We start from the raw sequence: 105,111 nt of genomic DNA on the forward strand, positions 1-105,111 counted from the left end.
ATGTTGCCGGAAAAGGAAACATGGTACGTATCGGAAAATATTATCGGAAATGGAAATATTGCCGGAATCGGAAATATTGCCGGAAACGGAAATATTGTCAGAATCGGAAATATTATCGGAATCGGAAAATAATTCCGGAAACGGAAATATTAAATATTTGTTCGAAACGGAAATTAATTCCGGAATCGGAAATATTAAATATTGTTCGTATCGGAAATGAATTCCGGAACCGGGAATTTAATCGGAAGCGTATCGTACGAATAAGCATCGGACGAGGCATGCCGGACGAAGGCCCAGCACGAAGCCGGGCCATCGCCCAACAAGCCAAACGCGCGCCACACGCCCAGCCAAGGCAGCGCCCAGGCCCACCGCAAGGCAGGCCCAGTGCGCGCCAAGGCCACGGCTGTGTGGGCCTCGTGGCGTGGGCTGCTGCTCGCACGCACGCGCATGGGCGGCCCTCGTGGCTGCCGTGCGTGTGTGTGTTTGTGTTCATGCACGATTCCTAAAGCTATTAGGATTTGGTATATGATTAAATTCCTATTCCTAAAAGGATAAATTAATTAATTAGAGTTCTTATAGGATTCTAAGTTTAATTAATTCGTATCCTACTAGGATTCCAATTCCCTTTCCATACCTCTATAAATAAGAGCCTAGGGTCATAATTTATAGAGACAATTGAAGTATTCAAAGGGTATGTTTTTGAAAGAAAATTCAGCCATACACTTGCACTAACCTAGCCGAAAATCCTAGCACCTTAAGGGCGATTCTAGTTGGTCAATCTTGAGGCGGATTCGGACGTACTGTGGACTATCTACGGAGGGACGACACTTGGAGTCCTAAAGACTTGTTCTTGTTCGGTTCTGGCGCAGCTAGGGAGGGCACGCAACAAAGTGTATGCATCTAAACTATGCTAAATGATTATGTGTAAATAATATGTTTCCTGGCATTAAGGTTTTTCCGCATGATTTATGTTTTGTCATATGTATCATAACCTAACACGACTATCATAGTCCTCTCCAGCCACTCGCTCCTTGAAATACTCCTAAGTACGGACTAAAAGATTTTCCATGAATGCAACATGACGAACCATGAAAATACCCAAATCGGCATGCCATAAGGCTACCATCGGGGTAAAGCAATACACACTAAGAGGGAAGCCGCACTAATGATTCTAGTCTTGCAAAAATAAAAATTCGATCTCCCCAACTAACTACCTTGCCAACATTAAGCAAAATGGCGCATGACAAATGAACACCCAAGGGTTAAAATCTAAAGTGTCAACCAACGAAAGTTATGGTCCAATTAGCCTAAGTCTGAGAGTTGCTTGGTCAAGTATTATAGGCTTACGCCACGTCATTATTTTGAGTCTAGGACACCTCCTTGTATTCATACACGGGTTATAATCAGAAAGATTAATGAAAGTTCGAGTCTAAATCACAATTTCCAATTAAATCCCAGAAACTGGAATCTGAAAAGAAGTAAAAAAAATTATTTTCGATGTAATTCTTTCGTTAAATTACAATAAAGTAAAAACAACATTTTAAATCTACGCTATTTGCACATTTTAAGAAACGACTAAATACATTTGCAAAGTAAGACAACTTAAAGGTCCACCCTAGGCCTACTAAAATTAAAGGTCCACCCTAGGCCTACTAAAATTAAAGGTCCACTATAGGCCTACCAAACGAGGCTCACTCAGTCTCGCCTCGTGACTCAAAGACCACAACCATCTACCTTTTAGCCCAAATAAAAAAGGGGAGAAATCCCAAGCAAAAAAGAGAAAAAGGAGAAAAAGAAAAGGGAGAGAGAAAAGAGCGAGCCATGGAATACTTATCCCGTACCTCCCAAAGTGCAACATTTACCCAAGTAAACGAAGGAAAATAATTGAGTCAACCAATCCAAATCATGCCACAAAAACTACATAAAGTTCCACGATGTCTACCCTTTCCAGTCCTTATGTTCTTAGACGCCTTCGCTCTGGGGCCCCTGTTCAGCTCATTTAACCCATCCATGTTCTCATTGCCATAACCCAAGAAACCATTACCTCGACCCTTGTTCTTGAACTTGTTATCAACTGCAAACCACGTACGGCCATTGACACGTGCGTCATACCCATTATTTCCAAAACCTGCTCTTACATCACCATTAGCATAATGACCATATAACTTGTTTGAATACATCCTGTTGATATACCCTTGAGCCGTCCCCATGCTATTCATTGGCCTTGGTTGATGTAATCCTCGTGCTTGACTAATACCTATACAACTCATTCAACCCATCTTTCAAGCCGTCTTGAGTCACGAATAAAAAAAAGAAGACAAATGAAAAGTACGTTCTACGCTTAACGTAAAAAAAAATTAAATAATAATAAACAAAAATAATTATAAAAAAAAACTTTGCAAAGCGCACAAAAAAGAAAAGAAGCATTTAAAAAAGGGAAAAGAAGCATTTAGCGCACAAAAAAGATTCGCAAATATTTGGCGCGAAACGAAAAGGAGCAGCGCAAAAAGGCAGCCCAGAACACGCTTTCAACGCCCAGACCTGGGCGCCAAAAATAATAGCGCCCAGCCCTGGGCGCCGTTCTTGCTTCCAACTCCCAATTCCTAAAAGTGTTCGTATATTTTCCTACATACATGCGGAAGAATAACGAACAATTGGGGGGTAGAAGATCGTATAAAATACGCGCGCTCCAAAATTTTCGTACACTTATTTCACCCTTTTTCAAACATTACGAGTCCACTCGAACGTACTTGTTTAAAATCGGCATTCTAAGAAACCATTTTCTAGGCTAAGAACTACGCAAGACTTGATTCCAAATTAAATCTATTTAAGACGGATACGTAGGCAATCCATGATTCGGTCCAACCAATTTGCAAAAATGTTAGAGCCTATAGAATAACAAGAATAAGAAATAGAGTCCCTTATTGAAATTTAATTACTTGCAACCCAAGTCGAAAGAAAAATTTAAGTCAAAGGAAGAATCCAAGTCATCAAGATGCCAAAATTAATGAGCACACATCGAAAAATAATAAGGGCACGTACCCTTGCCAGAAGGAGCACTCACACTCGTAGGCACTTAGCCAATACTCAAAAGATCGCTTTGCCTCAATAGAATGGGGGCTAGCGCGAACGTCCATGACCATAAAGTACTCGACTTGACCCTCCCTAAAGCGAACTAACTCACTTAAAACCACCAGACATAGTCGTTCGCTTAAAGACCTTCTTTCACCACTAGACACAGTCGTAATCGCCAACAGGTAGTAAAGGCAGTAAGCTTGCAATAAAGAGGATTGTTCTACGGCATCGCCCCATCGTTCCTTCGAACTCAGGGCACCCGTTCGTGGTAATTCAAATGCTTGCTAATCCCCTTTGAAAAAAAAAAATCAGACATTGTCAATAGGATTTGGCACTTAACCAAGGCTCACTCTACTTAGACATATGACACGGGCATCTAAAATCGAAATCTAAAAGCATCATTAATGGGAAGACATAATAGCAATTGGGGGCTAAAAATTGAAATGAAAGAGCTAGGGAAAGAACTAAGTATACCTTGACCTTTTGTGCAGACATACACCAAGTAAATCTAAGTCAATTTGAAAGCGGTTTATATTCCCGCAATTCTGGAAAAGATGGCCCTAAAAGCCTAAAAGCATATGCCAAACGGGCACAAGTAATATATTGACACTTGCACCCTGGCTTCCAGCAAATCCTTAGACAACATTCCAAAATCGTAACAGTATTTTGATTCACTCATGTAATCCTGTACGAACCCTTCTATAAGTCAACCTACTTAGGACACCTCGGATTGTACACAGTAGGACTCGGATTTCAAATAATTTTCAAAGACTTCTTCGAACATAATAAAGTGTCGTTGGTTTAAGCTAAGTATGCGTTTATCTCGATGTTGCAAGTGAGTCAAAAAGATTTCTAAATATGATTATGGGTAAAGAAAGGCACCTAGCTTTTGGTCAAGGCACACTTCAACATGTGACTACCTTGACCATGGCAATGTCGCACAATACGACATTTACAAGAGAAGTAGCAAATCACTACTCGAACGTACCTCGCACTAAACGAGTCTGGTTCAAACTATTCATGATCCATGTCACCATGAATGCATAAAAACGCATGCCAAGCATTATAGCACCAAGCCAATCCCGTAGCTATAATTGGGGGCTTGAGAAAAACACTCTAAAAATGCTCGAAATGATTATTTTATCGCAAATTCTCGACGCTAATGATATACACACGTCATAGGGGCACAATCCTAAGGTCAATCGTGTAAAACGAATCTTAGAATGGCTACAACCCCTCCCAAATTCTAAAGCACTACTTAGAATATATAAAGTCACCCCACTATCAAGGGTAACTGAAAATCGCGAGTCACCAAAACTCCGATCAAACTACTGCACATAACACTCGCCCTACAAGCGCCCGTTACACAGTCTACGTCGTTCCAAAGCAAAAGCAAAAGAAAAAGAAAAATCAAGGATAAAAAAAAAACTGTCAAATTCTGCCCAGAAATCATTTTCAACGCCCAGAGCTAGGCGCCGATATCTTTAACGCCCCAGCCTGGGCGCTGAATCTCTCTGCTTGCCAAATTTTGCCCAGATATAAAAACAAGAAAGAAACATCTATGAATCCTCGCATCGAACGAAGTAATAAGCCGTGCACACCCACGCAGAAGGTGCTACACTTGTTCGAGCACCTGAACAAGGCGTGATGAAGTACTCCAATGCAAAAATAATAATGATATCCCAACACCTGGAGGAATGTTCTAAGACACGCTGTTAGGCCACACAAGCCTACGTTGCACCATAAGTTCAACCATCCCACGGTACAAGTCTAAAAAAAGAGTAAGACATATGGCACTAATGCGGGCACGACCAAGAGTAAAAGGCAAAGACTACTTATCACCCAAATGCAAGCCACACGACTTCTACATTAAGGATTAAAGGTAGCAAAATATTACCTACCACGGAAGGGATAGCTCGCACCTACACGAGCGGAACCCCAAGGCATCTTTCTCGAAAGAACCTACAAAAATCGTACGCCAAAAGGAAGCATCCCAACATGCATACTTGGGGGCTCCAAGCTACGAAACAACCATAGCAAAATAAAAAAAATCTCGAAGCAAATGTTTGAACAATCGAAAGGGCACGATGTTTGAGCCCACTTCATGAATGGGCCTGAACCCTATCAAGCTTCTAAGCAAACTATTCAAAATCAGTCATTGCTCCAAAAAAAAATGATTCAAGCAAATTGATTAATGGACCGCACACAACGGCCATTCTATGAACGCTCGTTCGCACATACATATCATCATTCTAAGTATCGAACATTCACGAACGCGTTCAAAAGAAAAAAATATATACGAGCGATCCAAAATATACGCCTCAAGGTATGTTCCTCGGGCCATATAGACTCGCCCAACTATTGCAATAACTGCACGCCTTAAGAGCGACAGTTCCTTTAAATAAGCGCCCCAAAGCGACAAACACCATAGTCCACCAATCGGCTACGGCTTCTCGAGAAATCATCACGATCACTCAGCTCATTGTGATCTCTAATGAAATTCTACGTTCCAAAAATAAAGAAAAACAAAAGAGAAGAGAATACGTAGAATCTCCAAGTGAAATAAGCGAACGGAAAAGAGGCAGATCTGCCCAATAATCAACTCCGACGCCAAATCCCACGCCTGACTTTGGGCGTTGAAGATTAATCCCACAATCGTTCTAAGCTAAGAAATGGCGAACGAATAAGGAAATAATAAACACCGTTGGTCCACTATTAGGCTACAGTTTCTCGAAAAATAATTATTCACCAATCAACGGTGATCTCAAATGAACGGTTCGTTCCAAAAAAGAATCTCTAGGCGAAAAGAAAAAAAGAGAACGAACGAACAAGAGGCCAACTGTGTCATCAAGAAACCTGCCCATAAGTCATTTTCAGCGCCCAAAGCTGGGCGCCGAAATCTTTAACGCCCAGGCCTGGGCGCCGAAAATGAGCCCAGACCCAGAAAAGGCCCCTGACTTCTATAGGGCCCTGCCGTATCCATTCGACTCGAAAATTACCGATTTCTTTACTAAAAGTCGCACCTCACGGCTTTGTTAAAAGTAGCACACCACTACAAAGATCGCTCGCACTTACGAGCACGATCCCAAACACGATCAAGGACATTACTAAATGCTTATCCCCAAGGAAAGAGATGACCGTCAAGCACGAGTGCTTGGGGGCTCGAAGGAAAATATATATTATGCAAAGTTAAAACAATATTCCCATACTACGCTGTACGAAGTCCCGTGTTTGGATGTCTCAAAAAATAAAACCGGTTTACGACCTCAAGACAAAGGTCGCCGTTGATACTTATACATAGTCCCCTAATCAAGGACCCAGGTAGTGGCAAAATTGAGCCGAAAAGACTAGCTCAAAACCATGAAAAGGTGATGACCACGAGACTATGGTCCATCTAAACACAGTGTCAACCCACATTCAGGTTGCAACTAAATCCGAGCATCCCTCGGAAGAATTCGCTCCTACAAGAATGAATAAAAAGAAATTCTCAAAAGAAATCACAAGAAAAAAAATGAAATAGGGACTTGCCCACCTCAATCAGGCAAGATCGCGGCACGCGAGTCCCAAATCGAAAAGACGAATTCAGGTTCGCTCACCTCCAGCGAGCGGGGCGTCCACCCTTAGCGGACAGGGCTCGCCCACCTTCAGCGGGCAGGGTCTGCGTCACTAACCGCGCAGGCCCTCAGTCTTCGAAAATGAAAAGAAAATAGAATCTCCAAAACAAAGCAAAAAGCAGGCTCGCCATCTTCAGCCGGCAGGGTCTGCGTCACTAACCGCGCAGGTCCTCAGTTTTCAAAAAATGAGATCTTCAAAACACAAACAGGCTCGCCATCTTCAGCCGGCGGGGTCTACGTCACAAACCGCGTAGGTCCTTATTTTCAAAACTTCAAAACAGATTCGTCCACTTCTATCGGACGGGGTGTCCACCCTTAGCGGACAGGCTCGCCATCTTTAGCCGGCGGGGTTTACGTCAATAACCGCGTAGATCCTTATTTTCAAAACTTCAAAATAGATTCGTCCACTTCTATCGGACGGGATGTCCACCCTTAGCGGACAGGCTCGCCATCTTTAGCCGGCGGGGTCTACGTCACAAACCGCGTAGGTCCTTATTTAAAAACAAAAAACACAAACAAATTTCAAAATAGATTCGTCCACTTCTATCGTACGGGGTGTCCACCCTTAGCGGACAGGCTCGCCATCTTTAGCCGGCGGGGCCTGCGCCACTAACCGCGCAGGTCCTTAGTAGCTGCAGCGTAACTTTTTCTGGTTTTCCCTTTCCCAAAAATTAAAGGATTGGTTTTCCGTTTTTCCAAAAAAGAGCGATGTGAGTAGTTTTCCTTTTTTCCAAAAATTAAAGGATTGGTTTTCCGTTTTTTCCAAAAAAGAACGATGTGCTGGATTTTCCTTCGTTTTACGTCCCATAAAAACAAGGGGGTTTTCTCGTTTAGCTAACCCTGAAAATGAGAATCTTTAAAAACATTTTTACCTCGTGATTGGGCTTGGCCAAGCCCAATTACTCTTTATAGCTTTGATTTCGAAAACATGTGTAGCTACTCCCAATGACAAAGTGTGGGAGTTTCTACGCCTCTTTAGATACTTCCAATGACAAAGTGAGGGAGTTTCTATACTATCCGTTGACAAATCCCAATGACACGTGAGGGATATGTCGACACTTCAAGTGATGACCCTTAAGTCAAATGTTATCACTCGGGGACTCGTGAGACCCTCGCAAAACAAGTCACATACACTATGGCTTGTGTGACACACTTCGTCCAGTACTTTGACCATCGTCTCATCCCGAGACTCAGTCAAAGTGGGGGCTAACTGTAGACACCTACTTTTGTCCCCATTCCAGAAAGGGAAGGTTCGATGATGAGAACATAAATCTCTACTTGGCAACGCATCTCCTATAAAATAACGAATCTCGATCACCCTTTTCATTTCACCCGAACTTGCTATTTATAGAAACCTGCTAAAAATAGTAACTGCCGTAATAGGTAGTTGTTAAAAGTGGCAAGTCATAAAAGATAGAAACCTGTCAGAATTAGGTGTTGCACTCCAACATAAATCCTAAAAGAGATTGAATTTGCAAGAGGAATCCTGTTCCTAGTATAATTCGAAAATAAGAGTTACGTATTAATTAAAATCCTACCGAGCCTAGAGTTCGTAACGGTCCCAGACGCATTCCGTCATAAAGTTAATACGCACTAAAAGACTCGGATAAGTCTCAAACACTCCGGATTCTAAGAGTCCAAATCTGACAAAGAACTCGGCCCAAACATCATTTTTAACGCCCAGCCATGGGCGCTGAAATTGCCTGGATCCCATTTTCAACGCCCAGAGCTGGGCGCCGAAATCTTTAACGCCCAGCCCTGGGCGCTGAAATTACCTGGGTACGTGTTATCCCCTAATTCTTCTTGGATTAGTGCTCTAAAATTCTATCTTTCCACGAACTCTTTTCTATAAATACAGCCCCAAATTCGACGTGAATAGAACACACAATTCATATTCTGAGTATTGAGTCCAACCCCTAAGCCTAAGCCTTACGCTGCGAAATTGATCCCGCGTTCTGTCGCAATCGATCCAAAAATCGAACAGAACGTATCCCGTCCCTTGTAGCTGAAGAATTAAGCCCCGGAACTTGAGATTCGTTAAATAAAAGGAGAAATAGCAAAGCCAAAGTGGTTAGTTTTCTGAGAACCGTGACGCACCTCTCAAGGGTGCATCGTAATGTGTCCCTTTGCATGATTTAATTGCTGTCCTCGCCCTTTTATAAAACTGTTAAACTGTTTAATCTGATTGTTCTATCATGCCTAATAAAGATAATATTTTGGGAAATTGAACTATCATGCTAGGTCCCATAAAACAATCTAAATCAGATAATCGCGATCGATCTAGTATTATGTGTTGCATATTGTTAAAATCAACTCAGATTAGTTTAATAGTTAACGCATGCCCCTTCAATTATTTATGCTGAGCTAGTAAGGATATCCTGCCTCCGGAGTTATCGAAGAGCGAGTACTCCTCTCGGTAGTTACAGTCCCCCGAACCCTCAATCTCTACCTTGCGGGTGTATGTTGAGAGATCCCCACACCAGGGATCACAAGGTAACCTATGGTCGTCGTGGTCAAACATAATTTCACTCCCTTTATGTCACGATAACCGGGTTTTGTCAGTTTTTCTCATTGTCGTTAAAAACTGAATGGCGACTCCTATATTACTAGTCAATTGGGTGTAAACTCACAGGAAATCCAATTACACTTGATTTGACAAAAAGAAACGTCACACCCACGAGGGACGAGGTCACGCATTAGCCTCGTGCTTTTTCGACCCCCTCACAGATTCCATCTTAGTTTCTTCCTTGGGTCTTTCGGGGCCTAGGTTTGAGCCTTGGCTCTGATACCAACTGTCACGGTCTGAATGTTTTGACACCGAAATCGTGCGGCGCACTCTTGCCTATTGGCGGCAAGGATGCGAGCCGTGTGCAGAATGAGTGTCTTGTGACTAGTAAGGGCACGAGCAAGCGTCTGATTCAGAAAGGGGCGCTCTTGCCTATTGGCGACAAGAGCGAGGGACGAGGGTTGACCGGGGTGCTTGTGTGTGCACAACAGGCACAAGCGGGACCAGCGACGAGAGTTTATCTGTTTGTGGGACTTTTGAGGGGTTTGGGATGCTTTAGAGCAAGTGATGGCACAATATATATAAAGGCCTATAACAAAACACAAGCAATAAAGCGATGGCAACAATTGGTGAGAAGTAGAAATTCATTCATTCATACCCCTCATAGAGGTTTATTTTGAATTAGCTACAAACTACCAGTGAACACTGGATTGACAACAACATAATAATTCTATCTAGAGATTAGAAAACTATTAGAAGATCCTAGAAAGCACTAGATAAGCAAAATACAAGTAAAGGAAGGTTGGATTCCAACACATAGTCTATCAAGTAGAATGCACACTATTCGACATTATTAAAAAAAACGATTAGGTAAGAAGAAGGGACCCTACTAAACCAACATATATCACAAGTTAGCCATCTCATCTATGCAGATCGACGTTTGAGCCATTCCCAAACATTTCGCAGATGATGAGACTCAACCCTGTGACCTCCAAATCACACCACTGACGTGTGTTGATTGCCCTTATCAAAACTTATATCCGTATCCTTTAACGACTATCCCTATACAAGTACAATGTATACATAGTACATCAAATGAAAAATAAAAAAATAAAAATAAAACTAGAACCATGATTGTGAGTTTGGTACAATTAGAATGATCAATGCCATTGTGCAGTACTCCAATATTGATATTGAGTTTGGTTGAGTGATAAATTAACCAGGCTGGCTTCATAGAAATTAGGGATTTTTGGATCCATTTGACCTTCATTACACGCTTCTTCCATGGTTTGGCATCCAAATGCTTGGTTATATAGGCCGTGTTTGGTTAAAAGTTGTTAGCTGTTAGCTGGTAGCTGGTTTGACTAGTTGTTAGCTGTTAGCTGTTTGCATTAGCTAATTTGACTAGCTTGTTGTATTAGTTGTTTGTGTAAAAGTGTTTGGTAAATTAGCTGATAGCTGTTTAATATGTAAAATGGCCATTAAGGACATTGACATACTTTGTTTCTTATTAATATTAGACAAATATTTTATTGTGTTAATTTTTTCTCTCTATATTTTTCTAATAAACATTGACTAAATAAAAAATATTTTTTTTAAAAATTATTCTTCATTTAACTTTTTTAATGATATATATTTTTCAAATAAATAAATATTACTAATGAAATTTTAAGCATGATTGCAATATACTTCAATTGCTTCAAAGTACTAATATTAAATTTATTACAACAAAAAACAAATCTAGTAAATATGGTGAAATGAAAAAAAAATTGTGAGTAATGATTTTAGGAGAAAAATACGAAGGGTACCAAGGTTAATAGTGGTTGAAATAATAGGCAATAGTAGGACAAAATAGTCATTTTTATCCACTCTCTCAAACCTCTAATTGCAAAAAGCTCCTATATTGAGCTTTTTCAAAATTAGCTTTTTCACCCCAAAACTCTCTTCAAATCCTCTCCTAACCAAACACTCCCAATTAGCTTCTTCTAAAGGTCAAACCTCTAATTCACCCCAAAAAGCTCTTTTTCCCTCGAACCTCTCTTAACCAAACACACCCATAGTGTGTACCAACGACTTATTCAAAATCGAAGGGGGTATTTTGTTTTCCATTTTTTTTGTTTTTTACGAAACTAAAAATCAAAATATAAAATATAAAAATAACAAAAGTCATTTTCACTTTTTCGTTGTCAATTTCCAATATCAACTACTATAGGTATTTTTCAGGTCATGATTCAATGAAAATTACATGACTTATAAAACTAAAAAATTGAAAATTAAAAACCGATAGTGATACCGAACGAGCTCTAATTTGTTGGTTATAGATTTCTTCTTATGGATAGTTGGACACTTCTCTCTTAAGAATCTACATCTTGTTCTTGTTATATTTAGATCAAATTTGTCTCTGGTACACTTTTTCCTCAAGAATCTTCATCTTCTATGTTACAAAGATATGTTTTGTTGTCACGTGATTAATCAATTTTGACAATTCTCTTCTTAAGTTACACCTAAAAACCATTTATAAAACTAAACTACTATTTTGAATGTAACTAGTTTGGTGCCCATGATCTAAGAATGAAGAGGTTAAATACTTGAAAAAGTACTTCGAGTGAGATTCTGATTATTAAATCCTATTTGGAAATTAATTATCTGTTTATAGTTAATTAAGTATAAAAGTATAAACATTTGATTAACTAGAGCATCAATTAATGACATTAGAACAATACATTTATGGTCTATCACTATATCAATCTCACCACTTAACATTTGAATTAGGATCATCAAATTCATGCATCACAAATTGTATTATTGATTTGGATCCAAAAAATTGTATTATTGATAACCTATTGGTCTATCAATTATCATAGTCATAATAATTAGATTTAGCCACACATTTAGACCAAACCAAGGCCATATCTATTCTTACACATGTGGTAATAGTTGAGGATTGGTCCACACTTAGCTTAATGACAAAATGAGAGAGATAGAGACAAGAATTTTGAAGAATTATGTTCAAGAAAAATGTTTAAAAATGGGCCAAACAATCTCTTTCAAAAAACTATTGTGTGCACATGGCTTGTGTTGGCTATGACGATATTGGAATATACTTGCTTTAATTTTGTATCATGGAACCTTAATCAATGTGGTAGAACTAATTTGGGTTCTTAATTGATATTAAGTGTGTAATTAACTTGCTACTTATTTATCTAAATTTGGCATTAGCTTGCAAGTTGCAATCTTATAATTAGCTAAATTATTTCTCTATTCATTGGCAACCCACTCATATTTTGGCAAGTTGTATTAGTTGTGGCTATGAGGGCCTATGACAAGTCATCAATAACATAATAACAAGCATGATTAAGATTTTGACTAGGATGGTTGTTGCACAAATGGACAATGTGTATCGAACTTGAAAGTTGAAATTATGAAAATATTTGAAAAATTAGGTTCAAAATATATTAGAGTTCGGAAACATAAGTTTATGTAACCTTGACGAAACCTAATGTGACTATATATGCTACTTAATTATCATAACAATTTACTTAACCTCTTTCCGGAAAAGAAAAAAAAAATGTTCATAACTCTATCAAACATGTAATACAAAATAAAATTTATAAAATCCTATAAATAAAAAGTACAAATATATACCTTTTTTTTTATATAAACAAATTAATTCATTGATAAAAAGTCATACGACATCTACATAAAGATTTAAATGTAACAAATACATAACAATCGAATCAAATAAAAACTTACTTTCAAACATTATGTATACCCTCTTTTATATCGCTGTGATTTACAACCTTCAAATCATTGACGAGGGGGTCTATAGATCTGTTGTTGCCGTGACAAATATGATTTCCGTCTGATTGTAGTCGAAAGATTGACGTTCTCTCCGATTCCGCATAAATATTTACCAAAGAAACAACCTGCACTAAACTAAACACACAAAACTTAACTAGAAACAAACCCACCATAGGGGTACTTACTACAATGGAATTGTGTATTTTTATTGAGATCTAACGCAAAAAACACCACAAAATTGAAAGAGAAGAGGCAAAAATAACCAAATTGACTATTTTCGCCCTAAAAAACCCTAATTTTTGTAAATCCTAGAAAGAGAGGGAAAAGAGGGAGAGAGGGGAAGTACAAATATATACTTCACACCGAATATATTAGATTGATCCGTCCAAATTTAATTTGACTGATCAATTTAACACGTTTATAAATGGTAAAATTATAATTTGTAAAGTACGCAACTAGTTCTAGTGGATTCAAATAAGTTCTCATGTTGGGGCATTATATTAATTTGGCCAGACATTGCGTTTCTATATTTGCTTGCATAAATTGATGTTCACAATTGTAAAAGCAACTTCGACATTGTAATTGTCTGTTTTCACGGAGACATCCTTTTCATAGTAAAAGCATGTTAGGGTTATAAAATCAATTTTGTAAGAAAACCGATTAAAATGTTATTTAAGACACGAATTAGATGGTTTTAACAGCGTAATATGACTCCCGATGCCTCACGGTACCCTAGAAACCATCCACACCTCTAACCTTTCTGGTCCGTAAAGGTCACAATTTCCCCAAATATAAACGTTATAATACATAGTTTTGACCAATTTCGTTAATTTTCGAGAAAGGGTCTTGGAAACTTCCGAAATTATAGAAAATGCATTCGGTTTCTTATAAGTTTTTTGGAATAAAAAACACACTTACAAACCTACTTGGTCACATAAAGGCTCGATATGGCATTAATTCAACAAGATTAATTTTGTAAGAAAATCGGTTAAAATGGCATTTAACACACGAGTTATATAGTTCTAACCCCCAATATGACTTCCGGGGCCTTATGGGGTCCATTGAAAGCACCCATATTTTTAACCTTAATTTTCGGGTTTGATAAAGTCAAAATTTCTCAAATATGAAGGGTTTTTTTTTGTTTTTGTTTTTGGTAAGTGAAGAAATATTATTTTAAAACAGACAGATATACAACCTAAACGGTTCAAAAGCCCTCAATCAACTACAACCAAAACTCTTAGAACTTCCCAAACACCCAGACTACATAAAATGAAAAACAAAAGAATTATAGCTCGATCTTCTAACCAATTTTTATCAACTTCATAGACTTTCTTCCCCATAATACCTCTAATTATTCTTCCTTTAATTTACATTACTCCGAATCCCATTAATTGCTCAAACTACAGCAGGTACCCCTTTCCACAAAGCATTATTTATAATACTCCAAAATTTCAAATTTTATACACAATCGCTACTACTGCTGCAACTTCCACCATTTTTCGAAATAGGTACTTCTTCTTCTGCCAATCCATCTAAGCAACAAATAGATGTGTAGGCACAGAATATTTGTTAACGTGTCACGTTGTATATTATTTGGGTCAAAAGTTAAAGTATTGACCCGAAAATCATTTGACGATCTATTAAATTAATTGATTTGGGTTATCATGTTAATTTAGCCCATTTTAGTTATTTTAATCAAACCCCAATATTTTTAGTGGTTAAACCTAACAAAATAGGTTAAACTGTTATAAACGGGTCATGACTATCAAGTCAAATTCAAGAAGCCCATAACACATAAAACCCTAAAAGTTCAACTCACTCCTATAAATAGGAGTTTCTTGCATAATTTGTTGGGAGAGGAGAAGCAGACTACAAAACCTAAATTCTCAAATAATCTCCCTGTTAGTCAATATCACAAGCGTTATCTCTCCTTGGAAGAAGAACAAGCATACGCGCAGTTCCATTCTAGAAGATCAACCTTGAAGAAGATCAAGCCCGGAGGCCCTTATTCGAGAAGATCATACCCGTTCGTGAGCAGCACCAAATCGACATCGAATCATCCAGGGGGAAGAAAAACAACAAGCATACAAAACCGACGTGCCGTTCTATTCTACATCAACATTCTTGAACGAGATCAAGCCCGAAGGCTCATTCAAGTACAAATCAAACTAGTTCGTGAATCAAATCAAATCAGTCCGTGAGCCAAGTAAAATTCAATGTGGAGATCAAATCAGAGGAGAAAATATTAGAGATTGTACCCGAATACATAAAAATCAATAAAATTATATTTTGTTCACATTATTTTGATTCTCTTATTTTGCAGACTTAAAATTTGTGTTTACAAGATGTATGTAGTTATGGCACCAATACCGAACCACCTCATAATCTTCTGAATACATTGCATACTATATTCACGGTTAAAGAAAAGATACCTATGGGATTTACATCACGTATCACAAATAGTACGATTATCGGTGTCACTAGTCATCAACTTAAACAATTTTTCTCTTGTTTGTAGCCTTTCCTTCATAACTAACCATAGTATAAATTTGTTGTTTGGAACCGGAAATCTATTCCGAACAAACTTGCTCCATTTTTAATTCGGGTCTGGCAAATTCAGTTTACCATAGACTTTAGCAATCTTGTACACATGCTAGCTCTACCATCCACAGATCACTCCGCGAAGCTATTGGTACCCTGTCCATTCTTTATCCTTGATGTAAACTGTGTTACCCCATTTTACCCATAAATTGCCGGCCTTCCTAGAAATATCCTAAACTTGCTTTCCCACCGCTGCTTTATTCCAAAGCAAAATATTTCCAACATCAAGACCTCCACCACTCTTATGCGAACATACCAACATAACAGGGTTAGTGTCTATTATATTGCCCGGTTCAAAGAAAATCCCTGCAAAAAGCAAATATCTTCTTTAACATTGACTTGGGAAGAAGGAAGATCGGACCCCAGTATGTATAGAAAATATGAAGCTTCACTAGTAGAAAAAACCCCTGTTGTAGCCCCTTGTTGCAGCGTACATGTATTAATACGCTTCAACAACCAGTCGGTCAACGCAGGTCAAACCATTTAAATGGTTGTTGCAGCGTACAATTTAATTGTTCCCTGCAAAAGTGTTTGTTGCAGCGTACATTTTAAAAGCCCCCTGCAATAGCCCGTTTTTATCGCAGCGTACATTTAAAAGCCCCCTGCAATAACCCGGATAAAAAAAAATTCGCTGCAATATTGGTTGAATACTATGGAGTAATTCAGAACAAATTAAGCATCTCAAAATTTCAGCTCTCGCGCTCAACTCCCTTCTTCTCCCCCTTAGCTTTCCCTGCGTCGCCCCCCCTCAAAAAAAAAAAAAAACATTCCCGCGTCATCAATCTAGCTTCCTCGTCGAGTCGTCGGTGGTTCTGGCCTCCTCGCCAGTCGCCGGTGGGTTTCTTTTCTCGCCTCCTCTGCAGGTGCCGTTTTGTTCAATTCATTTTTTGAGTTCTGTGCTTCGTTTTAGGTTTTGTTCAATTTGTTTGTTCAATTCGTTTTAGGGTTTGTTCTATTCGTTTGTTCAATTCGTTTGTTCAATTCGTTTGTTCAATTCGTTTTAGGGTTTGTTCTATTCGTTTGTTCAATTCGTTTTTAGGGTTCAATTCGTTTTTAGGGCTTGTTCAATTCGTTTGTTCAATTCGTTTTTAGGGTTTGTTCAATTCGTTTTTAGGGTTTGTTCATAGATAAAGATGGGGCGGTGTTGGAATTAGAGAATGGTGGTGGTGGTGGTGGCGGTCGTGGTGGGGTGGGGTGGAGCAGGGGAGGTGGGTTGACTATTGTTAATTGCATTGTACGTACTATTGCAATGTGATTTTTCAAGGGCTACTTTGAGAGAAGTTGTGGTCTTTGAGGAAACTTGTCTTTCATGATTCCTTTTTCTCCTAAAAAAATGTTTTATGTATGCATCATCAAATGTTTTCATCCAGGTTTGATAATACGTGCATGAATTTCATTGATATTGTCTAAAAATAATCTTGATATGGATGAAAGGGGAGAGTACTGTTATGCTTTCTCATGTCATGCATTTTTCTCTGAAATGATGCAGCTCTACCTAATTCAAACAGTAGTTACAGTAAAAAATTTATGGGATTCAATTTTTTATGCTCAATTATTGGGAATTTTTCAGTGAATTTTGAGCATTTATTTTGAGAGTTAAGATTTATCAATGGGATCTTCAATTTCAAGTTGAAATATTTTTCTGGGGTTTTGAAATTTTGTTTCATGAACAAGATTTATAATAACAGTAATTATAACAACAATTTCTGGGTTTTCAAAATTTCAAATTTGTGAGACTTGAGATGTTATTCTACAGAGGTATGCGATTATGCAGATTGGTTTCTTTCCTGTTCTTGCTCTTCAGTTCACAGATTGATAATTCTTTCTTTCTTCTGAAATTATGATACTTTTAAGTTTAATTTGCTATATTGTTGTTTTGAATTAGTAGTTTGAAAGTGTTGATTTAATCTTGTTCAAGTTCATCTCATATCGGGAAATGATCTTTTGGGGTTTCCGGGATTTTCTTTTTTGGGGAGTTGGATGGTTTTGCAATAGCTGAAACCATTTTGAATAGTCAATTAATCAAAATTTGGTGCTGCTGGTGGTTGTTTCTTGGTGTTGGGGTCTGTTTATTAGAAAAGAGGGGAATATATTAGGAATTCCATTTATTGATTGGTAGACCGAGGAGCAAAAGGAGGAATCTGGCCGAGGATTGGATTCTCTGGCAAGATGTAGATGGTAGGCTCAGTATGCTGTTGAAATGGCTGCGAATACTCAGTATGTTCAGTATGCTGTGGGGTTATTCTTGGGTTATTTTGCCTTTGTGATCATGGTAGAAAACTTACAAGTTAGAGTATCTAGTTTTGATGAATCAGTAGGGATTACTGGATTAGTATCAGCCATATTTCTGGTTGCTATCCTCTATGAAGTCATGGAATCGTCTACCTTGGATTTCTTCAGTTCAGTACTCTGGGTTGAATCTGAAGCATTAATTGTTTGAAATGTGTTTGTGTCATTGTCATCACCTTGTTCATCGTCTTTGACTTCTTGCTTTCTAGCTGTTGTTGCTTCATTTGACAGGACATGTTCGTGTATCAGGTTCCACATGTTTGTGTACTTTTTTTTGTCTGAGAGGATAGTGGCCATATTCCCATCAGGCCTGACCTCAGAATTGCAGTTGGAAATGGGGAAGGAAATTCAAAATTTGTCCCAGTTCCTTCATCCTGGATGCTAAGTTTTTCAGGTGTGCCAACCTTAGTAAATATTCTTGAACTGTCTTCAGACGATTCCGGAGTTGATTTAGATATTGCAATCTCATTTGTCGGTTGTGGAATTATGTCATCTGGAATTTCATGGCACATATTGAACAATTGATAAGACTAGAATAACAATTATTTGATGGTGCAGTATGTTCATTATCTTTCATAGTTGGTTGTTTGCGTTCCTTACAAACAGAAACTGATTCATAACCACTAAGTTCACTGTTTTATGTCACACGAAATGCAGATAATAATTTTATGGACGAATTGGAGCTAGACACTGCAGAAATCCTTAGAAAAGCCAGAAGAAGGAGAAAACAAAATTGTAAAAGATCATTCCTAACTCAAAGAAAGTGAAGGTATGATCTATCTACTTTCTGACCATCCTTGAAAATTTCACACTGCTCTCTCTGTTTGTGTTCATTGTCATTAAAAACTAAAGAGAAATATCATGCTATTCTTCATCATCTTGATGGAATTACTATACAACTTTCATAGTGGATGTGAGATGCTTTCTGCTGATTGTTAGAAACCAAAAATAGGAAAAGGTTTATTAAAAATTGATAGATCATGAAAGGATTTGACGATTCATGTATCTGGATATAGTAACCTTGTAATGCATTCTAGATCTTGTGTCTGACTACTTATTCAAGTTTCTGAGAACTAGGCACTTCTTTTTGTTAGAAGTTAGAAATGCCGAATTTGTGCTGATAACGCAAATTACCAGCCTGGGAATGATCATAAATCGAATTAAAGAATTCAAATTAGGCACAAACAATCTTGCAGCTAAAAGTTTCTTCCTAAAAATCTAACAGTATTGCAGAACTCAATCATTCTAGATTCTGTAATTGATCATATCAGAGTGGTGGACTTCTTTTAGTTATTCTATCATGGCAATATGACATGCAGAAATTTGTTCTCTTCTAGTGTATGTACCTCAATGTTCTTCTGTTACCTATACTCGTAAAAGAACAATCTAGCCCCTCAATAAAACCATGAAGTACGCAAGATAGTAAGATATTTTAACAGTCTTATACACTAATATTGATTAGTTTGCAGATTTAAGAAACTACTTAACCAATGTCATGAATGCTGCCCTGTTGCTAATATTGCGCGGACAAATACAGTACAAATAGGAGCCTGCAGTTAAGAAGTTCCTGTTAGTAAGGATGAGGTCAAATTTTTAACTACTCTTAACTGCAGGGGTGCTTTTCGTTTGGGGTTACATTGAGGGTGTGTTTTTTGTAGTTAAGATTGGTTCGGTTCATGTGAGTGTGCGACATTCGGATGAAGATTCATTCTGTTCTGTTTGGGTCAGTTTTAGTTAGCTTATATTTTGGTTAATAGTCATGATCATTTTCAGGTTTGGACTTTTTCGATTTGGTTAAAAATAGAGTCATGTAATTCCGGATTGAGTCAGGTAATTTAGCTTGGGTAATATAATGGGGGTTAGTTTTTCCCGTCTGTTGTGATTTCTCACTTCTTTTCCTAAGCATGAAGCATTTTAGGCTAAAATGACATTTTCGCTCCCAACTTTGAACTAAAGAACCTAATGACTCATTTTATACTTATTACATGTTTAATATGCATAGTTTTAGCTTTCTAAGACTCATTCCAATCTATTTATGCACATTTAAGGCTCATTGGGTCGTTGTAGGTTTTATTTAGGCTAAAATGACATTTTCGCTCCCAAATTTGAGCAACGGAACCTAAGGATTCATTTTTTTAAACCTTTTACATGATTAATATGCTTAACTTTAAGTTTTCAAGACTCATTCCAATCTACTCATACACATTTAATGCTCATTGGGTCGTTATAGGTCATATTTAGGCTAAAACAACCTTTTCGCACCCAACTTTGAACTAAATAAACTAAGAACTATTTTATACTTATTACATGTTTAATACGCATAGTTTTAACTATCTAAAACTCATTCCAATCTATGTATGCACATTTAAGGCTCATTGGGTCGTTATAGGTCATATTTAGGCTAAAATGACATTTTCGCTCCTAACTTTGAACTAAAGAACCTAAGGACTCATTTTAAACCTTTTACATGATTAATATACTTAGTTTTAAGTTTTCAAGACTCATTCCAATCTATTTATGTACATTTAAGGCTCATTGGGTCGTTTTAGGTCATATTTAGGCTAAAATGACATTTTTGCTCCCAATTATGAACTAAAGAACCTAAGAACTCATTTTATAGTTATTAAATATTTAATATGCATAGTTTTAACTTTCTAAGCCTCATTCGAATCTATTTATGTACATTTAAGGCTCATTGGGTCGTTATAGGTTTTATTTATGCTAAAATGACATTTTTGCTCCCAAATTTTAGCTACAGAACCTAAGAATTCATTTTAAACCTTTTAAATGATTAATATACTTAGCTTTAAGTTTCCAAGACTCGTTCCAATCTATTTATGCACATTTAAGGTTCATTGGGTCGTTATAGGTCTTATTTAGGCTGGATTGACATTTTCGCTCCCAACTTTGAACTAAAGAACCTAATGACTCATTTTATACTTATTACATGTTTAATATGCATAGTTTTAACTTTCTAAGACTCGTTCCAATCTATTTACGCATATTTAAGGCTCATTGGGTCGTTATAGGTTTTATTTAGGCTAAAATGACATTTTCGCTCCCAAATTTGAGCTACATAACCTAAGAATTCATTTTATACCTTTTACATGAATAATATGCTTAGCTTTAAGTTTCCGACACTATTAGGACATTGTCATTAGTTGCTTGAATGTTAAAATGTGATATTTAATTTGCATTTAATCTAATGCTTAGTTGAAATTTCTGTTTTTGTAAAGGTCTACACTCTGAGGAATGCGCCTATACTATTGAGGAAATTGATGTGGTTCGTGAGCAATGGGATAAGTTTTTTACCCGCAAGTATTTACTATTGGCTTGAGCGCGCTTGATCGAGGTGGTTTAGTTGTTATAGAACAATCGTTTACATTAAAATGTATGCGTACATTGAAATTGGAACGTATATTTGAATGTAGTACGTACACTTTGGTTTTGGGATATATATATATGTATACAAAACACCAGTTATTATTTTTTATATTTGTTCTACAGGTTGCGATATTTTATTTATTGTTGTTGACAGGTTCCTATATTTGGTGCAAGACACCCTAGGTATAGATAAATAAAACTAAAATTTTCCCGCCAAAAGCACAAGTTTGTTGCAGGGGGCATATACTTGTTCGCTGTAACAAGTGTGTAAAATTAGGCAAAAATCAAGACTTGTTGCAGCGTACAAAATGATGTACGCTGCAACAGACTGGTTTGTTGCAGCGAACAAAATGCAAGTCTGTTGCAGCGTACAAATTGTTGTTCGCTGCAACAAACCAGTCTGTTGCAGCGTACATCATTTTGTACGCTGTAACAAGTCTTGATTTTTGCCTAATTTTACACATTTTTTTAAAAAATCACTTTTTACAGCGTACATTGTACGCTACAACAAGTCCAGACTTGTTGCAGCCCCCTAGTTGCAGCATACGATGTACGCTGCAACAAGGGTCTAAAAGCCCGCTGCAACAAGGGTTTTTTCTACTACTGCTTACAATACACCATTTTTTACCAATTTTGGAGAGTTTCGGGACTTGTTCTTGGAAACTCCCAAAATTCCTGAAAATGCATTTGGGATTCATATAAGTTTTTTTTGGAAATCACTAGTTGTTGGCCCGTGTGCTAGCGCACGGTCCCCCAAGATATACAATATTTTATGTAAATTGGTTTACGTAAAAGATCTTATGAAAATTTACCGTTAATGTTCCACAAAAAAGTTACGTAAAATAATGTTTATAATTCCATGGTAAATGCAAGAGAGATACGTTAAATACTTAAAACAAAACAAGTGTATACTGTGTTAATTTTGGATTTTCACAGGTAAAACGAAACCATTAATACCGGCCTACAGAACAAAGGTGCCATCGATAAATTCGGAACACATTAGCAAGCAAAAGGGTGTGGGTATTTCCTAGAAACATTTCCATGATCTTCTGAAAAACCCAACAACAGTAAGTGTTAATACTAAAGGTTTACTAATGTTTGTGTGCAAAAGGCATAGATGCCCATGACTATTAAATTGCAACCACTTTTTACTCTACATGATGAGCATGCTAGACAAAACAAGGGAAGATATCTGAAAGGACTCATTCTTTGGCAGCATCATGCAACTTCTTAAGGTGACGACATCACTACAACTCATTGCACTTGGAGAGAGATTTTGGCAAAGCTTGATAAGAACATGTTTGGTGCGGATAATTCTTTTTCCTGAAGAATGCTAACCATGATTGGATAATTTACAAACGGAAGTGCAGCTCCACTTTACAGTCTAACTAATCTCTAACTGATCACTGCTCTCACTCTTACATCACACTATGATAAGCCCAAGCTGAGAGGTAGCAGGGTCGTCCTTCCGCAATTCGTAAAAAGTAAATCAAATCTCTAAAAATGGCCTTTCAGACCTATAAAGTCTGGCCTATAAACCCATAGATTAAATTCCAACATATCCACTTTTATTTAGATTCATGGTTTAACCAATTTAAAAGCGAAATAAAACAATGAGCCTAAGTAGTATACCAAATGCGGGCATTATAAAACAACGGATTTAATCTAGCATTTGTGCCTCCAATTCAGGGATGAGAAACTCTGAAGCAAACTAAAACATAACTTTAGGTTTTTTTCATCTGGAAAGATAGATACCTAACTCAAGCTTATTAACCAATGTACTTCTGGGCTCTTGAAACTCGCCAGGAAGTTGCCTTAAAAATTTCAATCATTTTTCATGCAAAATGTCAAAACAACTAATCAATTCCATAGACAAATAAAAGCTATAAATATGGACAAAAGGAGGAAATCAAGCTGCTACTAAAATCTGAAGTTGAATCAACCGCAACCATAAAAATTAACCCAAAAAGAGGAAGGGTAGCAAAGACGCCGGCATTGAACCCATTGCCACAAATATGTTCTCCGTAATAACCTCCTCTTGAAACAAAAAAAGTAACCTAATATATATTTTTTTATAACAAAAAAAGTGAAATAATATATCGCATGTTCTTTGTTGCAAGGTCATGTTCTTTTTGCTTGTACACACATATGTTCTGTTGGTATATCATTTTTATTGGTAGCAAAAAATCGATAACCGAACCAAACCAAACCGAATAAGAAATTTGGTTTAGTTTTTTTCTTCTAGCTATTCGGTTCGGTTTGGACTGAGATTTTTTAAAAATTTGGTTTTATGGTTTGGATTGGACTGAAAAGTCGGAAACCGAATAAACCGAACTAAAACCGTATAAACCGAACTTGGCTAAAAAATATAATAAGGGCCCGAAAATTGGCTAAAAACAGGTATAATACAGGCCCAAAAAAAGGGCTTAAATGAAAGGCCATGAAAATCGATTTTATGGTTTGGATTGGAAAGAAAAATAAAAATCGGTTTGGTTTGGTTTGGATTCAAAAGGTTATTTGGTTTGGATTTGATTTTGAAAAATGAAAATCGAATTAGTTCGGTTTGGATTCGGTTTGGGCCTTAATCCAAACCGAAAACTGAACTTTCACCCCTAACTAGTTGCCTTGTTGGTCAGATAAAGGCTAGAAATGCCATTTATTCAACAAAATCAATTTTGTAAGAAACCTAACTAAAATGCCATTTAACACACGAAACTAGATGGTTCTAGCACCCAATAAGGCTCCAAGGGTCTCATGTGTTAACCGGAAAGCAGTCATACCTTTACTGGGTGCAGAAAAGTCAAATTTTCCATACACTGTTTTTGACCAATTTTGAAAATTTTGTCAAGAAGCGGTCTTGAAACCTCATATCATTCTGGAAATTTCACCAAGGAGTCATATACGGTTGTTTGGAAACATAAGCACACACTAGTTGGTCACATAAATTCTTGAAATGACGTTTATTGAACAAAATCAATTTGTACGAAAACCTGTTAAAATATCATTTGAGACGGGAAGTGATGTGGGCTTGATTATCTCCACCACAAGGCCCAAAGAAGCTACAAGGGCCTATGCTAATCAGCTGGGCCTCAGCCTAGGAAGTAGGCCCAAATCTCGGCTCCTAAACGAACTAAGGGCGCAACCTTATTCTGGAGGGCCCACCTTCTTAGGGAAGCCAGGCCCAACTTGTAACAGCTCCCCATTGTTGGCCCAAAGTGACACGTGTCCTAAGTCCTCAAGGGACACGCATCCCACAGCTAGGGTTGAGGGATAAATTCCCAAGAAACCCTAGCCCTATAAATAGCACAAATCCCAATGCAAAGGCAATCAATTCATTCCCACCACCTCAATTCTATCTTTGCTCTGCCTTCTCTCTACATATTATTTCTCTCTCTAGCTTATACTTACTTAAGCATCGGAGGGAATATTCCTACGGGAATATTCTTGTTTTGCAGGTTGCCAGGAGTTCGTGACAGGTCATACTTGATACCTCCGAGGAGCGCGTGCCACGTCAACACCGTAAAAGATCCCACAACATTTGGCGCCGTCTGTGGGGGAGGTACAGTGTCATGGCTGAACTTCAATCTGAGTGCAGAAAATTCGAGGACAAGACGGGACTCCCAGTCAGAGGAGGGGTGTCTAAAGATGGGTCCAGTTCCCAATATGACGCGGAAGTTAGCCCGCCTGTGCAGCGCTTGTTGAATGGCGCTCACAAAGTCAATCCTAAGCATGATAATGGCAGGATGGTAGAGCTTTTGTCAGAGGATCCTAACTCACCGATGAAAGGACGCCCCCTGGGGAAAGAGAGTAGGCATGTAAAAGAGGAACGTCCGGGAAGATGGACGAGACGAACCTCACGCAAGAAAAATGAGGCCCAGGGCCATCACTTTCTAAAGACTCCTAGAAGACAGCATGAGAGCGTCATCCTGAAAAGAAGGTGAAGGAGGTCGTCCTCTAGGGGCTTCTTTATGTTCAACACAACTCTTGAAAACATCCTCCTCGCGGAGGGACTAAGTCTGGGAATAGAATCGTCCTTCCGACGACTGGCCAGCTCAAGCCAACAGGCCCCTTTTTGCGCTTTCCACAACGACGAAGGGCATGACACCCAAGATTATCGGATGTTGAGGAAGATATTAAGTAACCACGCGGCTGAAGGGCATCTCCGTCAGTACATCCGTTTAAAGGACGCAGACAAAGAAATGAGCCTCACCTCTAAGACGCATTCGGACAAAAGAGTTATGGTGATATCAGGGGGAATAGCGGCAGGAGAACCATGTAAGGAAGGACGGCAAAAGGATCCATCATATCCTCGCCCAGCACAGATGAATCTACCCCCTGTGGAAATTTCCAAGGACGATTACAGAAGAGCGACAGCACCATATGATGATGACCCTCTGGTTATAGAGATTAGGGTGGCTAACCTCAAGGTGAAGAGAGTACTAGTAGACACGGGGAGCTCGTCCGACATAATCAGTCTGCAATGTCTGCGGAAATTAAAACACGATCCTAAATCCATAGAAAAAGTATACGGGCCCTTGGTAGGATTGTTACTTATCGACGTTGGAGCCAACGGCCTGGGGAGCCTCTCCAAAGGGAAGAGAGCAAGCTAAACCTCTGGCAACCCGTCGTAAAATTCAGGAGACACCAACGGAGCACAGTGCAGAAAGACGACCTGAGCCAGTAGGATCACACTATGCTATAATCCTAGACCTAGAAGACCCGTCTCGAACGGTTCCCATTGGGATTCACCCTGACGATCCCATGTCAGCGGCATTAGTGCAACTACTCCGAGAATACAAAGAAATATTTGCCTTTACGGTAAAAGAAATGCCAGGCATTGATCCGGCGGTAGCCGTGCATAAGCTAAATGTAGATAGCACCATAAAGCCAGTACGGCAGAAGAAAAGGAATCATGGAGAAGCAAGAAATTTGGCTGCCGCCGCTGAGGTTAAGAAACTAATGGATGCAGGCTTCATACGTCCGTGTTAGTATCCCGACTGGGTGGCCAATGTAGTACTGGTGCCCGAGCCTAATGGGGCATGGAGGATGTGTGTTGATTACACCGACCTCAACAAAGCTTGCCCCAAGGACAGTTTCCCACTGCCAAAGATAGACCGACTCGTCGATTCAACGGCAGGACATGCCATGATGAGCTTTATGGACGCCTACTCCGGATTCCACCAGATCCCATTGTGGCCCGAAGATCAAGAGAAGACATCATTTGTCACAGAACAAGGATTGTACTGCTACAAAGTAATGCCGTTCGGTTTAAAAAATTCTCCAGCCATTTTCCAACGGTTGGTGAACACGGTTTTCGCGAAACAGTTGGGAAGGAATATAGAAGCTTATATTGACGATATGATTGTAAAAAGCAAGCAAAAGATGGATCACCTCGACGATTTGCGAGAAACCTTCGAGACCCTCAGGACGTACCAAATGAGGCTCAATCCCAAGAAATGCATATTCGGGGTATCTTCTGGCAAGTTCCTTGGCTTCCTGATTGACGAAAGGGGGATTGAGGCAAATCCGGACAAGGTGCAGGCGGTCGTCAATATGACGTCGCCAAGGTCGGTTAAAGATGTGCAGCGCCTAACTGGATGTCTTGCCGCCTTGGGACGATTTTTATCGAGAGCTGGAGATAAGGTGTCATTATTTTTTCAGTACCATCAAAAAGGGCACCAAGTTTGAATGGACCGCACAGGCTGAGACCGCCTTCCTTCGTCTAAAAGAGCACTTGCATACTTTGCCACGTCTGGTCAGCCCTCTCTCAGGAGAAGTCTTGTATCTATACTTGGCCATCTCGGAGTATGCACTAAGTGCCGTCTTACTTACAGAAAGGGATGGGACACAACTACCTGTCTACTTTGTCAGCCACATGCTGCAGAATGCTGAACTCAAGTATCCAACAGTTGAGAAGTTTGGTTTCGCTCTGTTCTTGGCTAGTAAGAAGCTTCGTCCATATTTTCTGGCTCATCGACTGATAGTCTACACGGATGAACCGCTAAAACGGCCGTTCACCAACCTAGAAGCGTCCGGAAGAATGCCCAATTGGGCAAGTGAGCTTAACGCATTTGATATTTCGTATGAGCCGAGAAAGGCAAAAAAGGGACAGGCATTTGCTGATTTCATTGCCGAAATGACCAAGCCACCCTATTTGAAGAATGAGAAAACCCAGTGGATATTTCATGTGGACGGCTCTGCCACCCAAAATGGGTCGGGAGCCTTTATTATCTGCGAATCACCAGAAGGGAATATCTATGAATATGCAATGCGTTTTAATTTTCAGGCATCAAACAACGAAGCTGAATAAGAAGCCCTGATATGTGGAATTCAGATGAGCAAAGCAGCCGGGGCGGTGGACGTTCTGGTTTTGTCTGACTCATAGTTGATCGTCAGTCAAGTAAAAGGAGAATATGAGGCCAAGGATGACGCCATGATAAAATATCTGGAGAAGGTCCGCCAGGAGGTTCAGCAGCTGTCTAACTTTGAGATACAACATATACCCCGGTCTGAAAACAACAAAGCAGACGCTCTATCCAAACTGGCAAGCTCAACATCTTGTGATACGCCACGTCATGTGTTTTGGGAAGTGAAGCAGCTCAAAAGCATTGACGCCTCGAGAACAGACGTCCTAGACCGAACGGCCACCTGGATGGATGATATTGTTAATTTCAAAATGAATGGAGTACTCCCTGATGATCCCAAGCAGGCAGAGAGACTACACAAGAAAAGTACCTGGCTCGAGATATGGAATGGGACTCTATACAAAAAGGCTTTTTCACGACCTCTTCTTTGCTGCGTAACCCCCGAGAAGGGGCATGAGGTACTGGAACATCTTCATCAGGGATTATGCAGCTCTCACATAGGAGGGAGGGCTCTGGCAGAAAAAGCTCTAAGAACCGGATACTACTGGCCCACTCTCAAAGAAGACGCTCTCAACTTGGTCAAGCGGTGTGATAAATGCCAACGATTTGCTCACCTAATTCGACGGCCAGCGCAGAAACTGACGCCGATCACCAGCCCTATACCGTTTGCCAAATGGGGGATGGACTTATTAGGCCCCTACACGACGGCACCAGGAGGATTGCGTTATGTAATAGTTGCTGTCGATTATTTCACCAAATGGGTAGAAGCTGAAGCTTTAAAAAACACTAAGGCACAAGATGTGAGAGCATTCATCTGAAAAAACATCATCACAAGATTTGGCGTGCCTCAGTCTATTGTCTTCGACAACGGACCACAATTCAAGACGCCCAAATTGGAAGATTGGTTGGCCGACCATGGTATCACAGCATGTTTTGTATCAGTGGGACGCCCCCAAGCTAACGGGCAAGTATAAGCATTCAACAAAATTATCTCTGAAGGGATGAAAAAGAAGCTTGATGAGGCAAAGGGCTTATGGGCCGACGAGTTACCCAATGTTTTATGGTCTATACGGACCACGGCAAAAAATTCCACAGGAGAAACACCATTCCTGTTAGCCTATGGGGCTGAAGCCGTCCTACCCATTGAAATGTGTGAGCCAACTCTGCGCGTCATGCTGTTCAATGAAGATGCCAATTGGGAAATGATGAAGGCGGCCCTAAATTTTTTACCAGAAACGAGAGGAAACCTAAATTTTTTACCTAAATTTTCAATATTTTTTTATATATACATAATTTTAGTTAAAGTTTTATCAACTTTTAAATAGTGACCCTGCAACATATTATTTATGGACCCACTACTAGAAGTAATAAACTTTGAGTCGATCAAAATTAATGAATTACATGTAGTAATAATAAGTTGTACAAGTAAATCTCCCTCTTTTCTTTTCTCTTTTTAGGTACAAAAACTAGGATTTTCTAGGGCGAAATTAGCCAAATTTCTTCGGAAATTTGGTTATTTTCGCCCCTTTCTCTTCAATATTTTTTTTTTGCTTTAGATTTCAACAAAACTACATATTTTCAGTGTAGTAAGTACATTTATGGTGGTTTTGATTCTAGTTAAGTTTTGTGTGTTTAGTTAGTTCAGGTTGTTTCTTTGGTAAAAATTTGTGCGGGATCGGAGAGGAGGTCAATCTTTCGACTAAAATTAGACGAATCAGCCGGAAATCATATTTGTTAAGGCTACAACATATCCATAGACCCCCTCGTCGAAGAATAAATCACGGCGATATAAAAGAGGGTATACATAATGTTTGATATACTACGATAGTAGCTATGTTGAAAAGAAGTTTTATTTGATTCAATCGTTATATATTTGTGGGATTCAAACATTTTAGATGTCGTATGATTTTTTTATCAATGAATTAATTTGATTATAAAAACTAAATATAAAAAAGTTATACGAAGTAATTAGTATACTCAAAACTGCAACAAAAATCAGTAACGTAGACATGCATGAAAGATGAGTTGGGCTGGTTCTTTCAACCCGGCAAGGACGGCAACTCAAGCTATTCAAGCCCATGTAAGATCATACAATTTTTTCTTTTATCCGTAGTTTTTATTGGTTGCGAATGAACTACAAATGATAATAAAAATATAAATGGGGATTGGAAATTGGGGGAATCGAATCTGAAATCTATCGTGCACAAGCACTCATTCTTAACCAATAGGCCAAGATCTTATTGGTTTTTTATCCGTAGTTTACACATAAGATGGTGGAAAGCTCACCTCGTGACATGTTCAAACCTTATCATCTGCTCGTGTTTGGAAGTGTAGTCACAAGATTCACAATAACTGTTAGATTATTGTCGTGCGTATGAGTATGATCTTCACGAACCAAGGTGTAACACACATGGTGCTCCCGAATGCATCTAGTTATTTGTGGTTGTGCATCTTGACCCTCATATTGATTATTGTATTATCAACTAATTTAACTATAAATCATTAGCATTGTATTCACATTATTGAGCTTTCAAAATGTTGGTTGAATTTAGCATCAATCATTAGCCTTATGGGCGTCCACGCGGGGTTCGTTTTTTCGCATATCTGATATGTGTGGAAACACTAATATCAACTAAAAGACAAATAGCTAAAAGACAAAAAAGGAAGTACCATTCATGTAAAAAGAGTACCATTCTGTAAAAAAAAGTACCATTCTGTAAAAAAAAATACCATTTGTGTTTAGAAAAGTACCATTTAATTTATTTTTTTGTCCTTTTTCCTATTTTGTCTTTTGCTCTGATATGTATTTCCCCATACATATCTGATATGTATTTGTACTTCCTCGTCCGCGCGCGACCATACACATATGAAGGGTTTGAGGATTGTTGTGGGGTTTTTCCGGTGAGATACCTTGGAGGTTTCTTGGTAACTTTTAAAGATTAAACAAGATTGTATTTTTATAGAGAGAGAAAGTAGAGAGAAGGCAGAGCAGCAATTGCTCTAGAATGTATTGATTGTGACCCATTTTTCTAGGGAAGTGGGAATATTTATAGTACTAGGTTTTTGTGGGAATGACCTAATATTCCCCTTACATGATTGGCTGGGGAATGGGAGGAGGACACGTGTCCTTTCTCCTTACAATTCTCTGGTCCCTTTTAGCAATAGTGGGCTATTTGGGCTTATTGTGCTTAGTCATTCACTTGGGTATAGGTTTTATACGTACATTTATACACACTTAAATACATACATTGTAGATACCTAGATTAATACTCATGCCCCGGAGTAGACTTCGTATGATTTCTGCTTAGGGGGCACAATACGTGCCAGGTGTCACATCCTCATTGGTACACGAAGGCACGGTAATTTTGCCCACAACATTTGCCCCTCGAGAAGGGCATTTCTGGAAACACTTTCCGGGTATCGCTTCTTGACCTTTGATTTGCATCTTCATCTTTGGGTCAGGTGTTGAGGGGGTGACACGTGTCACCTTTCTCCATTTTGCCCCTCCCTATATATATAGAGGGGGGGGGGTAAATTTCATTTTTTTTACATTTCGTTTTCACAGAGCTCTCATAGGCGATTTCCGGCGTATTCCCACCACCATCAGGCGATTTCCGGCCACCACGAGACTCATCCTTTTCCTCGTCAAACTCATCCTGTTCTTCGCGAAACTCATCCTGTTCTTCACCGAGTACTTCGCAGATCTTTCAAGGTTAGTTTTCGCCTTTCTTTCTTGTTTTTGTTATCCTCTCGTCACTTTTCTCTTTGTTAGCGGCCGACCTCTTAGTAGGGGTTTGAAGGTTTTATTTAAGATTTTTCCGCCGTTCATCTTTTGTTGGGGCGGACGTCCAATCACGTCTTTTTCTTCATTGTTGGTCACTCCTAAGCCGTGCTTCGTTCACTATGCAGAAGGCATGGCTAGAACCAAGCAAACGGCAGATCCTACGCGCCTGCGCTTGCGGGAAGAAGCATCGACACCCCCTAGGGAGAGATATTCTTCCACTGCCTCGGCAGTCGACGAAGAATTTGCCGAACTCTTTCAAGAGATCGACGAGTATGTCGAGGCGGGGGAGCAGGCGGCAAGCTCGTCGGAGGGTACAGCGAGCCAGGCAGTGGGGGAGCCAAGCGTCGCTCCATTGTCAACGGCCGCCGGGGAGCAAGAGGCTGCTCCCCAGCTTGTTAGGCCCAGAGGACGGGAGGAGGCCCAATTGCTTCCGTCAGAGATTCACCCAGACGTGGGCTGGATGCGGTGGCTAGACAGGCACGGAGCCAAGATGAGGGATGACCTCTGTGTGGGGGAAGGGTATCAAATGCGCGTGCCGGCCGGTCTGGACTCGACCGTTAGCCTGCTTGCCGAGGGAGAATTCCCTGTGTATGCCGCATCCATCAAACTCGGCATGAGATTCCCTCCACACCCCTTCGTTGTGGAGGTGTTGGATGGTTTTAACATTGGGGTGGCCCAACTGACCCCCAACTCATGGGCGGATATCTTTGGCTATATTGCCAAATGTGCGCTGAACGACGTGGAGCCGTCCTTCAACGCTTTTCTGCATCTGGTCTCCCTCTCTCGTTCCCCCAGCGCCGCCAAAGGGTGGTTTAATCTGAGCAGCCGTGGTACCTACCAGACAGTGGTCGGCAAGCTCAGCAAGTGGCATATGTGGAGAAAGAGGTGGGTCGTGTTTTACACGGACGACCAGGAGATGTATGAGCGGATGAGCCGCTGGAACTGCAACGCCAACTACATGGATCGTGACGAGCCCCTTCCACCCCTTACTGCCGAAGAGTGGGATCAGATAATGGTCCTGTTCAGGGCCAACACTTACCACTTAACAGTGGATAAGAGTTTCCATGTGCCGGCCGAATGGTTGCCGCACATTAGCCAGTTTCGGAACGAGGCCTTTCTAGCGGCCGTAGGCTTAGGATATTCCATGACTCGAGGTTGTATGCCAATTTATGTGCCGCTCTGTCTTGGTCTTATTTATCTTTCTAACTTTGGATTTCTTTTGTTCACAGAGGAAGGAATGAGCAAGCTGTCGGCGGCGGATACCGGGAAGGGCGATATGACCGATTGGATGGCAGACATTTATGAGGCCAAAATGCAGAAAGCCAAGGCCGAGTTGGAGGAGAAGGTGAGTATTCTCTTAGGTTGTTGTTGCAAGTTAAGCTTCCCCCGTCCAGTGTCCACAGTGGACGTCTTTTTAGTGCTCGTCACTTTTTAATGACGGGCCCCTTAGTTAGTGTTTTTCCTGCGGTTGCCAAGGTGCGCCTCGTCACCTTTTAATGACGGGCCCCTTAGTTAGTGTTTCTCTTTACAAGTGACTCGTGGTTGATAGGGTACGCCTCGTCATTTTCGAGACGGACGTCCTTTTTAATGACGAGCCATTTTTCTATGAGTTCTTGCACTTGATAAGGTACGCCTCGTCATTTTTAAGACGGGCGTCCTTTTTAAATGACGAGCCACTATTTAGTGACTTGTGATTGATAAGGTACGCCTCGTCATTTTGGAGGCGGGCGTCTTTTTAATGACGAGCCACTATTTAGTGACTTGTGATTGATAAGGTACGCCTCGTCATTTTGGAGACGGGCGTCCTTTTTTAATGACGAGCCACTATTTAGTGACTTGTGATTGATAAGGTACGCCTCGTCATTTTGAGACGGGCGTCCTTTTTAATGACGAGCCACTATTCTGTGAGTGACTTGTCATTGATAAGGTACGCCTCGTCATTTTGAGACGGGCGTCCTTTTTGATGACGAGCCACTTTTCTGTGAGTGACTTGTGATTGATAAGGTACGCCTCGTCATTTTTAGATGGGCGTCCTTTTTAATGACGAGCCACTATCTGGTGAGTGACTTGTGATTGATGAGGTACGCCTCGTCATTTTTAAGATGGGCGTCCTTTTTAATGACGAGCCACTATCTGGTGAGTGACTTGTGATTGATGAGGTACGCCTCGTCATTTTTAAGATGGGCGTCCTTTTTAATGACGAGCCACTATCTGGTGAGTGACTTGTGATTGATGAGGTACGCCTCGTCATTTTTAAGATGGGCGTCCTTTTTAATGACGAGCCACTATCTGGTGAGTGACTTGTGATTGATGAGGTACGCCTCGTCATTTTTAAGATGGGCGTCCTTTTTAATGACGAGCCACTATCTGGTGAGTGACTTGTGATTGATGAGGTACACCTCGTCATTTTTAAGATGGGCGTCCTTTTTAATGACGAGCCACTATCTGGTGAGTGACTTGTGATTGATAAGGCACGCTTCGTCATTTTTAAGATGGGCGTCCTTTTTAATGACGAGCCACTATCTGGTGAGTGACTTGTGATTGATAAGGCACGCTTCGTCAATTTTAAGATGGGCGTCCTTTTTAATGACGAGCCACTATATGGTGAGTGACTTGTGATTGATGACGAGGCTTAATATTTGACAGTCCTTTACTTTCTTTTTTAGCAAGCTAAGGACGCGGCTAGGGCGTCAGGGAAGAAGAAGGGGACGACTCTGTCCCAGCTGAAGAAGAGAGCTGTGCCAGCTGGCTCGGAGACTCCGAGTACCTTCAAGAAGCCAAAACCCCTACCCCGCCGTCTCGTGAAGAAAGACGAGTCGAAGGTTGCTGAGGGGGGATGCCCTGATGACGAAGAGATGGGCGTGGACAAGCCGTCTCTGGTGGTGGACTTGGTGTCCAAATCGAGGTCCGGTGGGCATCCGGACGAGCTGGAGGACCCTCTTTCTGGAATCACGGCCGACGTCCGCTCTCAGATACCTGCGGAGGTGGCCCGCCGAGCTAGGTCTTCGGGCGGTAAGTATTATTCGAACGTCGTTCAGACGTATCGAGCCTCCTCTGGCAGTTCTTCTTACTCTCCGCGTCATCCTAAGGCCGTTGTTTTTCCTATAGCCAAAGACAAAGGGAAGGATGCAGCTGCTGCTGAGGACGAAAACGTACCTGCTACTCCCCACTATTCGTCAAAGGATAGGGTGGCTATATGCCGCAAGGTTTTTAAGGCCGTCCCCGCAGAGTATGTTGCTTCTCTTCCTGGCCGCAAGACTGACGCCCAGTTTGGTGCGATCCAGGCCACTCTTCTCGACGTAAGTCTATTTCCAACTTGCTTGTACTTGTCTTCTCTTTTAGTCATTTACTAACATGTAGCTCCTTTTGCAGTTGTTCTGCCGCATGGAGTTCTGCAAGAGTTGGAAGACCCGCACTGCTGAGGAGCTCAAAGCTCAGGTGGCTGAGTCCACCCACCATGGCGACTATGCGTTCAAATCCATTGAAGAGGTCCGCCTGCAGATGCAGACGACCATAGACCTTCAAGCAAAGGAGGTAGCTGCGTTGAGATCTGACAAGGCCGAGCTGCTTAAGAAGATCTTGGCGCAGGATAAAGACATGGTGGCAATGGTCGAGGAGGCCAAGACAGCGGCGGCGGAAATACGGACGCTTCAGGACCAGTTGCGGGAGTACCCTCAGGTCAAAGAGGCGGCTGAGGAGGCCGAGCATCTTCGTGGGGAGCTAGAGACGGCCAGATCGCAAGTTCGCACCTTGCGTGAGCGTCTCCTGGAATCCTATGATCAGGGGGAACAAGCGACCAAGGACGCTGTTAAGCACGCCTGGGAGAGCCACATGTCAGAGTATGATCTTGCGTGGTTCCAGCGGCGAATGGAACATAGTGCCGCTGTGTTGGCTGCTGAACGTCTTGGTCAGCCGCCCCCTGAGTTTGTATCCTCCGATGACGAGGACGATGCGACCGCTCCCTGATTTGCTTCCTTGTGTATTATTCCAGGAAAAATTTATTTAAGTGTTCTCATGCCTAAGGGAAAAAACAATTATTTTGTTATGTTTTGGCGCCGCTGGCGTCTGTACCATCGTGCCTGCTGAGCACTCAACAATTTGTTTTGAATATTTGGCCACCTTTGCACGCCTCTTGCGGGCGTTGTTCTATAAATAGGCTATTTTTGTTCTTTTATCTCGCATTTATTTGTTCTTCATCATTTGATTATTCCTTAGTCTATAGGCTTAATCAATAGGTATGGTAGCCAAGGTGCAACTGAGTGTACACTAAGCACGTTGGTGCCGCAGGCAACTGAGCATGCGCTAGGCACTACTATGGTCGTCTCTTTCTTTGGCGAGTATGTCTATAACGTTATTGATTGACGCGAGTCAATCAATAGGTATGATTGCCGCTAGACATGCTCGTCAAATGGACTGGACGGCCAAATATTCGTGCCGCCGAACTTCTGAGCAAACAACCCTTGTTTCGAAGTTAATCGTGCCGCTGAACTTTTGAGCGAACAACCTTTGTTTCGAAGTTGTTGGTGCCGCTGGCAACTGAGCATGTGCTAGGCCTCACTGTGGTCGTCGCTTTTTTTTGGCGAGCGTGTCTATAACGATATTGATTGACGCAAGTCAATCAATAGGTATGATTGCCGCTAGACATGCTCGTCAAATGGACTGGTCGGCCAAACGTGCATGCCGCCGCACTTTTCAGCAAACAACCTGTTTCAAATTATTGGTGCCGCAGGCAACCGATCATCTGCTAGGCACTACTGGGGTCGTCTCTTTCTTTGGCGAGCATGTCTATAACGTTATTGATTGACTTGCGTCAATCAATAGGTATGATTGCCGCTAGACATGCTCGTCAAATGGACTGGACGGCCAAATATTCGTGCCGCCGCCCTTTTGTTTCAACGTTGTTCATGCCGCTGAGCTTTTGAGCAAACAACCTATGTTTCAAAGTTGTTCATGCCGCTGAGCTTTTGAGCAAACAACCTATGTTTCAAAGTTGTTCATGCCGCTGAGCTTTTGAGCAAACAACCTATGTTTCAAAGTTGTTCATGCCGCTGAGCTTTTGAGCAAACAACCTATGATTTAAGGTTTATTTGTGCCGCTGGCACTTACTATGCCGTACTGGTCGGCCAGCGGCTTGCTATACTGGGAAGGGAGTTGGATAGGTGATCAGCCTACAACTTGGTGCTAATCTGGGCCACTTCTTAGGCTTCAAACAATTAGTCTTGCCGAGAGTTTTTGCTAATCTGGGCCACTTCTCAGGCCGTCATACAATTAGGCTTTGGTTATGCATTGGAGTGTATATTTTTATATTCATTGTTCGAGCAATAACTATTGTGAGACAAAATAGAGTAGTATTATTTATAACTTTGCAAGGCGAATTTAGCCGGTTACAAAAGTAATTACTACCCTACTATGACCATTAGAGGCCGCCCCTTGGGCAATGGATCGTGGTAAGTAAGACAAGGCTTAGCACATATCTAGAAGAAATACTTCTTGAGATTGTCGGCATTCCAAGTGCGCAAAATAGGCCGGCCTTGCATGTCTTGAATGCGGTAGGTTCCATCTCTAACCTCATCATAGATCTCGTAAGGTCCCTCCCAAGTGGGCGTCAGCTTACCCTGTTCATTTGCTCGTCCTGTGGACTCCATTTTCCTGAGGACAAAATCTCCCACTTTGAGCACTCTATTAGAGACTCTCTTGTTGTATTCTCTTGCCATCCTTATCTTGTACAGCTGTTGTCTGAGCGCTGCATTTCCTCTAACCTCGGGCAGAAAGTCCAAGGCTGCTTTCATTGTCTCCCAGTTAGCATTTTCGTCGTACAGCATTGTTAGGTTATGATACATATGACAATTCATAAATCATGCGGAAAAACCATAAACCCAGGAAAACATATTATTTACACATAATCATTTAGCATAGATTAGATGCATACTCTTTGTTGCGTGCCTTCCCTAGCTGCGCCCGAACCGAACAAGAACAAGTCTTTAGGACTCCAAGTGTCGTCCCTCCGTAGATAGTCCACAGCACGTCCGGATCCGCCTTAAGATTGACCAACTAGAATCGCCCTTAAGGTACTATTATTTTCGGCACTTTATAGGCAAATGTGTGACTGAATTTTTCTCTCAAAAACTCACTTTGAATACTTTGAAACTTGTGTTATAAATTGTGAGCCCTAGCCTCATATTTATAGCGGTATGGAAAGGGAATCGAAATCCCATTCAGATACAAATTAATCAAACCTAGAATCCTACAAGAACTCTAATTTAATTAATTTATCAGATAGAATTAGGAATTTAATCATTAACCGAACTCTGCATGTTTTAGGAAACGTGCACGAACACAAACACTTGCACACACACGCACGGCAGCCACGATGGGCCCCATGCGTGCGCGCGAGCAGCATCCCACTCAGCGCCCGCGCGCGCTGCGCGCTGCGCGTGCTGTGCGCGCTGTGCGCGCTGCGCGCTGCGCGCAGCCTGCTGGGCCTGGCCTTGCGCTGGGCCTGGCATGGCTGTTTGTGCGGCGCGCTTGGCTTGCTGGGCGATGGCCTGGCTTCGTGCTGGGCCTCGTCCGGCAGGCCTCGTCCGATGCTTATTCGTACGATGCGCTTCCGATTAAATTTTCCGATTCCGGAATTCATTTCCGATACGAACAATATTTAATATTTCCGATTCCGGAATTAATTTCCGTTTCGAACAAATATTTAATATTTCCGTTTCCGGAATTATTTTCCGATTCCGGTAATATTTCCGATTCTGACAATATTTCCGTTTCCGGCAATATTTCCGATTCTGGCAATATTTCCATTTCCGATAATATTTTCCGACACGTACCATGTTTCCGTTTCCGGCAACATCTACGACTTGGATAATATTTATATTTCCGATACGATCCATATTTCCGTTTCCGGCAATATCATCGTTTCCGGAGTATTCATTCCTTGCCTGTGACGATCTTAGCTCCCACTGAAACCAAGATCCGTCGGTTCCGAATATTCATAGATGGAGTATTTAATGCTATTAAATACTTGATCCGTTTACGTACTATTTGTGTGACCCTACGGGTTCAGTCAAGAGTAAGCTGTGGATTAATATCATTAATTCCACTTGAACTGAAGCGGCCTCTAGCTAGGCATTCAGCTCACTTGATCTCACTGAATTATTAACTTGTTAATTAATACTGAACCGCATTTATTAGACTTATCATAGAATGCATACTTGGACCAAGGGCATTATTTCCTTCAAGCATGACTCTCAACGTCGGTTCACACATTTCTATGGGCAGGACAGCCTCGGCGCCATAGGCTAGCAAGAAGGGTGTTTCACCGGTTGAATTCTTAGCCGTAGTGCGGATGGACCATAAGACATTTGGCAGCTCATCAGCCCACAGACCTTTGGCTTCGTCAAGCTTCTTTTTCATTCCTTCGGAGATAATTTTGTTGAACGCCTTAACCTGACCATTGGCTTGGGGTCGTCCGACTGATGCAAAACAAGTGTGTATACCGTGATCTGCCAGCCACTCTTTCAGCTTAGGCGTCTCAAACTGGGGCCCATTATCAAAGACGATAGCCTGTGGAATCCCAAAGCGAGTCATGATGTTCTTCCAAATGAATGCTCTCACATCAGTAGTTTTTATGTTTTTGAGCGCTTCTGCCTCCACCCATTTGGTGAAGTAATCTACAGCAACGATGACATAACGCCTTCCTCCTGGTGCGGTCGTAAATGGGCCTAGAAGATCCATCCCCCATTTAGCGAATGGAATTGGGCTTGTAATGGGCGTCAGAACTCGTGCTGGTTGGTGTATTAGGTGAGAAAAGCGCTGGCATTTGTCACACAACTTGACCAGTGAGATTGCGTCCTCCTTAAGAGTCGGCCAGTAATAGCCGGTTCGAAGTGCCTTTTCAGCCAAAGCCCTTCCACCAATATGCGAGCTGCACAACCCCTGATGAAGGTCTTCTAGAATTTCCTGCCCCTTCTCAGGTGTTACACATCTTAACAAAGGACGGGAGTAGGCCTTTTTATAGAGGGTGCCGTTCCACATTTCAAACCAAGAACATTTCTTTTGAAGTTTTGCCGCTTCCCTTGAGTCTTCGGGCAAGACTCCATTCATTTTGAAGTTCACTATGTCATCCATCCATGTGGACGTTCTGTCAAGAGTTTCCACCTCCATTTGCTCAACACTTTTGTGCTCTTTTACCTCCCAAAACACGTGCCGAGGGGTATCACAAGACGCTGAACTTGCCAACTTTGACAGGGCATCAGCTTGGTTATTTTCCGAGCGAGGGACTTGCCTTACTTCAAAACTTTTCAGTGGCTCTACTTCCTGATGGACGGCCTGCATGTATTTGACCATAGTCGGATCCCTAGCTTCGTAGGTCCCATTAACTTGGCTCACAATCAGTTGGGAGTCAGATAGTGCTACAATATCCTCGGCGCCTGCCGCCTTACACATTTTAATGCCACAAAGCAGAGCTTCATATTCGGCTTCATTATTTGACGCCTGGAAGTTAAATCGCATAGCATACTCAAAAGTATCTCCTTCTGGGGAATGACAGATTATCCCTGCTCCACATCCATTCTGTGTGGATGAGCCGTCTACATACACTGTCCACACCGTATTTGTATTCTTGGCAAAGTCTGGCCTCGTCATTTCAACAATAAAGTCGGCACATGCCTGCCCCTTGACAGCTTTCCTCGGCTCATAGGTGATATCAAAGGCGTTCAGCTCTATTGCCCAATTTAGCATTCGTCCTGACGCCTCCAGCTTTGTGAAGGGCAATTTGAGCGGTTGATCTGTGTAGACCACTATTTTGTGAGCTAAGAAATAAGGACGGAGCTTTTTGCTGGCCATGAATAGAGCTAAGCCAAACTGTAGGGTATCTAACTTCAGCATTTTGAAGAACATGACTGACAAAATATACCGGCATCTGTATTCACTCCCTTTCTGTCAGTAGAACGGCACTCAACGAGTGCTCGGACACAGCGAGATACATGTACAAAGTCTCTCCTAGCAAGGGGCTAACAAGACGAGGCAAGGTATGCAAGTGCTCCTTTAATCTGACCAATGCCGCCTCGGCCTCGTCCGACCATTCAAACTTGGCCTTCTTTTTGACAGACCTGAAAAAGTAGTGGCACTTGTCTCCAGCCCTGGAAAGGAATCTGCCCAGGGCGGCCAAGCAACCTGTGAGCCGCTGGACCTCCTTCACTGTCTTTGGTGAGCTCATATCAATTACTGCCTGGATTTTGTCTGGGTTGGCTTCAATTCCTCTTTCATCAATCAAGAAACCTAATAATTTGCCTGCCGTCACCCCGAACACACACTTCTTAGGGTTCAACCTCATGTTGTAAGCTCGAATAGTCTCAAATGTCTCCCTGAGATCAGTTATGTGCGCCGCCCTCAGCTTACTTTTTACGATCATATCGTCAATGTAAGCTTCAATATTCCTGCCGAGCTGCTTGATGAACACAGTGTTAATAAGACGCTGAAAGGTGGCCGGTGCATTCTTTAAACCAAACGGCATCACCTTGTAGCAGTAAAGGCCTTGTTCAGTAAACAATGACGTTTTTTCCTGGTCGTCAGGCCACAACGGAATCTGGTGAAACCCTGAGTAGGCATCCATAAAGCTCATCATAGCATGCCCTGCTGTAGAGTCGACGAGCCGGTCAATCTTGGGCAGTGGGAAGCTGTCCTTTGGACATGCCTTATTGAGGTTGGTGTAGTCAACACACATTCTCCAGGTACCATTAGGTTTTTTGACGAGGACCACGTTAGCAACCCAATCGGGGTACTGACTAGGCCTGACGAACCCAGCCTCCATCAACTTTTGTATTTCTGCGGCTGCCGCCTGATTTCTATCTTCCCCATGGTTCCTTTTCTTCTGACGAACCGGTTTGAAGTTTGGGTCCACATTCAGCTTATGGACGGCTACAGCAGGGTCAATACCCGGCATTTCGTCCACTGTGAAAGCAAAGATATCTTCAAATTCTCTCAAAAGGTGGACCAACTCTGCCGCCAGCGGGTCCTCAGGAGAAATCCCGATGGGCACTACTCTGTCAGGTTTATCTGTGTTTAATACCACATTGAAATGGGCCCCAACAGGCTCTGGACGTCTCTCTTCCATGTGCCCTGCTGAGATAGTTAATGTTTCTTTGACGACCTTGGGTTGCGTGTCGCCACATTTTCGTTTGTTGCTCGATGTCCCTTTCTCTTCACCCGTCCCCCATGCTTCTGGACTCAAGGTGGTTAGGTAGCAATCTCTAGCTTGTTGCTGGTCACCATGTATAGTGCTGACGCTCCCATCGTCACAAATGAACTTAAGAAGCATCAGATGAGTCACAATGACAGCCTTTGCCCTGTTCAACGTGGGACGCCCCAAGATGATGTTATATGCCGTCAGATCTTTCACTATGAGAAAACGGACATCCATTTGCCGAGATTCCTTTTTATTTCCCATCCTCAGAGGAAGGGTAATTATGTCGACTGGGTGGATGACACTACCTCCGAAGCCTATAATAGGATAGTGGATTTTCTCAATCTTTGAGGGATCATGTTGCAGCCGATTCAAGCACTCTAGACTAATTATGTCCGACGAACTTCCTGTATCAACCAAAATACGCCTAACCCTTAGGTTAGCAACTTTTAACTCAATTACCAAAGGATCGTCATGCGGGGTGGAGATTTTCCCACGGTCGGCCTCGCCGATTTCAACTTTTGGAAACGGGTCAACTGTGGCCTTGCCGGACAGCATCACTTGCCCCAATCGCTTGGCATAATCCTTCTGGCCCCGCATGGTCGGCCCGCCGGCGGCCAATCCTCCTGAGATGACTGCCACACACTCTGGGTCGGTACGATTCCCATCTTCCTCCGAGGGAGGGGATTTGTTTTTCTTGTAGAAGGGTTTGCCAGAACCTCCCGTGTTCCTGCTGATATAACTTTTTAAGAACCCCTTGGTGGCTAGGCCATCCAATGCCCTTTTCAAGCTCTTACATTCATTGGTGTCATGCCCAATGTCACTGTGAAAGTGACAGTACAGTTTGGGGTCCCTACTTTCTGGTGGCGACTTCATGGGAAATGGACGATCAATGTCATATTTGGACCCGACGTCCATCAGAATTGTGTACATGTCTGTGTTATACTCGAATCGCTCCCGATCATAAGTTCTGGGCCGTTTCTGACCTGCCGCTCCGGGGGCCCTGTCTGACTCTTTTGCAATAGCCCACGTCCCGTTAGGCCGGTTCTTCTTTTCGAATTTCTCCTTTTTTGCCGCTAGCTCGGCGGTATCACTTCCTCTGGGGTCTTTCGGGACGCTGCAAATCTCTGTTGCATGAATGAAGGCCTCGGCCTCATCCAGCACTTCTGCCATTGTTCGGACGCTTTTCTTTACCAGATCAAACTTGAAAGAGCCCTTTTTAAGCCCTCGAATGAAGTTATCGAATGCAACACCATCTGGCAAATCCGGAATTTGCCCTGCCTCTAGATTGAATCTCTTCACATAACTCCTCAGGGACTCGTCCTTCCCTTGCTGAATCCTACTCAGATGCATGCTCGTCTTCTTCTCTTCCTTGTGAGCCATGAACCGAGTAGAGAACAATAGCTCGAGCTCCGAAAAAGAGCGAATAGTTCCGGCTGGAAGTCTCTCGAACCACTTAGAGGCTACTCCTTTGAGTGTGCCCGGAAAATACTTACACCAGGTTGAGTCAGTTGTTACTTGGACATACATGTGATGCCGGTAAACCAAGAGGTGCATGTCCGGATCTGTGGTACCATCGTAAGCATCAATGTTGGGCGGCTTGACTTTGGGTTCCCTCGGGGCTCTCATGATGGAGTCTGCAAAAGGAGTGGTGTGCCCTAGGGCCATGTTGGACACCCCCTCCTGAATGTGATATACAGGGTCTTGACGCCTTGAGTAGTGTAGCCGCTGGGAGGACTCGCGTCCGCGAGTTTGACGGGTTGGACGGGTGGCCCCTGGACGCGCCTGGCTCAGATGCGTATAAGTTGGATGAGGGAGAGGTCTATCCGGCATGACGGGGGTTGACCCAGTGTCAGAAAGTTCAGACTCAGAGTCAGGCAACTGCTCTGCGCGTGGCTGCTCACGTCCTCGGGACGTTTCTCCGATCAGCCGCCGTGGCATTCGGCGTGGTAGGTAAGACATTGCCTGATTGGGCTGACTTGTTGGCGGCTGTCTCCTTAGGTCCTCGCCTGTCAGCCTGGTCCAGACATTTGGGGGGCGCAAAGAAAGTGTTGGCCTATTGCTTGCCGGCCTCTCATGATTTGCAGCCACAGCAGTGGTGTAGATCAGCATACTCTTCTGTACCTCAGCATTAACTGTCTTTCCCACATCAGCTTGGAACTCAGCCAAAATAGCCCGAAGAGCACCCACAGAGACAGGCATATCAGGGTTCTCCTCTATTACCGTATCCACCCGAGGATCCAGGTGTCCTCCAGGAGGGGTGCGATTGGCCTGGTCGTCCTCCTCGCTGAGCACCTCTACCTCGGCAGTGTGACGAGGGGTGTGCCCGGCCGCAAATATACGCGCGGCATCTTCGGTGATTCTTGTGGCCGGCGTATGATGTTCAGTCGGCATTTCTCTTTCGAGGGGTGGCCGCTCTACTCGCGTAGGCCCCCCAGCATCGTTGTCCTGTCGTTGATCTTCCATGTTACCGTACCTCCCCACAGACGGCGCCAAATGTTGTGGGGTTTTTCCGGTGAGATACCTTGGAGGTTTCTTGGTAACTTTTAAAGATTAAACAAGATTGTATTTTTATAGAGAGAGAAAGTAGAGAGAAGGCAGAGCAGCAATTGCTCTAGAATGTATTGATTGTGACCCCTTTTTCTAGGGAAGTGGGAATATTTATAGTACTAGGTTTTTGTGGGAATGACCTAATATTCCCCTTACATGATTGGCTGGGGAATGGGAGGAGGACACGTGTCCTTTCTCCTTACAATTCTCTGGTCCCTTTTAGCAATAGTGGGCTATTTGGGCCTATTGTGCTTAGTCATTCACTTGGGATACATACTAATTAAGCCCTTTTCCAGGTATAGGTTTTATACGTACATTTATACACACTTAAATACATACATTGTAGATACCTAGATTAATACTCATGCCCCGGAGTAGACTTCGTATGATTTCTGCTTAGGGGGCACAATACGTGCCAGGTGTCACATCCTCATTGGTACACGAAGGCACGGTAATTTTGCCCACACACTACTACAAAAATAGGCAAAGAGACCCGTTCAAAATGGCATAAGAGACCCCATTTAAGGGGGTCTCTAGATAGGGGGGTCTCTTTATAAAAGAGACCTCTCATCTAGAGGGGGTCTGTTTGTTAAAAACAAGAGACCCGTTATTTAAGAAAAGGGGTATGTTACGTTAACCATGTAAAAAATAATGTAGAAGAAGAAGAGACCCCTTATTAGAGATATGGGGTATGTTTGCAAAAATATTCAGACCTAATATTTAACCTAGGGGGTCTCTTTGAATTTTTAAATAATATTTTTTCCATCAAACTCAGACCCCATATGTAAGATAAAGGGTCTCTTTGAATTTTTTAATATTATTATAATTAACAAATTCAGACCCCATATGTTAGATAGAGGGTCTCTTAGAATATTTTACTATTTTTTATTATTATACTCGAGAGAGCCCTTTTTATACCTAACGGGTCTCTTTTCATTAACTTTTATTAAAAAAAAAATAGCATAAACGACCATTTTTCGGCATAAAAAATCAGCATTTAACCAAATTTTTAATTTCAAACTAATTCTTACAATCACCCAATAAATTATTTCCCACTTTACATCAATTGTAATCTTCAAAAATATAAAAATAACAAAATAAAATAAGGCTCAAAAGTTTACATAATTGTGACAAGCATCAACAAATTGACAATACTAATTATTAGCCAATGCGGGCACAAGCATATGTTCTCCTCCAACACTGTTTGGCTGGTTTCCAAATGTGAACTTCCCTTACACCTTACCTTCAACAAGAAACAAACCTGCATTAACAACGAAATTAAATTTAGAAAACAAGTAATATCAGTTGGATGTCTCGAAGCAGAATTACACATTATTAGTTAAAAGAAAGTAAGAAACCATCAAAGCAGTTTTCTGGCAAGTTAGTGCAATACACTCAAAGCATACATCTATTCACAATATATGTCTACCTTTCTAGAAGGTGCAGCAAACTAAAGGTGTTACCATCAGGAACTTTGACGGAGAAAATCTGAGCTTATACGGAAAAAATGTTGTAGTTAATCTATGACACGTTTAAACATGCCTTCTGATAAAAGAACACAAAAAAAAAGGAAGTTTGATAGAGAGCTCATGTTGCCACCAATACACATTTCAAAAGCTTCGGCTCCTTTGCTCAACCTATTGGCAACAAAGTCCATCCAATCCCCTCTATCACAAAAGCCCCGTTATTCCTTCTGTACAAGTAAATATAATAAATTAATAATGTTAATAACTGTTCTATAATTAATGTACTGAGGTCATGCCAGTTGCAAGTAATGATTTTATGTAGCAGTTAACTGCTATTTCTAGTGTGGCATTGTAAATTAGGAGATGGTAGCAAACTGAGTTTATAAGCTTCATATCTTGAAATCAATAATATTGTTCACTTAACATTGTTCACTGACCGTATAACCTCTATAATTAAGTTGCTTGGGTCTTCGTAGCACAATAATATTGTTCACTTAACATTGGCTCTGGTATTTTCTATTGAACAAAACTCCTCACATACTGGAACTCAAGTTGATATTGAAGGCTTTTGACAAGGGCTTGCTAGTCAAAGGACCAGAAAAGAATAGTAAATTGAGTTTTTTGCTACTTGATGCGATCTCAGGCTTAAGCTGCTGTGCTAAAATACTCTCAGTTAAAGGTGGGGGCAGTCTGTTATTAGTGCTTTCTTTCAATATTGACTTTGAGCTTAGGATGATAGGCCCAGACAAAATTTCAGTTCGTACAAGCTTTTCATACGTGTTCGGCACTTGAGGGGATGAATGATATAAATTTTCAGCAAGCAAAGGATTTGGCTTGGTGCTTAAAACACGATTCTTGGATCTAGAAGAAATCCTACTCGTACCAACTGGTTTAGGCAAAGCTCAACTAAGAAAATGGTTTATATGTCAGCTGAAAATCTTGACACTTAACTAAAGTTGTGACTTGAACCAGATATACCCTATATAAGACTAGTAGCTCAAAAACTAAACTATAATCCGACCCTACCACACACACACAACCAAACCAACAAGCCCGACAACCTAAGAACTACCTGCACACTCCCTCCCTTAAATGAACACTCACCTGCACAACATAATTCAGCCCCCTGCCAATAGTAATCCAGCCAAAAAGATCCTCATCATCCCCAAACACATTCAAACACCTTGATACACCCACACTCACCCACATTCCCTCATATTAATAGCACACCTACACAATATAGTACCACTACGAGACTGCCACTGTAATACAAAGAAAGTATACTCCAATTTGATTACTTCCATATATCATATTTCCAAGAATTATGGCAATCAATAACAGAATTAACCATGAAAGAAATTTAGGATCAGACACGATTGTTCAAATTAAATTTCTAAATGATCAAAATTATCTATGAACATCGAAATATTACAAGCGAATAACAACAAAAAATTGTAGAAATGAAGGATTTGAACCAACAATTAGAACAATCAGGAAAATCGGGAGAGTATCTGAATGCCTAACATATCTTGAAACTCATTCAGAACTGTAATTGCTAAAAGCTTAAAACTGAAACTGAGAAAATTAATCTATTTGGAATTGTAACAGGCATTATTTGTGTCAGTTACTACTACTTTTTTAAATAACTGGTTATTTATATGCCCATTACTAGTGGTACAGCTGCAGTATCTTTGGATTAGTATTCTCAATGATATGATTCTATAAATCTCACAATTAACCTTTCACTAAACTGGTTAAATGGAGAAATAAATGGACATCTCAGAACCTTTCACTAACTGGTCAAATGGAGAAAGATTGAAAATATTCATTCAAAGTAATGAAGCACGGATTCAGAACTTGACAGAAGCAATTTAGCAGCTTACTATACACACACAACCACATATGAAAGTATAGCTACATATCAAGCAGATGTAGCGGAGCTTGTGCACATACCATTATATATCAGCAAGAAAAGAACAAATAAAACAATTTTTGAATTGTTTTAACACTTCATACAAATGAAAGATATTGATGTGATAAAGATCCAATCATCTCATAGAAGCATAGGAAAATTTCAAGCAATACCTCTGCACAACGAATACCAGCAGATGGATCAATGGGTAGATCTAGCTAGTAGGCCACCTACAGGGTCATGTGATGAGAACTGGACTCCATCAATCACACCATTGTATCTATTAAACACCTGTGAAGAGGCAAATAGGACATGTTTCAAATTATGAACTTACCAAAGTGAGCAAAAATAAGATATAACTTATATCTAGGCAAAATAAAATAAAATATCTACTTAATAGTGAGCAGGAACAAAAGTACCACTCTAGGGTCTGGACTTCAACAACATTATCATCTCTAAAACTACTTTCAGTCAGAAACAACGAGTTATTAGAGCGAACATTAAGTAAAATATGACGAAAGGGGATGGACAAGAATAAATTAGCTTTACCCTTTACACTTAAATATTATTCAATTAAATCCAGTTGAGTCGAGGGTGGCTATGTATGCATCACTTTGAAACAATTTGATGACAAGAAGATGTGCGAATCTACGAGGGTTCTATTTTGGAAAGGGGGAGTCAAAGCCCATCTTCTGTTATGTTACTAGACTATTGGACTCGACATTTCCAGTGTCTACATCATATATTTATTCAGATTTGTATCCATCTAGATGCAAAATAGTGGGTTCCCTTGTTCGATACATGATACTCAAACATAGGTGTGCCTTGATACTTGACACTTCAAACTACAAAATAAGAAAATTTTAATAAAAGATGAGTCTGATACTTGGGCGCATCCCATAAACACCCAAATCTGGATACCATAAATATGTTGTGGAGGTTTTGAAAGATCAAACATATTCAGTGTCTCACTCATGCCAAGAAACTCTAGAAAGACAGTATTCCAACAAACCATGGCGAAACACTTTCCCATGAAACTGGAAAACCTAACCCCAAAATTAAAATTACAAATCGCAACAATTGAAATATCAAATTTTTGGGGAAAAACAATTTCAGGAAAAAAACCTAACTTGTAGCAGAAATTACAAATTGAAACCGAAAACCACACGAAATTCAGAAATTTGAAACAAGCTATTACATGAACATCTAAACACAAAATCGCATCAATTGAAATTTCAGAAATTCAGAGGGGAAAACAATTTCAGGAAAAAAAAACCCTAAATTGTAGCAGAAATTACAAATCGAATTCCAAAACCGAAAACCACACGAAATTCAGAAATTTGAAACAAATAATTAAAGAGAAGAAGAGAGTGATGAGAACAAAAACCTAAATTTGTAGTTTGCTAGCGATTGTGTCGAGGTCGCCAGTGGGAGTGAAGTCGCCAATCGTAACTTAGTTCTCCGATTAGCCGTTGGTAGTGGTGAGTTCGTCAATGAATTCGTCGATGGTTGCCTTAGGTTGTATGTCCAGGGAAGAAGAAAGAGGCAAAGAAAAAACCTAGGGGTTGTATGTCCAGGGAAGAAGAAAGAGGGAAAAGAAAAACCTAGGGTGAAATTGGGTTTTGCGAAAGTCTTGGCGCCAGGAAATGAATGAAAATAGAGACCCGTTATGTTAAATGACGGCTCTTTTGCTATTTTCCAATTATTTTTTACGAGAAGTGGTGGATCCCTTGATACATAAGAGACCCGTTAAGTAAATAAAGGGTTTATTGCTTCTTTTATTTTATTTTGCACGGCATTTAAATGGCCCCTTTTATACGCTAGAGACCCGTTAAATCAGATAACAGGTCTTTTATTTTTCACCCCTCTAATTTTAATGGGCCATTTAACTCATAAGAGAGCCGTTATCTATAATATTAGATCTCTTAAATTAAAGAGACCCGTTACGTCGACCAACGGGTCTTTTCTAAAGGGTCTCTTTGCCCATTTTTGTAGTAGTGACAACAAGGATCACATCGAGAAAATTTAGATGTGGGAGCTTCCTTTTTGTGTTTCTTTTTGGTGCATTGCAATAAAATTGTTCTCTCTATAATTTTGTATCTTCACATTCTATTCTTCAGTTGAAATTTATTAATTCCGCATAGAGGAATATAAATCAATATATTTCACAAATACATATCACCCACTAAACGACAAAATAGGAAAAGACAAACGTTAAAGGACAAAATCAATTTTTTTTGAAAATGGCATCCCTTTTTGAAAAACGGCATCCATTTTTTCCAAAATGTCATATGTTCTTTGAAAAATGGCACCTGCTTTCAGTTTTGTCTTATCTCTATTTTGTCGTTTAGTGGGGTGAGATGTATCTTAAAATACATATCTGATATTGGCCTCTTCACCCTCCTTCCGCACATTCTATTGAAAAACTTTTATCAAGAGGTACTCTTATGTCCTTTTGTCCATCCCATATAATTTAAGTTGGTACTCTGTAGTCGCCAAATGCGATCGATTTAGGTCTAGTCAATATTACTAGTTGTATTCTGAGCCGAAAAGGCATCAATCTTATGCTAAGAAGAAGAAACCCTTACAAGTTACAACTTACAAGTAACAAAAATGCCGATGCCGATGCTAAATTGCTAATCACTTTTATTTCTTTTTACGAAGGCACAAGGAAAATTTAAATTACAAACGAGAAAAGGGGAATTTAAACCTGTGATATGTAATTCAAACTCTCAGTCTTAACCACTGAACCAAAACCTCAATTGTGCCTATCATTCAAAGTTATGCATAATTACAATAAAAAAGAGTTCACAAAAACATAAACTAGGCAATAGAAATTTGCGTATTATGAAGATCAAACCTCTTATTTCACACATGCAACAATTATGTGTAGTTCTCGTCAAAAATTAAAGGGTTGTTCAACAAACCCCTTATTGCACATATGCCCATAATTTCGAGCACTGCCGGAGTAGTTAATCACTAGGATTTGTGAATAATGTATATCGTACCCTCCAAATACCCCGAAACACCCCTTTTTCTCCAAGGAAATTACACTACGTGACACTGAGTACATTATTCAATGATTAACCTATCGCCTCTCATGTAGTCATGTTAACACGATAGTTACGTTCAATTATTATTAGTGGTACTCTTCCATTAATTATGACCATAACTATTCCTTGAATGATGCATCCTTAAAGAACTTCCTATTAGCTTTTGGTTATGATCCTGGTCCTGACTAGACCCTAGCCCGTTATATTTCCTATGACCCGCAAATGACTCGTCTTGCTAGTGACTCGACCCGACCCAACCCGACCTGACCAATGACCAAGCCTAATTATGACCATAATAATTACTTGAATGATGATGCACCCTTGAAGAACTACCTCCTCCATGATACTCAACTTGTTCAGTAAGGGGTTGCTGAGGGTAATGCTTGTGATAGTTATAAACTGGATCACCATAGCTTCCTTTCTCCGGCATTGCGCCACCGTACGGATTCGGATTCCCGAAAAGATACTCCGCCGTCTCTTTCCAACAATAATCATAATCACTCATCTTATCATTAACATCCCTTTCATGATTATAAATCCTCTGGTTTCTCTTCCACAAACAGGGGAAGTAACCACCCAATACTCCTTCACATAGGTCTATGGCCTCCATACCATAACCCGACGGAATTTGCCGCCTTATTTCACCATTACCGACGCCCTCTTGGATCACCTCACCACCAAAAACTCCCCCATTTTTTGACACTTCTTGGATCACCTCATCACCATTAACGTCGCTCCCATTTTCCGCCACTTCTTGGATAACCTCATCACCAACAACGCCCCCATTTTGCGACGCTTCTTGGATCACCCCATTTTTGGGCGCTTCTTGGATAACCTCATCACCAACAACGCTTCCATTTTTCGACACTTCTTGGATCACCTCATCACCAACAACGCTCCCATTTGTCGACACTTCTTGGATCACCTCATCACCAACAACGCTCCCATTTTTCGACAATACTTCACCATCAGTATCTTTCTTCTCTACTATTGTATGAACATCATCACTAAAAGTTACAGTTTTGTTTCTTTTAGAAGGCTCCTTATTACCAGAATCATCTTGCTTTTTTCCTCCCTCGAAAACCGGGTTATTTTCTTCTTCTTCCTCATCATCATCATCATCATCATCATCATCTTCCTCGTCATATTCACCATCATCGTCCTCTTCATCATCATCATCCTCGAAATCAGAAAGATCTTCCTCTTGGATTACATTACCAGAAACAATCCCATTAGTTTGTTTTGGCACCACAACACCATTTTTAACCCCTTCAACATAAGGAGAAGGAACAGACCCATAAGAAAAACCCCCCGTATTATTATTACTACTCGGGTCAATCTTAGAACTCGGATAACAAATATCCATTGAAGGGGACAGAGGTTTCCCATACTGCTCATGAATATCGTACCCCCCATGAAAGGGTTTCGGGTTCCAGTTCGGGTTTGGGTTCGGATCCTTTCCATCAGCTTCAACAATAGCTTCAGCAGGGGTGAAATTATCACAAGAAATGACATATTCAGTTGAAACAAGATCATAATAATTACCACTTTCGCCGAAACTACCAGATTTCTTGGTTAAAACAGATTCAGACTGACTATAATTGGAGTAATGATAACCTACTAATGATGGAGTTAAACTTTGCTGATATGCATTCCCATAAAACTCTGAATCAGAATATTGAACATACCTTGGATCTTGATTACTGACATCATGATTGTAATTGTAGTAATACTGATCATTGTACTGGTAATTACCAAGATTTTCAGGATGATTTGAGGGGTAGAAGTATGCCATTGATAATTGGAATGGAAACTTTAGTGATGTTTGTGATGGAACTTCTCTAGAAAAAGAAGTTTTTGTTTCCACCGAACTTGGACACAAAACTTTTATTAGTATGTGACACTATGGTTACATCCTCTCAATTCTTATCTACTTGTTTGTTGTGGGTAGTTTTTGCTTTTCATTTTTTAAAGTAGAGAATTTGTTGTCTATCCTTGGGTTGAATCCAAGAGACTCCAAAGTTTATAAAAAAAAATTGGGTGTTAGGTGTTGAGTGAAGAGGCAATGATGTAGACAAGATTAGATCTATGATGTAAGGGAGGTAAGATTTGAAACTGGTTGAAATCGATAGAGTTTAAAGTTTATAATTTTGTTTATGGGGGGTGTGTTGATTGTTTAGTCGCAGAGGCAGTGATGTAGACAGAATCAGATCCCTGATGTAAGGGAGATAGGATTTGAACCTGGTTGAATCTAAGAGACTCCAAAGTGTGATGGAGAGGAGATTAGATCCATGATATACAAAATATAGGATTTGAACATTGTACATCCAACAACTTCTAACTTTTAAGGTAAAACAACCTCTAACTTTTAAGGTAAAACAACCACTTGAATTATATTAGACATGTGTTTTTATAATACATATTTGATTTTAAATATATCATGACGGAGGTCATGGCCCCCACCAACGCTCCCCTCAATTCCACTCCTGCTTGAGATCTCCAATTTTTTCCTAGTAAGTACTTGAAGTTTCGAAAATACCCTAATAATATGCATTTTAAACATGTTCAAAGAGTATTTTGTTTGAATTAGTACTCAAATATGTGACAGGATAATCATTCTTTACTTAAATATTACAAGTTTTTTTCTTCAAATTAGATAGATTTGTACTATGTTCTTAGAGTGATTATGAGGCTTCTAGAAGTAAAATTGAAAATAAATAAATAAACTTGGGAGCATTAACTAGAGAGAAACAAAATTATATGGGCATCAGAAAAGATAATGTAATGCATGTATAATTATTATGGTTGAGAAGTCAATATCATATTGTGGGCTTTGGTCCTACAAAGGACTAATCACATGGAAATTTTTGGCATCTTTTTCTTTCATCCGTAAATTATTATTCTGCTTGAGAGAGGATTTTACACTAGAACCGTTACCAATTAGATTTGTGCTAGCACACAAAGTCATTTCTTAAACATTGTTTGCTTCAACATAAATTCATATTTCAATTGAAGTTCACTTATCTGAATTTGTCTCAATTCAATCTGTAGGAAAGAATACTGTAAAATTCGAAAATGTGAATATAATGTGGGCCGAATATTTAATTTATGTAAGGCTGTGACGTGTAATAAAACACTATCTTAGAAGCAAAATTCGCCCCGACTATGGTGCAATCGTAATAGGCGTTGCCCCCCAAGATTTTACACAGCAATTCGTTTTAACGTGCACTCGAATAAAACGAACTAGGAACTCATAATATGCTCAGAATAAAACAGAGAAGAGATGAAGAGGTGAATTGTATTTCGGTGTGTCTCAACTGATTCCCAAAGTTGATTTATATAGGAACCAAAAATCAGAATTCAAATGGGACAATTAAAACACTTGTAAACCGAAAATCGCGTGTGGGGATTCCCTTCCTAGCCCAAACCAATAGGGGAAGCACTTCAAGAAGTAAACAACACTTCCCTATATTTAAACAAAGAGAAAAGTTCATTTTCTTTTCATGTGGGACAAAACCCTTTTCTTTAAATACTCCACTTGAAAATGCCACTTTTCATTTCCACCAATGTGGGACTTTTTCACAATATGATAAAACTCTTTCTTTGCATTGTTTCCAACACAGTCTACTGCTGATTTTTTTTTTTACTTGTGTGTTTAAATTAATTAAAAATACTTATTTCGTTGAGATGGACTTATATGAATTCATATACTTCCTCTGTCCCTAAAAAATTATCTCGTATTTTTTGTTTAGGGTGTCCCTTTAAGTTTGTTCCACACCTTAAATATTAGTTTTCCCACTTGATCTCTCTCCTCATGAGCCCCATTAACCAATCAATGTGCACAACTTACACCCAAATATTAATAAAGTGAAGTTTGCTCTATAGAGCAATATTTTAGGGACAGAGAGAATATAAACTTATCTAAACTTATCGTTAAAAAAAGCTTATCTAAACTTCTCGCTAAAAAAAACTTATCTAAACTTGTTTTTGCTTAAATAATTCAAAATAAGTTGAATCAAACGCACCCTAAATCTTGATGAAGTTTATACAAGGTTTTATTTATCGTCAACATACGATTTGTTATTGTTGTGAGTTTTCAATTTTTCTGAAAACCAAAAACAAGTTTATGGCCAGAAATAAATAAGTAGGTTCATTTCTTTGGGTTTGTGCTAAACATTTGGCTCAGATCAGCCCATGTAATATACCTGGCCAAAATGGGAAATGGATCGACACCAAGTCGATCCATGATACTCTATACCACCTACCTAGAATGTCGATCCATGATACTCTATACTACCTACCTAGAACCTACAACTCTACAAGCAGTTTCAACACTAGAGTCAGACGTTACCATACTTCTAGTTTCCTACTCCATACATACTCGCTAGACTTGTTAAACGGGTCGGTCGAGTCGGGTTGTAAAAGTTTATTTTCGGTTAATTTGAGCCGGTCACTTTCGGGTCTGGATTCGGGTTTACCCAACAGGTTGAGAGATTTTAAAACGTGTATTACATTTTCATTAATTTAAATAATAAATACACAAAATATGAGCACAAAATAACAAATTTTCTTACACAAGTTTATATTTAGTCGAATTCAATCATCAAATGACCTATAATTCAAATTAAAATCATATTACACCCAACAATAGTAACAAGAACGTGTTTGCTATGCTTAAAGCTCCTCATAATCTCATTAATGATTTTCAATCGGTCGGGTCAAAAACGGATTCGGTCGGGTTTCTGACCCATTAATTTTCGGGTTGCTCGGGTTCGGATAAAAACGGGTTACTGATCACAAGATCTTGCTCAAGACCCGGTATTTCCGATTCGGGTCCGTTTTTGGGTTGGGTCAATGTTTGACGGATCTAATACTCAGTGTTCACTAAAGATCCGATGTTGTAGGTCTGCTGTCAGGAAGATGGTGCCTTAAGAGGTCGATATCCTTTTATCTTGGCTTTGTCCTCTTTTGAATGAAAAAAGAACAAAAATGTACAGTTTGCTGGCCTTCGAATAAAAACATATCCTCCCAACAGATCCTCCCACCGCAGCAGTGTTGTTCGGGCCCTCCTTACGGAACGCACTTTTACATAAATTACCAAAATGCCCTTTTAGGAAAAGTTACTAAAAATACCCTCAAGCACAAACCTGGGCTCAGACTCTTAGGGGCCCATATCTCAGCCTCCTACAGGCCCAAATTTTCACACCCCTACACTTGCCCATATTTACTAAGTATGTCATCCTGCATTACTATAAATATGTCTCACCTAATCATTACTCAGGTATGCAATTATTCCCAAACTCACTCTCTGACTACTTTCTCTCTCTAAAGGACTGACTTGAGCGTCGGAGAGGGTTTTCTCGGGAACCCCCCCGAGCCAGTTTACGTTTGCTCCCTTTTGTAGGAAAACGACAGCCGATTGGAGGAAAATAACAGCCTGGTTGACGAGGCTTCCCCTATTTTCACACTTAGCAATTTCTTCGCAGAAACAGTTGGCGTCGTCTGTGGGGAAGTCAACTACAAGCCATGGTTAACACTCGACGAACCAGGCAACACTCCTCTCATCGATCAGAGTCCCATCCCAATTACGTGTTGATGTCTACTCCGATGAACGGAGATGATAACGATGGTGATCAGGACCATGAGAATCAACAACCCCATGTCGAAGGTCACCCTGAGAACTTGGTCATTCGAAAGGATCTAGAGGATTTGGTTGCTCAAGTCAATGAGGCTATCCACAACCTCCAAGGAATGGGAGAAGGACCTTCAAGGAAAAACAACCCGACCACCCTACCAGCTCAAAGGTGAGCACAGCATCTAATACCATCCACAGGGCACAGCCTCGAAGTGTGATAGACAGGCTAGGTGACAGGGGTGGGGCACAGCCTCACCCTCACCAATCAAGGGCCAGTCAAGATGCACGTCGGGTAATTGAAGAGCGACAACTGCACAGAGGAGACCTTGATGCTCGAGACCTCTTGCACAGGAGGCGCCTCGAACAAGCCAGAGAAGCCATCAAGAATGATAGGATTACCCGAGGTCTACCCCCTCTAGTGCCAAGACTATAGCCTCCGCATGAGACCACCCACTCCTTCAAATCTAGTCGGACCGCTCGAGGTCAGCTCCCAAAGGACATCTCTCAGGAGGCACTCACCTTCTCCCACAAGGAGACGTCACTCACCCCCTAGCCGGGCTAGAGGCCATTCCCCCAAGATAAGGGTTTCACTCCCCGATCAACAGCCAGGGGCTCATTCATCCTCTCATCTCCCTAGGTATCGTTCACCCTCAAGAATAGGAAGGAGCCCTCCACGCCGTGAGAGAACATACTCGCCTCTCTCAGAGAGTAGAGGTAGGCATACTTCCCAAAGGGGAAGATGGGACTCCCCTCCACCAAGAACTGATAGGCACAGGCATACCTCATCATTGCGAGAGGCTCTCACTCCCTTCTCCCAAGAAATAATGAACACCCCTCGCCGAGACAAAGTGAAGGTCCCTACCATCGAGCCTTTCGATGGAACTACGGATCCAGAGGAACACATGGCCACCTATGCGGCTCAAATGAACGTTCAGACTGGATGCGGAGCTACTTGGTGCAGGTACTTTCCCACCACCTTGAAGGGTCTTGCACTTATCTGGTTCAACAAGCACGTGCCGAAGGGGAGTATCAAGAGCTACAACGAGCTTGGAAAGGTGTTCATCAGCCAATTCGCTGCGGGTCGAAGACATCAAAAGACAAGTGTTAACTTGATGGCGGTCAGACAGGGAGAGACGGAGACTCTTCGCAACTATATCAAGAGGTTCAATGAAGAAGTCCTAAAGATACACAATTGTTAGGTTATGATACATATGACAATTCATAAATCATGCGGAAAAACCATATAGCCAAGAAAGCATATTATTTACACATAATCATTTAGCATAGTTTAGATGCATACTCTTTGTTGCGTGCCTTCCCTAGCTGCGCCCGAACCGAACAAGAACAAGTCTTTAGGACTCCAAGTGTCGTCCCTCCGTAGATAGTCCACAGCACGTCCGGATCCGCCTTAAGCTTGACCAACTAGGATCGCCCTTAAGGTACTTAGAATTTTCGGCACTTTATAGGCAATTGTATGACTGAATTTTTGCTCTCAAAAATCACTTTTGAATACTTGAATGATCTCTATAAATATGTGACCCTAGGCACCTATTTATAGAGTTATGGAAAAGGATTTGGAATCCTATTAGGATACTAATTTATTTAATTATAATCCTACTAGGACTCTAATTAAATAAACTAAATCTTTTAGGATTAGATTTAATCATATGACAAATCCCGGTAGCCTTAGGATTCGAGTAACACACTTCGAGTGATACGCTAGCACCGCACGCAGGCCTTGCGGCCCACGCACAGCGCCAGCCCACTCGTCGCAGCCCCGCGCGTGCGCCAAGGCCATTGTTGGGCCTGGCCTTGCGCTGGACCGGGCGTGGCTTGGCAGCGTGTTTTTGGGCGCTTGGGCTTGCTGAGCGTAGGCTTGGCTTCGTGCTGGGCCTTCGTCTAGCAAGTCTCGTCCGATGCTAATTCGTACGACGCGCTTCCGATTAAATTTCCGATTCCGGAATTTATTTCCGATACGAACAATATTTAATATTTCCGATTCCGGAATTAATTTCCGTTTCGAACAAATATTTAATATTTCCGTTTCCGGAATTATTTTCCGATTTCGATAATATTTCCGATTCTGACAATATTTCCGTTTCCGGCAATATTTCCGACTCCGGCAATATTTCCATTTTCGATAATATTTTCCGATACGTACCATGTTTCCGTTTCCGGCAACATCTACGACTTGGATAATATTTACATTTCCGATACGATCCATATTTCCGTTTCCGGTAATATCATCGTTTCCGGAGTATTCATTTCTTGCCTGTGACGATCTCAGCTCCCACTGAAACCAAGATCCGTCGATTCCGAATATCCATAGATAGAGTATTTAATGCCATTAAATACTTGATCCGTTTACGTACTATTTGTGTGACCCTACGGGTTCAGTCAAGAGTAAGCTGTGGATTAATATCATTAATTCCACTTGAACTGAAGCGGCCTCTAGTCAGGCATTCAGCTCACTTGATCTCACTGAATTATTAACTTGTTAATTAATACTGAACCGCATTTATTAGACTTAACATTGAATGCATACTTGGACCAAGGGCATTATTTCCTTCAGTCTCCCACTTGTCCTTAGGGACAAGTGTGCATTTCCTAATTCCTTTGTCGCTCGATGCTTGCTCTTGAACATAAGGTAAGAGTTGTCATCCTTATTATGTCTAGAGGTGTTCCTCGGTTTCAGAGTTCAACTGATCAAATAAACAGATAATCATAGCCTATGATTCATCCGAGCACGGCCATGCATTTCACAGTTTCTAGCTCTCCGAGTGGCCTTGTACAACTTTTAAGCATCTCATCCCGATTTATGGGAGGACAATCCCAATCTTGAGATCTTGAGATTAGACTTCGTTTAATAGGTGATTACCTGAGCGTTGCCTTTATAGCCTCCTTTTACGGTGCGACGGTTGGTCAACGTCAAAGCAACCAGTTCTCAAACAAGTAATCTCAAATCACTCAGGTATTGAGGATTTAGTGTCTAATAATTTTAATGAAATTTACTTATGACAGATTTTCATCTCTTACAGTAAAGTTTCATAGGTCTTGTCCGATACTAGTCTTCCCAAAGTAAGTATCTATGCAAATGATTATGACATTGCCATGTCCACATAGTTCAAGAAACAGAACTACTAGTCATCTTGCATTCTAATCGTCTAACGTTTTCTATGCGTCCAATTTTATAGAAAACTCCGACTAGGGACCATTCTCAACCTTTGACATTCAAGTTCACTTGATAGACATTTCTTAGTCACAAAACTGGTCCTGACAGTCTATCTTGAATATTTCGTCAAATTAAAGGGACTCATCATTTAATACTAAACCAAGATTAAATGGAATATGAAAATACATTTCATATATGATAAATGTTCAACCCCAATGTTTTACAACCATGGGCCTCAAACCCATCTTTAAAACAGTTCATGAAATTCAAAGCTATGCTTGATTTCCAGTGCCACAATGTGAGTGTTGTTTCTCCCTTGTTGCATAGGTTTAGTTATCATGCTTTGCCAATCTTAATATCCTTTTCATCGAATGTTCTTCGAGATATGATGATAAGATCTTTTGAGTTTGTTTATTATGTGATCTAGTCTTTCTTACTTCGATAGTGGTTCTACGTATTTTGCAATGAAGAACCATCAAGTTAGCAGACATGTGATCCACCCAAGTTCAATGAAGAACTCATTAATATAAACATCTCTGTTTTATTGCTTCTTAGGCAATAAGTACTTTTACTTCAACTGTTTAGGTTGCTAGTGATGCTTTGTTTGGATTTACTTATCCAAGCAGTTCACGGATATGTGGAAGACTTTCCAGCTGTATCTTAGAACATAGAAATTAATTTTTAATTTCCCACGCAACAACTCATGGTCTCCAATCCATGTTGCCATTTCAAAACACGATGCTCTATAGCTCGTCCTTATCAATGGTTAACTCCAAAGGGTCTTGCTTGATCCTTTGCCAGTGTTTATGCATGTAGCATCAATATTTAGCATATCTTTATTTCCTTGAATCAAGAACTATTACTATGTACCCTTTTAAGTACCATAAGTATTCTTGATCTCAATCTAGTTGATCTTTACTTAGATCAATAGAGATTGGTATATGTTCGTCATGCCTAAAGTCATACGATACATTTTTGGCGATCCTCATATTATATTATACATGATAATTTCTTTTGCAGAATAATTCTCAATTGAATTGTATTCATGTAACTTTAGCTCATTCAATTTCAGTAGATACTGAATCCAGCTAAATTCTTTGACATATAATATAGGTTAAGAATCTCACTTAGATCCTTTGATGTTTTAACTTAGTAAATGCTTATACATAGTTCAAACATTCTTTTACTTAGATTTATTCACATGGGTCGAATATCTCCAATGGAGTATTTCGTGTTTGATTTAGTAAATGCCATTACTTAATCCAAAACAATATTATAAGATCTTTGTAAATAGATCTTAGTACCCAGTATGTACTAAGTTTCGCCTTGGTCCATCATTGATGAATAATCTCAAATCTAAGTATTTAGCATTTGAATGTTATTTCACAATAGAGAGATATGTGTGTGATACACATAGGACCAATTAAGTTTTATGTACTCCCACTAAACTTCTTATATATCTATAAGAATCATGTACATTTTATGAAACTAAAATACTTATTAGCTTCACTAAAATACATTTCTAATTCCCAATTGCTTGCTTAAATCTGTACTTAGATTTTATAAGCTAGCTTTCCTTTTCAAGCATTTATTTGGATCCACAAATCCTATGACATACCATGTACATAGTTTATTCCAACATTTGATTGAGGAATACGTTTTGTCATCCAATTGCTATATGTACCAATATGCAATCATTGCTTGAATATAGACTTGAACATAATCCACACCGTGAATTTGCTTGTAACTTTTAGCAACTAATCTAGCTTTGTGTGTGAACACAATTCAATATTTGATGGTTTTTATCCTTAAAACAAACTTGCAACCAATAGGTGTGAACCTATTCTTGCAAATCAACAAAATTTCAATTTTGTCATCAAAACATTGAGTATGTTTTATGGCCTCTAACCATTTAAAACAGTTGAGTCTATATATGGCCTCTAACCATTTTAGGGAATCTAGGTTTTGTCATAGCTTTCTTACAAGTCACAAACTCATTAATCTACATGATAATAGTTTGACTGCAAGTTGTAGGTTTCTTCACTATCTAATAGAAGAATCTCATAGTTTCATTGACCAGAACTCTATGTTTCATTACTATCTAATAGAAGAATCTCATAATTCCAGTGACTTGAACTCTATGCCTACTTGGGTATAGAACATCAAACAATAGAATATCAACAGGCACTTTTGAGAGTCCTTTGAATATTCTATTCTCCTTGAAGCACTTGTAAAGTCTTCTAAGAGATGTATATTCTTTAAAAGCCACTTCTAAAGTCCTTAAAGAATAAGTTCGGATTTTCTGAAGCACTTCGAAAAGCCTCCGGAATGTCCGTTTATGTTTGTTGTTCGCCTCGAAGACTTTCGAGGTCTATTTTCTCCCACTTGTCATTTTGGAAACGAATCTCCAAAAGGACATTATTTCGAGCAAACAAACATTATGTTCTCAAAAATTCGTGGTAGAAACAATACCCTTGTGTCTCATTTGAATAAATCACAATGAAACATATATCTAGACTTGGGCCTTAGTTTGTTGAATAACAAACACTAAGCTCCCACTGAGTTTAGGAACTCTTTAGATATATTATGAAAAGATATTCTGAAATTACTTTTCAATAGCTTTGACGAATTTGGTTTAGTTTGGTAGTATTTGAGCATTTTGTTTTAGAAATTATAGGAAAAGTCTTTATGATTCATCATTAATCGAATCAAGTACTAATTGACTTCGATTATTCCAACTAAGATATGCCATATCTTATGGACCTAGATTGTGAAATTACAACATACAATCATTGATGATCATATTTGGTCTCAAGTAATCATCAACATGATCTAACCTAGATCTTTATGATTTCTTGCCAAGTGGATTTTATACTTCTGAATCTTTGAACTAGCCAAACATATTCAACTTATATCACATTTAAGTAAATAAACCTATATTCACTCAAATCCATGTGAAATAATAAAGTCATAAAATCTTTCTTTAGCTTTGAACTCTATTGTCTAGGCGTTCTAACAATAGTTCATATCTTTTGTTACTTTCAACAAGTAAGACTACTTGTTTTAAAATGATCTAGAAATCAATCAACTTTCAAAAGTCCATCAAAATAGAGCTTTTGAATGTTAACTTGTTGATATGGTCTAAGCAACAATGCCAAAGATTAGTGGAACTCAAATCAAGGGGTTGATTTGAACCTAGTAAAGTTTTTATTGTTTAAAGAGTTGTTTGTTTTAATCAAGCATATTGACTCATCCCGTAAATGACCATTTCATTCAAATAAACAAACAAACATTGTTTTTGTTTTTCTTGAATGTGAGTCTTTCTGTTTTTGAAAACAGAAATTTAGGTATGTTGATTATGGAACAAAATAGCCATTAAGTTCCAGCCTTTGAAAGGACTTAAAACAAACTAGATGACCCTACAACTAATGTAGCATTGCCATGCTTCATTTCCCACTTGTAGGTCATTAGTGTATCATAGCTTCCATTGTTTGAGTTATTACCGAAGTAAGAACCTCAAGCGGTATATGATACCAAAGAAGTTTGATTGCTAGGTCACTTCTCTTTAAACATAAACTTATAGGTAGAAACATAATCGTAAATTCCTTTCATTTGTTCCTCGTTTTCCTATTTCTTGTACCATTTCTTATAATCTTAAGAATTGAATTCTTTAGTGTTGACTTTTATACTTTGTTAGACATGTCCAATGTCACCAACAAGGTTCTTTACCATTTTAATTTATGTTGAATATTTTGTTTCAACTAGATGATCTTACTAGAAGCTTCTAAAGTTCTCTAAGCATCGATCTACTCGAATGTCTAGGGACTAGACTCATTCGAGAATTAAATGGACAAAGATATTAGGTTGTTAACCATTGGTAAAGCTGAGCGTATTAAACTCAATGCTTTATGATCTCAAAACTACAGTGTATTTTGAATTCACAAGCACCAATTGGTTTGCCATTCGACTTTGATGTTCGAAAACAACCATAAAAGTCGCTATAAGAAACGTACATTTTAAATTGCTCACTTTCTCTCATTTCCGTGAATCGTTCTTGGATTCACTACTAATCGAGGAAATTTACTGTTACCTTTCTAAAAGAATTTATTGCAGTGCAAGATATTTAATTATTAAAACATACATTGAAGCATGCAAAGTCTAAACATTTATCATGAATAATAACTTGAAATTAAAGCAATCATGCAATTCAAACAAGTTCACTAGTAGAAAAAACCCCTGTTGCAACCCCCTTGTTGCAGCGTACATGTAATAATACGCTTCAACAACCAGTAGGTCAACGCGGGTCAAACTTTATAAAGGGTTGTTGCAGCGTACAAATTAATTACCCGCAGCAAGAGAGTTTTTTGCAGCGTACAAAGTAAAAGCCCCCTGCAATAGCCCATTTATTTTGCAGCGTACAGATAAAAGCCCCCTGCAATAAAAAAATTTCGCTGCAAAGCTAATTAAGAAAAACATTTCGGATCTCAAACCTAAGGACGCTCATACTCCCTCTTCTTCCCTCAGCTTTCCCTGCGTACTCTCTCACCTCCTCATTCTTCTTCATCTGCTCTCTTTCTCTCTCCTAAATCCCTTCTTTCTCCGCCATATTCCCCCAATTCTGAGGTCCTTTTCGTGAATTCTCCCCCGTTTTCTCGCCGCGGTTTCTTCCCCAGGTAACTCCCATTTCGACGCTTTTTTCTGAATCCCCCCTTTTTTGTTCTAAGTTTTCTCTAATTCGTGGTTTTTTTGGATTTTTTGCAAGTAATTGTTGAAATTGGGTGACAATTCGTCTTGGTTTTTGTGAAAATTTGCTCGACTCTTTCTCTCCAAGCATCTGGCCTTCGACCTCAGCCTTCGAACTCAGCCGCCTTCGAAATTGAGGAGGTATAGTTTTCTAACTTTTTGTATTTGTTTTTATGCACCTACTTCCGCCGCTAGGTGTTGAGGAGGCTAAATTGTTATGCTGCTGTTGCTCTGCCGCTACTTCCGCCGTCGTCTGTTTTCCGGTGGTGGTAGCGGAGATTTATCATTCTGTTTCCTTGATTGATTATGATGTTAGATTAGTTTAACATCAAACCCTAAGTATAAACTAGGTTTCTGATTTTTACTTGTATAATTATGATAAGGAATTAATCAGATTTATAGTTTAGAAGTTAGATTTGTAGTCATTAGTTGATCTTATTTTCAGATTTAGACAACTACGTCATTGAAGTATAAGTAGGTTATTAGTGTTGGTTTCTACATGTTTTGATTTATATTTTCTGATTTTAGTATTAAAGTATACTTGCTAATTAGTTTCAACCGGTGTATTAGTGATCAGATTTTAAGAGCCATGGATGACAAACTGATTTCGATTGTAATAGGACTCTTTTGAATTGTAGTTTGCATTATTCATACTCTAATTCGGTAATTCTTCATGAAATTGTATTTGGGGACTTGTAGAGGAATATACTAAGCTTCTTTTTCCTCGTGTACTTTATTCACTTATCTGTTTTGTGTCGTTTTTTGGAACTTTCTATTGATTTTATTTGAATTTAAAGATCCATTACGTGTTTGGTCTCATGTGGGGATGATAGATTTTGCCTGATATGATGTATCAAATTGTTAAATACATTATGTTGGTTTTTTGTTGTATTTGTTTAGTGTTGTTCAATGTTCAATTAGTCTTTACCCACTTCATAATTGTACTAGAAAATCATATTATCCTTTCTCCCTGGGCAAGGGAGGGTGCCTGGCTCAGGGACGAGCCTGATTAGCTAATGGTTGTACTTTAAAGACGCTGTTGTAATTTTTTCTTCGCTTAACTGTTTTTCCAATTTCAGGTTTAGGGTCTCGAATCAGCAATTTGTTCAAAAGAAGATGAGTTGTTGTCCGAGTTCTGGATTCAATCATCAACCATGTAGCCAATCTCAGAAGATGTCCATTGGGGTGGTCGTTGAGTCCGTTGCCAAATCTCGTTGTGGATTCATGAAAGAGGCTGGTGTTTCAATCAGGCATTCACAGAAGGAAGCATCTGATGCACAGTATTTGACGGTAAAGCACAATGTACAGAGTGGAGTGAAGGCCTCTTGTATTGTTGAGAGAATCTTTCCACCCCTTTTTTGTGAGGCTCTATGTCTGGCAATTCTTCTTGTATCTGTTACTAATGAGACTGGCATCAATCCTAAATGGAATGATTGCCTAGTGTCTGGAAATGCTAAATAATCTGTCTATACCATGGCCCTTCATCTGTAAAGGGTTTTGTGGAGAACCCGATTTCCTCAAGGCGTCATCAAGTTTAATAGTTGTGAGCGTTTAAATGGGAGTATGAGTTCGAGACTTTTTCTTAGGTCACATTTGGCATGCCTTAAATTTTCGTTTTATGTTTATTATTCATGAAATATGGACTTTTTTGGGCAACGTATCCAGAAGTAACTGTTCACTCATCTCCAGAGAACGGAAGTAGGCCTGTTCGGAAACCTGTGGTCTTCCGACGTAAACGACATAGCAGTCATGATGTTGACTCTACTGATATCAGTCCTACTTTGTATACTCCAGAAGGTACACCTCAGTAATTTTCATTGTGCTTCTATATGCTAGGGTCTTTTGCTTCAAGTGGGATTGATCTTTTGTACTTGGTTATATATGTTAATTTCTTCTGAGTTATCAGAAAGGGGCAATTCTGGTGATGTGTTAACGGAATGCTTGGATGAAATTCCAGAGGACGGAACCGACGGATTGGCCAGGTTATTCTTCTCATTCTCAAACTTGGAGTCTTGGAAAAACAAAAACAAAAACAAAAAATTGAAAAGAACTTTTTTCTACCCTGATTTATATCTATCTTTTTAATTCTAGTTTTTCTTGGTGGTATTTCAGAGTGGTTTCGTTGTTAGGCTTGGAGTTAGAAAAGGTTAAAACCAAAATGATGTCAGTGACAAACAAAAAATGCTCAGAAATACTGGTGTCTGCTGCCGAAGAAATTCATTCACAGCTGCAGAATGTTGAGTCTCAGATTCAGACAGATTTGTGAGTACACTTAATCTAACAATCTGTGGACTATCGATTCATCATTAGCTTCGTTTCCTTAGTTTGATTTCTGTTTATGTTTTAGAGTGAAACTAACAAGCCTCAAGACATCTAAAAGGAAACATCTGGAGACAAGGCTTGAAGGTAATAGTTATAAGATTTCAATTGGTTCATACTTCAAAGTCGCTATCTAATTGAGACCAAGTTTGATGAACTGCAAATTAATTCTGTGGTGCTGTTTTTCTATGCTTAGCCTTTTCCTAGCTGATTAACTTCGCAAATGTAAATGAACATAGCACTTCTGTTTTGTAATCATGCAAAATGTTGTGAAGTGGATGTAACTGGAGCTTAGCAATCTCTAACTATCAACTAAGTGTATTGTTGTAAGACATGTCTAGGGAAGTTCATTAGATAGTTACATTGTCATTAGTTTCTTGAATGTTAAAATGTGATATTTAATTTGTATTTAATCTAATGTTTAATTTAAATTTCTGTTTTTGTAAAGGTCTACACTCCGAGGATTGCGCCTTATGCGAGGAATTTGATGTGGTTCGTGAGCAATGGGCTAAGTTTTTTACCAACAAGTATTTATTATTGGCTTTAGCGCGCTTGATCGATTTGGTTTAGTTGTTATAGAATAAATTTTATATTAAAATGTATGTTTATGTTGAAATTGGAACATATATTTAAATGTAATATGTGCACTTTGGTTTTGGGATATATAGTATACAAAACTCCAGTTGTTGTTTTTATATTTGTTATACAGGTTGCGTTATTCTATTATTGTTTTGACAGGTTTCTATATTTGGTGCAAGGCACTCTAGGTATCCCTAAACAAAATTAGAATTTTTCCGCCAAAAGTTCTTTTTTGCAGCGTACATATATGTTGTACGCTGCAACAAGGGAAAAAAATTTCGCAAAAATTCAGACTTGTTGCAGCGTACAAATAAATGTACGCTGCAAAAAATTGAGTAATTCAGACTTGTTGCAGCGTACAAATAAATGTACGCTGCAAAAAGTTGAGTCTTTTGCAGCGTACATATATATGTACGCTGCAACAAGTCCAAAATTTTGCCAATTTTTTGGCACTTGTTGCAGCGTACATCTAAAAGCCCGCTGCAACAAATCACTTTTTGCAGCGAACATTGTACGCTGCAACAAGTTCAGACTTGTTGCAGGCCCCCCAGTTGCAGCATACGATGTACGCTGCAACAGGGGTCTAAAAGCCCGCTGCAATAAGGGTTTTTTCTACTAGTGGTTATTAGCATTTTATTCGAATTTATTGTTCCGGCAGGTGTGAATAAAATGATTCCAAGATCCTAAAATCATTGAAGAATTAAGCACAGTTTGTCGACTTAATCCTAAAACATCTTAGGTAAGCAAAAGCCTTTTGCTAATAGTCTAGAAACTATTCTTGGTTGATAGGTACGTCTAAGAATTTATTAGGTAAACCTATCGATTTTGCCACGACATAAAAGGACTCCTTACTTATATCGTTGAGTTTCACCAAAACTAACATGTACTCACAATTATTTGTGTACCTTGCCCCTTTAGGACCAATAAGTAACACCTCGCTGAGCGAAAACTATTACTAGATTGATGTAAAGGATATCCGAGCAAGTGTATATTTTGGCATGGCACCTTTTAACTCAATTTTTGAGTTTGGAACTTAAGGCTCTTAACTATGTTGGTTAGATTTTAAGTGAACTAAAATCCTTAATCATGCAACATAATCAAGCCGCAATCTCATGCATAATTAAGACATATTTAAAGCAATAAATAACTTAAAGCATGCATAAGATAAATTTGATCCAGTATGGCCCGACTTCATCTTGAAGCTTCAACTTCAAAGTCCGTCTCGAAAATCTCCGTGGGAGGCACCATTTTCTTCAAATAGGATAAGCTATAATTAAAACTAATTACAACTATTTGATGGTACGCAGACCATATTTGAATTGAAAAACAACTTTGGTACTTTAGACCAATTACATTCAAATTAATGGTAAGCAGACCATATTTTCTATCCTATTTGGGCCATACTAGTCACTTCATAACCTGCAAAACAGTACATATACAATATATACCATTCACCCATTCATTATCATGAATGGCCCACATAGCTGGTTAGTAAAACACATTATGCATCACATAAACATTTGCAGCAATTAATCAAGGGCACCAATAATCTACAAATTATTCAGTCCTTATTAATTCTAATCAAGTTGTTTTAACCTTAAGGATTTGTAGACCTAATCAAGAGTTTATGACTAAAAGGGGCTCCCACATAAACCAATAAATTCATATGCTTTACCAATTTTAAACATAAAAATGTATTTCTAGTCTAACCGGAAACATACAAATTTAATTAAAATTTAAAGCTCATATAAATTTATAATTGAATCCAAAAAGTTTAATTTAATTTCAGTCGTATTTAAATTAATTCATGATTTTAATTTTAGTAAAATAATTAGAATAAATAAAATTTATTATAATTACAATATTCAAAATTAAAATCCAAGAAAATAATTTAAATTATAAATTTTAAAATTAATTAAAATTACGTAAACTGAAAATTTCAAATTAAAATTTCAAAACGATCTAATCGCAACGCAACAATCCCACGCATCGCACGCCCATGGGCCACACGCACACAGCCATCGCTGGCCATGTGCGCGCAGCCCATGCGCTGCGTCGCATTGCTGCTGCTCACCATCGCAAGGCATCATGCGAGCTGGTGCTCGCTGCGCGCGCCAACGCTAGATGCACGAGCATGCTGCCGCAGCCCATCGCTGGGCGCAGCACTCGTCGCACGTCGCAACAAGCACTCGCACGCCATCGCTGGGCGCAGCGCTGGTCGCACGCACAACAAGCACTCGCACGCCATCGCTGGGCGCAGCGCTCGTCGCACGCATAACAGCGCTCGCTGCGCGCGAGCGATCGATGCTTGGAGCAGCACTCGTGGCATGCGAGCTTGCGCTCGCTGCGCGCGAGGCTCTGCACGCTTGCGCGAGGCAGTGCGCGCTGTAGCGCAGCTCGCTTGCTGCCCACACGCGACTGCTCGTGCCTTGCTCTCGCCCTCGCCCATTCGCCTATCGCACACAGCCCACGACACAAGGCAGGGCTGCTGCCTTGTGCTTCGTGCACCATGGCCTTGCTCATTGCATTCGTACCGCATGGGCGACGAGCTCCCTTGCTCGTCGTCACATGCCCGCACTATACAACACCCCTTAAGGGTAACACGTAGCGTCCATTGCTTTGTGCGTGCAAGTTATATGAGCGAATCGCATAAAATTTTAAAATTTATATTCAAAATTAATGACAAATTAATAAATAATATTAATTTCATAATTTTAGGGCGAAAAATCGAAAATTTATTATTCAATTGATTTTCGATTAACATGGATTCAAGTCTTGGTCATAAAATTTAAAATTTAACATAAATTTACAATTTTTATGGTGGTTTTTAATCATAGGTATCTAATTAAATTATAACTAATTATGAAAATCAAATTAATTCTAAATTATTCCAATTTTCAACAAATTAATCATAATTACAAATTAGATTGCATAATTAACAAGGCTAGGCATTCAAACTTGTTAAACATATACAGTAGGTCAATCAAAAATTCAAGATTTATCAACAAGAATCGCAAATATTTAATTTAACATCTTAAATTTACGAAATTTTGCATTCGAAAAACTAAAACCTCCGAAAAGTCATAGTTAGGCTTCGAATTTGAGAATTCTGGGTTCGGGCGAAAAACACTATTTTTGTCAAAATTTTAGAATGCCTTTTACATGCGAAATTGACACAAAAATCACTCGATTTGGATGAGTAACGAAGAAACTGCCGAAAAACTGCGTACGTATAATTAAATAAACGCAATTTGCAATTAATTAACAATTACGAAAATTAATCACCCCTTTTAATTCTTGCAAATTTGTAATATTTAACCATGTTCATGCAATTTAGATTATGAAAATAATAAGAGGCTCGTGATACCACTGTTAGGTTATGATACATATGACAATTCATAAATCATGCGGAAAAACCATAAAGGCAGGAAAGCATATTATTTACACATAATCATTTAGCATAGTTTAGATGCATACTCTTTGTTGCGTGCCTTCCCTAGCTGCGCCCGAACCGAACAAGAACAAGTCTTTAGGACTCCAAGTGTCGTCCCTCCGTAGATAGTCCACAGCACGTCCGGATCCGCCTTAAGCTTGACCAACTAGGATCGCCCTTAAGGTACTTAGAATTTTCGGCACTTTATAGGCAATTGTATGACTGAATTTTTGCTCTCAAAAATCACTTTTGAATACTTGAATGATCTCTGTAAATATGTGACCCTAGGCACCTATTTATAGAGTTATGGAAAAGGATTTGGAATCCTATTAGGATACTAATTTATTTAATTATATTCCTACTAGGACTCTAATTAAATAAACTAAATCTTTTAGGATTAAATTTAATCATATGACAAATCCCGGTAGCCTTAGGATTCGAGTAACACACTTCGAGTGATACGCTAGCACCGCACGCAGGCCTTGCGGCCCACGCACAGCGCCAACCCACTCGTCGCAGCCCCGCGCGCGCGCCAAGGCCATTGCTGGGCCTGGCCTTGCGCTGGACCGGGCGTGGCTTGACAGCGTGTTTTTGGGAGCTTGGGCTTGCTGAGCGTAGGCATGGCTTCGTGCTGGGCCTTCGTCTAGCAAGTCTCGTCCGATGCTAATTCGTACGACGCGCTTCCGATTAAATTTCCGATTCCGGAATTTATTTCTGATACGAACAATATTTAATATTTCCGATTCCGGAATTAATTTCCGTTTCGAACAAATATTTAATATTTCCGTTTCCGGAATTATTTTCCGATTCCGATAATATTTCCTATTCTGACAATATTTTCGTTTCCGGCAATATTTCCGATTCCGGCAATATTTCCATTTCCGATAATATTTTCCGATACGTACCATGTTTCCGTTTCCGGCAACATCTACGACTTGGATAATATTTACATTTCCGATACGATCCATATTTCCGTTTCCGGTAATATCATCGTTTCCGGAGTATTCATTTCTTGCCTGTGACGATCTCAGCTCCCACTGAAACCAAGATCCGTCGATTCCGAATATCCATAGATAGAGTATTTAATGCCATTAAATACTTGATCCGTTTACGTACTATTTATGTGACCCTACAGGTTCAGTCAAGAGTAACCTGTGGATTAATATCATTAATTCCACTTGAACTGAAGCGGCCTCTAGTCAGGCATTCAGCTCACTTGATCTCACTGAATTATTAACTTGTTAATTAATACTGAACCGCATTTATTAGACTTAACATTGAATGCATACTTGGACCAAGGGCATTATTTCCTTCAACAATCTCAAGGACGAAACCAAGTTCGCAACCCTCTTGGTGCGGCTTCAGCCAGATGACTTCAAATTCGAGTTGATCAAGTATGGGGTGTCTAACCTCGAGGAAGCAATGGAGAAGGCCCAAATGCACATTCAAGCCACAGATATTTGTAAGATCAATTGGGGTGGTGAGAGTGGAACAAGGCAAAAACAAAAGCCAAGACCAAACGGCAGCCACAACCAAACTCAGCCCTCCCTCAAAAGGTTAGTTATGGTTGATGACCATGGTGAGGATCCGAGGTACAACCGCAATAGGCGGGAGATTTACCTTGATCTCAAAGGAAAAGACATCCTCCCTAAGCCACCCGCAATCCGTGCGCCCGAAGCGAAGCGAGACAAGTCACTTTGGTGTGAGTTTCACCATGAGTGCGGGCACACCACAAAGAACTGTAGGGAGCTGAAAAAGGCATTGGATCACTTGGCTGACAAGGGCAAGCTGAATAATTACTTAAGGAATAATCCTCCCCCAAAAACAAAAGCCAAAGAAAAGGAGTCCTCTAGTCATGATACGGGAGACTACATTGGAGTGGTAGCCGGAGGCTTGGCAACAGGCGGGTCTGTAAGCAAGGCGAAGGATAGCTTATGGGCACTTGAACATCAAGTCCTAAAAGTGGCATCGCCTTCTCAAACATCCCCGGTGATGACACTTGGTGGGAACACTAGCCACCCAATTCAAGAGTCCCATGACGATTTCCTGGTCATCGAGATGAAAGTCGCTAACTCAACGGTAGGGCGAGTGTTAGTGGATAGTGGATCATCCGCCGACATCATTACTCTAAAGTATCTAGAAGGGCTCAAGTATTCCAAAGATGATCTAAAAACCATCTCCCAACCACTCATTGGGTTCGGAGGTCAAGTCGTCCATCCCCAAGGCACTATCAAGCTACCCGTCAGGCTGGGTCCCAAGAACAAAGGAAGGCGATTGCTAGTAGAATTTCTTGTCGTTGATATCTCCTTACCATACTACAACATCTTAGGCCGGCCTCTACTAAACAAAATAAAAGCCGCAATCTTTGTGTACCAACTTCTCATGCAGTTTGAGTTGGAAGATGGCACCGTGGGAAAAATCTTTGGGGATCAACATGTGCGCAGGCGATGCTATGTTAACAGCCTCAAGAGAGGGACAAGTACCCCCCCCCCCCCCAAAGCCACTGGCCAAGAAAGCCAAGCCGGAAGGGACTCGAAACTCTTGAAGGCAAGCCCCTCCCTCGTCCATGGAACGCCGACAACCTTAGAAGGTTTTATGTTCAATCTCCTAAGCATTTCTCCCTTTCTAAAAAGTACTTAACTTTATAGCTCACAGCCATAATTTTCAATGATGAAAGTGGGGGTAAGATACATGTAAGCCCGCCATAGACTAAATAACATTCCATCATTGTAAACCAATTTTTAATGTTTCAAGGCAATAGTAAAGAGCTCCGCGGATATTACTTAGGAATTTTTTTGTCTTTTTAGAATGTTGTAAAGTAGAAGCCAAACGTCGGCCAAGCAAGATCAGCATGCATCAAAAGGAAAAGACAAGCCAAGTTCAAACATATGAACTCACTCTTATACTTAGCAAAATAATCTAAGTCATTTTTAAGAATGGTGCTTCATCGTTCGCCCAAGCATGGGGCTCATTAGTCCCTTTGGAGAACAACAGCCGATTCCCATACTTAGCAAAAATATCTAAGTCATTTTCAAGAATGGCGCATCATTGTTCGCCCAAGCATGGGGCTCATTAGTCCCTTTGGAGAACAGAAGCCCATTCCCATACTTAGCAAAATAATCTAAGTCATTTTTCAGAATGGTGCTTCATCGTTCGCCCAAGCATGGGGCTCATTAGCTCCTTTGGAGAACAGCAGCCCATTCCCATACTTAGCAAAATAATCTAAGTCATTTTCAAGAATGGTGCATCACGTTCACCCAAACATGGGGCTCATTAGCTCCTTTGGAGAACAACAACCCATTTCCATACTTAACAAAATATCTAAGTCATTTTCAAGAATGGTGCATCATCGTTCGCCCAAGCATGGGGCTCATTAGCTCCTTTGTAAAATAGAAGCCCATTCCCATACTTAGCAAAATTATCTAAGTTATGTGCGGAAAGTAGAAGCCACGACACCATCACGTGCAGCGAGTAGTAGCCATCGCACCATCATGTGCGGCGACTAGAAGCCACCTAGCCTTGGCCTTGGCATGCCCTCACGCTCACTAAACAAGCCCAACTCACAAATATTCCCGAAACACGCAAACAAAACAAAACTAAAAACCATCAGCCATCATTTTACATGGGGCTCGAAAAAAATAAAAATAAGAAAGAAAAGGCCCGAAAACAAACGCCCAACTTTGGGCTAAGTCCAAGTGTGCACGCCAACAAGGCCAACCACGCCCGATTAGCCGCGTGCAGCAAAACAACCGCCCTACACTGGGCCCAAGAGCGCAAAGGAGCTCGCCTATCGTCAAATGCCTCACCTATCGTGCAGCGAGCAACAGCCGCACCCACAACTAGGGGTGTGCACGGTCCGGTCCAGACCGGAAATTGGACCGGAACCGGACCGGTCCGGTCCTCGGTCCTTGAAAATATATGATTCCGGTTTTCCGGTCCGGTCCAGTCAAAACCCGGAATTTTCCGGTCCGGACCGGTGACCCGGAATGTATAAAAATTTTAGATAGAAGAGCCCAACTTGTAACCCACGTACATTAATCTCCCTAACACAAAAAAAGACATTCGATATTTTTTATATGTCATTGGCCTTTATAACCTTTATATTAAGTTTATAATGTGATATATGAGATAATTAAAGAGAAATATAGGTTGTAAAAAGATAAAATTGTAAAAAAATATTGAGTTTAAGATTGTAAATCGCAAAAATTATAAAAATCGGTCCAAACCGGTCAAAAACCAGACCGGACCGGAATTTTTCGGTCCGGGTCCGGTCCAGACCGAATTCTTTCCGGTCCGATCCTTGGTCCGTGAATTCAGAAAATTCCGGTCCACCAGTCCAACCGGTTCTGGTCCGGTCCGGTCCGATTTTGGACCTGTGCACACCCCTACCCACAACCCGCGCTCAACCCGCGTGTCACGTGCGCAAAAACAACAGCCAAGCCCACCCCATGTGAGTTTGGTGTGCGCGCGCCCCAAGGGAAATAAAAGCAACAGCCACGCCTAGTGGTAGGACCTCACCTCGCCCGAAAAACGCGTTGATCTCACCCCATGTGCGCGAAAAAACAACAGCCATGGGCGGGCATCATTCGCTAAACACCACGCCATGACTCGCCTAGCTTTCTCCCACACAGATCAAGAGCCAAGGTCATGACAGCCCGTGGGCACGAATGATCGCAAAATAATCGCCTAACCTTGGGCTCAGCTCGTCTGAAGGATCAAGCATGCCCTCATGGGTGGTAAACGACAGCCACGTCCGGGTGTGCATCAGCCATGATCTCAAGCACGAGGACGTTCAAAGAGCATTTCCATACTTAGGAAAAATTTCAAGTCCTAGGATAACGGAAGCCAAGTCCAACTCCCCTCGCCATAGACAAGATGCGAGAAACGACAGCCACGCCTAGACGTCACCCTCGTCTCATGCGGCAAATGACAGCCACAACCGCCCATACACGCGTGCCTAGGGCGACAAACTACCGCCTAGCCAAGAGAAGCCTCGTGCGCACACTACGAACGACGAATAGCAGCCAAGCACTACATATGCGCACATGAAAAGCCATGCACGAGCCTTGCGATAAATAGAAGCCACGAAAACCCCATATGGTGTCTCATGGGTGACGAACAACAGCCCAACACTTGGCCTAGCTCAAATAAACGGCAGCCAAGCCCAACGCTACCAGCTCCTCGGGCAAACTTCCTTCACACATCAGATGCGAAGAGCAACCGCCCCGCCTAGTACATCACTCGACCAACACACCTCCCGCCACGACACGACAAACATTAGCCCAAGCATGGGGCTCATGACACTAGTGGAAAAAGGCTTATTTGCATCCCCACATTTGCCACGCTATTCTGAACATGTGACGCAAATAACAAATTTTAGCATAAAATTTAGTCATTTGCGTCGCAGCTTTGTTAAACTGTGAGGCAAATGACTCTAGGATGCCCCCAGAGTCATAGAGTCATTTGCGTCGCAGATTAGTAAAACTGCGACGCAATTTACTTAATCAAGTGCATCGCAGAGTTACTAATCTACGACGCAAATGACTCTAGGAGCATCCTAGAGTCATTTGCCTCGCAGATTAGTAAATCTGCGACGCAATGTGTTTTGATTTATTTTTTTTCGAATTCGCGCTCAACCTTTGCTTAGGAATTCATTCTGACTTAGGTTAATATTTTTGCTCGACAAACATTGCGCCCTCCCGAACGAAACCAACAAACACTAGCTGCTTTGTTCTCATCGGCGCTTCACCCTGTTCACTGTCGTCGTTGCTTCGTCGCCTTCCGTCGTTGCCGCGCCGGCCGTTCCTTCACTGCTTCAATTCACGTACTACTTCACAACTTCGCCTCACTGCTTCGCTACTTAATTCACTGCCTTGCTCCCTTTTTAGAGCCGCCGCCCACGGCCAAGGAAGTCGTCCACGGCACGGCAGCCGCCCACGCCGCCACCCACTCAGCCGCCCTTGTTCATTGTCGTCTCTCCTCTCTTAGGTATTGAATTTTAGTTTTGATATTTATTGAATTTTAATTGTGCATTTTAATTTTAATTGTGGACATTATAATTGAATTTTAATTATGCATTATAATTGAATTTTAATGGTTGATATTATTTGTTGAATTTTAATTGGGTACATTTTAGGATTTAGGTTATGTTGAATTTTAGTTGTAGGTTTTGTTGAATTTTAGTTGAATTATATTTTAATTTGGTACATTTTAGGATTTAGGTTTTGTTGAATTTTAGTTGTTTATTACATTAAGGTTTTGTTGAATTAAAAGTTATGAAATGAAGTTTTGGGTTTGTGTAGTTTTATGAGATGGTTTGTGTAGGTTATGAAATGAATTTAGGCTATGAAATGAATTTAGGTGATATATGAAATCATGTTTTGGGTTTTCTACAAAATTTTGGATTTATAATGATATGAATAGCCTAGTTTATATTCTAACCTTTGACAAAATTTGGTCATATTTTTTTATCTTTTGTGGTTGAAAATGGATCGGAGTTGGATGTATGGTAGTAAACGATTTTCTACAAGGTTCTTACAAGGGATTCAAGAGTTCATTAAGGTTGCCTAGAAACATCAATCAGAACATGAATCAAGTTTAATTCTGTGTCCTTGTTGTGATTGCAATAATTCAAGGGGGTATCGGGATATTGATGATATTGTTGATCACATAGTTCGTCGCGGTTTTAAGGGTAACTACACGACGTGGACATGGCATGGTGACAGCATAGATCATGGGGAAAGTTCTAGTATGCCGAGCTCGAGTCAGCATAATCATTGTGATAATGGTGATGATAATGAAATTGAGAATGATATTGGTGTTGAAAGTGAGGAAGAAGAGGAGAAAGATAGGATAGATGATATGATGCATGATGTGGAAGACCATCATTTCGTTGAGCGTCCCCGTATGTATGATAGTATAATCAAATCTTCCGCAACATCATTATATCCTGGTTCTACACAAACTGTACTTGGTGTCGTCATCGAATATTTCAACTTAAAGGTGGAAAACGGTTGGACCAACAAGAGTTTTTCACAGTGTTTGGAGGCCACGTCCGGTAATCTTCCTGAAGGAAACAAACTTCCAAGGTTTAACTATGAGGCCCAGAAGCTTATGTGTCCTTTGGGTATGGATTATGAGAAGATACACGCGTGTCCAAATGATTGTGTGTTGTATCGAAAGTAGTATGCAAATCTGCATGAGTGTCCAAGATGCGGATTGTCCCGTTACAAGATCGTGGAGAATGATGCAACATCAACTAAGAAGAAACCTTCTCCGGCTAAGGTGAAGGAAATAATGCCCTTGGTCCAAGTATGCATTCTATGTTAAGTCTAATAAATGCGGTTCAGTATTGATTAACAAGTTAATAATTCAGTGAGATCAAGTGAACTGAATGCCTAGCTAGAGGCCGCTTCAGTTCAAGTGGAATTAATGATATTAATCCACAGCTTACTCTTGACTGAACCCGTAGGGTCACACAAATAGTACGTAAACGGATCAAGTATTTAATGGCATTAGATACTCCATCTATGGATATTCGGAATCGACGGATCTTGGTTTCAGTGGGAGCTGAGATCGTCACAGGCAAGAAATGAATACTCCGGAAACGATGATATTGCCGGAAACGGAAATATGGATCGTATCGGAAATATAAATATTATCCAAGTCGTAGATGTTGCCGGAAACGGAAACATGGTACGTATCGGAAAATATTATCGGAAATGGAAATATTGCCAGAATCGGAAATATTGCCGGAAACGGAAATATTGTCAGAATCGGAAATATTATCGGAATCGGAAAATAATTCCGGAAACGGAAATATTAAATATTTGTTCGAAACGGAAATTGATTCCGGAATCGGAAATATTAAATATTGTTCGTATCGGAAATGAATTCCGGAACCGGGAATTTAATCGGAAGCGTATCGTACGAATTAGCATCGGACGAGGCCTGCCGGACGAAGGCCCAGCACGAAGTCGGGCCATCGCCCAGCAAGCCAAACGCGCGCCCAGCCAAGGCAGCGCCCAGGCCCACCGCAAGGCAGGCCCAGCGCGCGCCAAGGCCATGGCCTCGCTGCGTGGGCTGCTGCTCGCACGCACACGCATGGGCGGCCCTCGTGGCTGCCGTGTGTGTGTGAGTTTGTGTTCATGCATGATTCCTAAAACTATTAGAGTTAGTATATGATTAAATTCCTATTCCTAAAAGGATAAATTAATTAATTAGAGTTCTTGTAGGATTCTAAGTTTAATTAATTCGCATCCTACTAGGATTCCAATTCCCTTTCCATAACTCTATAAATAAGTGCCTAGGGTCACATATTTTCAGAGATTAATTCAAGTATTCAAAGTGAGTTTTGAGAGAAAAATTCAGTCATATTTCTTACCTAAGAGTGCCGAAAATTCTAGTACCTTAAGGGCGATTCTAGTTGGTCAATCTTAAGGCGGATCCGGACGTGCTGTGGACTATCTAAGGAGGGACGACACTTGGAGTCCTAAAGACTTGTTCTTGTTCGGTTCGGGCGCAGCTAGGGAAGGCACGCAACAAAGAGTATGCATCTAAATTATGCTATATGATTATGTGTAAATAATATGTATTCCTGGCTTAATGGTTGTTTCCGCATGATTTATGTATTGTCATATGTATCATAACCTAACAGTGGTATCACGAGCCCCTTATTATTTTCATAATCTAAATTGCAGGAACATGGTTAAATATTACAAATTTGCAAGAATTAAAAGGGGTGATTAATTTTCGTAATTGTTAATTAATTGCAAATTGCGTTTATTTAATTATACGTACGCAGTTTTTCGGCAGTTTCTTCGTTACTCATCCAAATCGAGTGATTTTTGTGTCAATTCCGCATGTAAAAGGCATTCTAAAATTTTGACAAAAATAGTATTTTTCTGCCTAACCCAGAATTCTCAAATTCGAAGCCTAACTATGACTTTTCGAAGGTTTTAGTTTTTCGAATGCAAAATTTCGTAAATTTAAGATGTTAAATTAAATATTTGCGATTCTTGTTGATAAATCTTGAATTTTTTATTGACCTACTGTATATGTTTAATAAGTTTGAATGCCTAGCCTTGTTAATTATGCAATCTAATTTGTAATTATGATTAATTTGTTGAAAATTGAATAATTTCGAATTAATTTGATTTTCATAATTAATTATAATTTAATTAGAAACCTATGATTAAAAACCACCATAAAAATTGTAAATTTATGATAAATTTTAAATTTTTATGACCTAGACTTGAATCCATGACAATCGGAAATCAATTGAATAATAAATTTTCGATTTTTCGCCCTAAAATTATGAAATTAATATTATTTATTAATTTGTCGTTAATTTTAAATATAAATTTTAAATTTTATGCGATTCGTTCATATAACTTGCACGCACAAAGCAATGGACGCTTCGTGTTACCCTTAAGGGGTGTTGTATAGTGCGGGCATGCGACGACGAGCAAGGGAGCTCGTCGCCCGTGCGGCACGAATGCAATGAGCAAGGCATGGTGCACGAGCACAAGGCAGCAGCCCTGCCTTGTGTCGTGGGCCACGAGCTATGGACGAATGGGCATGGGCGAAAGGCAAGCCATGGCAGCCGCGTGTGGGCAGCAAGCGAGCTGCGCCACAACGCGCACTGCCTCGCGCAAGGGCGCGCAGCCTCGCGCGCAGCGAGTGCAAGCTCGCGTGACACGAGCGCTGCGCCCAGCGTTGATCGCGCGGAATTGCTCGCGCACAGCGAGCGATGGCTCGCGCGCACAGCGAGCGATGGAGCGCGCGCAGCGAGCGCTGGCGAGCGCGCACAGCGAGCGATGGCTCGCGTGCGTCGAGCACTGGCGCGCGCGCAGCGAGCACCATAGCGTGCGATGGCTTGCGATGGAAGATGCAGCAGCTATGCGACGAGCGCATGGGCTGCGCGCACATGGCCAGTGATGGCTGTGTGCGTGCGGCCCATGGGCGTGCAATGCGTAGGGTGTTTGCGTTGCGATTAGATCGTTTTGAATGTTTAATTTGAAATTTTTCAGTTTACGTAATTTTAATTAATTTTAAAATTAATAATTTAAATTATTTTCTTGGATTTTAATTTTGAATATTGTAATTATAATAAATTTTATTTATTCTAATTATTTTACTAAAATTAAAATCATGAATTAATTTAAATACGACTGAAATTAAATTAAACTTTTGGATTCAATTATAAATTTATATGAGCTTTAAATTTTAATTAAATTTGTATGTTTCCGGTTAGACTTGAAATACATTTTTATGTTTAAAATTAGTAAAGCATATGAATTTATTGGTTTAAGTGGGAGCCCTTTTAGTCATAAAACTCTTGATTAGGTCTACAAATCCTTAAGGTTAAAACAACTTGATTAGAATTAATAAGGACTGAATAATTGGTAGATTATTAGAGCCCTTGATTAATTGCTGCAAATGTTTACGTGATGCATAATGTGTTTTACTAACCAGCTATGTGGGCCATTCATGATAATGAATGGGTGAATGGTATATATTGTATATGTACTGTTTTGCAGGTTATGAAGTGACTAGTATGGCCCAAATAGGATAGAAAATATGGTCTGCGTACCATTAATTTGAATGTAATTGGTCTAAAGTACCAAAGTTATTTTTCAATTCAAATATGGTCTGCGTACCATCAAATAGTTGTAATTAGTTATAGCTTATCCTATTTGAAGAAAATGGTGCCTCCCACGGAGATTTTCAAGACGGACTTTGAAGTTAAAGCTTCAAGATGAAGTCGGGCCATACTAGATCACATTTATCTTATGCATGTTCTAAGTTATTTATTGCTTTTAAATATGTCTTAAAATGCATGAGATCAAAAGCTTGATTATGTTGCATGATTAAGGATTTTAGTTCACTTAAAATCTAACCAACATAGTAAGAGCCTTAAGTTCCAAACTTAAAAAAATTGAGTTAAAAGGTGCCATGCCAAAATATACACTTGCTTGGATATCCTTTACATCAATCTAGTAATAGTTTTCGCTCAGCGAGGTGTTACTTATTGGTCCTAAAGGGGCAAGGTACACAAATAATTGTGAGTACATGTTAGTTTTGGTGAAACTCAACGATATAAGTAAGGAGTCCTTTTATGTCGTGGCAAAATCGATAGGTTTAACTAATAAGTTCTTAGACGTACCTATCAACCAAGAATAGTTTCTAGACTATTAGCAAAAGGCTTTTGCTTACCTAAGATGTTCTAGGATTAAGTCGACAAACTGTGCTTAGTTCTTCAATGATTTTAGGATCTTGGAATCATTTTATTCACACCTGCCGGAACACATAACTTGAATAAAATGCTTAATAAACATTGAATTATGCATGTATGCTAGAATTTAAGTTTATTAAGAGAAACTGTGAATGGTTATTTATTTGTTTATTCTTTTCAATTGTAGTTTTTAATATGGCAAACAACAATTCATTCAACATTCGATCAATTCTCGAAAAGGAGAAGTTGAACGGGAAAAACTTCCTTGACTGGCAAAGGAACTTGCAAATAGTTCTTATGCAGGAAGAAAAGGAGTATGTCCTAGATGAGGCGATGCCCGAAGCTGCAGGCGACGGGGTCACTCAGGCAGCCCTCAATCGTTGGATTGATGCCAACAAGGATGTGAAATGTCTAATGCTCGCCACCATGAGTGCGGATCTGCAGAAAACGTTCATCAACTCAGATGCTTTCACAATCATCAGTGAGTTGAAGAACATGTTCCAAGATCTGGCTCGAGTCGAAAGATTCGAGACTCATAGGCAAATTCTTGAGACCAAGCTTAAGAAAGGCGAGCCCGTAAGTCCACATGTTCTCAAAATGATTGGACTCATTGAGAATATGAGTCGGCTGGATCAGCAATTTTCTCAGGAAATGGCTATAGACACCATCCTCCATTCTCTTCATAGCGGGTATGACCAGTTCAAACTGAAATAAAGTATGAATAGTCTGGACAAAACGCTCACTAAGCTTCACGGTATGCTGAAGACCGCTGAAAAGACGCTCAAAAGTGATAAGCAGGATGTGCTTATGGTGCGTGGGGGCAAGTTCAAGAAATCTGGAAAGAAGAGGAATGCTAAGAAAGGTGGCGACAAGGCCAGCCCAACTAAGCAAACTGGCGCCAAATCTGTAAAGAGGAAGGTCAGTCAACCCACTTCTGAATCCGAATGCTTCTACTGCAAGAAGAAGGGGCATTGGAAGAGAGATTGCTTGAAGCTAAAGGAAGATCAGAAGAACGGAACAGTCGTATTTTCGTTATAGACTGTATACTTGCTAATTCAACTTCTTGGGTATTAGATACAGGTTGTGGCTCACACTTATGTTCCAATCCACAGGGACTAAGAAGAAGTAGAAAGTTAAGCAAGGGTGAAGTCGACCTACGAGTGGGAAATGGAGCACGGATTGCTGCATTAGCTGTAGGAACTTACTATTTGTCGTTGCCCTCCGGGCTAGTTTTGGAACTGGAAGAATGTTTCCATGTTCCAAGTCTTACTAAAAACATCATTTCAGTTTCTTGCTTAGATGCTAAGGGATTTTCCTTTTTAATAAAAGACAATAGTTGTTCGTTTTATTTTAAAGAGATGTTTTATGGATCTGCTAGATTAGTCAATGGACTTTATTTATTAGATCACGACAAACAAGTATATAACATAAATACCAAAAAGGCCAAAAAGGATGATTCAGATCTCACCTATCTGTGGCATTGTCGATTAGGCCATATAAACTTGAAACGCTTAGAAAGACTTCAAAAGGAAGGAATTCTAGAACCATTTAACTTAGAAGATTATGGTAAATGCGAATCATGTTTACTTGGCAAAATGACAAAGCAACCTTTCTCTAAAGTTGGAGAAAGAGCAAATGAACTATTGGGATTAATCCATACAGATGTATGTGGACCAATGAGTACAAATGCTAGACGTGGTTTCAGCTACTTTATCACTTTCACTGATGACTTCAGTAGGTATGGTTATGTCTACCTAATGAAGCATAAGTCTGAATCCTTTGACAAATTCAAGGAATTTCAGAGTGAAGTAGAGAATCAATTAGGCAAGAAGATTAAGGCACTGCGGTCTGATAGAGGCGGTGAATATCTGAGCTATGAATTTGATGACCATCTGAAAGAATGTGGAATTCTATCAGAATTGACTCCTCCTGGAACACCACAATGGAACGGTGTGTCGGAACGGAGGAACAGAACCTTGCTAGACATGGTCAGGTCAATGATGGGTCAGGCCGAACTTCCATTAGAATTTTGGGGACATGCACTAAATACAGCTGCACTCACTATAAATAGAGCTCCGTCTAAAGCTGTCGAAAAGACTCCATACGAATTATGGTTTGGAAAGCCTCCAAATGTGTCTTTTCTTAAGATTTGGGGATGTGAAGTATACGTCAAACGATTAATTTCAGACAAACTTCATCCAAAATCTGACAAATGTATCCTTGTGGGCTATCCAAAGGAAACAAAGGGGTATTACTTCTACAATATATCTGAGAACAAAGTGTTTGTTGCTCGAGATGGTGTCTTTTTGGAGAAAGATCACATTTCCAAAATGACAAGTGGGAGAAAAGTAGACCTCGAAGAAATTCGAGTCGAACAACAAACTCTAGAGAATGCTCAAAATGACATTCAGGATGAAACTCAGAGATCTTTAGAAGAATCTGGTGAGAATCATGATCAATCTAGAAATGTTACCCCGCGTAGATCGCAAAGATATAGATCTCAACCAGAAAGGTACTTAGGTATTTTGACGAACGAGAGCTATGGTGTTCTATTACTTGAAAGTGATGAACCTGCGACTTACAAACAAGCTATGACGAGCCCTAGCTCCAAGCAATGGCAAGAAGCCATGCAATCTGAATTAGACTCCATGTCTGAAAACCAAGTATGGGATTTGGTCGATTTGCCAGATGGCTACCAAGCCATTGGAAGCAAATGGGTTTTCAAACTGAAAAAGGACAAGGATGGGAAACTTGAAGTTTTCAAAGCTAGATTGGTTGCAAAAGGTTACAGGCAAGTCCACGGTGTGGACTACGATGAAACCTTTTCACCAGTTGCAATGCTAAAGTCTATTCGGATAATGTTAGCAATCGCTGCATATTACGATTACGAAATATGGCAGATGGATGTCAAAACTGCTTTCTTAAACGGCGTTTTAACAGAAACTGTGTTTATGACACAGCCTGAAGGTTTTGAGGATCCAAAGAATGCTAAAAAGGTATGCAAGCTAAAGAAATCAATCTACGGATTGAAGCAGGCATCCAGGAGCTGGAACATACGTTTTGATGAAGCAGTCAAGGACTTTGGTTTCATCAAGAACGCGGACGAATCTTGTGTATACAAGAAGGTCAGTGGGAGCAAAATTGCTTTCCTAGTATTATATGTCGACGACATATTACTTATCGGAAATGACATTCCTATGTTGAACTCTGTCAAGATTTGGCTTGGGAAATGTTTTTCGATGAAGGATCTAGGAGAAGCACAGTACATATTGGGCATCAAGATTTACAAAGATAGATCTAAAAGGATGATTGGACTTAGTCAAAGCACTTATATCAATAAGGTGCTTGATAGGTTCAAGATGGCGGACTCCAAGCGAGGCTACCTACCCATGTCTCATGGAATGACTCTAAGCAAGACTCAGTGCCCAAAAACACTTGATGAGCGTAGACGAATGAATGGGATTCCATATGCATCATTGATTGGTTCAATAATGTATGCTATGATATGTACACGCCCGGATGTTGCGGACGCACTCAGTGCTACGAGCAGATACCAGTCAGACCCAGGAGAGGCGCATTGGACTGCTGCCAAGAACATTCTGAAGTACCTGAAAAGGCACAAAGATGACTTCCTGGTCTATGGTGGAGATGATGAATTAATTGTTAAAGGATATACGGACGCAAGTTTCCAAACCGACAAAGATGATTTCAGATCACAGTCTGGATTTGTCTTCTGCCTCAACGGAGGAGCAGTAAGCGGGAAAAGTGCTAAGCAAAGCACCATTGCGGATTCTACAACTGAAGCGGAGTACATTGCTGCACATGAAGCAGCAAAGGAAGCTATATGGCTAAGGAAGTTCATAGGTGAACTTGGTGTAGTCCCCTCCATTAAAGGACCAATAGCCCTGTATTGTGACAATAACGGAGCTATTGCACAGGCAAAAGAGCCTAGACACCACCAGAGAGTCAAGCATGTACTTCGTAGATTTCACCTTCTACGAGAGTTCGTTGAAAGAAAAGAAGTCGAGATAAGCAAAATTGGAACTGATGACAACATATCAGATCCATTAACTAAACCTCTGCCGCAGGCGAAGCACAACTCGCACACTGCAGCTATGGGAATCAAGCATATTGGAGAATGGCTTTGATGTCTCTGTTTAATGTTTTAAAGTTTTAGAGTTTAAATCTTTGTAAAACATTATTGGTTAATCATTCACAATAAATGAAAAGAATTCATTTTTCCATTTAATTTGTGGTTTATTAAATGATGAGTCCCTTCAATTTGACGATATATTCAAGATAGACTGTCAGGACCAGTCCTGTGACTAAGAAATGTCTATCAAGTGAACTTGAATGTCAAAGGTTGAAAATGGTCCCTAGTCGGAGTTTTCTATAAAATTGGACGCATAGAAAACGTTAGACGATTAGAATGCAAGATGACTAGTAGTTCTGTTTCTTGAACTATGTGGACATGGCAATGTCATAATCATTTGCATAGATACTTACTTTGGGAAGACTAGTATCGGACAAGACCTATGAAACTTTACTGTAAGAGATGAAAATCTGTCATAAGTAAATTTCATAAAATTATTAGACACTAAATCCTCAATACCTGAGTGATTTGAGATTACTTGTTTGAGAACTGGTTGCTTTGACGTTGACCAACCGTCGCACCGTAAAAGGAGGCTATAAAGGCAACGCTCAGGTAATCACCTATCAAACGAAGTCTAATCTCAAGATCACAAGATTGGGATTGTCCTCCCATAAATCGGGATGAGATGCTTAAAAGTTGTACAAGGCCACTCGGAGAGCTAGAAACTGTGAAATGCATGGCCGTGCTCGGATGAATCATAGGCTATGATTATCTGTTTATTTGATCAGTTGAACTCTGAAACCGAGAAACACCTCTGGACATAATAAGGATGACAATTCTTACCTTATGTTCAAGAGCAAGCATCGAGCGACAAAGGAATTAGGAAATGCACACTTGTCCCTAAGGACAAGTGGGAGATTGAAGGAAATAATGCCCTTGGTCCAAGTATGCATTCTATGTTAAGTCTAATAAATGCGGTTCAGTATTAATTAACAAGTTAATAATTCAGTGAGATCAAGTGAACTGAATGCCTAGCTAGAGGCCGCTTCAGTTCAAGTGGAATTAATGATATTAATCCACAGCTTACTCTTGACTGAACCCGTAGGGTCACACAAATAGTACGTAAACGGATCAAGTATTTAATGGCATTAGATACTCCATCTATGGATATTCGGAATCGACGGATCTTGGTTTCAGTGGGAGCTGAGATCGTCACAGGCAAGAAATGAATACTCCGGAAACGATGATATTGCCGGAAACGGAAATATGGATCGTATCGGAAATATAAATATTATCCAAGTCGTAGATGTTGCCGGAAACGGAAACATGGTACGTATCGGAAAATATTATCGGAAATGGAAATATTGCCAGAATCGGAAATATTGCCGGAAACGGAAATATTGTCAGAATCGGAAATATTATCGGAATCGGAAAATAATTCCGGAAACGGAAATATTAAATATTTGTTCGAAACGGAAATTGATTACGGAATCGGAAATATTAAATATTGTTCGTATCGGAAATGAATTCCGGAACCGGGAATTTAATCGGAAGCGTATCGTACGAATTAGCATCGGACGAGGCCTGCCGGACGAAGGCCCAGCACGAAGTCGGGCCATCGCCCAGCAAGCCAAACGCGCGCCCAGCCAAGGCAGCGCCCAGGCCCACCGCAAGGCAGGCCCATCGCGCGCCAAGGCCATGGCCTCGCTGCGTGGGCTGCTGCTCGCACGCACACGCATGGGTGGCCCTCGTGGCTGCCGTGTGTGTGTGAGTTTGTGTTCATGCATGATTCCTAAAACTATTAGAGTTAGTATATGATTAAATTCCTATTCCTAAAAGGATAAATTAATTAATTAGAGTTCTTGTAGGATTCTAAGTTTAATTAATTCGCATCCTACTAGGATTCCAATTCCCTTTCCATAACTCTATAAATAAGTGCCTAGGGTCACATATTTTCAGAGATTAATTCAAGTATTCAAAGTGAGTTTTGAGAGAAAAATTCAGTCATATTTCTTACCTAAGAGTGCCGAAAATTCTAGTACCTTAAGGGCGATTCTAGTTGGTCAATCTTAAGGCGGATCCGGACGTGCTGTGGACTATCTACGGAGGGACGACACTTGGAGTCCTAAAGACTTGTTCTTGTTCGGTTCGGGCGCAGCTAGGGAAGGCACGCAACAAAGAGTATGCATCTAAATTATGCTATATGATTATGTGTAAATAATATGTATTCCTGGCTTAATGGTTGTTTCCGCATGATTTATGTATTGTCATATGTATCATAACTTAACATAAGGTGCTTTGGTATCTTCCAATTATACCAAGATTTAAGCGCCTTTTCTCGGAAGAGAAAACTGCAAAACTCTTGAGGTGGCATGCCGAAGGGAAGAAGAAAGATGGGTTAATGAGGCATCCTGCTGATTCTCCACAATGGAGGAACATTGATCGAAAGTACAAGGTCTTTAGGGAAGAAGTTCAGAATCTCAGGCTTGGTCTTTGCACGGATGGAATGAACCCATTTGGGACACTTAGTACCCAATATAGAACTTGGCCGGTTCTTCTCACCATATACAATTTGCCTCCTTGGTTATGCATGAAGCGTAGATACATCATGTTGTCGCTCTTAATCTCTGGGCCTAAACAACCCGGAAATGACATAGATGTGTATCTAGAGCCACTCATTGAAGATTTGAAATTGTTGTGAGATGAAGGGGTGTTGATGTTTGATGCATACACCAAAACCAATTTCACTTTACGTGCCATGATTTTTGTACGATAATTAAATCATTTCCCGGCTTATGGCAATTTGTCAGGGTATTCTGTAAAGGGAAAGAAGGCATGTCTAGTTTGTGATGATGATTTGGTCTCGAGGCGCCTAAAATTTTGTGGGAAAGATGTGTACATGGATTACCGGATGTATCTTCCTGAAGATCACCCATTTCGAAAAGAGAAGGAAGCTTTTAATGGAGAATTGGAGATGAGAGAAGCTCCTGCCCCCTTATGTGCGTGTGAGGTTTATGAACGGGTTAAAGACATTGAGACAGAGTTTGGTAAGCCTTATAAAGGTCAGCCAAGTGGTGGTTACAAGAAGAGGTCTATCTTTTGGGATCTCCCATATTGGAGAGATTTGGAAGTTAGGCATTGTTTGGATGTAATGCATATTGAGAGAAATGTTTGTGATGCCATTGTTGGGATATTGTTGAATATGCAAGGGAAAACGAAGGATCGACCTAAAGTTAGACAAGATATGGCTGCTATGGGTCGCTCCGAGTTGGCACCTCAAGAAAGGGGAAAACGCTGGTACCTTCCCCCAGCTTGTTTCACCTTGTCTAAAAAGGAGAAAGCTAGCTTTTGTGAGTCTTTGCTTGGCTTAAAGGTCCCTGCTGGTTACTCTTCAAATTTTCGTAGACTTGTGTCCATGTCTGACTTGAAGTTATTTGGAATGAACTCTCATGATTGTCACGTGTTGATGCAACAATTATTGTCGGTTGCAATTCGAGGGATATTGCCGCCACAAGTGAGGTATACCATTAAAAGATTGTGTTTCTTTTTCAACACAATTTGTAGCAAGGTGATCAATCCAACAATACTGGATGATTTGCAGGCCGATGTACTTGAGACAATGTGTCGGTTTGAAAAGTATTTTCCGCCATCATTATTTGACATGATGCCTCATTTGATTATTCATCTTGTTCGTAAAATTAAGCTTTGTGGGCCAGTTTGTATGAGGTACATGTATCCCTTTGAACGAGAAATGGGTACCTTGAAAGATAGAGTGATGAATCCGGCCAAACCTGAAGCTAGTATTGTCCAACGAACCGTCGCGGAGGAAGTTGCTGCATGGGTATCTCAATATATGGCACGTTTGAAAGAAGTTGGAGTACCAAAGTCTAGACATGATGGGAGACTTGGGGGTCAAGGTATAATTGGCAGGAAAAGGATATCAATCGGTTCTGAAATGATGTGTAAGGTTGAGCTGTTTGTGGTGCAAAGTCTTAGTGAAGTCCATCCATACGTGGCTGAGCACATGAACTTTCTTAGAGAGCAATATCCTTCAAAAAATGGTCCTCAACTGATAAAAGAGCATAATCGTTCATTCCTCACATGGTTCAAGCGTCGAGTGATGGATCAATTTTCCGACACGCCTAATGAGGTATCTGACATGGTGAGATGGTTGGAATATGGTCCTAAATGTCAAGTCATATCTTATGAGGGGTACGACATCAATGGCTATTCTTTTTACACGAAGCGACAAGATGACAAAACGACGATGCAAAATAGTGGTGTTACGGCAATATGTTTGTCTTCGGAGTATGCTAGTGTAAAAGATAGAACACTTGTAGATAAGACGAACTCTTACTATGGAGTCATTGAAGAAATACTAGAGTTGGAATATAAGTATTTTAAGATTCCTCTATTCCGGTGCAAGTGGGTTGATATTAGTCACGGTGTCAAAAAGGATGAACATGGGTACCTGACACTTGTAAACTTTAGTCGAGTTGGGCATCTTGCAGATCCTTTCATATTAGCATCACAGGCAAAACAAATCTTTTACATGGTTGACCCTGCCGATCGTAGTTGGTCAGTTGTTTTGGAAGGCAAAAGAAGAATACTTGGTGTTGAGGATGTATTTTCTTTTCGAGAGGAAGCAGTATGCAATGATAGCAGGGAAGGATTGATACAAGAAATGATTCGACAACCTCCCTATTTATACAAGAGTCGGCTTGCACGACAGCCCACAGGCTCCAGGCGCCAAGCCCGCGCCAGGCGCTGGGGCCTACACCAAAGGACGAGGCCACCGTCCTCTTTTATGACTCTGAGTACACACTCTTTAGTATTTCGGACAGCAGAGTACAACCTCCATTAATCAAGATTCCAAAGCCGCAAGCCGCGCAATTTCAAGTAGTCCGGATCAACGCTTTGGGCAGATTTCTGGTCAATTTTTCAAAATTCAAATCATTCTAGTCCTAGATCGGCGTTCTAAGTCGAGTCTGCATATGCATAATCAAGGGTTGAATATACTTTGACTTGCGCTTTTCCTAACCAAAAAACCTCAGTCAAAGTGGGGGCTTATAGTGGGTATATACACCCGAAAAAATGGGGCAAATTTTTTCAAATTTTTTGCAAATTTATCATGCATGCATATAGCTACAAGATTTCAAGGCACACACAACGCATACAATTTCAAGCATTCAAACATACAAAGCCAATCTTCAAAAATTCAAACCAATTCAAGTTCAAAACCAGTTCAACCATACAAAATTCAAGTTTCAAACCATGCAAATCCATACAAATACAATACAATCCAGCCTATACAAAATCAACCCATGCAAGCTGGAACTCGCTACCATGCAGGGTCAGTGTGAATCATCATCAACGGTGACATCAATCACTGGCGCCTTGTCCCTGTTATGCCTCCTAAGGCGCTCCAGCTCCCGATCCAGCTCCAGCTCCGTCCCAAGGGTACTAGGATCCTCCTCCGAAATACGAAGTGTGCCGGTAGAGGGATGGACTCCCTGCTGAGGGGAGGAATACTAATAAGGCGGCGGCATCGACATATACGGGTACGACCCAAACATCTGAGTCTGACGCATCCTCTCCATCTCCGCATAGCAAGCTCATGGACCTGCACCCCAAGGCTGAGGGCCACTTCTTCCGAAGTAGTAACCGGAAGGAGGAACAAAGGGCCGTGAACCGCAAGCACCTCCAAATGAATGCCTGGTGGGATCAAGATGTACAAAAGGGGAAGCTCCCCGCTCAGCATCAGAATGCCTCTGATGAGCACCTGCAGCGGACCCATGTCCCAACTCCAAGCTCGGTCCCTCCTGCCTCGAGGACGTCTCCGCCTGAGGCTCTCTGTCAACGGAATCTCTACGGTCTTGACGGCGCTCCTGTACAAAATACAATTTCAAGAATCAATTTCCAGTTCGAATATCCAGTATACAAGTTTCAAGATCAAGTAAGGCACCTCTCTGTTCCGGCCAGAAAGCTTCCGGGTCAGCTCGGCACACTGCCTCTTCCAAGAATCCAGCAAGAGCATCCAGCGACGCACTCTCGCCTGAGGCGCCTGCATATAAAATTCAAGATCAATTTTCCAATACAAGGTTACAAACAGTTTAAAAAATGCAACAGTAATTACAGGGGCGTAATGCTCTAGTATAGCATCATACGATTTTCGGTGCGGAGGAGAAGCCCAAGGAATGGTCTCCACCACCTCTCCCCCGTCAGAATTCTCATAGCGGAGGATCCTATCAGTATGAGGAATGTCTTCAGGATCAACCTCCTCCTCCTACATACAATCATACAATCATGCAATCAATAAAAGAATACAAGAACACAAGAATACAAGAGTACAAGAATACAAGAATACAAGAATACAAGATACAAGGTTCAAAAACTCACCGGCAGTACGAAGCGTACTGGTGGAGCCAGCCTCCTCAGGAAGTCATCATAGCTACCCTTCCTGTGTACAAACTCCCTCCAAGAGCGACAAACAGCCTCGCCCCTAGCCTCCGCATAGAGCCGGGCGAGATCTTCATCAAGAGCCATCATGGACTCCGGTGGATCCTTGGGGACAAGCCTATCCCCTGAATGGTGTTGAAGGGACACTCGCTCCCCCAAGATACCACATGTGGCGGTACACCCCTGGAAGCAAAACCCGCCGCCTAGATAGGAAATGGGCACGAGCAGCCGAGACAGGTACAACCGCGTTGGGAAAAGGACCACATATCACCTGCAAAACAAACAACTCAGGCAACAGTACAAATACAAATACAAGAGAGCAAAACGGTACAAAAGATTACATTCTCAGCGGATAGAGCTCTCCAAGCCCTGCAAGAAGCCGCCAGAGACGCACCAACGCGCAGCGCTCCTATCCAAGAGGCAGCATACGGGTAAGCCGCATCTCTAGTACGCTCCGGCGCCAAAACCGGAAAGTGCTCATAGATCCAAATCTTTCAAGGAACAAGCAAAGCATCAGTCAAGTTCAAAATACAAGCATACAAGTACAAAGTACAAAGTACGAGGAGTCTCAAATACCTCCAGCACGCTCCACAGAGCAGCCATACTCGGGTCGCTCCCCAGTGCAGTCCGGCAGGCCCGTGTCATCTCATACAAAAGGTAGCTGTATTCCAAGCCACCCCAGTTATAGCTCGAAACAGCTCTCAAGTCCCGCAGGGCGGACAAGAACTTGATGTGCACCCGACTGTTCCTACTCGGGGCCATCACTCTACTCACCAAGGCTAGGAAAAAGAGCCTAACCTTCTTCTCCGCGGACACATCCCCACCGCAGATAGCATCCACAAGCACCGTCACGGAAGCGTGAGCATCATCATCAGACAAGTTAACAACAGGGCCGAGCAAGTCCCTAGGAGCGGCCGAGCGCCACGTCAAGTTAGAATCAAAGGTCACATTCCTCTCAGAAAAAGGAAGACCTGTAATCATAGCAAACTCAAGAGGGGTAATGGTGATCTCCCCCCATGCCATGTGGAAAGTGTTAGTGGTATCCCACCACAGCTCTAACAAAGCCCACAAATGGTTTTTTATCCCCGTTCTCTTCGAAGAACCTCCCATGGTACGCCAGAAATCGGCCAGGCCCGTCTGCGACCAAATCTCCATAGCTTTCTCATTAGTGCAAAGAGCTTTAAAGGTCCTCTGAACCTCCGCCAAGGACCAGTAAGTACAGAACGGCTTTCCTGGGGCCTACAGGTGAACGAGTTAGCTCAAGACCTATACAATTACAAAGTACCAACCTGAAAACACAGTACAAGACTCACCATGCCACTGCGAGGCCGCTGAGACAAGTGCCAATCCGGCCGGAACACCAGGTCGGAAGGGGTCCAACCAGTACCAACAAAAGCACGCGCATCTCGGGGAACCATACCCCCACCGGGCGCATTTATTGCAGCAGCTTCGTCATCCGAAGCGTCTTCCTCGGCGGCTCGAACCACAGATGATTCAGTGAGCTTCCTCCGAGTGTGACGAGGCATACTAAATCAAGCAGCATACAAAGTGTCAAAATTTTAAACTGGGGGCTACCCTATACTGGCCTATACAAAGTCAAAAATTCAGGATAAATCCCCAGTGGACTTCTAGTTCAAGATACAAGTTCTACACCAACGCCTAGGCTACCCACGTCGAAGCAGGTATACAAGTTCTACACCAACGCCTAGACTACCCACGCTGAAGCAGGTATGAAAGTTCTACATCAACGCCTAGGCTATCCATGCCGAAGCAGATACAAATTCAAAATTTTGAAAATTCAAATATTCAAATCTACAAGTTCCAACAATTCAAGTTCAAGTGGCTATCAAACAGTTTTCTACATGATTCAAAGAGCTTAAGCATACAAGCATCATTTCAAAGTACGAAAAATCAAGACTACATGCAATCCTAGAGTTATTTCATAAGAAAAACATGAAAAAACTTACATGGACAAGGCAGGAACAAGACCAATGGAAGAGCTTAATCGACCTTTGAGAGAGAAAAGAGCAAAGAATTCAAGAGAAGTGTGCCTCAAAATGGCACGGCAAGGGGAGATTTTATAGCTCAACCCCGCGCCAGGCACCGCCCCAGCGCGCTGCGTTGCCCTGCTGCATGCGCAAATCTGCAGCGCGTGCGGTCTCCCGTGCTGATTGCACGTCCTTTGCTGCTACGGTCTTCCGCACCAAGCATTAAACTTCGCATCGAACCATCTATCCATAATACGGGTATACGCCTGTATCTCCAAGTGCAAACAGATGAATATTTCAAGAATACAAAGTCCAAAAAATACAACGACTCAGGCATCCAACTCCCAACGGACCCAAGCTCCGGGAAAGTCAGTCGAAATTTCAAAAATCTAAGGGCCAGTAAAAAGCTCTTATCCCCAGCAAAGCACATCCCCAACGGATCAACTCCGGGAATTCAAAATTCAAAAATTCAAGATTCAAAAATTCAAGGTTCAAAATTTTCGATGCCAAGCTCCGTCTTGAACTGAAGGCGGAAAAGTACAGTACAAACCAGAGCCATCACCACCCCATCGAGGTAGACTCTATCCTTTTTTCTAACGCCTGTTTTATGCAGGTACCGACGTACAAAGAATGGTCTCGATTGCAGATCATCTTGATCATTCTCTGTCTCTTTCGAAATACTTTGACTTGCGCTTTCCTAACCGAATGCTCAGTCAAAGTGGGGGCTTCTGTAGACACCTAATTTGTGTCTCCCCTTTGGGATGATGACGATACCATTATCCTTGCTAGGTAATTGGAGTAACTCCAGGAGGAAATCCCAATTGCTAAGAACATCTCCAAAATCCAAGGTCCAAAATCCAATCCCCGAGGCCGTTCCCCTCCCGGAACTCGGTACAAAATACAACTTCCAAAATACAATTTCAAAATACAAATACAATCTCAATTAGTAGACCATCCCATTGGTTTTACTAGGCCTTTTCCACTCAAACTCATATAAGGCAAGTCAAATTCGGGCGCCGACCCACAAAACCGAGCGTGCCGGGCCCCGACCCGTAAAACCGGAATTCAAAAACCCGAGAAAGGCTTGTTTTTAGACGCTAAACAATGCTTTAACCTCCAAGAAAATACAAGACACCAAACCTAGTACGATTCGTACAATGGGTACAGCATTACAAGACAAATGAAGAACGACATCTTTCCGTCCTTTTTGGCGGCATTCAAGCCACACGTCAGCAGCGCGCTGCGCTGGCCTGGCGCCATGCGCTGGCGTGTGCTGGCGTTTTGCACCATTCCCTCCTATAAATACCCCTCATTTCCATCGAAAAAAAGGGGAGCACAACAATACAACGTCGTAATTTTGACATTACGCCACACAATACAACTCAAAACTCCTCAAAAATAAATACAAAAATTCCTAAAATCTAAGAAATTGGGAGCTCTTGCCTAAACCTAACTAGGTAAATCCGAATCCCATTTCAATCAATCATGCTATTTTGATTTCAAATAATTAGCAAGTTGGTGTTTTTTTCCATAAAAAACACCACTTCCAACGATCATACATGTTTTTCAAAAATACAAACTTTTTCAAAATACAAAATACAAACATTCAAGATTCAAGGATGTTCAAAGTTGCTTGCATTCATCTATTTGAACTAGAATCACCTTCAAGTATGGAGTAATCAAAGATGACACCTTTTTAGCATTTAAAGGTTTAGTCTTTTGAGATTCAAGACTCCATTTTTCAATATACAAGTTCAAGTTTTCAAATTTCAAGATCCCACCATGTTTAGGGTTGTTCATAACTACCTCTCTAAACTAGGATCATTTCAAGTTCAAGTTTCAATTATTTCAAGTTTAAACTTTTCAATATTCAAGCTTTAAATTTCAAGTCTAATATGCAAAATCTAGGATATTTGGGTTGAGCAACCTCTCCCAAGTTGATATTTTTGGCTTTGAATTCGTGTCGGGCGCACTTATTTTTAAGAAGTCGCTTGGCGTTCAGATCTCATGTGCCCAAGTACAAGTTTCAATTATGCACCTTTCAATATTGCAATTTCAATATCGCACCTTTCAATATCGCACTTTCAATATTGCACTTTCAATACCGCACTTTCAATATCGCACTTTCAATACCGCACTTTCAATATAGCAATTTCAATTCCGCACTTTCAATTCCACATCTTTACTTGCCTAGTCCATTTCTAGGCAATGTGGACCTACTCACTAGTCCATTTCTAGGGGGTCTTGTATTTACTAATTCCGCACATTAAATTGTGATCTTGCTTTATTTGCTTTATTGCTTTCATCACCGCACATGCTAATTACAACAAAATACAAAGGTTACATCACGCTTAACAAAGATAATTTCTTGGACAAACCGACCTTAGGTTCCTTAAATTAATCTTTAAAAGCAAAGTGACCACCATACAATTAGAAATTCTATTTGCTCTAATTCAAACCCACGTAGTCTAATCTAGGGTATATTTTCGAAATAATTTTGTGCCAACGTACTTGAATATTTCTAAAGCTCGCCGAATAAGCATTTTGGTTCCCGAGCCCGGATCTCACCCATCCGTTTCAAGGATTCAAGGCCTTATCCGAAAATAGAGTCATTTACGGTCTTTCCAAACGAGACCTTAAATATAGTTTGGTGGCGACTCCTTTGAGGTGCAAAAATTCAAAGCGGTTCTCTAAACGAGCCGGCCTCCCCCCTTGTAGGAAACGGGAAAGTACAAAAATACCCCCTACAATACCCGAACTGATTTGTACATATAATGACCAGACCAGAGCTGAACTGTACAGATCATGACCAGCCAGAGCTAATCTATACAGATCATGACCAGATCAGAACTAATATGTACATAAATGTGTGAAGAAGATCGAGTTTGCCTGCAATTACTTTGCTACAGTGAAGACCTACCTGAACTAAAGGAAGAAAGATGTTATGGCAGAGATGGTTATTCATTGCTTACCTTCCAAGAACCCATACATAGAGCTTAAGAACCGATTTCGTGACATGCATATGGAAAATTGTATTCCTAATTACTACAAGTATGGTACTCCAGATGGTAGATGGAGATATGATTTGGAGATTATGACTACGATTATAGAACTTACGGAGGAATGTTTTGATGATGGTAAAATTGTAGGGAACATCAACCTTACAGGATTAGATCATGAGACAGAAACTCAGATGGATGAGGATAGTGATGATGATGTTGTTGAGATTGAGAACCCTAATCCTATCATTCCTGAACCCACTATTGAGATCTCCAGTGACACAGAAATTGAGCCTGAAACCAACAATGATGAAGTGAACAGTGTGCTACAGCAGAACAATGAGGATAAGGAGTATGAGTCTGATCCAGAGGAAGACTTTGATGACTTTGAAGACCATGAGCACTCTTCACCAGTTTGTAGAGGTGGTTGGATAGTAGAGTAGCATTCTAAAAGACTTTTCTAATGTAATAGCTAGTGCTAAAATTTAGTGAAGCAATAAAGTAGTACACTACTATTTATGGTTTAGTAGTTCAGTTTTGTGGTTTTCCAAATAAAGTACGATCCAAAGGATGTATTATTTTCCATTGAAATAATAAAGCTTAGAATTCCTTCTTTTACCTTTAATTCTAAGTTTATGTTCTTTGAGCGATTATCGTAAAGGAATTTCATGTATTTCTTCAATGAAATTATACTTGCAAGGTGGTCCAATTTTCACCACTTGAACTTTGTGATGCGGACTAAGGGGAAACGCGGCCCATAACAGGCGCCTATCTTGCTTAGGGTCCGAAAATTTCATGCATGTGTATCAATTGAATGACTAGTTAGTGCAATGTTTTAGTAAGGCAGTGTCCAACCTCAGTTGTTAAAGTTAGTCTTTTGTTTTATTCAGGAGAAGGGAAATGACTACCCAAGGGATTGCCGACGTGGTTAGGCAACTAGCTGAAGTAGTGCAGAACTTAGCACAGAATAAGAATAACCAGGGAGTTGATCCAGCTGGTGAGATGTTTAAGAAGGTGGCCCAGAGTAAGCCTCCTTTGTATCAAGGGGAAATAGACCCAACTGTACTTGAGAATTGGCTAAGGGAGTTCGATAAGCTTATCGTAGCTGTCAATTGCCCAGAAGACCTTAGGGTTAATAGTGTTGTTTATTACCTTAGGGGAGAAGCCGATTTATGGTGGCAAAGATGTGAGAATGCTTTGAGAGCTACGCCTGGATTTGGGTGGGAATCATTCAAGGCAGCCTTAAGGAACAAGTTTTACCCACCATATATGAAGAAGCAGAAAGCTCAAGAGTTCATCGAGTTGGAAATGGATGGTATGTCTGTGACAGAGTACTATTCTAAGTTCATAAAAATTGTCTAGGTTTGCACCGGAAGTGGTGGCAACGGAGGAGCTTAGAGCCCAAAGATTTGAGAGTGGATTGACTATGCACTTGCAACTAATGCTTGCTGGAGAGACCTTTACATCTCTTGACATCCTATATGGAAAAGCTGCCCATTTGTATGGTCTGCAGCAAAGGAATAATGGAATTGGTAAAAAGAGGAAGGATGTTGGTAACCATAACCAAGGTGGTGGCCAGCAGAATCAGGGGATCTTTAAGAAAAACAAAGGAAACAACCATTTCCAGTTTAGGGGAAACCAGGGAGGAAACATGAACACCTTCCACAATAACAATGGAGATAAGAATCAGTTTGCAGGGAATGGAACGAGAGTCTATGAGTGTAGACGTTGCCATACTAATCACCCAGGTCGAGACTGTAATGGAAACCAAGTTGTCTGTAGGTTTTGTGAGAAGCTAGGCCATAGAGAGTTTGAGTGTTGGGCCAAGAATGGGAAACCCAACCAAGTCAACCAAGGCAACCTCCAAAACAACAACAGGAATAACCAAAACCGGAATGGAGGGAACAATGGTGGAAACCAAAGAGGTAACCAGAATGGTAATAATGGCAATAATGGCCAGGGTAATGGAAAGCTCGGAGGGAACTATCTGCAGAATGGGAACCGAAATGCCAATGGAGGTGCCTATAACAAGGGAGTTGCCCAAGGAAAGCTGAATATGATCACTAGGCAGGAAGCCGAAAACTCGTCTGACGTCATAACTGGTACTTTTTCTATTAACTCCATTTTAGTTAAAGTACTATTTGATTCCGGTGCGACTTATTCATTTATATCAAAGGGTATCTTAGAGAAGTTAGGATTGGAAGAACCTGAAGAGATATAAGTACCCATAGTGATACCAACCGGTGAGATCGTGAAATGCATTAAGATCCATAGGGATGTACCTTTAACCATAGCCAAGACCATATTCTTGTCTAGCCTAATTGAGTTTGAGTTAGGGGATTTAGATGTGATTTTGGGAATGGACGGGTTGGCCATGTTCAAAGCTAAGATTGACTGTGAGAAGCAGAAGATTCACTTGAAGTCTAGTCTAGGAAAGGTTGTATCGTATCGCCGTTTTGGGAATCCTAAGAGTGTAGGGATCGCCACGACAATGGAACTCGTGAAGTTAATACACAAAGGGAACCCTGTTTTCTTATGCAATGTAAGAGACCTAGACCATGTAATGAAAGAGCAACCAGGGGATATTGCAGTGGTGAATGAATTCCTGGACGTGTGTTCGGAGGATATTCCGGGAATGCCGCCCAATCGACCAATCGATTTTACCATAGATTTAGCACCCGGAACTGCACCTATCTTGAAAGCCCTATACCGGATGGCTCCAGTAGAAATGAGTGAGTTAAAGGGTCAACTTGAAGAATTGCTAGGGAAAGGTTATATTAGACCAAGTGCATCGCCTTGGGGAGCGCCAGTCTTGTTTGTGAAGAAGAAGGACGGTAGTATGAGACTCTGTATAGACTACAGGGAGCTCAATAAGGTCACAATCAAGAATAAGTATCCTTTGCCTAGGATAGATGATCTATTTGACCAGTTGAAAGGAGCGGGAATGTTTTCAAAGATTGACTTGAGGTCAGGTTATCATCAGTTGAGAATCGCAGAGCACGATATACCAAAGACTGCATTTAGGACTAGATACGGTCATTATGAGTTCACAGTTATGCCTTTTGGGTTAACCAATGCACCTGCAATCTTTATGGACTTAATGAACCGAGTATTCCTGAAGGAAATATGTCCTTCACCCAAGGTGCATTAAGTCTAATACCAAGGTTCAGATTAATTGCGAATAATTAATTCAGTGAGATCAAGTGATCGGAACAGCTAGCTGGAGCAATGCTTCCGATCAGTGAGTTCAAATGAATATTAAACTCACATCTTACTCTTGACTGAACCTACAAGGTCACACCAATGACACGTAACAGATCACCGGATTAAATGAATTGGAAATTCATTTAATAGCTTTTCGGGAATTAGTTGGAAAACGTATTATACGATACGACCTTACATCGGAATCGTATATCGTATCGCGAATATTCGTAAGTTGGGCGACACGAATAAATCGTATCGTACGACGGTGATTCATCGTATACGAAACGATAAATAATATATCGGAAATATATTAAATCGCGAATACGAAGGGCATCGGAGTTGCCGGCCCGTCGAGCCAAGCACGTAAGCGTGCAAGGCCCAACGAGCCAGCAAGCTCGCGAGCAAAGGCGAGCAAGGCCAGCCCATTGGGCACGAGCACGCAATAGCACGCAACAAGCAACATGCAGCGACGAGCGAGCAGGCCCATGGCCCAGCTGGTCGGCGCGCGCGCGCTGTGGGCTTCGGCCTGCCGTCTGTGTTGCTGGGCGGCGGGCTGTGTGATCCGTGTGCTCGTATGTGGCCGGTCAATGCTTGCTAAGTCTTGGCCGGTTACATCACTTAATACAATAGGTAATTGTATTATTCCAACACACACAATTCAATACTCAAACCCTAGAGTCACAGAGAACCCTAATTCTCTCTGTGCCTCCAAAGTGAATTCTTCCCAAAAGCAAAGTATCTTGATCGATTGTCTAAGCTACGATAATCAAGACGGATCTGGTCGTGTCGGTGAACCAAGTAGAGGAACGACAAGTGAAGTTCTAAGTTCGTGTTCGTTGACAATTTGTGGAAAACACGCTTCAAACGTAAGTATGCTTAATCTCTGCTTTATACATGCTTCCTAGCTTTGGGGATTGTTTCCGCACATGTTATTATGTTTAACTGTATTCCTCTACAATGGTATCATGAGCCTTATGTATTCAAAGAAATTTTAGCATGATATATTTGTTTTTGCATCTGTCGAAATTTTGGGATTTTTTGTGAATTTTTCGGATTTATTATGAATTTTTGGATGAATTGCGTAATAAGGTCTGAATTCAAAAAGATTCGCTTTTTCAATTTTTAAAACCCTAATATGATTGAAATAGATTTTCTAAGATCAACTCTTGCGAAAGGAATTGCAAAAACAGGCCTCGAAGGGTCATTTTTTGGGCCTTTTTGTTAATTTTTTAATAAAAATTAAAAGTGTGGGACAATAATTCAATTAAAAGGTCAACCTAAACTACTCGGAATTGCTTGAAATTTTGACATAATGTTACTGGGTATATTCTTGATCTATGTTAAAATTTCAGATTTTTCCGATAAGTATAAACCCTAATTTTGCCTTTCCCCAATTCGTAAAATTTGGAACCCTAATTGATTTTTAAATAATTTTGGTTTAATAATTCAGTTAATCGGGAAAGGGAATATAATTTCATAGGTCAGTGGCTAATTTTAAAAATTATTGGATTAAAATTTTGAATGATTTCGTTAATTTTAATCGCACTTAAACCTAATTATTAAAATCTGAAATTTAAATGTTAAAGAACGATTTAAAGTTTTGGATTTTATTATTTAATAGTTCAAAATTTTCAAGGTTATTCGTTTGTTCTTAAAATTTTGAATAATGTTAGCCTTTGATTTAATATTTTACAAAATTGGATTGTCGTTAAAGTTTATTAAATCGTTAAAAATCGTTGTTTTTCGAAAATAAAAATCGTAACTTTTTGAAAAAAAAATATTAATGCAAGTTCGTGAAATTAAATTTATTTTATTTGAGTTGGTCCGTAGGCACGAACCAAAGGCACGAACACGTTGTGTGGTGGACGTATGGCTCGACGAGCCATACGGGCTGCTGCACGAGAGCCGAGCCGCAGTGACACGGGCAGCAGCAAGCGTGTTGCGTGCCTCGTGCGCGCTGGGCGAGGAAAGGGCAAGCATTGGCTTGCTGGTGCTACGACGAAGCAAGGCGCAAGGCCATGCGACGTCCAGCGCAGCGATGCACGACGACGAGCCACAGGGCAACGACGAGCTGTGGGCACGCGTGCGCGCCCGGCTGCGGGGTGTGCGAGCTTGCTCGTGCGCCTCGTAGGCCACACGCAAGGGCAATGGGCTGGGCGCAAGCCTAGCCCAACTATGCACTTGAACCTTTTTCGTTGAAAATTGTTTATTTCGTTGGGCTTCGCATATTTGCATTAATTTGGGCTAACGGGATATTTAATTTAATATTTTATTTGCTTGGGCCGGGCCGCGAGTTTTAATTTAATATTTAATAATTAATTATCCGGAATAATTATTGGTTTGAGTGGGAGCCACTAAATGAAATTGAAATGAAATAATTAATTTTAATTATTTTCGTAGGTTGCATTATTTTAATTAAATTCAATTTTAATTAGAATAAAGTCTAAGGATTAATAATTTGGAAATTGATTAATCTTTTAGGACGCCTTTATGTGAACGTGAATTTTAATTAATTCACGTAAATACTTGCATATTTATATGGGCCATTCGTTTTAGCATACGAATGGATGAATGCATAGAATATGTATTTTATGTAATGCAGGTACTCCAAGTGACTAGTATGGCCATTTAGGATAATTAAATACGGTCTGCGTACCATTCTATCTTTGAATGTAAAGTTTTAAATATGGTCTGCGTACCATGGAAATTTTGATGTAATTTATTTTCAAGTATTTCTAAGTTTAGAACTTTAAGTCAGCATTTGAATGAAGATTCAAGACGATGCCAAGCTAACAAGGAGGTGATGAAGATTGGATGCTTCAAGACAAGATGTTTTGGGCCATACTAGATCACCATTTATTTATGCAATTTAATATATATATATATATATATATATATATATATATATATTATGCGTGAATGTATGAATGTATGTATGCTTTGCATGAATAGGTTGTTTCGTATGACTCGATTAGATTAAGTTCATTAAATAATCGAACCAACATAGAAACAACTAGGTCCAAAGTAATATTGAGTTTAAAGTTTCCTTCCAAATCAAGCACTTACAAAATCTAAGGATCTGAGGTAGTAGGTTTACGCCAAAGCGAGGTGCTATTTTAGTTGACTTAGGTAGTAAGGCATCCCAAAGGAGCACGTTGATTGTGGTTTCAACTCAAACAACAATGGCATTATCTTGTGGCAATGGGATAAATTATGGTATTAATTTATTAACCAAGAGTAATTTGGAGATTACTAGCAATAGGTTTTGCTTACCTTACCTAGAATCTTAAACAACTTAAGACATGCCAAAGCTGCTTAAGGATTTAGGACTTTTGGGGTCTTGAAATCGTTTCATTCTTTTTGGACCATGTTTTTGCTTTTTGCATGAATGAAATGTTTTAATAGCTTTAATGATTGCATTCTTGCTTTTGTTTCAAAGTTATTGAAGTTTATGAATGGTTATTTCTTGCAAATTCTTTTCGATTGTAGTAATTATAATGGCCGCAAACAAGAACACTTTCAACCTGCGTTCAATTCTCGACAAAGAGAAGTTGAATGGCAACAATTTTCTCGATTGGTAAAGGAACTTGCAAATAGTTCTTATGCATGAGGAAAAGGGATATATCCTTGAGGAAGAGTTACCGTAAAAAGCTGGGCCGGAGGTAACTCAAGCTGCCCTTAATCGTTGGATTCAGGCCAACAGGGATGTCAAATGTGTGATGCTTGCATCCATGAGTCCTGAACTTCAGAAAACGTTCATTAACTCGGATGCTTACCAAATCATCTCGGAGTTGAAGAACATGTTTCAGGACCAATCCAAAATCGAAAGATTCGAGACTCAAAGGTTGATTCTTGAGGCTAAGCTCAAGAAAGGAGAACCAGTGAGCCCACATGTTCTTAAAATGATTGGACTCTTTGAGAACATGAGAGCTCTAGATTCTGACGTCTCAAATGAAATGGCTATTGACATCATTCTCCATTCGCTTCATACTGGATATGATCAGTTCAAGTTGAATTACAACATGAACAGCATGGAGAAATCTCTTACTGAGCTTCACGGTATGCTGAAAACCGCTGAAAAGACGCTCAAGCAAGAGAATAAGCACGATATGCGTATGGTGCGTAAGGGCAAGAACTTCAAGAAATCATGCAAGAATAAGGGCAAGAAGGGTAAGGGCAAGGCTACGCCCTCATCCAAGTCCAACGGCACCAGTTCTGGTAAACAAAAAAGGGTGACTCGTTCTCCTGCCGGCTCTAAATGCTTCTACTGCAAGAAGAAGGGGCATTGGTAGAGGGATTGCTTGAAGAAGAAGGAAGATGAGAAGAACGGGAACGTTGCTTCTACTTCAGGTATGTATGTTATACATTGTAATCTTGCTAATTCTACTTCTTGGGTATTAGATACTGATTGTGGCTCACACTTATGTTCCAATTCGCAGGGACTAAGGAGAAGTAGAAAGCTTGATAAAGGAGAGATGGATCTACGCGTGGGAAATGGAGCACGGATTGCTGCATTAGCCGTAGGATCTTATTTTATTTCTTTGCCTAGTGGTTTTGTTCTGGAACTAGAAAACTGTTACTATGTTCCTAGTATCACCAGAAACATTCAAGTTTGGATTCTAAAGGTTTTAGTTTTCAATTTAGAGACAATAGTTGTTCTTTTGC

At 40.5% G+C, this 105,111-nt stretch overlaps 2 protein-coding genes and 1 long non-coding RNA gene across 8 annotated transcripts; 1 reads left to right on the forward strand and 2 right to left on the reverse strand.

The window, feature by feature from the left end:
* Positions 1–15,670: 15,670 nt before the first annotated feature.
* Positions 15,671–67,099, forward strand: LOC130462397 (uncharacterized). 6 transcript variants are annotated; one of them, XM_056830551.1, is made up of 5 exons: positions 65,594–65,933; positions 66,043–66,118; positions 66,249–66,398; positions 66,484–66,542; positions 66,904–67,099. In XM_056830551.1, the coding sequence occupies exons 1-5, from the start codon at positions 65,768–65,770 to the stop codon at positions 67,023–67,025; spliced, it is 573 nt and encodes a 190-aa protein (XP_056686529.1). In that variant the 5' UTR covers positions 65,594–65,767; the 3' UTR covers positions 67,026–67,099. The 6 variants fall into 6 exon arrangements, 1 of the variants encoding a protein (XP_056686529.1); XR_008922503.1 differs by lacking the exons at positions 65,594–65,933; positions 66,043–66,118; positions 66,249–66,398; positions 66,484–66,542; positions 66,904–67,099 and adding exons at positions 15,671–16,460; positions 18,136–18,280; positions 18,544–18,655; positions 19,660–21,111; XR_008922501.1 differs by lacking the exons at positions 65,594–65,933; positions 66,043–66,118; positions 66,249–66,398; positions 66,484–66,542 and adding exons at positions 15,672–16,460; positions 18,136–18,280; positions 18,544–18,655 and having other exon boundaries at positions 66,904–66,935.
* Positions 45,113–49,587, reverse strand: LOC130462398 (uncharacterized). The gene is made up of 3 exons (XR_008922505.1): positions 48,921–49,587; positions 47,707–47,824; positions 45,113–45,416 (listed from the first exon to the last, which is right to left on the reverse strand). It is a non-coding gene; the product is annotated as an uncharacterized lncRNA (long non-coding RNA).
* On the reverse strand, positions 50,160–52,702 carry LOC110780055 (uncharacterized). The gene has a single exon (XM_021984486.2). The coding sequence runs from the start codon at positions 52,379–52,381 to the stop codon at positions 50,867–50,869; it is 1,515 nt and encodes a 504-aa protein (XP_021840178.2). The 5' UTR covers positions 52,382–52,702; the 3' UTR covers positions 50,160–50,866.
* Positions 67,100–105,111: the final 38,012 nt, after the last annotated feature.

Source organism: Spinacia oleracea, chromosome 6, assembly GCF_020520425.1.
Source record: "Spinacia oleracea cultivar Varoflay chromosome 6, BTI_SOV_V1, whole genome shotgun sequence".
Lineage (NCBI taxonomy): Eukaryota > Viridiplantae > Streptophyta > Magnoliopsida > Caryophyllales > Amaranthaceae > Spinacia > Spinacia oleracea.

What these genes read in the sequence shown, in the direction of transcription:
- LOC130462397 (XM_056830551.1), top strand. Translation starts at nt 65,768, where the DNA reads ATGAAATATGGACTTTTTTGGGCAACGTATCCAGAAGTAACTGTTCAC. An exon ending in GGAACCGACGGATTGGCCAG is followed by an intron (nt 66,119 to 66,248) that starts GTTATTCTTCTC and finishes GTGGTATTTCAG; the next exon opens with AGTGGTTTCGTTGTTAGGCT. An exon ending in TCTGGAGACAAGGCTTGAAG is followed by an intron (nt 66,543 to 66,903) that starts GTAATAGTTATA and finishes GTTTTTGTAAAG; the next exon opens with GTCTACACTCCGAGGATTGC.
- LOC110780055 (XM_021984486.2), bottom strand. Translation starts at nt 52,381, where the DNA reads ATGGCATACTTCTACCCCTCAAATCATCCTGAAAATCTTGGTAATTAC.